Raw genomic sequence first — 119613 nt, forward strand, 5'->3', positions numbered from 1 at the left:
TTTCTTTCAATTATTTTTGAAATTGATTAGTGATAAAATCTTTTGATTTAAATATAATATATTAATTTATTTCTTTTTTTTTTATTTAATTTTTATTCATTTTGCAAGTGGATTGTGGAATGTCAAGGAAAAAACGAATGTATAATTTTTTATATATTTGCTGTTTTTCATTGTTATTTGATGATACTGAGGGGGGAAATAATCAATGGTGGGGATGAAACTAAATATAAGGAGAACCGGTCCAAGTTGTTTCATTTCCATTTGGTAAAACGTTCTCCATCTCGAGAAAGTGTTATTGCTCGCTAGTTTGTTTGTCTGAAACAATAATTTTAATTAATCAGTGTAAAAATATCAACCTAATTTTTCTATATAATCTAAACAATACTATTTTTGTAGATTTTAAAATTTACTATTTTATTTGTTACCGATTTTATTTTCGGATAAAAAGTTTTAAAAAATCCATAAAGGTATGTTGAAGAAATTTTTATTAAATTTAATATGATTTGATTTAATTTATAATACTTTTTTATGAAAGTATATATTTTAGCATTGTTTTAAATATTAAGTAAGTATTTATTTTTATCAAAAAAAAAAGCGCGTGTACTACGTTGTTTTGAAGAAAAATATCTTTTGAATTTTCAATATGAAATAGAAAATAAACCATGGTAAAATAGTATTTATTTTAATATTCAATTGAGTTTAATTTTCAAGTTAAATTTTTTTAATGAAAAAAAAAAGAAAAAATTATAAATAATATAACGAAATGTATCATGGATTTTAACGTATCCCCTTCACAACGAAACAGTAAGAGAAAGTAAAAATTGTGCAATATTACCTGGTCACCGTGATGAATTTCTCGGTTTAATGTTTTTTTTTTTTTCCTCTGTATTAACAAAATAATTGTGCAATGTCATCGCAAGTGGACCACGTGGCTTTAAACTTGCGTAAACTTTACGATGTATTACCTCCATTGCCAGGTTGATTATAAACATACTGACGCATAAAAAGTTGAGCAACTTTTTAAGTCAATAAAAAAAAAAAAAAAAAATATTATTATAAGCTAAAATCAAGCTATTCATACACTTGTCTATGAATTATTTGTGTATGGAAATTATTGATTAATAAAATTATGAGAAATCGTCTTTTAATTGTTTGAGCTTTTTTTTTTTTTTTTATATGTATATAAATTTATTATATACATATAAATTAAATTATATATATATATATATAATATCTTTATAATTAAAGTTTTTTTTTCCATTTTTTAAACTTTCATTACAATTTTCTTTTCTCATTTAGATGCTGCTAATACAACCAACTGAAGAAATGTCGAAACTCATCAGAGTTGAGCTAAATGAGAATGTTGCGACGAGACAAAATGACCTCGAGTACATAAAAGAGTGGCTTAAGAAACAGCCTCATTTGCCAGACAGTTTTGGTAAAAAAAAATAATTCCTTAACTTTGAAATAAAATCATTCACTCGTGATGTTTATTTAATTATTTTTTTTTTAAATCTCAAGATGACTACAGGCTGATGACTTTTCTTCGTGGTTGTAAATTTTCACTTGAAAAATGTAAAAAAAAATTAGACATGTATTTTACAATGAGAGGAGCTGCTCCCGAATTTTTTACAAATCGTGATGTTACTAGACCAGAAATGAAAGAACTTGTAAAAATGATGTGAGTAATATATTTATTATTTGGCGATCTCTAAAATTAAGGTTGATTCCGAATATCTGAATTTCTGATAGACTTTCGATTTTTTCGGCTTATTTTCTAAATGAAATAATTATCTATATTGTGAATTTTTTTGAATTTTTTCTTGTTTGCTTTTTTCGAGATATTTACTGTCAAAGTTGACAACTTTAACACACAAGGTATACGCGTTACCTCATGTTTTTACGAATAACTTTTTTTTGTGTTGATTCAAAACTGTACATTTACTATCAGATTGTAGCCCTGGACAAGACGAAATTTTGATAATTATTTCAATTTTTTCTTCTTTTTCTTTTAATAAATATTCAACTTTTAAACTTCGAAATTTTGCTAGATGCGCGGCACACAGACATGAACACAAGCATGGTTTTGGCGTACGACGTAAACTTTGTTTGCTAGTGTGTTGCCGCGCACACACATACTACTAAAGAACTTGGTTTTTTCATCAGTGGCGCCACAAAAATTTCAGGATACGGGGAATAAAAAATAGCGTTATTAATATACGGGCCCTTTGTGGCATAAATATTGGTACGGCGATGGGACTTGGAATCAACCTTAATTTAATTTTATATTTTTTTTCAAGTCAAATTCCTCCACTTCCTGGACTAACGAAAAATGGTCGTCGTGTTATTTTAATGCGTGGATTGGACAAAGATTTACCAACCCCAAATGTTGGTGAAGCAATGAAATTGGTTATGATGATTGGTGATGTACGTTTAAAGGAAGAACTTGTTGGTGTTGCTGGTGATGTCTATATACTTGATGCAGCAATAGCGACACCATCACATTTTGCAAAATTTACACCAAGTCTTGTTAAAAAATTTCTTATTTGTGTACAAGAAGCATATCCAGTTAAACTCAAAGAAATACATATTGTCAATGTCAGTCCAATTGTTGATTCAATTGTTAATTTTGTTAAACCATTTCTCAAAGAAAAAATAAGAAATCGTATTTTTATGCATAGTAATATTAAAACACTTTACGAATACATACCTCAAGAAATTTTACCAACTGAGTATGGTGGTAATGCTGGTACTGTCAAGGAAATAAATGGTAATAATTTTGAATAATTAAGAAACTGTTAATGGACATTGAAAATTATTTCTATTATTTTTTTAAAATTTATTTTAGATACTTGGATGAAAAAATTGGAAGATTACACACCGTGGTTCAAAGAACAAGAAACGGTTGTATCTAATGAAGCATTGAGATGTGGAAAACCAAAAACTCAAGATGATTTATTTGGAATAGATGGATCATTCCGACAACTTTCATTTGATTGAATTTTTTTTTTTTTTTTTAACTATATAATAGTTTTAGCACAGTGGTTATATATATGTTTTTTTTTTTCATTGTTGTTTTAATACAGAAAGTTTATTAAAAAAAAAAAAAAAAATTAAAAAAGGTCTTCTAAAGGGAAGTGAAAGCACAAATTTATATGACATTATAAGGACAAATTTTGATAGTTTATATTTTTGAATATTTTTATAAAGCTTTAGCTTTTATTTGATTTTTATTTTACTATCCATGTACGAATTAAATTGACACCTGAACAAAGTAAAGCCATCATAGGTGGCAGAATACATATATATATAATATATATAAATTATAAATTTAAGATGATGATTTAAAATATGAAACCTTGTCGTTTTTCATATTTTCTCGCAAATTACGTTACTTCAAAGAACAGTTGATAAATGTTTTCTTTATGCTTTAACAATGAATAAATTATATAATTTTCAGTACGACGGAAAATCGGTTTTTTTTTATTCACAGATAATATTTTTTTATGATAATTTTATTTCTGTTATTTTTACTGACAAATTATTTTTTCTAGAATTAGTCATAAACAACAAATACTTGACAAGTTATGCAATAATAAAAAAAAAAATATATTAAAATAACGTTTTTGAAAGCATATAATACAAAATAATTTGAGCTAAAACTACTTATCAACTGTAGGTATATTAAAAAAAAATATATAGTATATTATTCTCCATCATATTGAAGAATAAAAAAAAAAAAGAATTCCAATTTGAAACAAAATTTTAAAGAATTTAAAGATTTTAAAGTCGATATCATTTGGAAAAGTTTTGTACCACAAAATATATTTTACTGAAAAGTGAAAAAGTCAAGCGTGTAAATGATAATTGTTAATAAATACATAAAAAAGTTGAACTGAATATAAATATTGAATTACCTTGAGAATACGCGTATACATGTATGATGATATAATTGAGCAAAAAAAAAATTTAGTAATAATTTTCTTATGGTTGATTCCAAGTCCCATCGTCAAACTAATATTTGCGCCTTAAAGGTTATTTATTTAAAAAGATAAAATTGAAAAAAATATCAAAGTTGTGTATTGTCCAGGGCTATACAATCCGATAGTAAATTGTAAAGTACTAAATCAGAACAAAAAAAGTCATTCGTAAAAACAGAGATAACGCGTATACCCTGTGTGTTAAAGTTGTCAATAATTGCGTCAATTCTTATTGTCAGCTAAGAATAAAAAATTCAAGAAAATTGACAACATAGATAATTATTTCATTTAGAAAATAAGATAAAAAAAACGAAACTCTACCAAGAATTCAGACATCGGAGTCAATCTTGGAATCAAGCTCGGTCTCAGTAGCTAGTGAACAACTTCCACTACTTTTAGTATTTGCCAGGGAAAGAATAGAATCTGACGAATGCAACTAACATGGCACATGGTCAGTGACACTGGTTATATTATTTCTGAGTTGTCTGATAAGTAGATCATGCTGTTAATGACTTAAGTGAGATCAACTTTTGATGATCAAGTTTTATGAAAAAAAAAAGAAAAAAATTTCCCACTCCGGAATATTCCGTATTTTACAAAAAAATCCGGCATAAGCCGAAGAGATCTGGAATAATCCGGAAAAAAATCATCCATGGCTGACGCGAGGACGACATCCCTTGGAAGGTTTAAGCGGATTTTTTATTTATACACACGGAGAAAAATTTACATTTTTTTTTAATATAATACCATAGCAATTTTTGCGTTGTGTTACAGTAAGCTGGAACCATAAGAGCATCATATTAAATTTTGAGACAGGCCATAGCAATTTTCATTGAAAAATGCCACTTATTGGCCGTACGACCTTTCGCGATGTACCATAGTAATTCTTGCGATGGGCAAACGCAAAATTTATTATGTTTATAAACGCTCGTAAAAAAATATTGTAAAAAAACATTTTCAAGCCTAGGATTTGAACCCCATATCATCGGGATGCAAATCCTACGAGTTATCCGCTGCGCCACAATAACGTATCTGTAAGGGAAATATTATTTGTTTTACATTAACAATTTGAAAATAAGCAAAGTCACGCCTGCGCAGTTGACTAAAAAGTGGGGGCGGTTGACATTTCTGAGTCCTTCATCAATTTTGCTATGGCCCATTGTAATTTTAAATATGTTGCTTTGTATTTGTTAGTGACACCTACAGGAAATCCAAGAAAGTTATTAAAATTACTATGGTACATTGTAAATTTTCAGAGGATCATTTTAATCTTGTCCATAACAACAAAGTAAAATTTAGAAATAAACAAAGCAAGAAAAGAAAAAAATATTTTTTGCTATGGTGCAATGTAATTTTTAGACTGGATTATTTTAAATTTTAAATTTGGTTTCTGTAAAAATTTCTTTATGCATTGTAATTTTTTCATCGGGGAATAGCAAAAAAAAAAACATGAAAAAATCGCTATGGTACATTTTAATTTTTCAAGACTACAATTGTTTTTTTTCGTTGAAATGACAGTAAATTTTTTAATAATCATAATATGGTTCTATGGTAATGTGGCACCATAGTAATATTGAGTGAAAACTTTTCTCCGTGCACCAGCCCGTTTTGACATTCATCACATATTGGGTCCTTAAATTACAAATTGTAAATTATCACCTCACGGGGCATTAAAGAAGCTATGTTGTTAAAAGCAAAACATTGTTGTTGCACAAATAAAATGATAGTGTTATATTAAATTTGATAAGGAATGATAACTAAGTATTAAGACCAAGAACTTCTACATCGAAAAAAAAAGGAACAAATTTGCCTAACAAAGGATTACAAAAAATTGTGTATCATTATTTAAAACATCCTAGATATACATAAGATCGTAATTTAAAAGCAAAGACAATAATAAGTTCAACTCATCATTATTCTTCTTTTTATATAAAAAAATAGATAACAATAGATCTAAGGTAAACGCACCAGTAAATTAATAAATTCTAAGATATCTTAAACATTATTTAAACATAAAAATTAATTTACGTTCTATTCATGGGCCATTTTTACAAATGACGAAATTGGAAAAAATAGGAAAAGGACCCTTACCGGGATTTGAACCCGAGTCTTTTCACTTCTGCTTTCCTGGGTTTCACGTGCATGGAACCTACAGGCCACAGGGCGTCTCAATTTTATCCAAGCTTCAAAAAATTGAACACTGACGTCTGACACGGAGAAAAATTTACATTTTTTTAAAATATAATACCATAGCAATTTTTGCGTTGTGTTACAGTAAGCTGGTACCATAAGAGCATCATATTAAAAATTGAGATGGACATAGCAATTTTCATTGGAGAATGCCACCTATACTGGCAGTGCGACCTTCCGCGGTGTGCCATAGTAATTCTTGCAATGGTCAAACGCAAAATTTACTTTGTTTGCACTGTGAAAAAAAAATTCTATATTTGATAACAAAACTTCTTGAAAATAGAATTTTCGTTCTAGGAAATATTTAGTTTTGAAAGAAGAAAAAAAGCTCTTGTTATGAATGGAAAACTTCTTGTTCAAAGACAAAAAAATTCTTGAAACATGACAGATTTAGATTTGAAATGAAACTAAATTAGTTTTGAAAAAAGAAAAATTATTCTTGTAATGACAAAAAAACTTCTTGAAATAAATGCTAAAAAGGTCTTGAATTTAGACGCATACTTCTTAAAATTATAGTGAATTTTTTAATAGTTACGAGATAGTTCTATGGTAATTTGGCACCATAGTAAAATTGAGTGAAAATTTTTCTCCGTGTACTTTCTGTCATTAGATCTTGCTATTAAAAGGGATGTAATAGATGAGAAAAATGTATTATTATAAAGGCAAAAATGTATACACGGAGAGAAATCCACAGCAAATATTACAGTAGTAGTTTAGTAAAAATCATAGCCAACGTCATTTCGGTAACTAATTCCTACTTATTATAATAATTGAAAATGAAAAATCGAAAAAATTACGGAGGCATCTTTTATTTTTATTTTTTTTTTAAATTTAGAACAACGAAAAAAACTTCGACATTTTTCAAATTTGTTAAAATTTTGAAATTTTTTAAATCAAAAAAAAAATATACGGAATCATGGTTCCATTTTCATTTTACGAACAATACGTTGGTTTTCATCTGAAAGGTATGTTTTGAGATCGGTTGAATCTTTCCAAGAAAAGGTGGTAACAGCACTAAGGGGTAGGGAAAAAAATTTCGAAAAAAAAATTCCTGCTAAATTTTTTGACGAGTTAACTTGAAAAAAAATACATCAAAAAAATCCAAGCGGTCGAGGGAAAATGCTCCAACATTTTACTTTAAATGCCATGGTGGAAATTTTTCTCCGCATTTTGTCCGACTTTTCTCCACTTTTTTGCAACTTTTTCCAAAATTGACCCACGGTTGGAGAAAGAGCGGACAAATTTTTCCGACCTTTCTCCACCATTTCTCCACCTGAAAATAATTCCTTTATTTTTCTACTATTACCAAGATTTTTCCACCTGAAAATTATTCTGACGATTTTCCGCTTAAAATTTATACAAACCTTTTTCCATCATGAAACGATCACGGGAGTTTTGTAGATCAAGTACCTTAGTTATATCAACTTTTTTGGAAAAAAAGTCTCTGAGTTTTTATTTATTTCAAAAAAAATGAACATCATCATGCTTTGCGTTATGTAATAATTAGTTTTTTTTTTTTTTGAAAAAATTGAAAAAGTTGAAAAAAAGTCGGACAAATCGTAGAGAAAAGTCAGAGAAAGGGTGGAGAAAAGTTGGAGAAATTTGTTCGCCATGGGTCATTTTTGCAAAAAGCTGGATAAAAGTGGAGAAAGGTGGCCAAAAGGCGGAGAAAAATTTCTGATAAACTATTATTTTTTTCACATTTATTACAATTCTTGTTTATTTGAATCACTATTTATCAAATTCCGTACTCTTGTACCAGAAGAATGTGTTTGAATATACAAGTAATTTACAAAAAATGAATCTGTTATACGGAATTCATCTTTACAATTTACACATTTTTTTATTTCAATTGAATTACCATAAACAGAATCATTAATTATTTTTTTGCAATTTTCATCTTCTGAATATTCATTGAATAATTTTCAGACATTCTGAAGTATCTTGTTGTATATTTTTATCATAGTCATCTGGTTTTAATTTCTATGTTATCTCTTCAAGTATATATAATGAATATTCAAAAATAATTTATCATACTTCTATATCCCCTCCTCATTTTCTTTCTTGTCCACGAATTAATGCGTAATATTGTCTTTTCCAAAACCTGGAACTAAAAAGAAATTTATAAGAAAAAAAATTTTTTTTTTAATTTAATATATTTTTACCTGTTGTTATCACCACCACCACGTCCAGATTTATTTGATTCAGCATTAGCACTCTCAGTACAACCACCAGCAGAACCATTTTGAATAGCAGTCAGTGTAGCTTCAGCCTCCGATAACTTTGTTTTTGCAGCGACTCGGGCCATGATTGCTTCCACTGTGAATTTTTGGTTAGGTTCCATTCTGATATATATATTATATTTTGATATATAGAGGAGAGTGGCTCAAAATGGTCAGGGTGCCCAAAATGGTCAGCCCTTTTTTTTCTATGAAATTAATATATTTTTTTTAAAATTTTTTTTAAATGTTTTTAATGAACTTTTATCACCTAAAATGACATATGTAATACAGGTTATGTTTGGATGTTTTTTTTTTTTTTTATTTTTTTTTTTTAATTTTTCGATTGGTTTAACTTTTTTAATATGGCGTTGAATAGATGAAATGCGGTGAAATTTAAACCTTTAAATTTTTTAACAACACAATAAAATATTTATTTATTAAATTAATAATAATGAAAATGACAAATGATAAACTATAAGTATTATTCAAAATTTCGACAATTAATATTTAAATTGAGATATTAACTTATTAATTTATAAAATATGAAAATAATTTTTTTTTTTTTAATTAACAATTCAACAATTAAAAATAACAACAATTTCAATGAATGATGACGAAGAACAGGTTCCACAATCCCAAAATTAATTCAATGATTTTTTGTTTACTTGTGAACATTTTATATGTGCCCAAATAATTAATAAATGTCAATACAGCTGTCTTACCAGTTGGACGTCGTTTTCGTTGTTGAAGCTGATTGATATTGATTGATTGTTTAAATATTTCAGTAGGTTTAACATTGAATTTTTTTTTTTTTTGTTTGTGTTGTTCATAAATATTCCTACTTGGAGGCATGTGTCTTTTATTATTTGCATTTATTTCATCATCATAATCATCATTATCTTCATCACCATCATCACCTGTACCAGTAGTTGTATGCCCACCCAGGTAGGAATTCTCGGGCTTGACGCCCGTGTCAGGCTTGTGCAAAGGCTGTGTATCAAGCCTTGGTAGCCAAGGCTTGTCTCAGGCCTGGGCCCGTTGATTTTACCCGGTTTTACACGAGCCTTGGTAACTCAGTCTTGTGTCGAGCCTGTATTGTTTGATTTTACCCGGCCTCACACGAGCCTCGGTAGCACAGGCTAGATACAAGCTTGTCCCCGTTGATTTTACCCGGTCTCACACGGGCCTTAGTAACTCAGTCTTGTGTTTTTTGATTTTACCCGGTCTTACACGAGCCTTGAAATACAGCCTTGTGTCAAGCTGGTGCCCATCGTTTTACCAAGCCTCACACGAGACTTGACTTGTGCATATATTTAATAAAAAAAAAAAAAAAATAGTAATTAGTTGTATAAATGTTATATAAATTTTAAAGAGAAATTATCAGGCTTTGACTATTGTGTCAGGCTTTTGCGAGGACTGTGTATTGAGTCTCAGTAGAGTTTATTCATATAAAAAAGTTTCACTACATCTTACATCAATACCCCGACGGTTGACTTGATAGCGCGTTCGACTTCTACGTGAGAGACCCCGGATCGATCCCACGTCACCTCCATTTGTTTTCGTTTAATTAATGTCGTTTATTCAAATTGTTTAAATAAAAAAAAAAATAATGTTATGTTGATTTATATTATTTTTTTAGTTTTTTTTGCAGGCCTGTGTGTCACGCCTGAGACACAGGATTGTGCCAGGCCTGGAAAACAAGCCTGGGATACAAGCCTGACACCGGCAAAAACTTAGTGAACATTCCAGGGCTCACCCAGGCTTGACACGAGCCTCAGAGCCCGACAAACAGGCCTGTCCCAGGCTTGTCCCCGTCGTCATTTCCTACCTGGGCAGGGAAAAATCATCAGATCAAATCAGATCAGATTTGATCTGGCATATTCCAGATCAAGCAAGATAAAGATTATTGGACAATTTCAGATCTGGCTTGATCTGACTTGATCTGGATAAAAATTTATTAATTTAATAAAAATAATTTCAAATTAGTCAATGTTCGATTGAAGAATTTGGTTTTTCTTCTTGTAGTTTTAATGAAACACAATTGAGAATTCTATATTTTTACGATAAATAATTGACATCACTCGGACTTGAACTCAATGTTTCTGGTGTGAAAATCCATAGCCTTACCTACTAACCACGGCAGTGATTATAAAACGTAAGAAAAATTTGTCTTCTTAAACATTCATTCGCCCGTGATCTAGTTTGATCTAAGTGCAGATCAAGTTTTATCAAACTAGATCTAGTCAGATCAAGTTTGATCTGGTCAGATCTGGTCAGATAAGATTTGATCTGGGCGCAGATCAAGTTTGATCTAGTCAGATCTGGTTAGATCAAGTTTGATCTAGTCAGATCTGGTTAGATCAAGTTTGATCTGGTCAGATACGATTTGATCTGGGTCCAGATCAAGTTTGATCTAGTTTGATCTAGTCAGATCTGGTCAGATAAAATTTGATCTGTACTCAGATCTGATCAGATCAAATCTTATCTGAGCCAGATCAAATTGAAATTTGATCTGATTTGATATGACGATTTTTTCCTGGGTGTGTACAACTTTGCACTTGGTTACTGGTATTATTATCATCATCATCAACATCATCACCAGCACTTGAACGTGAACAACTTAATTCTTCATTATTATTTTTATTATTATTATTATTATTATCATCATCACCTGGACTAGTCCTTGGATCAGAATGTTCTTTTCTTTGATCATGTTCCATTGATAATCCACTCATGGAACGATCAAGTATATCAACCAGCTAAAAGAATGTATTCCAGTGGCTCTGAATCCTCCCTGGATGTTTTGGGGTGTTGCTGCTGCCTCAAAAACCTCACAAACCATTGATGGAATGTGTTCCTCCAGCAGCCGTTGTCCATTTCGAATTTTGTCATTTAGGATGTGAGTGTATTTAACTGAAAGTGGCTTCATGACACTCACATCCAATGGCTGAAGACGATGGGTACAATGTGGAGGAAAACAAATAATAACCACGTTGTTGTCCCAAGCATATTTTGAAACTGTTAAATTTCTAGTATGGCTGGAGTGCCCATTAAGAGCCAACAAGACAGGACTTTCATTGGTTGGCTTGACTCGAGCCACAAACCACTGGAACCATTTTAAAAATAACTCAGTGGTCTTTTTCAGATACCAACCCCCATGTTCCTTCTGTTGTGTTAGCTAACAGAGCAGGTATTAATTTTTTTCTCGAGAAAATAAAGAGTGGTGGTAACTTCTGCCCTGCTGCAGAAACACACAAGGTTGAAGTTAGGGTCTTGCCTCGATCACTTGTAGTAATAAACCCTGACAAAAATAAAAAAAGAGAAACGTCTATGAAAATTTGCATTTCTCACACAAATCCGACAGACGTACGACAGTATATTTTTATTTTGTGTGAAAAATCTAATATGCCTAAAATTATTAAAATATTATAACTTTCCCTATGGTGAAAAAACTCTCTCTGGATTTCTCCGGATTTTATACGCAATTGAGACTTCCAGAAATATTATTCCCAAGTTTTTTTGGATTGAAACAACAGGATTTTTTCATTATGCTGAATAATAGGGATCCAATCAAATTTTCACCAATAAGGAAAAATAAAAAAAGGGGTAAAAATTAAAAGGGGAAAATAGTTCGAATTTCCAGGATCCCACAATGGATTGAGAAGTTGCCACCTGATCACTTCAAGTAATAACATTATTGATTATCAACGTTATCGATTATCAAAAAATTTCAATTATATTACCACTTTGTGGAAATTTAATGGTTCTTTTTAAAAATATTAATTTTTCATTCTTAATTATGCTGAATTAATCTAGATTTTCATTGCTTAACCCAATTATTAATTAATTAATTTTATTATATTCTGTGTGTTTTAAGTTTTTAGATTTAAAAATTTACCGCTTTATTTACTATCAGACGCCATTTTAGAAAAATTAAACCAATCGAAAAATTCAAAAAAAAAAAAACAAAAAAACATCCAAACGTAACCTGTATTACATTATGTCATTTTAGGTGATAAAAGTTCATTAAAAAAAAATTAAAAAAAAAAAAAAATATATTTATTTCATAGAAAAAAAAGGCTGACCATTTTGGGCACCCTGACGATTTTAAGCCACTCTCCCTTATATTATATTCTGATATATTTGATATATTCTGATATATTTAATTGTATTATAACCTGTATTATAATTGTCAGCTGAAGACGGAAGTCGTTGGCGAGACTAACCACGCGGGGGTGGCACTACAGCTGGACCCCTATCGGGGCTCTCGTGGGAATTTTTCTCCGCCCTTTTTCCATTTTTTTTCAGTTTTTTCCGAAAATGACCCATGGTTAGAGAAATGGCGGACAAATGTCTCCAACCTTCCTCCACCTAAAATTTATTCCGAATTTTCTCCATCCTTTCTCTACCATTTCTACAACCTTTCTCCACTTACAACTTGTTTCGACTTTTCTCAAACATTTCGCCACCACTTGTCCGACTTTTTTCTAACTTTTTCAATTTTCAATTTTTCAAAAAAAAAAAAATGACTAATTATTATTTGTTACATAACACAAAGCATAATGATGTTCATTTCTTATGAAAAAAATAAAAATTCAAAGACACTTTTTTTCTAAAATGTTAATATATCCCTAAGGTACTTGGTCTACAAAACTTCCGTGGTCGTTCCATGATGGAAAAAGGTTTGTATTAATTTCAAGTGGAAAATAGTCCGATTAAATTTTAGGCGGAGAAAGCTTAGTAATTGTCAAAAATAAAAAAATCATTTTTAGATGAGAAACGACGGAGAAGGCAATATTTTAATCGACGACGCTTCATTTAGTAGACTTTGAGATATTTTTTGTCAGAATCTGTTATTTCAAGATATTTTTTGAACTGACGAACCGAATTAGTCGATGTTAAATCAAATTAATGTTTTTTTTTTTCCAAAAACGATCATCATAATTTTTTTTTCAATTATGGGCCTCATTAGATTTAATAATTCTATTTTCTTGCAGGGCCCAATTGTAAATATTAACATATTGATTCCGGCAATGTCCCTATTGACGACGCTTCATCAGCAGACTATGATATTTTTTTGAGATTTTTAGGTCCTTTATTTTTTTTTTTATTTAACAAAATGTAGTGTCATAATTTATAATTTCAAGGTTCTTGATAACAAAAAAGTAACATCATACAAAAAAAAAAAAAAAAACCCTACGGAACACTTAGGGTGCAATGAACATTTGACTCTATTTTTTTTTAATATTCAATTATTATGACGACTAGTATATAGAAATAGAATATACTATTACAGCGAAGCTTGTACTTTTTGCCCCGTCAAAATATCTCCAAAATCAATAATACATTCAAAGAATTCGCATCAAAATCGCCAAAGTGCCTCATAAGAAAATAGCCTACTCTATAGACGGTGAGCTGAGAAAAAATCACTGAAATTTCGTTCAAAGTATAAATTGAGAAATATTTTTTAACAGTGGCAGCTATAAACTTGCTGCAGCCCCACTCAATAAATCGGAATAGATCTGTTCGAAGCTTTGAGCAAGAGTTTTTTTGCTTTGAAAACAAGCGGGATTTGCTTTTTAAAGGACGCAAGGCACATATTTGTGAAGCAAAGTATGCTTGTTTCGCAAGCAAAACACACTTGCTAAGCTTTCAGGAGAGCCATTATTATTTATTGAATGGAGTGTACATGCAGTCGCGCTTCATCCATAGCAAATTTTAATTTACATTTATCATAGCTAGACCCTGGTGAAAATATTTCTCCGAATTTTTCCGAATTTCTTGTGATTACTCCGAATTTCTCCCAAATTGACCCATGCGGAGAAATGAGTGGAAAAATTTTCTCCTCGTCGTTGATTTCAGAAGAATTTCTCCGCGGTAAAATTTTTTTCACATGTTTCTCTGCGTGTGTGTTTTTTTGCGGAGGAATAATTCCGAACGTTCCCTTACCCAAGTTGATTTGGAGGAACGACGGAAAAATTTCTCCTCGTCGTTGATTTTAGAAAAAATCTCTCAGCAGTAAAATTATTTTTTCACACGCGTATTTTTATTGCGGAGAAATAGTTCCGAACGTTTCTCCACCCAAGTCGATTCAAAGAAAGTTCGTAAAAAATTTCTCCGCGGTAAAATTATTTTTTTCACATGTTTCTCCGCGTATTCTCATCGTGGAGAAATATTTCCGAAAGTTTCTTCAGTCAAGTCGATTCGGAGAAAATTCGGAAAAAAATTTTGATACCTTTCTCCACTCATTTCTCCGCATGGAGAAATTCAGGAGAAATCGCGGAAAAATATTTTCACCAAGGCAGTAAGTCGACAGCGCTCTACTCCTCTTGCAGTCACTTTCATATTCTAAAATGAACAAGGCATTGCAAGGTATATGTACTGGCCATAAAGCACTACGCTTTGTCTCAAACTTGATTATAAATTATTCAAATAATAAAACTAATAATAATTAATAATTTTATTAATAATGTTTAATTAAGAAGACTCATCAATATGTTGGAATCAGGGTAAGGATTATTAGAAATTAAATAAAATGATTTAAAAGCGTGGCGTGGCGTGGCGTCTTTTTTTTTTAGGTTATAATTAATTTTTTATTTTTTTCCGCAGGTCAAATGATTTTGAAGAAGAAAAAAAAACATTGGAACAGTTGAAAAGAGAAGAAGAAGAAATAGAAAAAAAATTGTTGAAAAAGCAAACATTATTGAAAATCGAACAAGTTAAAAAATCAATAGCAGAAAAAAAACGCAAATTTGAAGGAGATTATGATGTTGGTCGTGCTAGTGGTAGTGGTGGTCGTGGTGTTGGCAAGCAAATGGTGATTATTCAAGCAAATCTGAAAAATGTAGATTGACCAGCCACACAACCCTCGGCTGCAAACGCACAAGTTTGTACTGCTTTTATTGCAAACATGGGAGCCATCATATTGACAATTGTCAAAGAAAACCAAACTCTTTCAACAAATACGATCAACTTTTATGTCAATTCAGAATAAATGAGCAAAAAATAGATGATTTGATTCGTGTTGTTAATAACAATAATGAAATTCTCATTCTCAACAATAAAATTGGTCATACAATCCAAAAAAAACTTGGCGATAAATAACTTTAAATTCATAATTAAAATTAAAAGTCTACAGTGTCTACAATAATATTTAATAATTACAGAATACAGCACCAAAAGTAAATGATATTTTTAATCGTTTAAGAGCAAATGTACAAGAACGTAAAAAAGTTGATGACAATATTACTAGATTACTTGCTGATTATGAAAACAATCGTCCAAAGAATGTTAAAATACCAATGTTACATAATACAGATAAATGTAGTAGACCAATTGAAAAAATGATGACAACATTTGAAACAAATTACAAGTAAATGTTAATGAACATGGTATACCACGTGTTGAAAAATATTTTTATTCATTAGAAAATAAAACAAAAGATAGAAAAGAAGAAAATAAATATACAAATGATAAAATTAATAAATTATTAGATGATTTATTTTTTTATAATATACATCCAAAAGAAGAATTATTTGAAGGATTTGAAAATTTACATTTTTTCCTATTTTATAGAAAAACAATATGGTGGAAATTTATTCCATTTTTTCATAAATTACAAGGAATATAAAAAATTTTTAATCTTATACCAACATTTCAATGTAATTTAAAACATATACGTTATTCAAATACTGGTCTTAAAGTATTAGCTTCACGTTTATATAATTTGCCTGAAAAAAAACTTACTGAAACTTATAAGATAAATGTTTTTGTTTCTCACTCAAAGACCCAAAAATTTCATCTCAGGTTACTTAATGAAAATAATGATTGATTAAAATTGTTTATTTGATTCTATTATACTTATAAATTGTGTTTTTTATAAAATTTGTAATTTTAGGTAGGTAACGATTTTGTTGCCGAAATTTGAAGAAATATTTTTTAAAATGTTTAATATTTAATTTTTATTATAAATGAAAAAAATGATAATTTTCAATTGTTATTATTAAAATATCAATAAAACAATTTAGCATTAAATGTAAAAAAAATTGAATAAAAAAGAATTGGTGCTCTCGTTATGGTCCGCGCTTCTTCACATTATAACATCAAATTTACATTTAAAATCAAAAAGACGTCTCGGTTTTTATACAAAAAAAAAAAACAAAAAAACTATAAAAAAAATAAAAAATTACAAAATTAAAAAAACCACAAAAATTAATTTACAATTTACAAAAAAAAAACAAAAAAACTATAAAAAAAATAAAAAACCAAAAAAATTACAAAATTAAAAAAAAACAAAAAATTTAATTTACAATTTACATTTACAATCATAATGACGTCTCGATTTTTACACATGATAATATTCATTGTTAAATATTTTTTTGAATATTTTAATTACAATCAAAGGTAGGCATTTAATATTTATTTATATATTTTTAACTTTATAAATTTGTAGGCTTTTTCTTTTTGATTAAATATTGCTGTTATTGTGTAATGTTATTCATGGTATCATTTTTTTTTCATTTAACCAAACAAGGGGTCAAATAAAAACTGTAATAATTTTTTATTTATTAAATAATTTAATGTTAAAAATTGATATAAATATTAAATATTTTTGATAATTTTACATATAGATAATTTTTTTTACTTATAAAATTTAAAAAAAAAAAAACTAAATTTAATTCAATTTAAAAAACAAAAGGTAATTTTTCTTTCATTTTTCAATTTTCAATATTTTCTATAATTTAAATTTTAGAAAAAAAAAATTGTCATAGTCTAGATATAAAAAACTGAGAAATATAAATATAAAAAAAAATTATTCTTATTAAATTTAATACGAAAAAAACTATAAAAAAATAAAGTAACAAAAATTATAAAAACACAACATGATTCAAATTTATGAGTTACATAAAATGTTTTGGAAAACAATGTGGTATTGTTTATCCGGATATTGCTGATTTACAAAAAATGCTTCAAAATACACAAGAAGGTATGCTTTATTTATTTATTTATACATGCTATTTTGCGTTGATGATAATAAAAAAAAAAATCATTTATTTTTCTTTCTTTTTTTTCATCTTTCTTTTTCTTTTTTTTTTTTATTTATTTTTCTGGCGCTTTGGTGTTTGATCCAACAAGCGCGCCAACGTACGACGTCATTCTGTACTTTTTCTCCTTTTCACCTTGGATTTAATGTTTTATTATTTTTTGACATCTTTGGGTTTTTTTAACAAAAAAAAAATTTTTTTTTTAAATTTTATGTCTATTATTCAAGAACTGTTGTTTTATTTTATTTTATATCTTTTTGGTAAATTTTTCATGCTGGAGTTAATGGCGTTGTTTTTATTATTTTTTTAAAAGATAATATGTCAAGATGTGTTTTGAAAATAAGACTAATTTTAAAATTTATAATTTACTCATTTTTTTACGTTTATCTTTTCTAGTAAGTTTTATGTATATAGGTATATGAAAAATGTAAGTATAAAAAAAAAAATAGCAATAATGAAAATAATAAAAATAAAGTTTATGCTCAGTTGATTGAAGAACAAATAAAATAAATGAAATGTTTCTAGTAAAATGTATATTGTCAATTAATTAATGATACGTCCGGAGTGTCTCTGATTACTAAATACGTATCAATTTACACTCAACATTCAGTTATACTTGATATCACACTTGACACACAAGTTTTACTTAACAATGTACCTGATACGTGTTCTAGTCATATTGTATTTAATCGATCATTCCAATTCATGGACTACGCATCGAAGTAAGTGTTGTAAAAAAAAAAAAATAAATAATAATTTCATTATTATAAACTTTCTGTTTTTTGAATAAAATAAAGTAATTATTGAAAAAATAGAAAATTATAAAATCTTGATTTAGACTGTTGATCACCTGATGATTCGATTTAGGAAGTGATAATTTACCAGATTCAAGCGGATGTTCGTTTTTAACATGCAAAAAAAATGAACGATGTGTCAATCGAAAATTTTGGTGTAAAAATCAACCTTGTCCGTCTATGATTTACTGTTCTAAGTCACCAGAAGGTTATTCATCTTTTTTTTTCAAATATATTTACTTTTAATCTTTAACAAAGATACAATTAATATTTACTTTTTAATTAATTTAATTTTTAGAATCACTCAAAGGCCCACCAACTTGTGAAACAGTAAAATGCAGCAGAGGATATATTTGCGTCGTAAAACATCATCACTGTAAATGGAATGAACGTAATTTAATTATAAAAAAAAAAAATAACATTTCCTAAATAAAATTACTTATAGTATATTTTAAATATTATTCAAAAATATTAAGCTTGTCGAGATGAAACTGCAAGATGCATAAGCGATCATGAATATTATGATGGTCCAGCTACCTGTGGAGGCTACAAATGTCCATCAGGCCAAACATGTATTCTCCGTGAATCAATATGTTCAAGGCCACCCTGCAAGCTACTCAAAAGCTGCTCCAGTAAGCAAGGTCTCTAAAAAAAATTGAATTCCAACTGATATTTAATTTATTTATTTTTATGGATAGGGGATTTCATGTTAAAGCGACCAGTCATTTCTCTGACAAATTTTTATTTATATATTTCACTATACCAAACAAAATAAAAGTATTTTTTAATTTACTTATAAAATGGCATCTTGAGCTATCACCTTTAAAAATGCTAGATCATCATTTATGTGTCAAATTCAGACATTTTAAAAATATTATGGTTTTTTTTTTTAAACTTACTAAAACTTTATGTAACTTGAAAATACAATTAGAGTAATTTCTGTTTTCTGAAATTCAATTTTTAATTTCCAAAGAAAAATATATCTATTGAGAATATAAGTTCTATTAACCAAGTCTAAAAATCTAGAAAATTTAATAACTGTTTGAAGAATTAAAAAAACCATTCAAGTTCTATTTTATGACTATACAAGATCGTCATCTTAATTTTTATATTTTCCAACTATTACCAACAACGCGAGAGAAATGGTTGGTCGTTCAAGCATGGAATGCCCCTTATATATATATATTTTTAATGAGTTTTTAGATGTTTTCATGTGGAAAAGTCGTTGCCAATACCTTGGCTGTTTGTCTGAACATGAATGTTTTCTTCGTCGACCTCAGGAAAATTGCCCTTTACCATTTTGCAAACATCAACCGGATTGCACAGCAAAAAATGAAAATGAACTAATTAAAAATGAAAAATGTTATGGTTGGATTTGTCCAAGAGATCAACAATGTGTTACTAAAACTATTGGTACATGTCATAATAATAATTGTCGAATTCTACGTTCATGCGCTGATGAAATAAATATTGATTCAAGTAATTTCAACAATAGACCTTTTACAAAAGTATGTAACTTTGTTACATAATTTGTTTTTTTTTATTTTGAAAATACATTTATGTATTTTAACAATGAGATAATGAAAAAAATAACTGATAATTTTTTTTCTGTTTTATAGTCTCTGATGCATACGCAAAATATCCCACAATGGAGTTCCAGTTCGTTGAATCCCCTTGATGTTGAATCAGCATCATCACCATTAACATCCTGGCTTAATTATCTAAGAGCTCATACTGGTGCTGAGACTGTAAAAATTTGGATTGAAAATGCTGAAAAAAAACGAGATATTATTGTAATTATTTCCTTATTTTTATTTTTTAAATAATTATTTTAATTGTTTTTTTTTTTCTGCTTCATTGATAATACTATTTCCTTGTTTTCTATTTTTAAATTAAAAAAAAAAAAAAACTTGTTAATATTTTTTAAAAAAGGGATTTCGTCTGTGGCTAGAATCCGTGAAGGACATGCTTGGCATACAAGCCTTCAATCTTTGGCTCGACGAGGTTCAAGCCATGACCATGAACAACAAACCTTTCCAAGATCGGCTTTTAACAACACTCGCTGATTTAAATTATACAAATAATAATAATAAATTTACAACTTATTTAAATAATCCGGTTAATAATATTAAAAAAGATGATGACAAAAATTATCATGAAACACAATCAATTGACGTATCCAAAAATAGCGAACTTTTATTTTCATCAAATGGGAATTTATACGAGGGAAGAAGAGTTGGTAGTTTTTTACCTGAAAATCAACAAGAATTTATGGAGAAACAAAGGCAATCTTTTATTAATTTTTTGACAACATTGAGTGAAGAACGACAATTGTACATGAATGTTATTAACCAGGTTGAAAAAAATATATTAAACTATATTTTATTATTCTTAATTTTTATTTAAAAAATTATTTACACTTGGTTTTTTTTTTTTCTAGACTCACGAATTATTTTCAAAGGCCAGACCTCTTTTGCCAGTTAATCATATTGATTATATTATAAAAAATCTTAAAAATCACTCAAACAATCAAATATATTTTGATGTAGGTTTATCAAGACGAACATCATATGTTCCAACTAAAGAAATTAATTCAAGTAATATTGTTAACGTTGAAGTAACAGATGACTACTCAGATGATGAAAATGAATTTGTTCTTGTTGATTATGATGATCCAGTCGAGTACAATAAATCAACACCTAGAATTTATATAAAAGTGGAAAAAAAGATGGATCATCCAATCAGTAAGTTGACTAGATAACTTAATGTTTATTCAAGTAAAATACATTATTCGAAAACACGAAAAAAAATGAAAGTACTTGTACAGTGTACAATTGGAAATCTAATTTAACGATCTTTTTAAACATGCAGACTGTAATCTTGTTCAATTAATTTTCAAGATAATATTTACCTTAAGTAGAAAAAAAAATCAATAATTTAAATTGTTTTATTTTCAGAAATTGGTGATGTACAATTAAATTTTGAGGATAATTATACCATTGAAGAGCTAAAAAATTCATCAGAATTTAAAAGAGCTCGAGAGCATTTGTTTGATGATTTTAACAATGAATAAAAATGAATACTATTTATAAAAAATAGTATAAGTATATATATTATTTGAGAGGAAAGTAAAATGAAAATATATATTTATTAATAAGAATAATAATATTAGTGAAATTGTATATTCCAGACAACTCTGAAAGTCTTGGAAAACAACTTTATTCTCGTCACGATTTTTTTTTTATACGTTTAAGAATTTGGGGTAATTAAGGCAATTAAAATTACGATATGATACATAATAAAATTTTAAATAAATATAAATAAATAATTAAAGTTGAAAATTTTCTTTCGAAAAAAAAAAATGAATAAATGAACATAAAACTAACAAATTATATAATTTAAAGAAAAAAGTTAATCAGTGTTTAATTTTTTAAACGATATAACCACAGTAATGATTCTGGCTGTTTTGCCTTTGCAAAAATGTATATACGATCTAATCACATAAATAATACAAGCCTGTCTTTACGAATAGCTTGCCAGTCTTAATAAATTCTATTAATGTTCAAAAATTTAACAAATTATCAACAAATAAAGATTAAGAAAAATGACAACCTTTGAAAACTATACATACCTCGTTTAATTTTCAAACTACATACCTAGAAATTTTAATTTCCTACTATTTAAGCTATCTTCAACGAAAATTGATCAATATACAGCCCTCAAAAAGTGTCAGCACCCTTAAAAAAAAAAAGAGGCTTCAAAACCAATAGATTCTCTAGTCAGATCCACTAAAAAATACCTTGTTATCTATACATAATAAATATATATGTTTATGATAAAACGTATTAATAAAAATAATAAATAGAGACGATAATAACTTGTTGAATAAAAAATGAAATTGCAATTAACACAGTATTGAAAAAAAGTAAATAAAAAATTAAAAATATTTTAAAAAATTACGAGTCATAGATCATTAATTTTGTGTATTGCTGTGCCCTTCTAAACGTCGAAAATTCGTGCCCACAAGTCCGTAAATCCTCGTCTTTTTATACAAAGCAATTATCTCTATTGTTGAAACGAAAAAATAGTTTAAAAAAATTCAAATAAATTACTGAATTTACAACCAACATTGAACCGGTTTTTAGTTTTTCAAAATTAATTCGAAAAAGATTTAATAAATTGCAGTTTATTTTATTTTTTTTACTGGTCTCCTGCGGTGGACCGTTGAGGTGATTTTTTATATTCTTCAAATGATCTTGCAGTTTCAACAATTACAAAAAAAAAATAATAATAATAATAATAAACATCCTTTTCTTATTTCTTGCATATTCGATTTTATCTCGTTGTGATTATTTTGACTTTTTACATCTTTTATTTTTTACAAAAAACTGGTTTAAAGTTTTCTCATGACGTCATACAGTACTAAATGTTCCATTCAATGTGAAAAAGAACATATTAAAAGGTCAACGACTGCGTTTTGATTTTTTATTATTATAATAAATATTTTTTCTTTTTTAAATAATTTTCTATTGTTTAAATGAAACAATTTTATATTGCAAAATTTCACAACCTATGCGTTTTTAAACTCATCAATCCTAGTTATTATATATTTTTAATTTTAATCTAAAATTATTTTATTAATTTTTATTGCTTCATGTTTAATTTTAAAAATTATATGTATAAAAATAAATAATATTGTGAATTGTCATTGAGGAAATTACACGAGTTCGAATTAACATGATTTGAAATGAAAACTAGAAAATAAGTTAGTGTTAAAATTTAAATTTATATATATAAATTATGTGGTTACAATTATATTGATGGTATAGAAAGTCATCATATGTAGTTATTTTTAAATTTAAAATTTCTTTAAATATTATCAGTGGAAATATAACAATAGTTTTTATCTGAATTTTTTCTTTAAATTTGAATATGATAATATTTTAAAGTAAAATAATTTTAATATATTTATTCTTTTAAAATTTATGTACATATTTACAAATTTATATATGTTTACAATTGTTTTTTTTATTTTTTTTTTATTTTTAATATTTTGTTAGTGTGTTTGGTAATTTTTATGGGTTAGAAAAATAAATTGAGATTGTTATGGAAATGGCAAAAAGAAGTGGTGGATACCTGTCGAATTTCCAAGTGTGCTAGGAGACTGCTACGCTAGGAGGATTTTAGTTAGTTGCTTTCTGAACGTGAGACTGCAAGAACCCTGCAAGATTTTACTAAATTAACATTTTGTTTATTTATCAGCAATAAAGAATATTTTTTCACGGTGAGTTTTTAAAAAACATTTTAAAATAAAAATTGAGATTTTCAAAAAAATCTAATTTAAAAAAAAATAAAATAATTTTTTTTTCTTTAATAGTCAATATACAAAATGAAAAATAAATCGTCAATTATATTCTTCAGGGTCAACTAATTTGTTAATAGATAAATTATAGTTTTTTGTAAAGATAAAATCACAAGTTTATAGATTTTACATCGAGCGATTGAATCTACTTGATTGCTGGCGATATCTAATTTTCTCGACAATTTAATCAAATTGATAATTTATTATTTTTACTCCGATAAACATTGAGGTTTTTTTATTTTTTCAACTCATAAAAAAGACAATACTCAGAGCCTTTTATTTTCCCTCATCAAAAGATATTGAAAATTTTTTTTTAATTTTATAACAACAAAACGTAAAAGTATATTTTAATAAGTCAATTAAATATAATTAGTTTTTCGTTTATATTTTCAATTAAATACTAAACTAATGAATTTAACCTTTATTATTTATAACTGCAATGTAAAAGTTTATAAAAATAATAAATAAGACAGAATAATAAAAATGAAAATTCAAGTGAAATAAAAATAATATAGCATTCAGTGAAAAACAGATCTTTTGATAATAGCATTTCTACTATTTTTAATTGTATAATAAATCATAAAAAAAAACAACAACATTGCTTATTTATAATTAACTTAATAATTATCTGTGAGGTAATATTTATTGACTCTCATTTTTCTATTTTTTTTTTATATGAAAATTAAATGTCGAAAAATAATAATATTTAATTTAACAATTTTTCTATGGACTTTTCCGCGAGGCCAATTGTTCATGGGGTGATCCGGCGATTCTCATTGCGTGACTATTCATAACACAATTTGCAGTGTAACGTGACAAGCACATTGCACTCTGTTTACTAATTGCGCAACTATTCTAAAAATTCACATGAAACGATGAATAGCATCCCACAAGTGTCAAAAAAAATAAAAAAAAAAATGTGAATATTAATTATTGTTGCATTATAAAAGGGAATAAAAGCAAACAAAAATAACAAAAAAAATTAGGTCGATACTTATCAACTGTCATGTATCAAGTTCGTGTTTGTTTAATGAGGACAAAGAAAAAAAAAAAAATATATGAATAAATAGATATTAAAATATTATAAATAAGAGAAAAAAAAAAAAAAAACATTTTACATTCTAAAAACAATTAGATTTTTTTTTAAATTAAAATTAAAATTAATTTGCTGGTTTTTTTTCTTTTTTTTTTCGGAAAGAAAATTAAACCAGTGGCATTGAAAGATTGAAAGTATTTTAATAAAAAAAAAAAAGAAAATTGAAATTGAAAATATAAAAAAATTGAGAGAATTGAAAATGCCTTAGAAAAATAAATAAATAAAATAAATAGTAAATGAAAAATTTTAATTCTCACGGTTGAAAGGAATCATCATGGTTCTATTCAGTATAGTGCAAAACAGGAAAATAAATAATGACAAAAATATATATATATTATTATTTTCTGACGGATAAAAGTATACAAAATAAATTAAAAATAAAACTACCATACGTTTCCTTAATTTAAATAGTAAAATTCTTCCGGGTATTTACACTTACGACACGCTTATAAACAAAAAAAAAATGATTGAAAAAAATCTCATCATAAATATGGAAAAGTAAAATGATGATAATATTTTTTTTTAGTTAATCATCAAAACACATTTCACAATAAATATTAATTTAAAATATAATATAACAATGAATTTGAAAGTGACAACTGACAAGGTCAAAAAAAAAAAAGTTGATATCAAGATATCTGATTGAATATTAAAATAAAACCAAAATAAAAATAAAAAATTTTAAATGCAATTTAATAACATTGAAACATATCAACATAATAATTATTATTATTTTAAAAGATTGTAATTACATTTTACGTAATAATGATTATCGTTAAGAAACTTTGACCCTGATAATTAAAATGACAAGTTCAAGTACAAATTTTTTGCAATATTAACATTTTTCTTTCAAATTTTTCTTTTATATTGTTGGAATAATAAATATTAAATATATCAAATAAACATATTTTTATTAATTTTATACAAGACATAAAACTGAAAATTTATTTTGTAATCATGCGTGCAGTTCATAAAAACAAGTGTGTATGTTCTCGGTCAGTGAACGTAACGGTGTTACAGAGAATCGTTGAATTGGCAAAACATACTGAAAATAAAAATATATACACACCCACATACATATATTTATGTGTCCAAGATGTTGTTTGCTTTCTCATTTCATCTTATGAATAAATGCATGCGCAATTTTTCATCGACTGCAAAAAAATGAAATAAAATAACAAATAAACAAATAAATAAAACAGGACATTGTGTGTGGGAATCCTCATATAGTGAGAAACTGTTTCGATGTTAAGAAGACAAGACTGTAGTCGAATGGAAAGCTGATCCTTTTATTGACTCAATAAAATACAATAAAATACTTCAAAATAAAAAAAAGAATAACAATGATACTTGCAATAAATAAAACCGTGTCAGTTGTTGAGATTGTAATAAAAATTATTTCATAAAAAAAAAAAAAATCTTATTTTCTTTACTTGGATTGTCATGTAATACCTATTTTTCTCTGATTATTATTATCAGTTACGTATGGATAACATTGTGGCAAATAATTATGACCTTGTTGGTTTTTTATTATATAAAAATTATTTTAAAAAAAATTTAATATTGAGTAGTTTGTTGAAATTTGTTTGAATGATTTTTTTTTTTTTTTTAAGATGAGCTGCAACTGTCCATTGGCAGCATCAACTGGACCAACACTAGCATCAACATGTGGTGGACAATCGTTTATGCTTTTCATGGGTTTATTGGAGGTTTTTTTACGTAGTCAATGTGACCTTGAAGATCCCTGTAATCGACCCCAGTCACCACCTCGTATTGACTCAAGGTTTGGCAAAAAAAAAAAAAGAAAAAACATAAAAATTAAATTGAACTGCAGGAAGTAATTTTTTTTGAAATCACCTATTTTTATTACTTTTATAATAATTAAATTAACATTTAAAAGTTTAGGATTGATTTCTTCCTGACTTAACTGACACTCCTCTTGATGAATTCGAGTTTTTTAGTTATCAAAATCTTTTATGGACTCGTCACGAAAATTTATAAATAGAAAACCGTTACAATCGATTATAATCAATTGTAATTTTTTGATAGATCTATTACAACCATCAATCTTTAAATTTATGTTTATGTTTTTTTTTTTTGTCGATTCATTTGTTGCGCAAATGATGGAAGCAGCTCTTTTCTTGGATAAAGCTTGTAGGGTATATACACTTATTATAGCCTCGAGCAATTTTCACAATTATCAAGATCGTGCCACTGATTCGATATTCGTTTACTACCCATGTTATTTTCTGTATTTTTTATTTTTTTCTGTCTTGTTAACTTTCACTTTCGTGATCTTCATAATGGAATTGAAGATACTTTTGATCAAATTTTTTTTTTTTTTTTTTATTGTTTATTATTCTAATTTATTATTTTTGCTTTTTTTTTTTTTTTTATAGTTATGATTTTGTTGTTATTGGAGGTGGTAGTGGGGGAGCAACAGTTGCCGCAAGACTTTCTGAAGAAAAAAGTTTTTCTGTACTTTTATTAGAGGCTGGACTTGATGAACCAACTGGTACACAAATACCATCATTTTTTTTTAATTTTTTGGGCACTGATATTGATTGGAGATATTCAACTGAGCCTGAAAGTGAAGCATGTCTTAATAAAGAAGAACGAAGATGTTACTGGCCAAGAGGAAAAGTGAGATTAAAATTTTTTTTAAATTAAATGAAATTTAAATTCACGCAGTCAATTAAAAATTTGTTTTTATTTTTTTTCAAGATATTATTGTTAATCATTTTTTTTTGTTTACAAATAATATTTTAAAAAAATCATCGAGATATTTCTCAAGATTATGACCAATCTTTTACGTTATCCATGATGAATTAACAAACGTGAAAAAAATAATTTTTAACGAGATTTTGTAATGAGGTTTGAATTGCAATCTTCTTATAATTAATTTCCTAGAAACTTAACGTCACCATATAATAATCAAGAAACTTATAATTTCATTGTTTTTTCCTATTTTAAATTTTATTTTCATTGATTGCTCATTTTTTTTTCAATGTAACTAAAAATATCTAACAATAAATAGGTTCTTGGAGGCACAAGTGTGATGAATGGAATGACATACATGCGAGGTTCAAAAAAAGATTACAATGATTGGTCAGATCTTGGAAATTCTGGCTGGTCTTATGATGATGTTTTGCCTTATTTTAAACGCAGTGAAGACAATCAACAAATAAATACTATGGATTATGGCTATCATGCAACTGGTGGTCCTTTAACTGTAACACAGTTTCCTTATCATCCACCATTGAGTCAATCTCTTGTTGATGCTGGTCGAGAACTTGGTAAAAAATTTAACCAAATTATTAAAAAACAATTAAAACATATTTCATTAATATTATTGTTTTTTTTATTTTTCAAGGATACAATAACGTAGATTTAAATGGAAATACTCATACTGGTTTCGCGATTGCCCAAACAACATCAAGAAATGGTTCAAGACTTTCAACATCACGAGCATTTCTTCGTCCAGCTAAAAATCGTTCAAATCTTCATATCATGCTTAATGCAACAGCAACAAGAATAATTTTTGATCAAACCAAAAAAGCTATTGGTGTTGAATTTTTTCACAATGATCAACTGCGTCGTGTTAATGTTTTGAAAGAAGTTGTTGTCAGTGGGGGTAATTGATTAACAAATTTCATTAATAAATTTTATAAAAAAAATTTAAAAACTATATCATTATAAAATATTTTGATGTTTTTTCATAGGTGCTGTTAATTCACCACAAATTTTATTAAACAGTGGCATCGGTCCACGTCAAGAATTAGAAAAAGTTAGAGTTAAAGTTGTTCATGATTTACCTGGTGTTGGTAAAAATCTTCACAATCATGTTGCATATGCTATTGGTTTTACAATAAATGACACCGACACAAACCCATTGAATTGGGCAACTGCTATGGAATATCTTCTATTCAGAGATGGTCTTATGTCTGGAACTGGTAAGAAACCATTTTTTTTTTTCTTATTTTCACTAAATTTTTAAAATAACAAACATTTATGTTTTTTTTTTTTTTAAAATAACAATCATTTTTTTTTTTACATATTAATTTATTAGATTACTGAAATTCCATGTATCTATGATCAATTAAACTGAATTTTTTTTTTTTTTTTTTTGCAATTTATATATTTATTTTTTAAATATTTATCTGCTCTTACTAGGTATATATATTTTATCTTGTTTATTTTAACGTACATTGTGAGAATAAATCAGAGAAAGCGTATTGCACAATGTGATCTCGTTCGTGACTGACGTGACTTATGATGCAATCGTTTATTTTTTTTCTCTCAATAAAACATTGATTTACACCAACAGGATGATCGTTTAACTTTTTTTTTTTATTTTATTATTATTTCTTTACTTTAATTATTATCAAAAATGAAGAAAAAAAAAAAAAGTAAACATATCGATTGACATAAATTGAAGCTTTTAGAACTTATAATTATATATAAAAATAAATAAATAAATAAAGATAAAAAATGTATAAGCTATATGTATGAATTTTGTTTTTTAGGTATATCTGAAGTGACTGCTATGATTAATACAAAATACGCAATTCGAGAAGAAGATCATCCAGATATACAATTGATTTTTGGTGGTTATTTGGCTGATTGTGCTGAAACTGGTATGGTTGGTGAAAAAAAAGGAAAAAAACGTTCAATATATATTATTCCAACTTTATTACATCCAAAGAGTCGTGGATATTTACGTTTACGTGATAATAATCCATTATCAAAGCCTCTTATTTATCCAAATTATTTGACACATGCTGATGATGTTGGTGGTCTTATTGAAGGAATTAAATTTTCAATAAAACTTGCTAAAACTCGTACACTTAAAAAATATGGTTTTGAACTTGATAAAACACCAGTTAAAGGATGTGAAAATATACCATTTGGCTGTGATGCATATTGGGAATGTGCAATAAAACATGATACTGCACCAGAAAATCATCAAGCTGGTTCTTGTAAAATGGGTCCAGTTAATGATCCAAATGCTGTTGTTGATAATCAATTGAGAGTAAGAGGTGTCAGAGGTGTTAGAGTCGCTGATACCAGTATCATGCCAAAAGTAACATCTGGTAATACAAATGCACCAGCAATTATGATTGGTGAAAGAGCTGCTGATTTTATTAAAAAAACGTGGACTCGATGAAAATTTAAGTTTTTTATTTCGAATAAATTAAACTGATAGTTATATTCATTTTTGTTAAAGCTGCAGTCCCTGTTAAAAATACTTTTCATATTTTTTCGTAATTACACAAGGGTATGTTAACAGTTAATAACTATATTAACTGTTTTTCGGGCAAATATGTTAGCCGTAAACACATAAATGCTTGAGATAGCTAATTTCGAATGTTTAAGAAAGTTCAAACAAGAACTACGAAGCAACAAAGGGTAACACTAAAGCACTTTAATCATATAATTATTTATTCGAAATACATATTGAATTCGTAAAAAGACACACTCACACATTCACAAAAAAGTTGTGGCAACATTGCGTTACAAGTAACTAAAGCAATATAAATTAATATTGTCTATCTTACTTGCTGTCACTTTTTACACTTGCTTGCTTTAACGACATTGCCACGATTCTCTCACTCTCCCACTTCATGTGTCTGATAGTACATGAAATTATAGTATTTTTTTATTTAATTAACGTTTATCTAAGTAGCAATTGTAATTTTTTTTTTCTATCAATATCTCGAGATTTTTTAAGTTTTATAAAATCAATTGAAAAGACAATCTGATAGTGAAATTGAAAAATGTATCGTTTATATTTAACATTTTTTGTCATCCAACTGTTTAAAAGTTGTTGACTTTAAACATTAATATCTTTTTTACTGTCCGCCAAATACTTCTAGAATTTTCACATAGCATAGATAGCTATTTCATAAAGCTACCTTTAACATTTAAAAAAATAATAACGACAACTAAGCTGTGTTCAAACTATATGTGTTAACATATCCTATATCTAAGGGAAAATTTTTTAAATACTCACACGTTTAAAAGAAAATATTTTTTAAAAAAAATCGTTTTCAAGTATATTAAAAAGAATTATTTTTCTCCAATTCATTTGGGGAAAAATAGGCAGTAATTACGGAGAAATCGTGAAGTGAAATTTTTATCAGGGGCTTAATAAAATGTTTTTTTTTTCATCTCGAAAAATAGTATTGAAAAATCATATTGCAGATCAATATAAAAAAGTATTCTCAGTTAATCAATAATTTTTTTTTTATTTTAAATATATAAATAATATACGACGTAAAATTAATGTTGTTTATAAAATAATTATTGTCAATACTATTCGCTAGCCTTGTATTTCGAACATTGACGACTCAATCAAATTCCATCTATTTTTTTTTTTTTTTATTGAACTGTTATTATTTTGTTTCTTTTTTTTTATTATATAAGTATATAAATGTATTATGTATTAATGTAAGCGAAAATTAATTAAGGTGTTTAACATGTATTTAAAGATATTCAATTGAGATAAAAAAAAATGTACTATCATCAGTTGTACTCTCAATAATTGAATTATTATAAACTCATTGATTTATTTATAATATTGTTTTTTTTTATTCGATAAATTATTATAATTATTTATTGAATATATTTCATATTACCAGGAAGTTGTTGACTCGTTATCTCGTTTTTACGTCGAACTACGTCAACTTTGAGATTTCATTTATCGGTCGTTTGGAAATTGCGTACGAGTCAGTTATGTTTAACTCATCTTGAAGACAAGATATAATTTATTTTTTAAATCAAAAAATTCATAACTATATTATCATTTTAAAATGAATTAAATTATTTAAATTGTCGTTTCAAATTTTAGTAAATTATTTATTTTTAATAATGGATAAATTAATTGGTTTAAGTTTATTTTTTACTCTAGTTTCATCAAGTGTAAGTATAATCATTTAATAAATCAATAAAGTGTTTTTTAAAATGTTTTTTATTGACAAAAAAAATAACTTTCTTTTTATAAATGTAAAATTATTTTAAATACTGTATGAAAACGTTTTTTTAATAGTGAATTATATCTAATTTATATTTAAAAATTATCAGGCAATCATGGAAGATCTTGCAATCGTTCGAATCTGTAATGCCACTGATTCTGTTGACATAAGTATTCTCAATGATTATATGCTTAATCATGATTTTAATACTCTCGAAAATCATCAACTCCGTCAATTATCAGTTTGTATTGTTATTGTTATTTTAAAATAATTTTCATTAGTGCTAAAATTTTAATTACCTTAATTTTTTTTCAAGTGTTTTTTGCTTTGCATTTATTCCGAGTATAATTGGGTAAGTTATAAATAAGTTTAATAACATATTCTCAATGATTTTAATGTGTTATTGTTTTTTTTTCTTTTAAAGATGGATCATCATGGCAGTTTTAAAATCCACAATATTAAATCTTGGATGCATAGAGCAAAATTACCGACAGATCACATTGAAATTCTTTTAAAAAGATGCATAACATCAGGTGATGAAATTTCTCTTATATTAACATACAGTTAGTTTTTATATAATTAATTTATTTTATTTTACATTTAAAAAAAATTATTTATTTTTTTGATTATTAGAATTGACAGACCCTTGTACTCGAGCACGTCATTTTACCGAATGTTTTTGGTCAAATCATCAGGTAAAACTTTGATAACTATTATCATTTTTTATTGAATTATATCATGATTTTATAAATTATCAATGATAATTAAATAATTATCAATAAAAAACTCAATTTTATTATTTGCTTTTATTTAACGATTATCATTATTATAATACTGATAAATTTCATTACATAAAATATTTTTTCAATTGATATTTAAACATCATAATGTTACAATTAAGTTTTTAATATTTTAAAAATATTATATATTTAATAATTTAGATAAAACTAATATTAAACTTTGGTTTATCTTTATTTAATTTTGTTTTTTTTTTTTTCTATTTTGTTTGGTTCTAGGGTATTGTGAATGTCAATCATCGTCATACACTTCACTCAATAATTAGAAAAAAAGATGCCGAATAGTCCTGGATATGAATTTTAATAAAATAATTCATTTGAAATATTTTATTCAATTAATGAAAATTCAATTGTAGCTGCGACGACGTTTGTAACATTTGTACATTCTTTGTATTTTTTGAATGTCACGATTACTGAAACCCTCACGTTGTCCAAGATTTGTTATTGATTTTATCTGGAAAATTTTTCCAATGAAATCCAATAGACCATTATCTTCCTGATTGAAGGTGCAATTATAATAAGAAAATTTTGTTTGTGCATGTGAATAGTAAATAATTAAGCTACTTTTTTTTTGTTTAAATAAAATAAAAATAAAATGAATTATTGTGTTATTATTTACCGTTGGTTCGATTGTTGGTGCTCCATTAGATGAAAATGCATTTTTCGAATAGTGCATTATACTTCCGTAATCGTAACTTACTCCAAAAGCATCTGATTCATCTTTTTCTACTTTATTAAAATTTGATGAATATCCTTGACAAATAAATATAATTCAAATTTAATAATAATAATAATAATAATAATAATAATAATAATAATAATAATAATAATAATAAAACAATTCATAAATACCTTTTTTAATATTTTTCCAATTAATTTTAACATAATGATCTCTTTCATATCTACTTTGTTCATGTAAAAAACCAACAGCATGCATAAGTTCATGTATAACTGTTCCTTTCAATGTCACACAACCAGGTACTTGAAGATTGAGATCTTGACGACCACCAATACGTCCTACACTACTCCAACATCCAGTTCTGCCAGCAGTTATACGAACATAATCACTTTGTTCACCTTTGTATGGTATAAATCGTATACATGTATGTTTGTGATACTCATTCATTGCGTCCATGATCACGGCCACTTGTACGGCATCTACAAAACGATTTAAAAAATAATATAATGTAACACTTTAAGATGTTTGTTTAATATTTTTCAATATATTATAAAATTGATAGCTGAAAACAAATTATTTGACATAAAGTGAATGACAAAATACATTAATTGATTGTCTAAAAGATTAAAATTTTTTCGAATTCAATGTTGATAAATAATAATGACTATTTCTTAACATTATATATAGTGTTAAATTCACATTTTTTTTAAACAATATAATTTATATTGTTATATCAGCATAATTTAACAAGCATAATATATTGAATAATTCAATCGAATCTTGTGAAAAATTAAACGAAATAAACTACAATAGAAATCATGTATTTAATATAATTATTAGTAATCATTTATTTGTATGACTTACTAAAGTATGGACTCATCATGTAAGGAATTATTCCTTCAGGCCACCTGGCAATGCCATTTTTCAATCCATTTCTTCCAAAGTTTGGTGGAAATAATATATCCCCCTCAGCATATTCACCAAGTTCTTCAGGATTTACGGATGAACTTAGACTCCATCCAGCAACTCTTGCTCCAGTTTCATTACTTGGATTTCCAAATATCTGATTTGATTTCATGTAAGCTAAATTTCCAATTGATCCATCCAAACCATTGTCATAAACATCACGTCTGAAGAAAGGCCAACTTGAACTCGGCTTAATAAAAATAAAAATACTTGAAATTTGAAAAAAAATTATAACTTTTACTGACATTTTATTTTTTAGTTATTTTTTCTTTTATAAAGATGATGGGTGTTTTTATTTTGAAATTTTTGCAGATACTGATACTTAAAACTGATTTTAAAAGAGTTTTATACCACCTGATGGGTGGATATCGTTGTTTTTTTTTCTGGTTTTTATCTTATTATTTTGGCCTTTTCCCACCCACCAACAAAAATACTGATGGTAAGTATTAAAAAAAATTTTAAAAAAAACGAAAGATACGAGCGTTAATCGTAGTCATTACTGATATTCATAGTCAAGTGATTTTGGCTCACAGGAAATGATAATTTCTTCTATTCTGTGAGGTGCGAAATAACATAATAAAGTGATTTATTTAAAATTTATGTCACCAGTGAGTGTACTTTTATTTTTTTTTATTTGTTTGTTTGGTGAATCAACAATATTCAAGGTGAGTTTTTTTAAAATTTAACTTAAAAACCTGTAGATTCGATCAGTGACTCGCAATCAACGTGGGCGATTGTTTTTTTTTTTTTTTTGCATGCTCACATCGATATAGTTGAAGGCTATATGAAGTGATCCTTGACGTATTTATTGAAGAATAAATAATTATTACATAAAATATATGAATTTACAAAAAAATTACATGCGAATATTTTCTTTTTTATAAAAAAAAAAAAAAAAGGATGAATAACTTGAAAAAATAAATGATTAAAAATGTAAATTCAATTAGAAAAAATGATAGTTTCAGGTCGTTGACTTTCGGTGTCATGACTATTGTAATATCTTTAACTATTTACATTTTTATTAAAAAAAAAAAGAAAAAAAAAGAAACAAGTGTCGAATAAAACTGGTTTTTAATGTTTTTTTATTATCATTTATGACAAAGATGAATTATTTAAGGTTGAAAGTAAGTTACATCGTCGGACGAAGTTTGGGCCCGAGAGAGTGCACATCTCCATGCACGGAGAGAATTTTGGATAACAATAATTGTGATCCAATTATTGCAAGCTAGGTTCAGTAAAATCCCACGTATAGTAAGATAAGTAAAAATTGCGATTGTATATAGACTCGATAACATCCAATATACATACAATATAAATATTTTCAAAACTATTTGAAACTATATTGTGTTTATATTATCTGAAGAAAATATTAATATATTATAATAATTATAGTTGAATTATCGTTGCCATATGTACTCGATTATTTGCAGAAGTTCGCCAAACATCAGCCAATACTTGGCCATGTTGTGTTTTTCTACACGAGCTTGGAACAGGATCGTATACGAATCTTGGTAGTGCAATAGATAAAATATAAATATTTTTAAAATTTTGAATTATTTTATTTATAATATCTGAAGAAAATAATAATTATAATTGAATTATCGTTGCCATATGTACTCGATTAGTCGAAATCCTGAGATTAAATGTCGAATTTACTTCCATTCACAGACTCCTAGAGCCCATAGACCATTATTGTTATTACAATATAAGGTACAGCACTCATTGTGATTATGGCATTGATTGTTACCAGCGGGTAAACACTCATTGGCGAAACTATAAGCAAACATCATGCTAATAATAGCGACAACAGCCAAAAAAATCAAATTGAAGTTCATCTTTTTTTTTAATCACAAGTCTCTTTCAATCACTAATGTCTAAAATTTTTATACTTTACTGCCGCGTCTTTAGAAGTATGAGTGTGGGCGGCTCGTATTTACACACGCTAATCTACTTCAGCAGATTTTCAATGCTTCACCCGGTACTTTTTGACCCTAAATTTTCGTCTTAAATAATTAATAACTTTCAAAATCTGTGTAGAAATCAATGATTTTTTTTTTATTATCTTCGTAATTTAAAGAAGTATAAGCTGTAGTAAAATGAAGGTTTTCTGTGAGAGCGTTTTTTCAATAAAAGAGAAAACATGCCAATGCTTCTTATACATGTGTAAAAAGTGTTAATTGTTGTCAACTTTGACCCTAATTATCTCACTTAAATCGTGGTAGAAAATTACAAAAAAAATTTGATCAAATAGATCTTTATTTCACTTAAAAAAATAAGCCTCCTTTGATCAAAATCTATGAGAGGGAATTTTTTTTCAATATTTTGACATACCGCCTTAAGGTGTTACTCGAGTAAAGTCAAGATAGTTAGAGACTAATATAATTCATGAAAATCGATTCTATGCAAAAAAATACATTTATTTATCACTTTTTTTTTGTCCTAGGTAACTTTGTTTATTTATAATAAATTATTAAAGTTGCTATTTTTTTCGAGGTTAAACACGGTGGGATAGAGAGATTTTATTTTTTTTTGAGTTCAACTTAAACTTTTATATAAAACTAAAAGTTTGAGAATCTCCAAAAACTATCAGTCTGTAGAGGAAAAAAAAATTTAGTAACGGCTGCATTCTCTTTGAAAATTGCTTGCCACTTAATTTCTTTAGCTAAATTAATTTTTTAAAAATGAATAAGTAAGCCACATCCTTCCCTTAGCCATTTTTCCTACAGCTTATAATTTGTTTAAATAAATAAAAAGCTATTAACAAATGGCTAAAGAAAGGATGTGGCTTGCCAGTTAATTTTTTTAGCTAAATTGATTCTTCAAAAATTAATTGGTAAGCATTTTTTTTATAGCTTTCAATTTCCCTGGTAGCTTTTGGCTTTCGACACCGAATTGAGAGCTGTCTAATTTATTCATTTTTCATTGTTTTTAATTGTTTAAACATCATGAAGGACTGTATTAATGATAAATTTGCATTTTTTTTATAAAAAAATTAATAGAATATATGAAAAAACTTGTAAAAATTTAAACAAAAAAATTTTTTTTTGTTTATAATTTTTAAATTAATTGTTAATAACAATTGCATGTAAAAAACATAATAAACATATAACAGTTAACATATCCTGTTTAATGTTAACATATGCCATGTTTAAATGGGTGGTGGCTGATAAGTTTACATCAAAGATATGCATATATATTAACATTAAACATATACGTATCTTAATAGTGATGCCGCGATAGACGAGAGAACTCGAGACGAGACGAGAGACGATAAAATTTGAGACGAGAGACGAATTTTCTCTCGTCACGAGAGACGAGACGAGACGAGACGAGACACCGATGTCGATATGCGAGAGAAAAGTCGAGAGATAAACAATTTAGTTCTTGTTTTTATTTTTTTTATTTTTTATATATTTTCAATCTACTTATAATACATTTCTGACCCCTTTTATATTACTTGTTTTCAATAAGATTTTTTTTAGTTCAGTGATTATACTTTAGACACTTTCATAATTTTGTTCAATCAATTATAATCAATTTTTGATTTTTTTCATCAATGTTGATTATAATATTATTTATATTTCTTCTTGTTTTTATGTAGTACGGTGAATAGCATATATTTTTCTCCATATTATATTTGTTTTTCGCAGAAAAATTCCTGGAATAACCAAATGCGTAATATCTAATATAAATAATTCGTATTAAAAAATTTATAATAAAATCAAAGTAATGAATCTATTGTTTATAATGTAAATAAAACTACTGAGAATGAATTATTGACGGAGAGAAGTGGAGACGAGACGAGAGATAGCTGACGAGAGACGAGAATATTCGAGACGAGAGACCAATTTCCTCTCGACACGAGAGACGAGACGAGACGAGAGAGAGCTGACTCTCGTATCGTCTCGTCTCGCGGCAGATAATCTTAATAGTTAATATGCGTATGTAACTATTAAGATATCTGTAATTGACACAATTTGAAGGTTAGGTTGATAGTTGAGGACATTTGCGTATGCAAATATGAAAATTTAATGTAAAACTAAGAATAAATTTACAAAAAAACTAAATTTAAATAAATTTATGACAACACGAGTACATATTATATTATATATTACAATTAGAGTATCACAATATAATGTCAAAAAAAAAAGATTACAAGAAGTAGACTGATATGCGCAAGCGCATCAAAATATTTGGCCGCGTAAAGATACGTATGTTAACTATAAACATACATATATATACATACATATATATATATACATATAAACATGCATATATGTTAACAGTTAAGATATCTATGTTTATTGTTTATATATATATCTAAACAAAAAAAGAAACACAGTTTTTTTTACAAAAAGGAGCGTCAAGTATTCGAAATCCCCACTAATTATGTGATTATAGTAATTTTATTTTATATTGATATTTATTAATTTTTTAGATACAAAAAGATATAATACCAAAATAAGTCAAGAAGGAAATATTTAACGCATATAATTAAGTCTTAATCTTTGACAAAATTTTATACTTGACCCCGCCCGGTTCTTCCCAAATAAAATTGAGGGTCTGGATGCAATAACACGTCGAGCGCTCGAAGTCAAGAAAATGCTATGTTGCTGTGGGTGGAAAATAAGAAAAATTAAAATTTAAAAATTTAAAAAAAAAAAAATACAGTCGTCGATAAAATTAAAAAGTACATATTTTTCTCCAAATGAACTTTTTTATATGATAATTAGTTTACGAGATAAAAAATAAAAACGAAATTTTTTTTTTTAAAAAAAATACTTTTTTTTAATCATATAATTGAGACAATCTTTAAGTATAAATGATTTTTTGAATTTGACTGTAGCTTCATTAGCTACCGATTGCAACAGTATAATAAAATTCATATTGTTTAATTTTTATTATATGATTATTCAATGTCGAGTTCTGTCTAACTTGAATGAAAAGAGTCGGAGAAATTTAAAAATTGAGTAACTTGTCAGTGGCAATATTGTTGAGCAGTATATCAAGAAGTTTTTTACACATTTTCAGAGATTTTTAATAATTATTTACTGAGTTAATTTAACAACAAATTGCGAGCTGCCGTTAGGCTATGTATGCGATCGTCAGCCTCTCTCGCGAACGCGTATGTTCGCGCGTTTGTATATCCATATAAATACAAACAGTATACGCGCAATTTGTTGTTAAATTAATAACTCAGTAAATAATTAATAAAAATATCTGAAAATTTGTAAAAAACTTCTTGATATACTGCTCAACAATATTGCCACTGACAAGTTACTCAATTTTTAAATTTCTCCGACTCTTTTTTCATTCAAAGTTAGACAAATTGAATTTTTCCTCGACATTAAATAATCATATAATAAAAATTAAACAATATGAATAAATGAGTTTTTTTATTATACTGTTGCAATCGGTAGCTTATAATGAAGCTAAAGTCAAAATTTCAAGTCGATTTATTACTTTTTAAAGAAGTTGTCTTGAGTTATACACGGAGAAAAAAAAACGACAAATATTGTTGAGAAAACAGGACAAAAATTGTCGTGCCGCACAACAAAGTAGAGGCGAAGTTGAAACTCTATAATATTTGTTCTGCCGGTAGTACAGTTATTGTTCATCTGGCAGAGTAATAATTACCGTGCTGTATTTAGTTTAATAATTTTTATTATTCCACATAACAAAAATTCTAAAACCATATTAAATTTTTTTTTTTTCAAAATTACGAAATAAATTTTCATTATGATAATTAAAAAGAAGAAGGAAAACAATTAAGGAACAAATTAATTCAAATTAATGCTTTGATTTATTTTTCATATTTATAATTATTAAAGATTAAAATAAAAAATCTCTGCATTAAAATGACAGATGCAGGTTATGTTTGTCATTTTCATATAATTTCATACTTTATTGTTGATGTGATTTGTTAAATATCAAGTTTGGTTATTTATCTAGTTGCTCACAAATATTTTAGTTTATAATTCAATGATTAAAATGTTATTAAAACTTGACATCTTGGGATTAATTAATTTATTTTTAAAACGTCAGTCACACCAAAGCTGATCTCAACTTAGACTGACTTAGAAAATTCCACACAATGCCATGTAGATATACCGAGGCACACGAACAAGACCGAGTCTTACCGATAACACCCGAAAATCAAATTGTTGTGCAGCACGGTAATATTTGCCTTGAAACTGGACAATATTTATTGAGCAGCCGAACAAATATTATTAAGCAACACAACAAATATTATTGGATGGTAAAAATTGTTGTGCAGCTAAATAAAATTTGTTCAACGATACAATAAAATTTGTTGTAGCACAACAAATTTTGTTAAACGATAGAACAATTTTTGTTGCAGCACAACAAAAAGCGACAGGATAGGATTTCGCCTCTAGTTTGTTGTGCTCTCACAACAATTTTTGTGGTTTTTTTTTCTCAGTGTATGATTAAAAAAAAGTATTTGCCTTTCAAAAAAAAAAATTTCGTTTTTATTTTTTATCTCGTAAAGTAATTATCATATAAAAAAGTTTATTTGGAGAAAAACATGTATTTTTTAATTTTATCGACGATTGTATTTTTTTTTTTTTTAATTTTTCAATTTTAATTTTTCTTAATTTCCACCCACAGCAACAAAGCATTTTCTTGGCTTCGAGCGCTCGACGTGTTATTGCATCCAGACCCTCAATTTGAAGCCTACACACGTCTCGACAACAGAGTTAATGGTATTTTCCAATTATCCATTATTATATATATATACCCTTCTCATTTTATCTAGGCTTAGGACTGGCAGCGTACAATCTTGTTACCTTGCCGGCGTGTTTAAAAAAATATATATATACATATATATATATACCCGGCCTCTATACATATATATATATACTTATTTCGTCAATCAACAATTCAATAATGAATGCGTATGACACAATATGACACGAGCGCCGAATATATATTTTACAGTGTAAAAGGTGGTGTCCACTATGCAATTTTCCCAGATATCACCAAAAAATCTAAATGAATTCAGTTACAATGCTAATAAGCTAAGGGTTTAAACTCACGATAAGCCTAGTTTCGCTTGTAAAGCGCACTGAGCACGCGCAACAAGTTGGGTTGTGTCGAACTTGTAAACATGGCCGTCCTAATTCCCATGAAACTAGTAATATGTCCCCAGCCATCGTGGTTTTTCTAGTAATTTTACGTGTTGCGCATGCTTAGATCACTCAGAATTACGTCAGCCATGTTTACAAGCAAAAGTTAGCTTGTCGTGCGTTTGAGCTCTAAGACATTAATTTAATATAATTCAAATACTTTTCATAGATTTTCAAAAAAATCACACTTGTCACGCTCTATTCTTGTCTTTTTTATATGAAACTACTATAATAAAGTTGCAAGGTTGTGACTGCGCATACATTTATGTTGAAAGTGAACGTCTACTAAATTTCAGTAGATCTGCATTAGTGTGAAAGTCTTTAAATTTTATTTGGGAAGAACCGGGCGGGGTCAAGTATAAAATTTTGTCAAAGATTAAGACTTAATTATATGCGTTAAATATTTCCTTCTTGACTTATTTTGGTATTATATCTTTTTGTATCTAAAAAATTAATAAATATCAATATAAAATAAAATTACTATAATCACATAATTAGTGGGGATTTCGAATACTTGACGCTCCTTTTTGTAAAAAAAACTGTGTTTCTTTTTTTGTTTAGATATCACATCTTTTTGTAAAGTCCTTCAATCATTCGATAGAAAAAACTATAATATTAAGAAGTATATAAAATTACTTGGTACCATCCGTATTAATTTTTGTTCGTTCTAAAAACAAAAATATGTAAGCATTTTTGCATTACTTCACCAGTTTTTGCTGGCAACGAACAAATTATCAATTTTTATCCAGCTAGTATTTTTGCGGAAATAACTGACAAAATAACTAACTTTATACGTAGAACCCAATCAGCGCCAAATTGGCAAATTTAAGAAGCTCGAGGTACAGGACATATTTTGTCCCATTTCCAATGTACGGAGTTGACTCTTCTTCTTTCTAGTCTTCTTGGTAGAACCACAAATGTGAATTTTAGAAGTAGGTATTCCTTTGATTAAGCAATTATCATTTTTACTTGACCATTTAAATTTATTGATGTAGAGTAGACTTAAAACAATGATATCATTAATTTTGAGGACTTCAATCTTTCTTAGAATTTTCGTTGATCTAAAACAATCGACACATGTACCAACCCCTTCGTGCCACAATGATAGTGATTGATCGATAAGTTTCTTGCAAAATGGATGTGTTATTTTTATTTGGTATTAAAAGATTTATCATAAATTCGTTTGACAAGGAAACATTTGCATATGAACACGATTCACATTTTTCTAAATACTTTTGTTCGTAGCTACAATTGTAGATTGCTAATGAAAAATGAATAACACCATATATAGAGCTGTGAAGTCGTAAAGACCGAGCGGAGACTCGATTCGTCAGTGAGCGAGAAAACTTACCGATGAGGGCACTCATTCATGAAGCATAAAGCATTGCAGCAAAAACTTGCGTGTGAACACACAGCTCTAACATTGAATACACTTGACAACAATAGAAAAATATATAAAATATCGATAATTGATAAAACAATAATAAAAAAATATTAATAAGCCAAAAATAACAAAATATAAAATACACTTTATTTAACATGGAAATATTTCAAAAACAGTTTTTTTTCGAAAATTAAGGGTTTTCTACAATCAAATAACCAATACTTGATATGTGAAAGCAAAATTTGCTTGTTAACATGGCGGCTATAAAAATCACCAAAAAGTAACTAAATTTACTAAATTTATCGCGAATCCGTGATTTTAGAACAAGCTTGGTGGTGTCAAGCTTGTTCTGCAGTCACGGAGAGACACCACGGATTTGCAGTCAATTCAGTAAATAGTAGTTAATTCAGTGATAATTTAGTGAATTTAATTACTTTTGGTTATTTTTATAGCTGCCATGTTTATAAGCGGAAATTTTAGCTTGTCGTGAGTTCGCACCCTTACTTTGATTATTATTGTCAGGATCTTTAACACCTGTAACATCCATCATAGATGGACATACAGTGGTTTTGAATTTTTTAAAGTTGCAGTTGCAGATGTATTGTCTTTTGGTGTTGGAATTACCAAAACTCTGCTTTTCGTATCATTTATTATAAAGGTGCAGCCTTTTTAGTTTTAACTCTACCCTTCCAATCCATGAAATCTGTATAAATAATATATTTTACAATGAATAAATATAATTTATATTAGAAAATATCACACTAATTATTATTAATGAAATGAATAAATGAACAAATAACATTGCAATCACTATCATCATTAAGAAAAGCGAATTCTTCCATCTTCACTGGATAATGATGCTTGTTTCAAATGTGTTTTCTCAGTTTTAAATAAGTATACTTATATATATTCACAGATTCATCACAACCTACGAATGGACAATTTATAGTTTGATACTCTGAGACTTGATGACAATGTGAATAGTGATAATACAAGTTTGTTTTATTTGCATATTCTTCATCACAGTATACACAAGTTTCGTTTTCAGTTATTGTCTTAACCAGCTCAATTTTATGAATTCAACTTGTATAAGCATGAAGACTTCTTTTTCCACTAAAAATTTTATTGCACTGGTTACATTTAATTTCATTCTTTTCTTTTATTGTTTTTCATTTGTAAATGTAAATGAATTGTCACCAAAATATCACACAATTGCACACAATACAAATTTATAAAATTTACTTAATTACTATATGCATCAATCTATATTGATATTATTTATTTATTGTATTATTATAATATTAATTACCTTGACAATTAATATCCAAATTCAAATCAAATAAATATATAATTATGAATATTTTTTATATAATAACATAATAATATATATATATTCCCAAAAGCACAATAAATACGAAAAGATATATAAACAAAAGGTTACGTTCATCAGGAAACATGTGTGTTGTATATATATTAGCATAATTAGCATGACAGGATTTGCAGGTATGTGAAGTTAGCACATACATTATAGCACAATCAAACCGGACTATATCAGGAGTTACGTGCGAATTATATACGTTTTTTGTGCGGAATCCGCAATTTTTGTGCGTTTTTTTTTGTTTTTTATAGTCTGGTTTGATTGTGCTATAAATGTATGTGCTAACTTTACAGACCTGGGATTCGCGCCTATATCCCAACAACATATGGCGCACGCACCATCGATGCGATATTAAATACTATACTGACATATATAAAGGATTTTTTACACCATCTAAATATGTTAGTTTTTTTGCTCTATAGACAGATGCTTTTAGCAGCTGATTTTGATATTGAAAAATAAATCCTTTCGTAAATAATTTCGTAAATAAAAATATTTTATATTTCTATTTACATATCCTGTAAAAAAAAAAACTCATTAAACTTGACGGAAAGAAAAATAAACAATAACAACATGAGACTTGGGAACATAGGTTGAAGTATCATTATTTGATTCGCGCCATCGATGCGATATTGAATACTATACTGACATATATAAAGGTTTTTTCACACCATCTAAATATGTTAGCTTTCTTGCTCTATAGACCGATGCTTCTGGCAGCTGATTTAGATAATCGAAAATAAATCCTTTCGTAAATAAAAATATTTTATATTTTTGTTTACACATGATGTAAAAAAAAAAACTCATTAAACTTAATGGAAAAAAAAATAAACAATAACATGTGACTTGGGAACATAGCTTAAAGTATCATTATTTAATTTGCGCCATCGATGCGATATTGGATACTGTGGTAAGAAAAACGCAATTTCTAAAAATGATTTTAAAGTTTAAAAAAAAGGTATACATCTCAAAAATCTGTTTTTATTTTTATTAAAAAGATTCAATTAATTTATAAGATGATCAGAAGACAGAATATTTTTCACATCAATCAAATAATATATTCCAAAAGGCACAAGAAACAAAGGCACGATAAAGACAAAAGGATCTATAAACAAAAGGTTACGTTTATCAGCAAGCATGTGTATGTTGTATATTAGTACATTAGCACACCTGATGAGCAGGATTCGCGCCCATATCCCAACGGCATATGGCGCGCGCACCATCGCTGCGATATTGAATACTGTAGCACCAACGATGCGATATTGAATACTGTATATGATATAAATAAAGGTTCTTTCACACCATTCTACTATTATTGCTCAATTTTTATTTTATAAGGTTGTGAATTGCTCTGGACTTGGCAGCCATAATGCTTTGATCTGATTTTGGTTTTATAATGTTTGTCAGAGTGCGGTAAGGTTTTATAAGAATTTCAAGAAAAGCGCAATTTCTGAAAATGATTTTGAAGTTTAAAAGAAAAGTATACTTCTAAAAAATGTGTTTTTTTTTTATAAAAAAGTGTGATATTGATTTAATAAAATGATCAGAAGACATAATATATTTATCTGATCAATCATATTTTAAAATAATTTCCCGAGGAATTGGAGGGTTAGGGTTAGCTTTGTGTCGATAATATATAGGCACGGTAGTTAAATCTCGTTTCTCCCACTTTTTTTTTTTTTCTCATACTTGACGCGAGGCACTACCGTGCCTCTTGATCTTAACATTAAACTTTTGTATGTTTAATGTAAACATATTGGTATGTTAACTGTTAACATATCCTTCTCTGAGTGTGTATGCTTTTCTATACAAAAAAAAATTCTGTTATTATAATCTTACTTATTTTTTTTTTGTATAGAAAAGCATACAAACTTTACAGTCTGGTAATTACCAGTAAAACAAGACAACTTGTGTTTCACTTTAACATCAAATTTACGAGTAACCGACCGATTATTCAATCAGAATGTCATTTTATTTTTTGATAATATTAAATTCATTGTTGCATATATATAGTATTAATCATATCAAATTTTTCTATTGTAGTTTTTAAATAACTTTCTACGCTTGTAAAGGACTTTTGATTTCATCGATTCCATGTACGCCGCCGTGGTCAATAGGATGGAGTTTCCGACTTTGAACAGAATAGCCCAGAGATCGATCCCCGCAAAATCCGGAATTTTAGTTTAGTTTAGGTTGAATTGTTTAAGATAGAATTATATTTAAATAATGATTGTTAAAAAAAATAATTAAAAAAAGCATATACAATTACGTATTTTTTTTTTTAAATCAACATTTTTTTAAAACGAAATTCAGATCCGGTTTAAATATAAATTTGGATCCAGTTTAAGTATACATTCGGATTTAGTTTATATGTATAAAATCGGATCCGGTTTGGATGTAAAATCGGATCCGATTTAAATGTAATTTCAGATACATAATTTGGTATCCGATTTAGCCACGGTGTCCTTATGACCTTATTGTCCGACCCGGAGCCTAGCCGGCGTTACATTTTCAGTCCGAATCGGATCCGGCCAGCCGGATATGTAATCAGGTAAACCGGATCCGACCTGGATCCGAATCGGAGCGAAATTTCCACTCAGGGCGTTTGTATATATCCATATAAATACAAACAGTATGCGCGATTATTTACCAAGTTATTAATTTAACAACAAATATTATATTAATATTATATAATTCTAATTTTTCTTATTTTTTACCTACCGCAGCATAGCGTGTTCTTGTCTCTGTTCCTAAACTCGGCAAAACTAGACAAAAATCGGACAAAAATACGAATAGGGTAAACTCAAGCAAAAAGAACATTAGAGTTTCATTTTATATTTTTTATTCTGAACTCATTTCCATTAATGTAATTACATATATTTAATATTATATGATGGACAAAATTATAAAGAAATCGTAGTTACTGACGTTACTGCAGTTACAAAATTTAATTTAAAGAAATCAAAATATATATATATAAATTAAATTAAATACATGTATTCCACTATCAATAATTGTTAATATACTGAAAAGAATATTCTCCACTCACGAAACAATTAATAACTGCTGTTTGAATTTTCGACAAAACTTCTTGAAAATTTTTATAATAAGCTTCCATACAAGACTCATCGGTTTCAATAATTTTACTACTCCATTGTTCAAGATTAAAATTATCCCTGACATATTGTTCAGCAAAATTTATTTTTCGTTTAACACAAATTTCTTGATATTTGGGATGATCGATTGCACATGTGGTGTTTTTATTGATGAGGAGTCCACGAATTATTTTGTCAAGCTAAAATTAACCAAAATTATCATTTAAAAACATAATATATCGAAATTAAATATTTGTATATAAATATGTATGAATTGATAAATTAGAAATTATGACGTCACAGAGCACAAACTTAAAATACTTATATACCCGGTAAGAGATTTTGCGTTTGTTCTATATATTTTTTTCTTTCTAAAATTGAGGCGAGATCCTACCGGGTCTCTTGATATTTATTTAAACTTAAATATATAGCTATACTGTAATAATGCCTATCCAACATTTATGAAATTTCTCAGATTCTTTTTTTATGGTTAAACTATATAGAAAGATCAGAATTTATTAATAAGTTGGTTTCACGTACTGATTTTTATTATCGATCAAAGTGGAAATTTCAGTCTTATCTAACCCAAAATCTATAACGCCCATTAGATTCCGGATCCATAGAAATAAGTAATAAACTCTACTGAATCCCGAAGTCGACTTTAAAAAAAAGCAAACTTCAATTCAAGTCCGGCAACCTGGATTCAATTTGGATCAGGAAAGAATTGGGAAACGTGGATTTAGCTTACCTTAACCATACCAGATCCAATTGGGATCAGTATATGTCTGCGGGATTCAGTTTCCACTCGAAGCGATGAGTAATAAAAAAACAGAAAAAGGATTTTAAAAATTTTTCATTCTCATGTATCAATGGATAGTTTTGCAGGGTTTAATGACAGTTTTTAGAATTTTACATTCACGTTTATTCTAATCACTATTTTTTGACTAATAATGATATTTTCTATTTTATAATCAAACAATAAAGACTATTGAGTATACGTAACGTCGTCTGAAACATTATATATAATGTTTCAGACGACGTTACGTATAGGCTTCTTCTAAAAATATTTCTCTGGAATTTTTCTTAGTTTTTCTCGTATCTTTGCTCAATTTTTTTGCATTGTCCTGTCATTTTTCTATTTTTTTTAGAAATGGCTAAATTAAAATTTCGAAAACAACAAGTATTTTAAAACTATATATAAAAAAGACCTGGTAACATTTGTTGGGGCATGTGGCCAGCGTTACCCGTTGAAAATTAAAAATTTTCAATACTCCGGCTAGGGCCATTGTTATTTTTATTGCTTAGACATATTTTAACCGTTAATTAACGAAAACATTATTCATATTTGAAAGAAAGGCAATAAAGTTTTTCAAAGCTTTTTTTGGAGCCTTATAAACATTTTATTTCAACTCTATGATGACATTTTTGGGTCCGTTTTTTTTATTTTTTTTTCGGCGAGCCATAACTTTTGTTATAACCAAGATAGGGAGTTCGTATTAGGCTCAAATTATGCACCTTAAAAAAATCTAGTGACGGCATTGAGGGTTTTTTTTTTCTCAATAACAGTTTTCGAGCATAAGAATTAAATATCGGAATTTTTTGTCAAATTTTGAAGTTTTTTTTTTTTTTCTCAAAAACTATTATAGATAGAAAGGAATTTCGCAAAGCGGGCGATAGAGTTTTTTGAGACACATAAATTGAGCCTAATACGAAGTCTCTACTATGATTTTGCGTCGAGTTATTTATTGCGCCGTTTTTATAACTTGTAAAATTTTCACATAAAAACGTATGTACTATTTTAAGTTATATAAATAATAATTTAAGAATAATGAAATATAAAACAGAAAAGATTTACGAACAAAAAACCTCTGGTGATAAATACTCTCTGATGGATAGTTTAGACACCACAAATTTTTAAGTAAGAAAAAAAATTTTTTCAAAATTTACATTTTAGTTTTTTGATTAAAAACTATTATCAATAGAGCAAAAAACCTATTACGCGGACGATAGAGTTTTTTAATGCGCTTCTTTTGAGAACCATATTTTTATGCTTACTAGGGACAGTGGTAATAATGTGTGAATTTCTAAAAGCGCACTACCCCTCTTACGCTTTGGAAATTCACACATTATTACTGCCTTATAACTTATAAAATATACAGAATAGGTATAGTCATGAAACTGGAGTAATACTGCTGAATAATTCAGCTAAATAACAAGGTAATTCAGTTTACTACATAAAATACGGAATAATTAACCTTTTTGACCAGGGAGAAATATTTTTACAAGGGTATAGAGATCACCCTTACTTTAATTTGAGGAGGTCCCTATCAATTTAAGCAGCTATTAATTTCAGATTAAGCTAAAATAAAACATGGACTGGTTTAAGAAGTATATAAATTATCAATTAAAAACTTACTGCTTTTGGTAATGAATTCGTAGTTGAAGAATCGTTAATATTTTCTTCCTGACAATTTTTCATACTTTTTTCTGTATCATAGTACATCATGTTTATATCTTCTTCACCGTAAATTTGACATGAAAGAAAATTTGCTATCGATGCATTTTTATTATCATTTGCTATATTTCTGATATCAGCAACAAATGAATTTTTCACAGCATCTAATATTTTTATCATAACGTCAAAATTTAATTTCAATTTAGACATTTCAATTGTGAAAATTTCATTAACATCTCGAAGTTTTTGAATAGATGGATAATCATTGATTGATCGTTGAGATTCCATTCTCGCCTGGAAGTAAATATTTTTTATACATATTCAAATATAATTTTGATTAATATTATTATACCTCATCGTAATCTCTGGTACAATTATTATTTGATAATTCCCAAAAACAAGCATCGAGATCATTATCTAATGGCTCATTTAAGTATCTACTGAATCTTTTGAAAACATCTATAGCACATGTCTTAAAATAGTTTTCCAGCAACGAAGGTAAACTTCTTAGAAAATATTTATCATTATGTTTCACGTAATATTGCATTGTTGTATTTGCAGTATTTAATATATACTGGACACATGTCAAAGGATCTCGTGGTGACTCTTTTGTACATGTTGATTTACATTCGCTTATAAATTTTACAAAAACATCTCTATACTGAAATTAAAAAAATAATATTACTAAATATTTTCAATTCTAAATAATGAGAATTAATTTTTTTTTTTTGTATAACACAGTCTGTGGTTAAACATTTTGTTGAATTTTATTAATTTTATCATATATAAGTTTATACATGGTACTAAGGTTAACTCTGTTTAAAAATATATATATATATATATATATATATATTATATATATATATTTAAAGTTATAATATCAACTTACAACACGAGAACGAGTGAGTTTTTGTTTTAAATAAATCTCTTGATTGATAAAACATTTTTTCATATTCATTTCAGATTCACTTAATGCATTGTAATAATTTTTTTGTGTTGTTATTAAACAAGGATATTTTGACAGTCGGTCAATATTTGCAGAATCAGTTTTTTTCTGTAAACGTAACTCTTGTTGTCCCATAAAATTATGTAGAGTTTTAATTTGCTCATTGTATGCATCTGTCAGTAATTTCAAAGTTTTATCACGTACATCATCAATTTGACTATTTTCGGAATTTATTTTCCCTGTTAATGAATTTATGAAAAATGTTTGATCAGCAGCACGATCAGCCTTCATATTTAAGTATATTTATATTAAAAGAAAAAAAAACAGTTAAAACCAAATTATAATATTTTTTTATTTTTGAAAAATTTTCTTACCTCGGCAAACTTTAAAACTAAACAACATATGAAAGTAATTAAAATACTTTTTAGCCGGTACATTTTATTTTTATAAAAAAAAAAATAACTAATGTTCAAAATTCAATGACTTATATTCATAAAGCAGAATTATTTCGCTTTTGAAAAATTATATGAAATTTATACAAAACTGAAAAAATAAAAACAATATTCATATACCTTATATGAAATTTATATTTAATTATTTTTATCTTTTTGCCTGATTTATGTGACTCTTATCAAAGAATCAACATAAAAAATATCAAAGATTAAAAAAAATATCAAAAACATGTTGACCTAAATTTACAAATCGTTAATTTAAAAATTTTTATATTTTTTGGTTTTTTAAGAACCTTTGATGCAAAAAATACGTATATACAATACAGACTCTTGATATTTCATATTAAAAAAAAATATTTACTTACCGGTATCTAAATTGAGGTCAAGCAGTATGGTACTTTAAAACACATGTTTCATTCATAGATTACTTGAGCTTTTTTATTTTTTTGAATTGAAAACAAAATTATTTGTATGAATAATTTTATTTTAATTTACTAAAAATTTAAATAATATAAATTTATAAATAATTTCAATATAACAAAATTTAAAATATTTTTTTAATTAATTTAACAATTATTAATTGTATGTGTTAGAAATGCATTGACAAATATTTTATGCATTTCATTAATATATTTTTACATGCAAGTATATATAGTTGCATTGAATATTTAAATGTTTCCCGCTGGGTAAGTAAACCTGCTCCGATCGATAAACCTCCAGTGCACTGTGGTGGTGGATTTACGAGGCTCTCTAAAAACGTCAGTTGATCAACAGACACTGAAACAGCCGGTTTTGCCGGCAATTATCACAAGGCATTTTATTTATTTATAAAAACATTGTAAAAATAATTATCAGTATTTTGTGATTCATTTAAAACATCAACAAAGTATGGAAAGTGCAATTGTTGATTTGGAGCAAAGTGTAAGTACATTTTTGACAGATTTAAGTTATACCATGATGCTAACCTATCTCAACTGACGTTTATATACATATATATATAAAATATATACCTATATAACGTTAATGTATGGTTATTTGAAGGTACTTGATTGACGTCATAGTTTTGTTTTTGTTATTATACAGGTCGACCAAGCTAATGGTAAACTTGCAACAATTACCTGGAAAATTAAAACCTTTGAAGAACAATTTCCAGACCCTGATAATGAGGTGTTTATTTTCATTCAGTTTGTACATCATGATTTCTCAATGATTTGTTATTGTTTATCATGAATATGTATGTAATTTTTTAACTTATTTATTTATTTTTTTTAGGTATCTGTTTTGAGACTTGTTCGTTCAGTTCATCAGGTCAAAGAAGAATATCAAACATTACGTCAAGAAATTTTGGAAGTCCAGCAACTCCAAAAACAGTTGACTGTTTCACTCAAAGCACAAGTCTCTCAGGTACAGGGACACTTTAATATACTGCGTGAAAAAATTGTTAGGAGTAAAAAAGTTGCACAACTAAAACAAGATTATTAAAATCTCAATTATAATTAACTTTTTTTTTTGTTTTTTTTACTCAAATAATTACTTTATATTTATAATTTAATTTTAAAAAAGTATTGAGTTGATCAATCATGATGATATTTTAATTTTATGATAATAAAAATAAAATTTTAAAAATCAATTTATACTAGAAAAAAAAAAAAAAATCATCAACGGTAATTTATTAAATTGTTAAACACAATTAAAATTATATTTTAGAATTAAATTAAAATCTACAAAATTGGTTGAGAAATAACATTCAAAGTGAATAATAAAATTACAATTAAGTTCAAGAAAAAAAAAAAGGAAATTTACAATCGTAGGCCGTAGCTGAATGAAAATGAATAAAAATAAATTATTGAAAAGTAAAATAAAATCACGAGCAAGATAAAAATGAAATTTAAAAAATAAAATTGCCTTAATGAACAATGATTAAAAAAATTAAAACTAAATTGTCAAGAGAAAATTTTTTATTCTTTGTTTTAAACAAAATCTCACATGTTTCTTCAATTAATTCATATTTATTGTTAACAACTTAATTGTTAAGTTTGTTATTAATTATTCATTTTTTATTTCAATAAATAAGGACCAAAATAATCCTTTAGTTGAGGAATTCTAGGAACCAATATCGAATATCATTGTCTTAGTCGACAAACTAGATATTTATTTATTAGTAATTACAACAATTATATTTATTAAAATAAGTTATAAGTAGACAATATTCTATGTATACACTCATGAGAAGAATGGTCTGGAACGCATTCTAATTTTGTGCCAAAGCACTTTTTTTTTTCTTTTTTTATTTCCTTTTAATGAAAAGAACTTTTTGTTTTTTTTTTCTTTTCTATCTTTTCTATATACCCGTGAATTTTACATTCTCATTTTGTGCCAACATGTAATCATTACAAAGGCTTATGTTTTTATTAAAAAAAAAAAACTTTAAACGATTATTATTATTTTTTCTAAATTCCTCGTTATTTTTACATGAAATTAATTAATCAAAATCAAAAAAGTTGTAATTAAAAAAAAAAAATATACACAAGGCTGCTCGTTAATAATAATAATTTTTCTTTTTCATTTAAAAATTTTAATATTAAACGCACATGTTAAATAACAATAATCGGTACACAATGTTGCTCAATATTTTCATTGAATGTTACTCGAATAATATATATAAATTGTATCTTTTTAGATATTTTATTTAATTGTCAAATAATAAACTGTAGAAAATATATATAAAAAAATGTTTTCAATATTTCATAGACTAATTAATATTTAAATTATTATAAATAGATATATATTTTTTTTTAATAAATAATGCATCAACAAGGTATAAAAGTTTTTTTTTGCCATACATTTTGAAGGCTGAGTGACCAAGGTGATGATTCATCATTTCCTTTATACTATTATTATAAATTCAAGATAAAAAAAATGATTATTAATATATATATTAATATTTTTATTTATTCATAATGAAATTTTATGATAATTCATTTAAGAATAAATCCAATTGTTGGGGACACTCCTTTAAACTAATTGTACATTAAAAGTTGTTTCGGTTGAGCTGAAAAGAAAACAGGCTAAGCAACTAATTGAAAATAAATCAATTAGTTAACTTGTTTTCAAAGATGAAAATAATCAATTACGAATTTTAAAAGAATCTAACTTTTTAATAATTTAATTGGCTAATTATATTTTGCTTTTATTTAAGTTTTTTTTTCGTGAAACATTGTCAATTAATTACTCATTTCCTGTGACTCAAAGTAGTTCTCAAAAACATAAAACGTGTTTTAACATATATTTTTATTTTATTGTAATTTTATAATATTTTATCAGTTGTTGATAAATGTTCTTGTTTTATGTTGACTCATTTCAACTCATCATCTTAAATCCTTGATCTTTTAAATTTTTACAATAATAATTGATTGCTAGCTAGTTGAATATTTTATTTTATAATGTAATAATTTATTTGTTGAAAGAAATTTAAAAAATCATCAAAAAAAAAAAAAAAAAAAAACAGATGAATCTTTAAATCAGGAAATAAAATTTAAAGCATCGTTTCATTTTAAATATTTTTCCAAACATTCACCATCCTGCAAAAATATAACCAACAGAACGTAACATAAAAACCGGTTACAAAGATATAGTGTAAATGTACTCGAGTCAAGGCTATCATTACCAAAATGTGAGAGGTTGTAGACCTTCCTCCCACAATCACTCATTGCTCTATATTAAATTAACAAAAATTTTATGACTAAAAAAAAAAACAATATACACCATTAAATAACTGATTATTTTTTTCCCCCAACTTACTGTTAATCATTGAATTTTTAATTTTTTTTGTTTTTTGTGGTTTTACTTCCTCGAGTACTTAATGACGTTAAAAATAGGTGAAATGGAAAATCGATTGAGCTCCCCAGGGCTGAATTTTTATGAGCTGTATAAATGTCAAACAGTCAATAATAATATTCAAATTTTTACCTAGAAAAAATGATTAATAAATGAAAATTTGTCAACCAATTAAATTTTAATTCTTTCTTTTTTTTTCGTTTAAAATACAAATACAACATAAATAGAGCGGTAAATATGATGATGATTAATTAAAATTTATAAATAATTTTTAATTTAAATGAAAGTGAAATAGTTTTCATGATAAACATGCAAAATTATTATAAATTTTTATTTATCATCTGTAAGATTTGCTTGAAAAAAAATCATTGAAACGTATAAATTTGTGGTTTGTCGTATTCATGAAAGCGAATATAATGTTAAAAAAAAAAAAAAAAGTCATGAGAAAGAAACATCGTGAAATTAAAACACTGTAAAAAAAATTATTTCTTTTTTTAATGATTAATACTTTTGTTTATTTAACTGTTCTTCCCACATTGACAATAATTATTGTAGCGGATGTTTTTTTCTTTTATTATCAAAATTTTTATTGATAGTTGCATTTTGTATTTATAGGAAGTGTTTGAAAGTCAAAACCGTGAAAGTTCGATAAACATATTCTTCATGAAATATTTATTAAAATTTTCTAAGTAGAACGACAGAATAATATATTATTTTTTTATATTTTCAAAAAATAAATTGAAGTTACTATTAAACCTAGTTGTTTTTTTTTAAATAATCTAATATCTACAATTATCGCTTTTATATCATTCATAAAATAATAAATATCAAGGAAATACATAATTTAAGTATTTTCTTCATGTTAAATATTATCATAGTTCGAAATGCGGGCAAGCAGACTGCTCAGATGACCTACTCCTACAAAATAAACGTATGTTAAATAAAAAAAAAAAAATACAAACACGCAAGGTTTGTTCCTTTCCCAAGTCGCAATCCAAGAAGCAAGAGACTCACCATTTAGTCTCCGTTAACCGGTTTGTCCGTCTGGTTCAGTACTTACACTTTACTCATACGGTTTTTTGTCATTAAAAAATTAATCAAACAATTGTTTCTCAATGATTGAGATTAATAATCATAAGTATGTTATTATTATTTAAATATTAATTTATTAAGAAAGAAAGAAAAAAAAAAAAATGAATTTTATAGTTTGTTTTTTTTTTTCAAATTCAAATAAAACAGTAAAATAATTATTTGACTTGAATTAAAAATCAAAAAATTAGTTATAATAATTTTTTAAGAAATCAATAAACTTCTGTGTTAGATAGAAAAAAAAAGTTATTAAAAAAAAATAACAAATTAATATTACAAAAGTGATTTAAAAAATTTTATCATTCATATCATGAATTGTATTGTTAAGATTGTTGGTATACATAATAGATAAAAAAAATAGTAGTATAGATTTCTTGGCAATTGTTATAACATATTTAATTAAAAATACAATAGTAATTTGAATTTAATGAATTGCTTAATTTTTATATTAAAATTTTCAAAGCATATTCTATTGTTCATATGAAAAAGTCCGTGATTTCCCATTTTTAATTTAATTCATGTAGTAATTATTATTTATTATCTTTATCATTTTTTTTAGTTTGTGATTGATATCATTATTCATCGTTGATTGAAGTATAATGAGGTATTTTTTGAGCCTCGCTTTTTTAGCGATTTTATTTATTATTGGTGTGTCATCACATGGAAGACTTATTGAACCTCCATCAAGAGCGTCAATGTGGCGCTATGGTTTTGATACACCACATGATTATAACGATCATGAATGCTACTGTGGTATTTATTTATTATTATTTGATTATTATTAATTTATAAAATTATTTATTAATATTTTTTTTATATTTTATTCATAGGTGGTTTTACTAAACAATGGGTTATCAACAAAGGCAAATGTGGCATTTGTGGCGATCCATGGGATTCAAAACCGGTTAATATTTTTTACAAAAATTTTATTCTTCTTTTTCAAGATACCTTGGATTTTATTTTTTAATTTGATTTATTTTTATGCAGCCTCGAGTACATGAAACTGGTGGAAAATATGGTAACAGCGTTATTGTAAGAAAATACAAAACTGGAGATACAATTCCAGTTCGCGGTAATTATTTTTTTTTTTTAATTACTAAAGACTAAAATATTTTATATAAAATTTTTAATAAATTATATTTTTAAATAGTTGAATTAACTGCCAACCATTTTGGATATTTTGAGTTTCGAGTATGTCCAATGAAAGTACATGGAAAAGAAGTTACACAAGAGTGTCTTGACAAACATGTACTATTGATGGAGGATAAACAATCAAAATATTATCCTGGACCAGGTAATCGTATTTTCGAAGGATATTTTAAATTGCCAGATGACTTGACTTGTGCACAATGTGTCTTCCAGTGGAAATATATTGCTGGAAATAATTGGGGTGATTGTGGCAATAACACAAGTAAGTTTTTTTTTTTTTTTCGAAATACAATTCTTCAAGTCGTTTAACGAAATTATATATATATATATTTTAAATAATATACTGACTTAATTGATATTCTTTCGATGAATTAGTCGATTAGAAAGCGCTTTATAATGAATGAAAAATAAAAACAAATTGTGCAACAATGGATATATGTTGTAATAATAAAAACTATAATTATTCTTGCATGACCATCAATCGAAATAATATTATTAAATAATAAAAAATTTCAGGTGCTGTTGGATGTGGTCCTCAAGAAGAATTTCGTGCATGTGCTGATATTGCAATTGGTGATAATCTACCACCATTACCAACAAGGCCACCATCATCAAAACCAACAAAAAAACCATACAAACCAACAGAACAATCAAATCAAACTTCACCAGAGTTCGACGATACCACTACAACAACGGTATCATCGAACTGGTGGTTTCTCCCTATTGTCATCGCTTCGACGGGTCTTATCGTCACTTTGGCAATCCTTGCTTTACTTTACGCCTACTATTACCACATTGCTGGACGAGCTAAGCTTTGGCTAAAATCAAGAAGACTTGCACCTGAAAATTCAACAACTAATGAATTACCACCAGTGGCACCACCTCGACAAAAACGTACTTTATCAAATAATTTACATCTTTAAAATTTAAAACTAATTATCATTGTTCAACCGTCTTTTTTTTTTTTTTGTCATCATTTTGTATATATAAAAAATAGTTCATCTTATTTATTTGCCATTTTTAATTTTTTTTAAAAATTCATCTTTTTTTTTATTGTTTTTCTTTTTTTGTTTTTTTAAATATGACTTTTCTTTTTTTTTTATTTATCTTATGATGTATTTTAATATTAAGAAAAAATAATAACAATAATTTGAAAAAAAAAATTATTTTTTACTCAAAAGCAACGTTCGAAAATCATGATTACTCATTGGTTTCGATTGAGTTTGAATTGTTGATGATGTTGAGTCATTTTTAATTTGTGGCTTAACATTACGTGGTACCATTGATAATAATGTTTTTGGTACTCCAAAATGTGTTCTGCTTGTTGTTGTACCACCAAGTGATTTTGTTGATGTATCATCATTGGTTTTACGACGTTCAGGAGGTTGACTAATAGCAACGCTGATAATTTTATCACCAATTGACATTCCATCAACTGCCAAGACAGCCTTACCTGCACTTTTATCATCGACAAAATCAACATAAGCAATACCTTTTGAATGACCATTGCGATATGTTACCAAACGAACATCTGTTAATGTTCCATATTTTTTAAATATATTTTCAAGATCTTCTTTTGTCGTTGTCACTGGAAGTCCTGTAAAAATAAAAATAATATTTTACTCAAGATTCAATAGTTTGTTGAAAATTAAATCACACTTAATAGAATTCAAAGTATTCTTTAAAATCATACTGAATTCATTTAAAAACAAAAAAGCATAAAGCTACTAATCCAATTCAGTCATTTCCTTTTACTTATACAAAAAGATAAATTTAATTTAATATTTTTTTTACCTTTGACAAATAATTTATTTTTCTCCAATGCACATGCATATTTGAAAGCACAACCTCTTGTTGTTTTATCAGGATCACATCGAGAAACAAACATTGGACGTCCATTTATTGGAACTCTATCAAGTTTCAAAGCATCTTCAACAGCTTGTGTATTCTCCAATTGAACATAACAAAATCCTTTACTTCTTCCTTTAAAATCTTTGATCATTTTAAAAAGTGTAACCTTGCCAGCAGGTGCTAATGCTAATTTTATTTCTTCTTCAGTTGCATCATAATCTAAATTACTAACAAATACTGTTATTTTGTCATCAACATCTTGATTTGTTTCCATTTTTTCGTCTTCTTGAGAGGCAGCATAGCCAGGAGGTGGTGGAACTTTTTCAATACTTTTCTCCTCATGAGTAGGTACATAGCCTGGAGGTGGTGGAACTTTATTAGATTTTTTTTCCTCTAGAGGAATGTATCCTGGAGGTGGTGTAATTTTTTGTTTCTTATCTTCAATAGTTTTTTTATTTTTTTCAATGATTAAGCTATCATTTACTTTTGGCTTTTTAGATCTATCAATTTTTCCTTGTTTATTAGCTGGACCTTGCGATCTACCTCCATCATCACCTTTTCTTTTCATCGGTTTTTTTCCTAATTGTTCTTGAGCAACATTTTGCTGATAATAATTTCCCTGTTTTGGATTTTTCAATCTCTCTTCAGCAACTTTATCGAGTTTATCTTTAATTTTATCTTCACATATTTCCATTTGTTCAAGTGTACCCTCATCTCGTTCAAATTCAAGCCATGAATTTGTTATACTCTCAGGCCAATCTGTAACAGCAACAAGAGCTTTTTGATAAAGTTTACGAAGATGTTTCGTATCACCGTAACATTTTTCAAGTGTTATATATTCAAGCCAACTTGATGCATATGCCGAATGACCCTGTGCAAGTATATTAGACCATATTGTTCTTGCTTTTTCCATATCAGCAGCATGGACAGCTTCAGTTCTTGCCCAAAATTGTAAAACAACACACTGTAAATCACCATCAAGACCAGCAAGATGTTCACATGCTTTGTTAAATGCATTTCTTATAACTTCAATTTGTTGTTTTTCATTATCTGATGATGGATCAATACGTCTACGTAGATATTCAAGATATGTCATCCAAATATTTCGATAATCATCGGCTGTTGGTAGTCCAGCAACTAATGAATTTTCAAGAACATTTTGAATATTTAACAATGGTTTATTCCATTTTTCTAATGAACGAATCCAGTTCTTCCATATTATTGTACACCAGGGTACATTTCTTGTTGATCTTTCATAAATTGGTAATAATAATTCTTCATTTTTTAATGTTTTATCAACATAATTTATATAATCAATCCAAAATTGTGATTCAAGACTTAAATCAGATAAAATACGCTCGTAAAGTACACAAACACGACCTGGATCACCATGTTGTTTTTCATATATGAGATATTCTTTGTAAATATCAATAATTTTATCAGTATTTTGGGAAGCAGCTAATCTCTCCTCAAAAGAAAGACGTGATGCTAATTCAGTAGATGCACGGTAATAATTTGCAGTGACAATTTTTTCATCAACTGATGAATCAGAACCATCACTAGAACGCCATTCTAGATATTCTTCAAGAGTTTTTTCCATGTCAAGAAGTGGACAAGCTAGTTGACGACGAAATAAAGCAGCTATACGATCAATTCCTTCTTTTCGTTCAGCATCAGTTGTGACCTGGATAAATTTATTAATTAATTTAGTAAGTATTTCTTTGTTATTTAAAAGAAAATTATATAAAAAAATTTTTTTTTTTTTTTACCATAGAGACAAGAATATTTTCAAATTCTCGATAAGCTTCCCAAATAATAGCACCTTTGGTTACATGAAGACCAACAGCAGTCAATGCTCTCTCAAACAATTGTCTTATTGCTTTTTTTGGATCCTTGTCTTTGTCATTGCTTCCCATTGCGCCAATGCTGAATTGGAGATACTCCAGCCATACGTCAACAGCTAAAAAAAAAAACAATACAGATATTTTAATTGATAAAATAATTTTAGTTAAAAGTAATTGTCACTTACAGAGATAATCTTTGACAGATCTCTCACAGAGTTTTTCAACAGCAAGTCTGTCATTGGGACTCACAACAAGTTTAATTTCATCTCTGATCCAAGACAGCCATAACTCTGGACTTAATGGATATTTCAAACTCATATTTTCACGAGCACGACGTAGTCTATCAAGTTCACCCATACTTTGAAGTTTTTTAATTAACGACAAATGACTTGTATAGTCATATGGATTTTCCAATAAAATATTCTCCAATTTATTGACTTCTTTTTCATTATCAGCATCATTTTGATCATCATTATCATCCTCATCATCATCATCATCATCATTATCATCATCATTGCTTTCAAGATTATCTTCTTCACTGTTTTCATTTTCAACAGCCATTGCTGATGATTTCTGTTCATCAAAAGGTTCCACTGCTTCTCCAACATCATCAGTCTCCTTCATCTTCATATTTCGCAATTTTTCCTCTGAATTACCCAATTCCATTTCTTCCATTTTCACCAATTAAAATAAATATCAAAGAGTTATTTTATTATCAAATATTGATTGTTTGAAAAGCGTTTTAACAACTGTATTGAACTGTATTATCGTATCGAAAGGTTATGTTTTGTTTTTATACGGTTGACAAGAAAGAGACAGATACAAAAACAATAATAACAATAATAATAACAATAACAAAGCCTGCGCGTAACGTCATAGAGAGGGAAATTCTCAGAAAAAAAAAAAAAAAATCTCCTTCGCTTTTGGTGTGTTTATTATTTCTCCAATCCCCTACTCCTGTTTTTTCAATATATTCATCACCACTCCAGCTACTAGCCAGAACTCAATAGCCAGACAATTTTTTTTTTTTTTTATTGAAAGTACGTTGTTTCGAATTGTTCAAAACAGGGGAAATATATATTTCCATGTTCAACGTAGACTTGTCCAATTTTAACAAAAAATCAATCTTTATATCATTGACGTAACATAACCTGGTGCAATTATTGAAAATATACGTATATGCTGAAGTATAAAAATCGATAAAGAATTACATCTCAATCAGCTGAATAAAATTTTCTTCAATTTAAAAATAAATAAAAAAATGACAAAGTAAATTTAATGCTCAGTTAACTGTAAAGTAAAGTTTTTGTTTTTTTTTTTTTTTTTTCAAGTTGTTATCAGTCTTGGCTATTGATAAGACAATTGACGTACGTCTTGAGTCACAAGAGTGACTAGAAATGATGTGAAATTAGCAATATTAAAAATATTAAACTGTGTGTGAAAGTGTATAAATTAATTGACATTAAAAAAAAAGAAAAGAAAAATCATTAAAGTAATAATGCCTGAACAATCAACGTCAAATGGTCAACAGGTACCAGATAGTCAAACAGTGACAATCGAAATACCAAGTGAACAAACGCCAAGACCATCGTCATCATCAGGAATTTTGATGACACATACAACCCATGCAAATCAACCAATTCAATCAACGATGAGATCATCATCTGAGTTATCACGAATATTTCCAAATGGTGTACCTACAAATTTAGATGACATCAGGCCAATTATTGCCCAAGCATGCTCTGTAAAAACAATTTAAAAACTATAATTAAACTATAACTAATCATAAGTATATTAACAAAATGTTATATGTTTGTTTTTTTTTCAGAATCCAATGTCTCTGACATCATGGTTGAATGTACGTTTACCAGGTCAACAAGCACAAGCACCAACACCTCCATCAGATTCATTTGTCATAACAATTGTTGATGATGCAACAACAGCAACAACATCACCAACAACAACAAACAATCAAAATGATACATTTGGTAATAATCCACCGAATAATAATAATAATCAACAAACAACAGCAACAACAGCTGATAATTTTTTAAATAATATACGTGAAGCTACACATTCACCAACAAATAGTAATAATAATAATAATAATAATAATAATAATAATAATAATAACAACGATCAAGATCAAGATGATCAAACACTTGAATCATTACCAATTAGTCCACAAGCACGTGACATATTAAAATCAATACAAAATCATTTACCATTTGCAGCAATTGCAATTGCAAAAGGTTTTTATGATCATAGATCTGGTGCATTTACATTATTATTATTATTAGCTGTATTTATAAAAGCAAATAAAGATTTAAAAGGTGAAATATTAAAACAACAAAGAAGAAGTAGAAAAATATTATTAAATATTATACTTTATATTATTGGTGCATTTGCTGTTATATCAATTACATTGAATGATTTACCATTATTTATTTATGTTAAATCAGAATCATTTTTTGATTTATTATGGTGTATAACAATTAGTGATTTTTTTATAAAATTATGTACAATTATTATAAAAACCTTACTCACATTATTACCAGAAAGTTTATTGGCTTTTCAAAAAAGAGTAAGTTTTTTTTTTTTTTTTTATACATATATAAATGACATTTAAAATTAATTTATAATTACATTTAATTAATTGGTTTGTTCATTATAAACAGGGAAAGTATTATCTTCTTATTGAAGCAATATCACAATTTTATCGTGCAACAGTACCAATGTATTCATGGATGTCATATTTCCGTGAAGCCTATCAAGGTGCTGAAGTTATATTGGGTATACTATTAGCATCATTTTATGGAGCAACTAAAATACGTGATATTTTATCTCGTGGTAAATTATTGATAAATTCATCAATTAAATTTTGGCAAAATGTGGTAAGTTCATAAATCAATTAACATGATGTGTAATTTAATTATTATTTTTTTATTTATGAAATATCAACTAAACAATTGATTTATTTTTTGTTTTTTTATTTTTTCAGAGTCTTGGATCATCTCCAACAAAAGAAGAACTTGGTGAATCAGGACCAATATGTGTTATTTGTCATGAAGATTATACAACTCCAGTACTGTTAACATGTAAACATATTTTTTGTGAAAATTGTGTATCAACATGGCTTGATAGAGAACGTACATGTCCACTTTGTCGAGCACCAATAACTGATGACCCAGTATATCGAGATGGTCATACAACACACTTTATCCAATTGTACTGAATATTATACAATGTATAAAACAGAAATTAAAAGAAAACAAACCAAAATGAATTACTTCCAGAATAGGACTGTCATTATTATTATTTTTCTTTTTGTAATTATAATTGTGATAAGGTAATTGAATAATATAATAATAATAATCTATATTTAATTATAATGTTTAAAGTAATTGAGGAAAAATCATTACACGATACTTTTTATTAATTTTTCTTTTTTTTTTTTTTAAACTTGATTTAAACTTATAAAATAATTCGTTACAAAGTGAATTAATTATTTAAGTCATTTGTTTGCCCGCATACGGGATTGGAAGTAATCACCGTCACCTCGGGTTGCTTGACGATTAATATCTTTGTGACGATCTCTTGATACAATTTCTTCGATGATTTCACCATCACCTTTGATCAATCTAAAATAAAAACAAAAGAAAAATAAATATATTAATTAACACTTTTTAAATTTAAATTTGGTAGATGACTTTTTTTTTTTTTTAATTTTGTTTGTGATTAAAGGTAGTATTATTATTACCTGTGTCGTCCAGTTTCTTCATCGTACACCTTTCTTACAACACTCTGTCGTTTGTCCCATTCTTCCTTGGTCATTGGTGCCATTGATTTAGCTTTTTCATTCATTTCAACAGAAATATCTTTCATCAATTTATCCTTTTTATTATCAATACTCTTATTTTCATCACCACCACCACCACCACCATCATCTTCATCATCATCAATATTATCAACACCATCTCTTGATTTTTTATCTTTACCAACTTTTTTCAATTTTTTCTTTTGTTTTTTCTTCAATTTACGTTTTTTTTCTCTTTTTTTCTTTTCAATTTTTTTAGCTTTTTTTGATAATTTTTTCTTCTTTTTTTTCTTTTTATCATGATCAGAATCACTGCTCGATGTACTACTGCTTGTTGTACTTGATGATGTACTGCTACTACTACTTGAACTGCTACTATCAGTTGATGATGATGATGATGATGATAATGATCTTCTTTTCTTTTTTTTAATACCAGGACTCTTACTACGTTCAATTGATTCATCATCATTTTTAGATAATGATAAATTATCACGTGATTCACGTTGTCTTGAACGTTTATTATTATCTGGACTTTTATCAATTGACCATGTTGGTGATTGTTCACGTGTTGTATTTTTATTACCACCACCAATAACAACATCCATTAAATCATCAGTAATATTTTTATTACGTTGTAAGCGTTCGTTATTTCTTTCATAGTATCTATCACGTTGATGATTTCTGTCATTATTATAATCACGATTATTGTGATGATGATTTCTGTCATTAAAGCCACGATTTTGTCCACCACGATTTTGCCAATTATTTCTATCACGAAATCTATTAAATGAATTATTTCTAAATCTGTTATCATTTCTATTGTCAAAACGTTGATGACCATAATTATTATGTCCACGTCCACCAGACATTTGTCGACGTTTATCATGATATTGATCACGTTGCCAATTACCTGGTGAACCACGACGTTTACGAAATAATCCACGATTACCATTATCATGATTATTCATTCTCATGCCATTATTACGATTATTATTATCACCACGTCCACCCCAACCACCACCACCACCACCACCACCACCACCGCCATCGTGTCTTTGTTGACGTTGATGTTGTTGCTGATGATGATGCTGTTGTTGATGGTGTTGTTGTTGTTGTTGTTGTTGTGATTGATTTGGTTGTGATGAACCATCTCGTTTACGACTATCAATACTTGATATACTCAAATTTGACTGGGATGTACTTCTATTTCTTCTGCCTCGTATACGTTTATCTTTGTCATTTTGATTTCTACCACGACTTGTATCTGGACTTGATGATGAATTACTCCGTTTCATATCTTTTGTTCTTTTTTCTTTTCCACGATCTTCTGATCTACTCCGACGTCTTGGTTCAACTGACGACATTTTTTTTTTCTTTTTTTTTTTTTTTATTATTATTTATGTATTAAGTTATTTTTATGATTTATTTTAACTTAATTATAACACACAAACACACCAACTTTGGAAAGACCAATTATTTTATTGATATATGTTATATATTGTAAATATAATTATCATTCTAACCAATAATGCCAAAACTGAGGAAGGGCCCGTCTCTCAATTTACTGGTTATTTTTTGAATTTTTTTAAAAATGTTTTTACAATGTTTATATATTTTTTATTTCGAATAACTTGTTGTTGTTATTATTTTTAATGAATTACTTACTCATTTTTGATAACTCACATTTCTGATTATTTATATTTTTTTATTGTTAAATAATATTTATGTTGTACACACAAAAAAACCGGCTAGGGACTCCGACCGGTTATTTAAAAATGGCGTCTTTTTTGGAGGCTGTGATGCTTTCCTTGGAAAAAAACAAAAAAAAAATGTATATATAATATATGTATATTTTTGTTATTCCGGTTATCTAGCGGTGTTTTTTTGTACTTTGCCGGGTCGATTGTTAATTTCCTGGCTTATTATTAATAATTATCACAACTTTTTTGTTATTATTAAAAGAAAAAATTTTCTTAATAATTAATTGATATATTTTTAATTTTAAATAAGTTTATTTAATTGTTAATTTATTTTTTGCTGTCTTCAATTTTCGTTGATTTCGTTGTTGTTTGAAAACTCGCCACGGATCGCAACGTGGCGTTGCAAAATGGCGCCGTCCAATTACAACGCGAGTTTAGAACCACCATTATTATCTGCCATCTTGTTGTTATACTTATTATTATTATTATTATTAGTTTTATTCAACATTTTGGCGGGTTAAAAATTTTTATAATTTTTAAGCTCAAAATTTTAGGGCATTAAAATTCTTTATATCATGAATAATAATTAAAAATTAACTGTTTATTTAAATTATTAAATTTTTATTTAAAACGAAAAAATAATAACAAAAATGGATGACTCATGTACATGTATAATACAGGTATAATTACAAACATATATACACAGATTTACCAATAATTAAATTCAATATAAATATTTATTAAATGATATATTACAGGTAACAAAAAATGTCGCAAGATATGGTACCCTTGAACCAGCACTTGCACTTGAATTGAAAAAAATATCCCAAGTACTTTCAATTCCTGGCAAGGGTATACTTGATGTCCATCAAGTACCACCTGGTCAAAAAAATCAAGAAACAGCTGACGTCAAAACAACACAATTAAATTGGCTAAAAACACTTTTGTTAGATCCCAAAATAAGTAGTTTTATTTCTGGAATTATTTTGAGTCATTCAGATGCTTTGGTTGACATATCAGACGAGTCACAAATTGTAGATTTATTTCATGAAAATAATATTGTTGCTGGAGTCTGCATTGATAAAGGAACTGTTGAACTATTTGGTACCTATAATGAAACAACAACACAGGGTCTTGATAGATTACAAGAAAAATGTATTGAATTAAAAAAAAATAATTATCATTTTACAAGTTGGAAATGTTATTGTAAGATATCAAATTCATTATGGCCAAGTAGACTTGCTGTCATGGAAAATACAAATGTTTTGGCTAGGTAAAAAAAATAAAATGATAACAAAGTTAACTTAAAATTATAATAAAAAATATATATATTTTTTAGATATGCTAGTATTGTTCAGAGTACGCGAATGCTACCAATAATTGATTTTGAAATATTATCAAATGATGATGACAGTATTAATCATTGTCAAAATATCCATCGAGATATTTTATCAAATTTAATTAAATCTTTAATTGATTATCATGTTTATCTTGATGGAATCATTATTAAAATATCAATGGTACAACCTGGAAGTAAAAATGCAGCTTATATTGAACCCGAGGTGTGTTTATCAAAATTAATTACAGTCTGTTGAATTTTATGTTTTTTTAATTTATATTATTACAGATGATTGCTGAGTACACAATTCAAACATTAAGACAAACAATTCCTCTATCAGTTCCATCAATTATATTTAAAACTGATAATTTATCAATTAAAAATTATCTAATTAATTTTAATGCAATATGTAAAATTCAAGAAAATTATTCCTGGAATTTTTCTTATTGTTTTGATAATTTTTTATTTATAAAAATGAAATCATATGGATTATTTGATGATAATGAGAAAACATTGGATGACGAGTTTTTCATCTGGATGATGAAACATCTGGAATTATGTTCACATGCTTCATTGGGAAAATTGAACATTGAAGATTTAAAAAATTAAATTTTAACAACAACAAATTATTAAGTAAAAATATATCTATAAAATATCTTTAACATAAATTTTTCTTGATAACTTTCAGCTGATATCGGGGATATCAGTAATCTATAAAGATATTTTTATTTATTGATTTTAATATTTTTCTAGATACAATGCTCGAAACAAAAATACCCTTAGCAATGAACTAAGGACGATTGAATGTCGTGCCCTTGCTCGACCTCTAGTCCAGAGGTGCTCATACGCCTCCGAAAAAAAAAAAAAAACAATATTATTACAGATAATGTTATTAATTAACATATTCTACAAAAAATTATTTACTCCAAAAAAATCAAGGTACAAAATAAATCTCATTTATCAAAAAAAAAAATTTATAAACCATATATTTTCTTTTGAAGATGATGAATATTTGATGATAAATTCAAACATAAAATAATTGACTTTTATTTTTATAAATAAATTGAAGATCATGTACATCTATATGAGCAACAATAAAATTATTTTTCATCATATCAATTTGAGCACATCTAGTGAAGTAAGAAAACGAGAAAAAAGCGCCGACGCATCAGAATCAGAAACGCTCAGACTTTGAACTGACAGTCGTTCAGCTACTCTCAAACTGATCGGTTGTTACTCTCTTGAAATACCAAATTAAATAAATCACGTAAGTCATTTAAATTAATAAATAACTTATATATTATTTAAGAGTGATAAATAAAAAAAACAAATTTAGTTAGACAAATTAAATTGATAATGGCTATTTTAATAGTTGAAAATAATTTTATAAATTTAGAAAGATTATTTGACCTTGACTGACATTAACAAAAATTGTTACGTGCTGGATTATCAAATACTCCAATTACTATTATCTTGAGAAACAAAAAAAACAAAATTATAATCAAAATTCATTTTTTACAATATAAAAATTGATTTTTTTATGTTGAATAAATTTTTTTAAGGCGTTTTATTGATTTTTTTTTCGATATTACTAATCAATAACCTCAATGTCATTTTTTTTTTTTTTTTTATAAATAATTTAGAAATTTCAAATATTATTTATAGGCTTTAAGCAAGTTTATAAACTGAAGTAGTGAATAATTTTTTAAACAAATAATTATGTAACATAATTGCGCATTGAAATGTGTCAGTTCGTCATGCATGAAGATGATGAAAATTAAACATAATATTTCCTGTAGATTTTGTGTCTAGGGTGACAATAGACGAGACAATATTTGAGTACATTGTATGTGTGGGACCCTTTTTAGTTTTCATGTCACGAGATTCAACTGCCACGTAGTAACTATTTTCTATTTTTTTAATATTGTTGAGACATTGGGTCATGAGAAAAAAAATTCACTGGCAATTTATCAAGTCTTTTAATTAGATATTTAACATCAAGGTGATTCAACTAATTTCAATGTCAATTGGTTAAATTCTCCATTTGCTCGTGTCAAATCTCTAGAATTATTTGCTTTATTTATTATTTTTTTTAAACCTTGAATTTTTTTTTTTTTTTATTTACTAAAAGTATTTTTGTTTTTGTGTGAATTATAAAATAAATAATTATTTAAAAAAATACATGTTCTAATGTTCAAGACTCAAACTTGACCTTATAATTTCATCATTCAATTTTTTAATACGAGCATGCGCGAGGCATTTTTTATTGATTTTTAATTGTACACCAGTAAAATATTTCCAAAATAAACAATTAAAAATACCAAAAACACAATGTAATAAAAAATAAGTTGCATTAATTTTAATAATTTTTATAAACAAAAATATTGATAAAGAAAAAGAAGTAAAATTAATCTTCGTTAAGACTCCCTATTTAAAAACTCACAATATTTTTGTTATTCAGAGAATAAATTGAAAAATAATATTAATCGATATTGATAATTAAAAAATATTGTTTACAATAATAAAAACATAATTAATATATTTTTTTAATACCATAATCATTCGACTTTCGATAACCCCTTGATATAGGCGTGGTTATATGATTTATTTATTTAAAAAAAATATTGGAGTAACAAGTTTAGAAAATTTTATAACTATTGATGATGATGTAATTCTAATTGAAGCTGTCTGTTAAAGAAAATTTAAAATAAAAGTTGACAAAAATGTGACTTATTTTTAGATCCGTGACTTGTAAACTTTCTCTTGTGTCCAGAAGTTTTCCCCTTATAACTTCAAATGAAAAAAAAAAACAAATTATTTAATAAAAAAAAATACTTTGTCAATGTATATACTCATGTATTTTAAAATTTATTCTTGTTAATCTAGACTTGTTATTACATATACTCGCTAGATAGAATTAACTTTATTGAAATAAGAATTATCTGGATCAACTATTATTATTTATCAAGCAATATTTTTAATAGTTAATTATTTTTTATAATTTTATATTGCAGATAAAAAAATGCCAGCTGAAAAATACTTGAAAGCCGATCCTGAGCTCAAGGCTGAGCTTAAAAAAATTGCTGAGCAAATTGTTGCACCAGGAAAGGGTATTCTTGCTGCTGATGAATCAACAGCGACAATTGGCAAACGTCTTGAAGGAATTAGTGTTGAAAATAATGAAGCCAATCGTAAGGCATACAGAGAATTGCTCTTCAGCACAAACAAAGTAAGGTTTCATTTTTTTTTCTTTCCAATGCTAAACTTATAATTATTGCTAATATTAATTTTTTATGATTTTTTTTTAAGGATGCTATTTCTCAATCAATTTCTGGTGTAATTTTATTCCACGAGACTCTCTATCAAAAAGCTGAAAATGGTACACCCTTTGTTGAATTAATGAAAGAACGTAACATCATTCCAGGTATCAAAGTTGACAAAGGTATTGTACCACTTTTTGGTACTGATGATGAATGTACAACTCAAGGACTTGATGATCTTCAAGCACGTTGTATACAATATAAAAAAGACGGCTGTCATTTTGCTAAATGGAGATGTGTACTTAAAATAAAAGGTGATAAACTACCAAGTAAACTTGCTATTATTGAAAATGCAAATGTACTTGCACGTTATGCATCAATATGTCAAAGTGCTAGAATTGTACCAATTGTTGAGCCTGAAATTCTCCCTGATGGTGATCATGATCTTGCTCGTTGTCAACAAGTTACTGAAGAAGTATTATCAGCTGTTTATAAAGCATTAAATGATCATCATGTTTATCTTGAGGGTACATTATTAAAACCAAATATGGTAACACCTGGTCAACAATGTCCAAAACGTTCAACACCACAAGAAATTGCATCAGCAACTGTTATTGCATTACAACGTACAGTACCACCAGCAGTTACTGGTATTACATTCTTGAGTGGTGGACAATCTGAAGAAGAAGCATCTGTTAATCTTGATGCTATTAATAAATTCCCTGGTAAAAAACCATGGGCACTTACATTCAGTTATGGACGTGCTTTACAAGCTTCAGTTCTTAAAGCATGGGGTGGTAAAGCTGATCAAGTTGCTGCTGCACAGGACGAACTTATCAAACGTGCCAAGGTAATATTTTATTTACTAATCTCATTTTTGTTTAATATACTCTTATACTTATTTTTTTATTTTCTCTTTCTTCATGTAACTAATTAATTATTTATTTTTATCATTGTTATTAATTTTATTTAATTTTTTGCATGTTTTTATTCTTTTGTTTTTTCATACTTGTGCAATTCTTTAGGCAAATGCTCTTGCCTGCCAAGGAAAATATAAGGCAGGAAGTGTTATCAGTAAAGCTGCTAGTGTTTCATTACATGTCAAAGATCACAAATACTAAAAAAAAAATATCTGTACTCTCTTTCTTTGCTTTGTTTTATCTTTATTTTTGTTTTTCAATTTTTTACAATGTAAGTAATATTCTTTTTCTTAATTTTTTACTTTTATCATTAATGCATGTCAATAAGTTTATGTTGTTATTATTATTTAAAAATTTTTTTTTTTTTATATTTATTATTATTATTATTTCAAATATTTACAATCGGCAAATATACCGATTTATTTATTTTTTTTCTTCTGATATTCATTTTGTTATATTTTTTTTTTCAGGCAAACGGTGATGCTTCTGTTGGAAAATATGCTGGTGGTGTCAGTGGTGCAGCTGGTGATGCAGGATTATTCGTAGCAAACCACGCGTATTAAATTGAAATAAAAAAAATAAATAATTTAATTTTACCATAGATAACTCCCTGGTTTTAAATATTGAAAATTCAAAAAATTAATATTGAAAGATAATAAAAATTTACAAAATAATACTAAACAAAAACGCATAATTATTTTTTTTTCAAAAACTCTTAAACTATTTGTTTATATTTTTTTTTTTTTATTTATAACATGTATAGTAACTGAATTTTAAACAATATTAAAATATTTTCTATATTTTAATAGTTGATAAACATATTTTACTTTAAAAATAAATATAAAATAATAAGTTTAATTATCAATTTTCAGGGAGTATATAATAATACAATTTAATTTCGACGTATCTTGGCATTTGTAAAAATTTAATCAATATGTGTGTTATTGTATGAAAATTTGATCAATATTGAAAAATTTAAAATTATTATTAATTGATGAGTATATTGTCCGAATATTTTCAAAAAAATAGATGAAAATTACATTATGTTGATAGATGAAAAAACCAAAAAAAAAAAAAACATGATGAGTGTTGGTTAATTGTTTGTAGTCAATGTCATGTTATCGAATTTATCAAAAATTGTATTGATATTTCTGTTAATGTTGAGATATTTAATTATATTTAACATTGATGTTACTATCTAATAATTTTCACTGTACTTTTGACTATCAAAAATACAATAGAGGGTTAATTTCAATATAAATTTTATCAAACACTTGTTTTACATTTTTTTAAGCCCTTCTAAAAATTACGTTATTATTTATATTTTTGTCTTTAGTCAAGTGTAAAAACGTCAAATCTACTAAACGATAGTGTAACAATCGTTTCTATTATAATTATATTTTTTTTTAAATTTGACGTGGGTAAATGATGAAACCAAGAAGACTAGAGACCAGGAGAATATAAACTCATGGAGGTCACAAGGTGGACAGTTGGCCGAAAGGGTATGAAGTATTTCACCTTGGAAATTTTGCTTCAATACTTGGGTCCCACTGAGTGAACTTTGATGCTTAGTTTTTCCATCAATTGTTTTTTGAAACTAATATATATATGGGAAGCCGTAAATTCAGTTCCAAATGCAGTGACCAGGTACACATGCGAAGGTATACAAACATCGGAATTAAACAATGGACCAGGTTGTCATGGGGTACCACGGAACTGAATTTACCTACGATCGAAGAGAAGTTTCACTTTAAAAAAAAACGACTTTTCAACTAAGAATGTAAGTACTCGATAGTCGTATCATCATCAACATATCAAATCAGTAAACTCCCAGACCCTCCGAAACCTCAAATTACAAAATATTAAAAAAAAAAAAACTATAGTATACTTTTCAACAAGTTTTTATAAAAAAGTAAAATGATAACTTTTCAAAAATAATTTGCATTGATAAATTTACTGGAAATAATTTCTGTTTTTACAAAAAATCAATAAATAATTTACTTATTTATTTCGTGTGTTGTTGTTTTATCTGATATAATTTATGATTTATGTAACAAATATTCATAAAATAAAAGTCAAAGATTTATAAATATTGGTATTTCATGAATTTAAAATAATGATAAATTATTTCAAAGTTATAAAATGTTAAAAGTTAAAATACTACAATCATTATATAGAGTGGCAATAAAACAGCTGTCCTGTTCAGGTAATGAATAATTAATTAGATCATTTGTACGATTATCATTGTATCCCAAGAATTCTTTAAATTGTTTCGTATATAATGAATTCATTATCGATATTTCATAAGTATATATGTTAAACATTGATCATAAATCAGTTAATTTTAAATTTTTTAAATAAATTCATTTGTCGTTCACTATCTTGTTAATCTTTACAGAATATTGACATATACATTAACCCAAGAAGTGAAAAATTATCTATTTGCGTTTTTACACCAGCGTGTATTTATTATTTAAAAACGATTTTTTTCTGGTATGTAGATAAAGACAGTAATATTCCACTTACAATAATTGGTTTTCGCACTTGTAGAATTTATAAGTAGTCATATAAATTTGTAATTTAATATATTATTTTTCAAGTGTATTGAATGATATTCAGTTGATAGGAAGTGTTTGAAAATGCAGTTAGTCACCAAGTAAACATGTTAGTTATTTTTCAAAAATTATTCAATTAATATAGATATGAATAATTATTTACGGAATAATAGAGTTCAGCCGTGGGTTGGCCAACAGCCTCTACTAATTCCTTTATTTTCTTCAAATGGTATTAACAGTGAGCAACAGAGAAAATCGCGAAAGGTATAAATATGGATTTTAGTTAAATAAATTTGTACGAAGTTATTATTTAAATTATATTCATTTCAGAATGATGAGAGTTTTCACGATATTATTAAACCAATTATTGGTGTTTCACAATTTTTTGGAAATTTTCCAATAAATGGTATTCAATATTCAAAACCCGATGAATATGTTTTCGAATTTACATCATTTATTACATGCTATTCTTTGATGATCATTACACTTGTTGGTTGTTATTTTATTTTATTGCTGTTTGGAACAATCAAAGCTATTTATTTTACCAAAGGTAAAACGTATTCAATTCAAACTTTTTAAAAAATATTTTCAGTCAGTTGTAGATAAGGTGCTTTATTTTTGTTTTTACTTTTTCAGAAAATTTGTTTGAAAAGTTGTTTGGTATCGTTTTTTTTGGATACAATTTTTTCTTGCAGCTGATAATATTTTGTAAATTGCCAAGTTGGATTAAATTGCAAATAAATTGGCAACAAGTTGAAGAGAAATTGGACAAGTAAATATTTTTCAACGTTATTTTCAAATGTTTTGTAGTGTCTCTAATAATTTACTCGAGATATATATGATTGATTTGAATTGACAATCAACTATATAATAATTTCATTCAGCTATTATTTTCCTAACTTATAGAAAAAGTGTTATATATATTTTTATTATTTTCAGTTTTCATCAAACAAAATTTCGTCTACGGCTTAAACTCCAGAAATTTGTACTAATTTTGTCTTTACTCCCTTTAATCGAGCATATCTACAGTTATGTACACCCAATATCTCGAACAACTTCAGCTAAAGAATATTTCATTTCATGCAGCGAAAATATTTTATCAGCAATTTTTGGATCCCTGAAAGGGATATCCAACAGTTGAGTGTATAGTGTATTGATGAGTGGTATGATCAACGTTTCTCGAACGTATTACTGATTGATTTTTTTTTTAAATCATAGATTATCAACTCTTGGTGGGAATAATTGTTTCCATTTTACGTACCATCGCAACATTTACCTGGGTTTTTTATGATCTTTTAATAATTATGGTACAAAAAATCCACAGAACTATACTATTGTATATTATCTATACCATACAATATTTATTTCAATCATTGATAGTTTCAATTTTTATTTTTCAGGTATCAATCGGTCTTGCAGAAAGATACAAACAACTCAATGAAATTGTTAGTTATAAGATCACAAACAGTTTAATAGAAAGAATTAATTGGCGGAAAATAAAAGAAAAATATGCTATAATGAATGAACTTGTCAAAGAAGCAGACGATATTGTTTCACCACTAATATTATTATCATGTTGCATGAATGTATATATGATTTGCGTACAAACATCAGAAGGAATAAGGTATTTGTAAATTAATAATTATATATTTTTAAAATTATCACAGAAATATAATTGGTGTTCATTTTAGAATATTGACAAGTGAGGCAAAGATCCCAATATTCCATTGTTGGGCACTTTTTTCAATTGTTTTTCGAACAATGGTAGTTGTGTTGTCCACAGCCAAAATTGATGATGAAAGTGGACATGCATTATCAATATTTTCCTGTTGTCATCCATCGGTTTTTATCATTGAGGTTCGTTGATATTCTTTGCATCATACTGCATTCAAAATTTCCATACATTTTTTATTCAATCGATATAATAATAATTGCTGTTTATATTAATATCCATCAATTGAAGGTTATTTGGATGCAACAGAAACTGTCAATCGATAGAGTTTCATTTACAGCGATGAAGTTTTTTCCGATGACTCGTAAATTTATATTGACTGTAAGTGTGAATATATATTTTAATAACTGTTCATTTTACATTTTTATAACATTGATTTTAGATCACTGGGACAATTGTTACATATGAAATCGTTTACATGCAGTTTCGAGGGATTCGGTAGAATATGTAAACTTCTAATATAATAGAAAAACTAAAACAAATTAATTATATGTCATACCAAGAGTTCAAAAACAATTTTATTAAGAAGGTTATGCAGCAAACCTTTATTATTTTGAAATATGATGAGAATGTTCTGAACTTTCTGAAATACACAGTTAGGTCTATTTATTCTGAATACCATGGTTGTTTTCTTATGTTAATCGGTTGAGTTTTTATAATTTTAAATTACAGAAATAATGTTGAAAAAGTCTTGAGAAAAAACACATATACTAGAAATTGAGTTTTATTGATCGCACCAAAATTTTTAGTGGTGCCACGAGATGAGACGAGACGTGAAATTAATTTTGACAAAAACTATTTGTCAGATTTTGTCAAAATTTGAGACGAAATTGGGATTCCTCAATTTACAATAATTACGGACAAACTAATTTTGCTAAAATTATTTGAATTGAAAAAAAAAAAAAAACCTAGTTATGTTGTCTGCATAATTATATTATGTACGCAATTTCCGACAGTTATATATCATTTTCATAAGTTTAACACATCATCTATAAAAATCTGTCTATCTGTTCAATATTACCATATGAGTGATGGATATATGATTTTCTTTATATACCAACAGAACATTACATGTCTGCATCCCTGGTGAAAATATTTCTCCGAATTTTTCCGAATTTCTCCGTGATTACTCCGAATTTCTCCGCGGTTACTCCGAATTTCTCCCAAATTGACCCATGCGGAGAAATGAGTGGAAAAATTTTCTCCTCGTCGTTGATTTCGGAAGAATTTCCCCGCGGTAAAATTATTTTTTTCACATGTTTCTCCGCGTGTTTTTTTTCGCGGAGAAATATTTCCGAATGTTCCCTTACCCAAGTTGATTCGGAGAAACGAAAGAAAAATTTCTCCTCTTCGTTAATTTTAGAAAAAATTTCTCAGCAGTAAAATTATTTTTTCACACGGTTGGAGAAATGGCGGACGAATCTCTCCACCCTTTCTCCAACTTTCTCCACCATTTGTTCAATTTTTTTCCAACTTTTTCAATTTTCAATTATTTAAAAAAAGAATGACTAATTATTAATTGTTACATAACGCAAAACATAATGATGTTTATTTTTTTTGAAAAAAAAATGAAAATTCGAAGACACTTTTTTTCAAAAAAGTTGATATACCTGAGGTACTTGGTGTACAAAACTCCCGTGATCGTTTCATCAAATTGATGAATGTGGGAAAATAAGTGGAAAAATTTCTCCTCGTCGTTGATTTCGGAAGAATTTCTCTGTGATAATTTTTTTTTTTTCACACGTTTCTCCGCGTACTCTTATCGCAGAAAAATATTTCCGAACGTTTCTCCGCCCAAATCGATTCGGAGAAAATTCGGAAAAAAATTTTGATACCTTTCTCCACTCATTTCTCCGCATGGGTCAATTTGGAAGAAATTCGGAGTAATCACGGACAAATTCGGAGTAAATGCGGAGCAATTCAGGAGAAATCGCGGAGAAATATTTTCACCAGGGATGCGAGAAACATTCATCGATGTATTATTTTCTATTTTCTACTAATTGATTAATATCATCAGTAGCAAAGGTGGTAACAATTCGACAATATCTTCCGGTTTATAGATAAATTTTAAAAAATTATCAAATTCATATAGTTGCTTCTAAATTAACGATTTAAAAATAAATTTGGCAAAGTTTATCAAAATTAGACAAATTTTGCCAAATGTTTTCAAAATTTATCAAAAAAAAAAATTATTTTAATTGACAAAATTTGACAAATATTGCCAAAATTTGACGAAAAAAATTTGACAAAATATTTGTCAACATTAGACAAATTTAGACAAATTTTGTCAAATGTTTCCAAAATTTATCAAAAGAAAAAATTTATTAAAATTGACAAAATTTGTCAAATATTGACAAAAAAAATTTGATAAAATTTGCCAAAATTAGATGAATTTTGTCAAAATTTGCCAATGTTTGCCAAAAATTTGAGATTTTGGCAAATTTTGTCAAAATTATTTTCACCAGGGCAGCTATCTCTCGTCTTGTCTCGACTTCTCTCGGTCATCAATTTATTCTTACACGGAGAGAAAAAAATATTAGGTTTTACTAAAAAAAAACGCTGGATTTTACTATGTTTTATATAATTTTAATCAGACGTAGTAAGTATCATAATACTCAATCGTAAAAATGGCCATGTTTAAAATAAAAAGTACTATGTTGTATAGTCAAAAATATATTTGATTAAAAAAATATTTTAAAAATTTGTCATTTTTTTTTCTGTTGTATTATTAACGCAGAAGCTTTTGTTTTGTTTTTTTTTTTTTTTTCACACTCTGACCGGGGATCGAACCGGCGAAGTATGTATTGACGTGGTGTCAGATACGCTTTAGACCGCTCAGCTACGGGACTAAACTGGAATTAATGTAAAATTGACTCTTTTGTTTGATATTTCGTCTTTCTGCATTTTTTACCATGTGAACATAGTAAAATTCGCTTCAAATATCGTAATTAATATAAAACACACAATAAAAATTAAATCGGGAATCGTATTTTTTAAAATTGATGAGTAGTATAAATAACATTGTTCGAATTTAGGTACCGAATGATTATTTTAACGAGCGTCGATTGTCAATTCTACTATATACTAACATAATAAACATTAATTTACACATAGCACTTTGTATCTACAGTTTATTAAAAAAAAAAGATTTCGTTAGTACTTTCGACTATGTCTTCAGTAAAAAAAATCTTGTTCCATAGTTTGATTACAAATGATTTAGGGTGCGTTCCGTAGGGGGACCGCGGTCCTTTTTGGCCATAATCAGAGTGAATCCATAAAAATCAAAAATCTCCCTAGGAATCCCTAAAAAATAACCAGTCTCATGTATACTTTTTTTTACACCTTTCTATGTATGTATTGTTAATGTTGTGGATGTGGTGCTTACTGAATTTTGTACTGAATAAAATTATTAAAACAATAAATTTGTTAATAACAGTTAACAAAATGAAAAGAAAAATTCCACTTCAAACACATTATCTATTGACTGATTTAGGTAGTAATTGTTGTTTTTGTTGAAAATGAACAGCAACATCAGCCAGTTTAAGATCTTGAAAGATAACAAAAATATAAGTGCTGTCCTAACCTTAGATTTGAGTTATGATAGGTTTTGAAGCATTAACTTTGAAAAGAAATACAATTTACAGGCTAAATAATTGAGATAACAACAATATACACCTACTATTTTAATTGACAATTTTTTTTTTGATGCCAAATTATTTTTTTCTTTATAATACGTTAATCATATTTTTCGGTGTTTACGTTTGCTTATGTTTGTTTACGTTTTCTAATACATAGCAGTGCTGACACTACAACGAAATTAAATTCACCATGATAAACCACGCCTATTTTTGGTAGACCGCGGTCCTCTACGGAACGCACCCCAAATTTACTATGTGCCTTTATTAAAATATATAAAATAAATAATAAAAAATTATTATTCCGAAATTGCTCTGGATTATTCCGGAATTGGCTCACTTAGAAAAAATGCGGAAAAATACGAGAAATCCGTAGCAATTCCAAAATACTCGAATTCCTTTGTAAAATGAAGGAAAATAAATGACCAAAAAATTTTAATGGGCCAATTCTGGAGTGATACGGAGTATTTCCGAAAATTTACGGAGTTTTTCCGGAGAAATTATTTCCACCAGGGTCTTCTTTCAAAAAAAAAAAATTTCTTAAATTGTTATCTTGGATCATGACTGAATGTTTATAATTTAAAAAATAAATTTCTTGGGTTATGAAAAACTATATATTTTCTTTGGTTCAAGATTATGTTAACAAATTTATTTTAACATGAAGCAAAAGAAGAAAGAACGTTTGACAAAAAAAATAATAATATAATAAATTGACAATAATAAAAATTAATGAGCCTGATATTTAACGTATTTTATAAAAATCCTCTTGTTTTGTTATTCCCTACAGGGTAACGGGTTAGGAGGGAATGTGTAATTTTTGTAGATTCTACCTTGTTGTTGTGGATTATCCAAAATTAAATTATAGAGAGCGTGTCAATCTGGATGGTCGCCTGATGATGTTGATAATTTAGAATAATCCAATAGGTAACACAAACTCGTAGCACAGAAAAACAACACACCGGAAAAATGTCACAGTCAATATATTTTTAATATTAGGAACAGTCAATTTATAAACGAAAAAATAACAATTGAAACACAAAGATTATTTAATTTAAATTCACTTTTAAAATTTTATTTATTAGAAAATTAAAAGTTCAATTGATTGTAATATTTAAGTAATAAAATATAAAATTTAGAATTAATTTAGATATTGTCCAAACAAAAGTTGTCGCAAGAGTGAAGCTCCTTAAATTCTAAAATAATAATTCCCATAAAAAATGAAATTAAAAAGTAGGGATGATCTTAGGTGGAAACATCTTAGCCAATTATATTTTACCTGTCCCACGATAGTCAGCATTTAATAATTTACTTAGAGAATTATTTGTAACGTCAACGGATGTAAAATATCGAGTGCTAAGGTGACTTTGAACTACGGTTTGCAAAAATAATTTAAAATAAAAAATATAATATTGTGAGAAACAAGTAAAATGTTGATTTTGCTAAAATAATCAAAAAATAAAAAGGAAAAATTTTAACTGCCTACTCGGTATTTTATATGCCCTTGAATTTACTAAATATTTTATTTATTTATTTATTTATTTATAATATTGATAGCAAGACGTAACAATTGATGAATTATTTTTCTTAAATAATTAAAAAATTTAAAAAAACAAAAAAATTATAAAAAATTTTTTTTTCAACGTAATTATCGTACAACGCTAGTAAACTTGATGGAATGAGGATATTATGAAATTTTGAGATTAGATAAATGAAATATTAACGCATCTTAATGTGCCCTTAGAATTATAGGTATTGGTATTCGTTTTTTTCATATTAATTATTAAAGTCGGCCTGTTTTAGAGAGGTTATACATGGCTCTTATGGGAGCAAGTGTAACAAAATAATTTCGAACAGAAACAAATGTGGTCAAATGGAATGACAGATTTCCCAAAAACTACACGGAGAGAAAAATATATGAAATTTTCATATACAGTATATGAAAGTTGCACCAAATCTGCTGGTATATGAGAATTTCAAATATTGTATATGGAAATTTCATATACTACACGGAGAGAAATCCGCAGCAAATATTACTGTAGTGGTATCGTAAAAATCATAGCTGACGTCATTAAAACGACTAATTCCCACTTATTATAATGATTATTATTATATTTCATCTAAATTTTTTACTATATTTCTATATTTCTTAAATTTTTAGAAATCAAGTGTGTTCCTAACCTCTTCTAAAAAAGTTTATTGTTTAGTATTCATGAATCTAAATAAAAATGCTGTGAAACACATGAAAATTATAAAATGGTTTATTTTTTAAAAATTAATAAACACGTTACATTTTTATTTTGATGTTTAAACAATAAGGTTTTATTTAATTTTTTGTGTTGTTTTTTTGTTTTGTTTTGATTAAAATTACTGTAGTGTAGTAGGAAATTCCAGTCCATCCTGGTGGCCTCCCCACGCAACTTCTCAATTTCCAGTAGACTACAGTAAAATTTGTTTGATACTCTACAGCATTATTTGCTGCGGATTTCTCTCCGTGTATATATGAAAAAATCATATATTCGGAATTTATTTTTAGCTCAAAGCTAGTATATGAAAAATTCATATACCGTATATGAAAATTTCATATGCATGCAGTATATGAGAATTTCATATACAGTATATGAATTTTTCATATACTGCATATGAAAAATTCTATTGATACAATATATACCTATTAAAAAACAATTAATTTTTTAAATTTAAATTATATGGAATGGTATAAATTCATTAATTTTTTTTTTATTTGTCTTCCATTTTTTATTATTTGTTTAATAACTATATTAAATTATAATTCTATTACAAATATTTTAATAAATATAGAATAGAAATACGAACAGAATTACTTTCTTTATCTAATCTTTCTAATTCATTAATAATTTGTTCAAAATATATTCATACTTTGTAGTATTTTTGTCTAATGAATGAAATAACATTAAAAAAAAAAATATAGTCAAGTCCCTCAAGGTGCACCCTAAGTGTTCCGTAGGATTTTTTATTTTTTTTCTTGTTGTTTGATTTGTTTTTTCATTTTATTGTAAAATAAATGACTATTTTTTTTGTTTTGTTTTATTTTCTAATGTTGTTTATTTCTGTTGTTTAATAAAAAAAAAAATAAACGACCGAAAAATTTCAAAAAAATATCGTACAGTCTACAGATGAAGCGTCGTCGATTGAATCATTGCCAGTTCCGATCCATCAATATTTGAAATTGCGCCCTGTAGAAAAATGGCACTATCACAACTGATAAGGGCCAAAAATTGAAAATAAATATGATGATTGCTTTTGGGAAAAAAAATGGAACCTAATGGGCTTTATAGAAGCCAATTCGATTCATAACTTTTATTTTTATCGCGAAATAACAAAAAGTCACACGAAAAGTGAAAACATAAGTGTCCTACGGAACACTAAAAATGTTTCTTAATTTGTACTGTAACTCTTCAGGCAAACAAGCTATTTTAAAATAAACAGCACTACATTTCGATATAGTTCTATGTGATCCTAGCAGATTAATTGTTTCATAATCCTCGTACGAAATATATACAATAGAAATCGAATTTGCTCTTTATTGAATTTCATATTTTTCCACAAAGATACTTTGTACAAAATTAGAAATAATATTTCCAGTGGTGTTATTCAGTTAATTTAAATGTTTTAATGCTTTTGCAAAAAGTCCTGGTATTTCAAAAAATCTTTGAAGCGTTTCACTTATTGAAATAACTTGTGCAGTAACTGGTACATTCGTGTAAATGATTATATCATTCTCTTTGTCAAATTCATATCTCACTTAGGTAGAGAGGTAAATTCCGATACAATTAAAGTATGTATTAAGATTTTTAAAATATTTGAAAGCTCGCTGCTCAGTTTTAAATTTGCTTAAAAAATAATCATCATTTGTAAAAATATCATGTGTTTCATAATTATTTGAAGCATTAAAATTCGTTTACTTTCTTAAATTAACTTGAGTGTGTAATTATTAACAACAAGTTTTATCAATTAATTCAAATCATCGATAAGTTCAGTGACCTGGACTCACGGCAATAATTCATTGTCATATATAATTTAGCAACAAAAGAAATTATTTCTTCTTTTAAATTTGATTGATGATAATTAACATCACCAACAGCTTTTTCTCTGTCGTCTATAGTTTTTTTAGTATCTTCACTATTATTCATTTCCATACAAAAATCATTCGTGTCTTCAATATTAAAATTTTCAGTCGCTTCTAAAATACTTGAGCTAGTATTTTGTTCAAAATAAAAATTAACACGATGTTTTTGAAACGTCCTAAATTGTGTATAAACTCGATGGCAGGTTTTTTTTTGACATAGAAAAGTTTCTTCATTGTCATGTATAATATTTGTATGTTTCAAAAGCTTTTCATTATTTTTAGAATACTTTTGGCAGAAAAAGCAAATTACTGAACTACATGCCATTTTTCGAAAAAAAAACAGAACCGATTTTTTTAAATTCAAGTTAAATAACAAATTGACACATTGTTTTTTATCCTTATGTGCTGGCTTATTTTGATAACTGATTTCCTGGATCGAAAAAGAAAATGTATTATAAATTGAAGAAATAATTGAAAATGAGTTAATTTACGTAGTAAAAATAACTGACAGATCATTCTTAATAACACTCCTTACATTCAATACAATTATAAATTTTTTATAACTTAAAAACTCGTTTTTGATCACACTGAAAAACGTTGATTTTCAATAATATTCCAGTTACATCAGCTCAATACTAGGAGAATCAAGTCTTGATCCAGAATGGATCAGGCTATCCCTATTAAGGATAAAATAGAGATAGCCTGATGCTATCCTGACCGGGCAATTTGTAAAATTCAAAGAAGTCAATTTGATACTTTTTTCTTTATCCATTTTGGATCCAGCTAGCCTTACTCCATCCCTAATAGAGACAGCCTGATCCATTCTTGATCAAGATTCGAAAAAGAAAAAAATTTTTGAAAAAAAACATAAATTAAACACTGAGAAAAATATCCTGCGATTTTTACACAGATTATTGTAAAATTTGGGACCGTGGCCGACATCTGCGATATACACCATAATTTTGTGTAATTTTTGCATAAATAAAAAATGATTCTACGTTATCTGATAAATCCCATAAAATTTTCATTGGCTATATTGTAAGATTTATTATTTTTAAATGAAAACTTATTTCATATGAAAAAATGTAAAGTTTGCATTAAAAGAAAGATAAATTTTGTAATATTTTATTGTTAATTTTACATTTTTTTGAGAGAAATGCCGATTATTCCGAGAAAATGAAACACCAGAATAATTTAATATAATTCATTTTATTTATTGTAAAATTTACCGAAAAAACATGAAAAAAAAACATTTATTCAGTGATCTTTTTGATTTACGTCGTTGGAACGTAAAATTTACACTTTTTCCGTAGAAATATTGTGACGTACACATTGCTCCCACCCTTGCTTTTTTGTCGAAATGTTTTTTTGCCAAAGAAATTAATACGTAGTTTGAATTACTTTTACAGCCATACGACACAATAATTATATTTTAAAATAAATAAAAATGATGTAAAATTAAACTAGACTACAAATTCATTTATTTAGCAATATCGATTCCTTAGATATTTTTCCCATAATTAATTGATAAAAAAGCTATAGGCAAATGTTTCTAAGAAAAGAATGTTGCCAAATAAATTGAGTCGTAATTACGACTAGATTAATTTTACAGCCATTACGTAGTAGATAAAGGACATGTAATTTTATTTTTGAAAAACAAAAATGTCCAAGGAAAAGCAGTAGGTAAGGAAAAGATAAGAGGTTGCAAAAAATTTTGTTTGAAGAAAATAATGTTGCTTGAAATATAATTCTTTGGCAACCTACATAGCTACATCTGCCTTACACTCTCTTGAACATTTTTATTTATTTTATAAATAAAATACATGTAAATTTATTTTTCAAATGTCAGGAAAAGCAGTAACTAAGGAATTAATGTGCTAAGGAATTAATGTTGCCAAAAATTATGTTTCAAGAATATATATTCCTTAGTCACATTAATTCCTTATCTATCTTTTCATTAATACTATGGACATTTGTATTTTAAAAATAAATTATGTATTTATAAAATAAATAAAAAATATTCAAGGAATAAGTAGAAAAAGATGTAGCTAAGAATTAATGTGACTAAGGAATTATATTCTTGAAACATAATTTTAACATTTCCTTATACATATTATTTCCTTAGTTACTGCTTTTCACTTATTTGATAACATTACAAATAATTTATGTATTTTATTAAAATAAATCCCAGGAAAAGCAGTAGCTAAGGAAAAGATGTAGCTAAGAAGAAATTATGTTGCCAAAAATTATGTTTCAAGAAATATAATTCCTTAGTCATAAATTCATAGCTACATCTTCTTTACTACTCCTTGAACATTTTTTATTTATTTTATAAATAAAATACATGTAAATTATTTTTAAAATACAAATGTCCAACAGTAGCTAAGGAAGAGATGTAAGAAGATGTAGCTAAGGAATTAATGTGATAAGGAATTAATGTTGCCAAAGAATTATATTTCAAAATAATTCCTTAGTCATAATTCTTAGCTACATCTTTCTAACTACTATGTTTATTTTTATTTATTTTATAAATAAAATACATGTAAATTTATTTTTAAAAATACAAATGTGTCAAGTAGCTAAGGAGATGTAGCTAAGGAATTAATGTGACTAAGGAATTATTTCCTTGTTTAATTTGGCAACCTCAATTCATAGCTACATTTTTCCTGCTTTTCCTTGGACATTTTTATTTATTTTATAAATAAAATACATGTAAATTTATTTTTAAAAAATACAAATGTCAAGGAAAAGCAGTAACTAAAAAATTATTGCTAAGGAATTAATGTTGCCAAAAATTATGTTTCAAGAATATAATTCCTTAGTCACATTAATTCATAGTTACATCTTTTCCTTACTACTGCTTGGACATTTTTTATAAAATACATGTAAATTTATTTTTTAAAAATACAAAGGTCCAAGGAAAAGCAGTAGCTAAGGAAAAGATGTAGCTAAGGAATTAATGTGACTAAGGAATTATTTCCTTGAAACATAATTCTTTGGCAACCTCAATACCTTAGCTACATCTTTTCCTGAGCTACTGCTTTTCCTTGGATATTTTTTATTAATTTTATAAATAAAATACATGTAAATTTATTTTTTAAAAATACAAAGGTCCAAGGAAAAGCAGTAGCTAAGGAATTAATGTGGCTAAGGAATTAATGTTGCCAAAAAATTATGTTTCAAGAATATAATTCCTTAGTCACATTAATTCCTTAGCTACTGCTTTTCCTTGGACATTTTTTATTTATTTTATAAATAAAATACATGTAAATTTATTTTTTAAAAATACAAATGTCCAAGGAAAAGCAGTAGCTAAGGAAGTAATGTGGCTAAGGAATTAATGTTGCCAAAAAATTATGTTTCAAGAACATAATTCCTTAGTCACATTAATTCCTTAGCTACATCTTTTCCTTAACTACTGCTTTTTCTTGGACATTTTTTATTTATTTTATAAATGAAATACATGTCAATTTATTTTTTAAAAATACAAAGGTCCAAGGAAAAGCAGTAGCTAAGGAATTAATGTGGCTAAGGAATTAATGTTGCCAAAAAATTATGTTTCAAGAATATAATTCCTTAGTCACATTAATTCCTTAGTTACATCTTTTCCTTAGCTACTGCTTTTCCTTGGACATTTTTTATTCATTTTATAAATAAAATACATGTAAATTTATTTTTAAAAAATACAAATGTCCAAGGAAAAACAGTAGCTAAGGAAAAGATGTAGCTAAGGAATTAATGTGACTAAGGAATTATTTCCTTGAAACATAATGGCTTCAATTCCTTAGCTACATCTTGCTACTGCTTCCTTGGACATTTTTTATTTATTTTATAAATAAAATACATGTAAATTTATTTTTTAAAAATACAAATGTCCAAGGAAAAGCAGTAACTAAGGAATTAATGTGGCTAAGGAATTAATGTAATATAGAATATAATTCCTTAGTCACATTAATTCCTTAGCTACATCTTTTCCTTAGCTACTACTTTTCCTTGAACATTTTTTATTTATTTTATAAATAAAATACTACTGGAATTATTACTGGAATTCTACTGGTAGATACTACCGGTAGGAACTACCAGTAATCTACCAGTAAATTACCGGTACAAAATTACTGGTAGCAACTACCAGTAGTCTACTAGTAGATTACTGGTAAATCATTTTGATAAAACCGAAAGCCTCAGCATAGATTTTATTTAATAGATAAAATACATGCAAATTTATTTTTCAAAAATACAAATGTCCAAGGAAAAGCAGTAGCTAAGGAAAAGATGTAGCTAAGGAATTAATGTGACTAAGGAATTATATTCTTGAAACATAATTTTCGGCAACATTAATTCCCTAAGCTTACATGTTCATAGTTACTTTTATTTCCTTGGACATTTGTATTTTAAAAAATAAATTACATGTATTTTATTTATGAAATAAATAAAAAGCGCAATAATAAGGAAAAGATGTGACTAAGGAATTAATGTTGCCAAAAAATTATGTTTCAAGGAAATAATTCCTTAGTCACATTATTTCCTTAGCTACATCTTTTCCTTGGACATTTGTATTTTTAGAAAATAAATTTACATGTATTTTATTAATAACATGCAAGAAAACTTAGTGTAAATAAATGATTAAATACGGAAATGTCAACTTGGCTACACTTCGTAGTGGTTTTCCTTAGAATTTAACAAAAATTCTCTCAGTGTAGTCTATATTTATATCACAGTTATTTGACACAATAATTCTAGTTTATTTATTTGTTTTTAATTTTTATACTCCATTAATGTTTTAATTTTTTTTTATATGTTTATTTCTTTATTCATTTAATTTATCAATTAAAATTTTATTATTTTTTATTTGTCGAATGTCATTCTTGATATGGACGAAAATTTTCCCACTTTTAAGTTTACCTTTTGATGGCTTGGGGATAACACTTTTAACTTTAAGTTATAGGTTTATATAAATAGGTTTAGGTAGATGTAGGTTCAAATCCCGGTCGGGACAAGCAAAAACAAAAATAAAACAAACAAAACCCGTTAATATTCTGAATAAAAAAAAATCATCTTTTTTTTTTTTTGTCAATTTAAAATCGTTATATATTATTCAAAAACAAAAAAAAATGTAAATTTTACATGATTCGTCGGTAAAACACCATTTCTACAAAAAAAATGTAATTTTTACAGTTTAACTTTATAAAACAACATTTCACCACAAAAAATATAATTTATATAGTTTAACTTTGTAAAACAACACTTCTACAAGAAGAATGTAAACTATACACAAAAATACGTGAAACACTCGATTACTAAAAAAAAAATGAATTCTTACAATATTTCAATACGGTCCCAAATTTTACATTATTTTCTGTGTAAAAATCGCAGGATATTTTTCTCCGTGAATACTTTTACCTTGATTAAGTTCTGATCCAGAATGGATCAGACTATCTCTGTTAAGGATGTAATAGAGATAGACAGATGCTATCTTGATCAGGCAATTCTTACTCTATCTTTAATAAGGATAGCCTGATCCAGTCCAGATCAGGACTTTAACAAGATGAAATTATTTAAAAATTGAATAAATTCAATTTATTAATTTTAACTGGATCAGGCTATACCTATTAAAAAAAAAAATTTTGTGAGCCATCTAGACTCGCGGGTTTATTATGTGTAAACATCTTCAGCGTGTTTCTACGAAAAATTCCTACGAATGCGCAAAGTGGTTAAAAATGGAGTTGAAATGGAGTTGAAAATAGTTATTGAAATAACGATTAATTCTCAAATTTAATAATGGCAATCAATAGAGATCGTCAGGGAGAAGAAAATGTTTTTAAAAAAATTTCGATATCTCGAATAGTTTTCGAGTTATAATATTTTTTAAAATTTCGATTTATCGATATCTTTCTAATGTTAATAATAATTGTTTCATAATTGATAATATAATGGAGCTAAGTAAAAAAATATAGCTAAGTAAAAAATATAGCTAAATAAAAAATATAGCTGATTAAAAAATAAAGCTAAGTAAAAAAAATAGCTAAGTAAAAAATATAGCTAAGTTAAAAATATAGCTGGTAAAATTATGTAGATATTGTGTTTGGCTATAAATATATAGCTAAGTAAAAAAAAAAAGCTAAGTAAAAAATATAGCTAAGTAAAAGATATAGCTGGTAAAATTATGTAGGTATTGTGTGTTTGGCTATAAATATAGCTAAGTAAAAAATATTTCTAAGTTAAAAATATAGCTAAGTAAAAAATATATAGCTAAGTAAAAAATATAGCTGGTAAAATTATGTAGATATTGTGTGTTTGGCTATAAATATATAGCTAAGTAAAAAAAATAGCTAAGTAAAAAATAAAGCTAAGTAAAAGATATAGCTGATAAAATTATGTAGATATTGTGTGTTTGGCTATAAATATAGCTAAGTAAAAAAATTGCTAAGTTAAAAATATAGCTAAGTAAAAAATATATAAGTAGCTAAGTAAAAAATATAGCTAAGTAAAAAACCTAGCGACCAAGTAAAATAAACTTGGATATATTCATTATTTTCGAAAAAAAAATATATATTCGTGCTTAACAATACGCGACAATCAATAATTAGCAGTTTTTCTTTAAAAAAACAAAATTTCGACTTTTTTGAAAAAAAAATGTATACATTTTAAAAATATCGATAAAATATCGACAAAAAGTAATACATGCAGCTGAAACATTCAACTGACTAATGTTTATGAAAAAAAAAAAAAATTTTCATTGTCTATTTACAAAAAAAAGTTAATTGTAAATAAATTTCAGTCATACCTGTTAGAATTTGAATTCAATGTCATTTTTAGATTTTTCAGGGTAAAAAGTATGTGTTTTATAGTTTAATTGAAACGAAAAACAAAATGTTATATGTTTAAAAATTTACAAAAAAAAAACGAAAAGTAAATTTTAAAACAATTTTGATTATGTCTGTCCAAATAGATATATATTTAAATTTACTTGAGATTTTTTCCAAATATAAAATAAATTGATTTTGTATTTTCATCGAATATATATTTTTTTCACTTATAAATGACATATGTCAGATATCTCCTAATTCATTAATATTCAAAATTGCCTCATGGTAACAGTTACCGACCGCTGGATAACCTATTATACTATACATAATCTACCATTGCGCTTATTATAGTAATGGAGTCAGGCTAACATCCGTCACAGGATATGACGCTCTTTTTTTGGTTTTTTCATTTCACTCTTACTGGCACCCGCGCCTAAAGATGTTTACACATCAAAAAAATCCAGCCTTGATCAGGATGTAATAGAGTTACTTGAATAGGGATAGCCTTACGATATCCTGATCAGGCCTGGATCAGTATTCAGGCTATCCTGGGTATTTAAAAAAAATAAATTATGGTTATCCTGATCTAAAATGGATCAGGCAAATGGCATTAAAAAAATAAATTGTCTGATAATTTTTACTCGATTAAAACAGGATCGAGATTGGATCAAGATGTCCCTGTTAAAATAAGCCAAGGTTATCCTGATGCTATCCGGATCAGGCAACTTCTATTTTAAAAAATTAATTATGTGATAATTCTTACTTGATCAAGTCTGGATCCGGATTGGATTAAAATGTCCCTGTTAAAGATAAGTTAAGTCTATCCTGATCTAGAATGGATCAGTTTGTAATGAAGATACATGAATAGGGATATCCCTATTGTATCCTTATCCAGATTGGATCAGGATGTGGTAAGGATGCCTGAATAAGGATAACGATGAGGATGTGGTAAGGTTATCCTGAACAAATTTCTACTCGGGACAGTACTATGATATTCTTTATTATTGGATATTTATAATTAACATTTTGATGATAATTAATTATTATTGGAAGCAATTTACTGTACTTTGACAACTCATTTTACAATATTTAGGGTTTTAAACATAAAAAAACAATTAAAAGAAATAGACGGTAAGACAGAGGCAAAAACAGGATGTGACACTGAATTGAACGAAATATCTTTTAAATGGTAGTCTTTAGGACCCAGAACACGTTGCACCTATTTCCAATCATTTTTATTGTCTGCCGTCCACAGGTAAGCCAGGTAAAAAATCGATAATTTATATGACTCTGAATTGATTGGAATTTGTTTAATACTTTTAGCTTTATTATATTAAGTTAATTTTAAAATTCCAATCAAATAAGTTATCATCCGGCCGAGATATTAATTTTTGAAAATTGAAAAAAACATGGATTATAGCGTAACTCTAAACTGATTGGCGAGCTAGGTTAATTTTCTTTAATGTATTTTAAATATAAAAAAAAAAATTCCAATCAAAAAAAAAATCATTAAAAGGGTTAAAAAAATTATTCAAAATTAAATTGAATTGTAGAGTAATGCAGGGGCTGAGCGTGAAAATAATAGAGTGGTGGGGAGTTTGGCAGTCAGCTTGGAGTTTATATTAGAAGAGGACAACTATAGAGAAAAAAAAGATAAAAAACTCCCATCACTCTATTATTTTTACGCCCCTCTGTATTCCCCATACCGCTCAGCCCCCGCATTGCTCGACAATTCAATTTAATTTTTAATAATTTTTATTTTAATGATTTTTTTTGATTGGATTTTATATTTAAAATACTTAATTAAAATTATTTAATCAGTTTACGCTATAATTCATGTTTTTTCAATTTTCAAAATTAATATCTCGGCCGATGATAACTTATTTGATTGGAATTTTAAAATTAACAATATAATAAACTAAAAAGTATTAAACACCAACAATTCAGAGTCATATAAATTATCGATTTTTTACCTGGCTTACCTGTGGACGGCAGACAATAAAAATGATTGGAAATAGGTGCAACGTGTTCTGGGTCCTAAAGACTACCATTTAAAAGATATTTCGTTCAATTCAGTGTCACATCCTGTTTTTGCCTCTGTCTTACGGACTAAAAGCAGTATAAATTTTAGTTTCAATTGTAATTACACAGTTAATGCAAAAATGCTTGGGTACTTCTTAAAGGGGAAATTTAATATCTGTTCTCCTATAAAATATTTATCAATACATTTATAAAAACAATACTTGGTGAGATATCCCGTATGGATTAAAAAAAACTTTTGTAAAGAGAAATTTTATATTTTTCCGTCTATTTTGCTATTCAAGTCAATATTTGAGCTTATTTCTGAAAAAATATAAAATTATATCTTGTCATAATGTGTTATTAACTAGTCCAATTACTATTGAAAACATATTGAACTTATAGTTTAGCTGTTACATGAGTTGTGATTTTGTTGAAATATTCGTAATAAAATTATAATTTAATAGTTATCGAACAAATACTGAAAAATTGTAGACAAATGAAAAAAAATCTAAAAAATTTATACCATCCCATATAATTTAAATTTAAAAAATTAATTGTTTTTTAATATATATTGTACTAATAGAATTTTTCATATCCTGTATATGAAATTCTCACACTGAGAAAAAAAATTGCTACAGTTTAGCAAATTTTTTCTTGGAACTTTTTTGTCTTCAGTTGAAAAAAAAAATAATTAATTTGAGAAAAAATGTCTTGTTTTGAGAAAATATTTTTTTTCAATTTGAGACAAATTATTTTTTTTTTTTAAAAATATAGAATTAATTTAAGAAAACTTGTGATAAACTTAAGGATATTTTGTCTTTTGATTTGAGGAAAAATTTGAAAAAAAAAATGACATATACCTCAATTTGAAAGACAAGTCATTCGATTTAAGGCAACAAGCGTTCAAGTTGAGAGAAAATTTGCTAAAATGAAATGACATAACCCTCAATTTGAAAGAAGAGTCATTCAATTTAAAGCAACGAGCGATCAAGTTGAGAGAAAATTTGCTAAAATTGAATGACATAACCCTCAATTCAAAACAGTATTGATTTTTTTTATGTAAAATATTTGTTAATTAAAATCACTTGACAATTAAATCAAAGCAACAAACAATCAATTTGAGAAAAAATTTGCTAAAATAAAATGACATATACCTTAATTTGAAAGACGAGTCATTCAATTGGAAGCAGCGAGCGATCAAGTTGAGAGAAAATTTGCTAAAATAAAATCAAAATTTGCTCTATTTATATCATTATTCACTCAACTTAAATACGTTTTTTTCTCAACTTGAATGATTTTTGTCTCAACTTAAATTAGGAAATAATCAAAAGTTGAAAAAATACATTTTTTAATTAAAAAAAAAAAAAAAATTATTATTTCTCGCTCACTGAGAACTTCCTTTTTTTTTTCATAGTTTTCTTTTTTGTAAATTAATTTTTGGTCCCGAGCGCGATTCGAACCTATCTCCCTATAAAAACCTATCTAAACCTATATTCCAAACGCCAGTGTGTTATCCCCTAAGCTATCGCACGTTAACTTGAAAGACAGAAAATTTTCATCCTCATTAAGAATGACCTTCTTTCACATATATTATTTATTTAATATATAATAAACTTGACGTCTTATAATACATTTATTTGAATAAAGTTTATTTTATATTTTTTTTTTAGACAAATAACAAAAAAAAGTTAAGTGGTGATGTAATTTAATTTATTATAAAATACATACTCTAATTTGAATAAGTTAACAAAGTCAATCATATTTTTTTTTTCTTTACTACATAGATATATAGATTCAACTTATTTCAATTAGAGTATGTATTTTATAATAAATTAAATTACATCACCACTTAACTTTTTTTTGTTATTTGTCTAAAAAAAAAAAAATAAAATAAACTTTATTCAAATAAATGTATTATAAGACGTCAAGTTTATTATACATTAAATAAATAATATATGTGAAAGAAGGTCATTCTTAATGAGGATGAAAATTTTCTGTCTTTCAAGTTAACGTGCGATGGCTTAGGGGATAACACACTGGCATTTGGAATATAGGTTTAGATAGGTTTTTAGGGAGATAGGTTCGAATCGCGCTCGGGACCAAAAATTAATTTACAAAAAAAAGAAAAAACTATGATACAAAAAAAAAAACGGAGTGAAGTTCTCAGTGAGCGAGAAATAATAATTTTTTTTAATTAAAAATGTATTTTTCAACATTACATTAAGTTGAGACAAAATCATTCAAGTTGAAAACGTATTTAATGATGAATAATGATATAAGCAGAATAGAACTCGACGATACTTTCGCCTTGACAATATTTTCAAAGGGTAATAAAACTGTTTGTTAAGTGACAGTCAGCAAATATTTTACATAAAAAAAATACTGTTAATTGAGGTATGTCATTCAATACAGCATTTTCTCTCAAGCAATTGAATGATTGCAAATGACATTTCATTTTAAAAATTTTTCTCAAATTGATCGTTTGTTGCTTTAATTAAATTCTCAAGTTATTTTAATTAATAAATATTTTACATAAAAAAAATCAATATTGTTTTGAATTGAGGGTTATGTCATTCAATTTTAGCAAATTTTCTCTCAACTTGAACGCTTGTTGCCTCAAATCGAATGACTTGTCTTTCAAATTGAGGTATATGTCATTTTTTTTTTGCAAATTTTTCCTCAAATCAAAAGACAAAATATCCTTAAGTTTATCACAAGTTTTCTTAAATTAATTCTATATTTTAAAAAAAAAAAAATAATTTGTCTCAAATTGAAAAAAAATATTTTCTCAAAACAAGACATTTTTTCTCAAATTAATTATTTTTTTTTTCAACTTAAGACAAAAAAGTTCCAAGAAAAAATTTGCTAATATGAAGAAAATTTTTTTTCAATAACAGCAATTTTTTTTCTCAGTGCATATACTGCATATGAAATTTTCATATACAATATATGAATTTTTCATATACTAGCTTTGAGCTGAAAAATTCAAAGTATATGATTTTTTCATATGCTAGTATATGAAATTTTCATATACAGTAAATGAAATTCTCATATACTAGCAGATTTGGTGCAACTTTCATATACTGTATATGAAAATTTCATATATTTTTCTCTCCGTGTAGTAGATTGTTTGTCTTGTTGAATACTCAGATTTTAGGGGGTGGGAGACAAAAAAAAATTTTTTTTTTTTTCTTTGAAACGGTCTATTATACATGTAAAGTCGGGCCAACGTTGGGCTGACGGAATTTTTCTACCAGGGTCTTTATGTTTTTTATTATGGAAACTCCGGGTGGGTTCTTGAGATCTACGGTTTTACTCAATGAGATATATTTTAGATTGGCTCGCGTCTCTCTATATGAACAACTGAAAATATTGTTAAGTTGCTTTCGTTACTTGACATGATTTGCTCTTTAAAATTAAATATAATCAATTTATATATATAATATCCAATATTACTAATTATTGCATTCCGATACCAATAATTAACAACAATTACGTCTGGTGGATCCGTCTCAGAATTTTTCTCTTCCAATGCATGCAATCGATCTATTTAAACCGCAAACCTGCAGCTGATCAAACTTGGGATTATAAAATATATGATTCTGATAAAATCTATTCCATGAATAAATTATAGCTTAGAACTCATGTAGATACATTACTAGCGTATTGTTGCATGCACACGCTTAATAATAATAATTTTCACTGTAAGTATCAGTATTAATCATCTATTTCATAATTACAAAAACGATGAATCCTTTAGGTAACATATTTTTTATCCGAGTCTTGTTTGACGTTGAAAAAGAATGATATATTATTTTTATTTATAATTTGTGCTTGAATACGAAGTTTTTTTTAGTATTGAACGTCATCCGGTTACGTACAGTTAGGAAACAAAGTTTGTTAGCTGAAAAGGGTGTGAAAGTTATTTCAAATAAATTTTAATAATATTTTGCAGATAGTATAAATATGGATTATTTACGGAATAACAGAGTTCACTCATCGATTGAGCAGGGATCTTTACCAATTCATTCATTCTTATTGGACGATATCGACATCGAGCGACAAAAGAAATTGCAAAAAGTACACTAAGAAAAAAATCTCCAACAAACATTGTCGAGGAACTCGATAAAATATATCACGCTTATTGACAAACAATAAGGGCAAAGTTGATTTCTGTCTATATGATTAACGCTAATTCTACACTGAGAAAAAAAAACCTCAAAAATTGTTGTGAGAGCACAACAAACTAGATGCGAAATCCTATCCTGTCGCTTTTTGTTGTGCTGCAACAAAAATTGTCCATCGTTCAACAAAATTTGTTGTGCTACAACAAATTTTATTGTATCGTTGAACAAATTTTATTTAGCTGCACAACAATTTTTACCATCCAATAATATTTGTTGTGTTGCTTAATAATATTTGTTCGGCTGCTCAATAAATATTGTCCAGTTTCAAGGCAAATATTACCGTGCTGCACAACAATTTGATTTTCCGGTGTTATCGGTAAGACTCGGTCTTGTTCGTGTGCCTCGGTATATCTACATGGCATTGTGTGGAATTTTCTAAGTCAGTCTAAGTTAGTGGTCTTCGATTCTTGAAAAAAGTATCGGAATCGGAGTATCGATACTTTTTTTTTTAAGAATCGGAAAATCGATGCATCGGCCAAAAATAGTACTCGATACTTGAGTATCGAGTACTTTTTTTTTTTTTTTTTCGAATGAATTATCATCTGATTATAATATTTTTATTTTTTTTTAACTACCGTGGTGGCACCAGTACTCGGACACACCCTAGTAGTCGGACACTTGGCTGTTATTCAGTAATTATGCCGATAGTTTTTATTTTAAAATTCAAACAATTTTTTAAAATATTTCTACGTCTCATATTCTTCAATTTGAACAGACGGTTTTTTTTTTATAAATAATAGAAATATTTTTAAATAAATATTAAAAGTAGAATAAAATTATGTGACACTCAAACAGCTTCAGAGGGCACTGTGAGTAGTCGTCGTCGAGTGATTGCTACTAATTAAACCATCAATTTATGCGTCTATCAAATATAATTAATTTTTGTGTTTGATACCAATTTCCGTAAAAATGTTTGAATTTTCCGATTAGATAAAAAAAAATTTTTGATAAAAATTTTATAAATATAAATAATAAAGTCCGACTACTGGGGTCCTTTTATTTCATCAAATTTTATCTGGGACCAGTATCCGGACCAAGAAGACTAGAGACCAGGAGAGTAAACTTCGGTGGTGGGGGTAGCTTTAGATGGGACCATATACGTCGGGATCCAGCTAGAGCCACTTTACCTTACCAAACAGAAATTCGGCTAATTGATCGGTCTTTTCCGGGCTTTCCGAACTTGAAACAATCAAATATGTGGATTTTGTAGTAGTGTGTCTGTCAAAATAATACAACATAACCCAACGACAACTGACAGTCTCAATCAACAATTTTTCTCTCGTGGTTTAGTTGATTATTTATAAATTAAATATTACAAAAAAAAACTCGGGGGGAAGGCTTGTTACATCAGGAAATACTATAATTTATACCAAAAGCCAAAGCGATTTTACTCTTCTTAGCTGTGTTGTTTACCCTGATTTGAAAGTAAAAATAACTCATGGTCAGAGCCGGGAAGTTCGTCTGTTATTTCAGCTTGCCGTAAATACCATGGCAACATGGTGAAATATAGTTTTAAAAAAAGACGATCTGAAAAACATCTTCCTCGTACATGGAAAAAATGGCCTCAAAAAATGGCCTTTTTTTTTTGGCCTCTTAAAAATAGCCCTTTAAAATGGCCTTCCCTAGCGGAACACTCAACAACAGTTTGATAGCGACTTGTTAATGACATGGGCGCTTATTCAATAGCAAATTAATAGCAAGTCAATAGCAAAAAGAATTATGGATTACAAAGGCTCTACATTACACTAAACATATTAAATTGATCTACATAAATTAAGGAAAAAATTAACAATGTTCCTATCATATTATTATAGCGTGATTCGATGTCATTTCTCAATAATGATAGCGAAGAATGATGTTAAATTTTTTTAGGTTATGTCCGAGCTGTCATTCGTTGTTGTCTGAGTTTTGGTAATTTATGGAAACTTACCGCGAGAATGGAATGACATGAAACATCCACTCAATAGCTAGTCAATAGCTAGTTAATAGCAAAAAAAAAAAAGTACAAAATACGATATTTAACATTGCTATTGTTTAATTGTTTATTTTATTGTTTTTTTAAAAGTTTTTAACAACAATACATAAAATTAAAAAAAAAAAAAATTTTTTTTTTCGTTTAAATTCGTCCAACATCTAGTCAATAGCAAGTCAACAGCAGATCAATAGCAAATTCGTAGCAACTCAATAGCTAGTCAATAGCTAGTTAATAGCAAAAAAAAAAAAGTACAAAATACGATATTTATCATTGTTATTGTTTAATTGTTTATTATATTGTTTATTATATTGTTTTTTTAAAAGTTTTCAACAACAATACATAAAATTTAAAAAAACAAAAAATTTTTTTCTTTCGTTTAAATTCGTCCAACATCTAGTCAATAGCAAGTCAACAGCAGATCAATAGCAAATTCGTAGCAACTCAATAGCTAGTCAATAGCTAGTCAATAGCAAAAAAAAAAAAGTACAAAATACGATATTTATCATTGTTATTGTTTATTGTTGTTGTTTAATTGTTTATTATATTGTTTTTTTGAAAGTTTTCACAACAATACATAAAATTAAAAAAAAAAAAAATTTTTTTTTTCGTTTAAATTCGTCCAACATCTAGTCAATAGCAAGTCAACAGCAGATCAATAGTTCTAGTAATTAATAGCTAGTCAATATAAAAAAAAGTACAAAATACGATATTTATCATTGTTATTGTTTATTGTTGTTGTTCAATTGTTTATTATATTGTTTTTTTGAAAGTTTTCACAACAATACATAAAATTAAAAATTTTTTCGTTATTCGTCCAACATCTGTCAATAAGTCAACAGCATCAATAGCAAATTCGTAGCACTCAATAGCTAGTCAATAGCTGTCAATCAAAAAAACAAAATACGATATTTATCATTGTTATTGTTTGTTGTTGTTAATTAATTGTTTATTATAATAAAGAACAATACATAAAATTAAAATTTTTCAATTCGTCAATATCTAATACAGTGTCAACAGCAGAATATAATTTCACTCAATAGCTAGTCAATAGTTAATAAAAAAAGTACAAAATACGATATTTATAATTGTTATTGTTTAATTGTTCATTATATTGTTTTTTTAAAAGTTTTCAACAACAATACATAAAATTTAAAAAAACAAAAATTTTTTTTTTTTTTAATTTTATGTATTGTTGTTGAAAACTTTTAAAAAAACAATATAATAAACAATTAAACAACAACAATAAACAATAACAATGATAAATATCGTATTTTGTACTTTTTTTTTTTTTGCTATTGACTAGCTATTGACTAGCTATTGAGTTTCTACGAATTTGCTATTGATCTGCTGTTGACTTGCTATTGACTAGATGTTGGACGAATTTAAACGAAAAAAAAAATTTTTTTTTTTTTTAATTTTATGTATTGTTGTTGAAAACTTTAAAAAAAACAATATAATAAACAATTAAACAATAACAATGATAAATATCGTATTTTGTACTTTTTTTTTTTTGCTATTAACTAGCTATTGACTAGCTATTGAGTTGCTACGAATTTGCTATTGATCTGCTGTTGACTTGCTATTGACTAGATGTTGGACGAATTTAAACGAAAAAAAAAATTTTTTTTTTTTTTAATTTTATGTATTGTTGTTAAAAACTTTTAAAAAAACAATAAAATAAACAATTAAACAATAGCAATGTTAAATATCGTATTTTGTACTTTTTTTTTTTTGCTATTAACTAGCTATTGACTAGCTATTGAGTGGATGTTTCATGTCATTCCATTCTCGCGGTAAGTTTCCATAAATTACCAAAACTCAGACAACAACGAATGACAGCTCGGACATAACCTAAAAAAATTTAACATCATTCTTCGCTATCATTATTGAGAAATGACATCGAATCACGCTATAATAATATGATAGGAACATTGTTAATTTTTTCCTTAATTTATGTAGATCAATTTAATATGTTTAGTGTAATGTAGAGCCTTTGTAATCCATAATTCTTTTTGCTATTGACTTGCTATTAATTTGCTATTGAATAAGCGCCCATGTCATTAATGACTCTTCCGCTAGGGTTATATTTTTGGCCTCTTAAAAATGGCCTTAAAAAATGGCCTTATTTTTTTTTTTGGCTTCTTAAAAATGGCTTAAAAAAATGGCCTTACGTTTTTGGCCTCTTTTGGCCATTTTTTGAGGCCATTTCCGAAGTTTACTCTCCTGGTCTCTAGTCTTCTAGATCCGGACACTAATAACAACTAGTAAAACTGACAGCATTATTAAACATAACCTAAATTTGTTTGACGTTGATATTTTTTTGCCTGTCTAGAAACTGGTACCCTAACGTGGCTAACGTGTGCAACAACTGGTTCTAATATATTTTAGATGTCCGGATACTGGGGAAATTGAAAAATTTTTTAATTAATTAAATTTTCACTGAATTTATAATTGATACGAGTTTTTTTTTTTTTAATAAAAGGTATTATTATGAAGAATTTAAAAATAATAATGATTTTTTTTTTTTTTTTTTAAATATATTTTTTATAGTTTAAATAGTTTAAATTACGCCTCTACCGTCCGAGTACTGGTGCCACCACGGTATATATTCATGAGAAAATTCAGAAAATTTAAAAAAAAAAAAAAATGATTTTATTTATTTATATAATTATTTATTGATTTGTTTATTGAATTAAAAAAAATTCCATTTCACGGTAGGCCATACGTTACTCGGTAGGTAAAGAAATCATCACTTTAGTGAAAAATGGTAAAAACACTATTTTTTTTTTCTAATATAATAGAACCATAGTTTGCAAACAAATAAAAATAGAAAAAAAAAATCCAAAATAAAAAAAATTAACCAAGTGATTTCATATTTTTTCTTGGCTCAGTACACACGATTTTTTTTTCCGATTCTTGAAAAAAAGTATCGAGAATCGATACATCGGCCCAAAAAAAGTATCGAGTAAAAGTACTCGATACTTTCCGATTTAAAATCGGCTTGTCGATACATCGGCAAAAATCGAAGACCACTAGTCTAAGTTAAGATCAGCTTTTGTGTGACTGCAGACGTTTTAAAAATAAATTAATTAATCCCAAGATGTCAAGTTTTAATAACATTTTAATCATTGAATTATAGACTAAAATATTTGTAAGCAACTAGATAAATAACCAAACTTGATATTTAACAAATCACATCAACAATAAAGTATGAAATTATATGAAAATGACAAACATAACCTGCATCTGTCATTTTAATGCAGAGATTTTTTATTTTAATTTTTAATAATTATAAATATGAAAAATAAATCCTTCCTTAATTGTTTTCCTTCTTCTTTTTAATTATCATAATGAAAATTTATTTCGTAATTTTGAAAAGAAAAAAAATTTAATATGGTTTTAGATTTTTTGTTATGTGGAATAATAAAAATTATTAAACTAAATACAAAAATTGTTGTATGTTCAACAGTTTTTGTTTGGAGCATAACAAATTTTGTTGTATGTCTATTAATTTTTGTTTGGAGCATGACAAATTTTGTTAAACAGCACGGTAATTATTACTCTGCCAGATGAACAAAAACTGTACTACCGGCAGAACAAATATTATAGAGTTTCAACTTCGCCTCTACTTTGTTGTGCGGCACGACAATTTTTGTCCTGTTTTCTCAACAATATTTGTCGTTTTTTTTTCTTCGTATACTGACCCTATATATACTAACTGCGTATATGCAACCTATTTTTTTAGAGTTTCTGCGAAAACGTTGAAGTGCAATTAAAAATCTTAAGAAGTTGATAGTTCAATCGAAAGAAAATATTTTGTAACAGACATAATTCCCAAACATTACATAATAATTTGTCGGGATAATAATGTGCATCAGCATAAAAGGACGCATCCATGTGCGAAAATTTATCTCTTATTTACATTGTTTGATACTGCAATCATGATTTTTTTTGAATAATTGGATGGTGAACTTCCAAAATATTAAGCTTTTGAAATATTTTTGCGTTCATGGAGTTTTTAGAAAGACTAAAGAGCTTTATTAATATTGTAACTTTTAATTAAAAGACTTGCTATAACGCCTGTTGGTGCCCGTAATCCTCGTTACAATTTGAAAATTAGAAATACCCCGATTGGAGATGAGTTAAACTCAGTTATTTTTTTCATCTTTTTTTCTTGATTTTCTTGATTTTGTTCTTGTTTCAAGTTATTGTTGATAAATTTTATTATCGATAAAATGCCTAAAAAAATCTTTTATTTCTAAAAATGAGTGTAATTATAATAAAAAATTCTAATAAAAATTCAGCTTTATACTGTAATCAGCAAATCTTTACTGTAGTGTATCGAAGTCTCAGATTCGTTTCTGACGTTTAAAACCCCTTCAATAAATTTCTACACGTTCTCTACAAGAAAACTATATAATAATAAAGTTCAGACTGATTGCGTTACTAAATTTTGATAATTAACAGTTGAATTTTTACTCCAAAAAGAGTCTAATTGCACTTCATTGTTGTCGAGAAAAAACTCAGAAAAAATGGTTTTTTCGGTTGATTCCAAGTCCAATCAAACACGGAAGTTGATTTGTTAAAATTATATACATAAATATATTAAAATCAATCAAAATTGAAAAAAAAAAACAGATTTCGTTGTTTCCTTCCATGTCCAAAAGCTGGGATTCGTAATATGTTCCGCATATATAATACGATTTACATTACAGCGCTTGTCGTTGCTTTCATGTGAAGCTGCCATAGTCGTATGCAAATGCGAAAATAAGGTAGAATTTACATGAAAGCAATAACAAGCGCCTTCATGTTTTTCTATCGCGACTAACATTTCTTGTTGGTGAATCGTTACTGCGGGACCCGCAATAACTCTCGCAATACGGGACCAAGAATAGCACCCCCAGGGATGCGGAACGTGACTTATCGTTCATTCTGGCTTCCATGACCGTCCGTTGTCATTTTTATTTATTGACTAGTTTCGTCTAATTTTTTACTTAAGGCATGTGGCCACTAGCATAGTTTTTCGACCAAGTTCTATGCCATAGAACTTGTGTCACTATATCTCACTAGAAATTTACTAGAAAATGGCCGCCGAGGACTATGTTAAAAAAATGCTGCGTGCAGCATTTTCAGCATAGAACCGCTAACTTCACACTAGTATTTTTTGATACAGCGAACATTAAGAAAATACAACAACAATGGTTAGCGTTATTAATAAATTTGTTTGTTTATATTTACACATGTATAGTACATATGTATAATGATTGACTGTCAAAATATGAAATTGTCAACAAATAAGAAAGGTTATATTTTTATTTTTTTTTTATGTGCTTCTAAGCAAGTTGGTACAGCTGAAACAATTTCAAAAAACGATTAAAACGCCGCCCTATAGCCGTCATATGTGAACTATTTCTGCCATAGTGCTATGGCATAGAACTTGGTCGAAAAACTATGGTAGTGGCCACAAGCCTTTAGCTAGATTCTTTACTTAGCTGTAATTGTAGCCAAACAATCAATATCTATACATTATTTTACTTAGCTAGATTTTTCACTTAGCTAGATTTTTTACTTAGCTGTAAATGTAGCCACACTATTATTATCTGCATTATTTTACTCAGCTAGATGATTTACTTATAGCTCCGATTATAGCCAAACAATCGATATCTACATCATTTTACTTAGTTAGATTTTTTACTTGGCTGGATTTATTACTTAGCTGCAATTGTAACAAAAAAAAAATTTAGACAAAAAATATTGAAAAAAAACTTTTCACGAAAAAACAACTAAGTCCCGCATTTTGAAACTTGGCAAAACTAGCCAAAACAAGATGAAGACAATGGGAAATACGGATAGTAGAAATTTACAGCTACAATTACAGCTAAGTAAAAGAATGTAGCGATATATTAAAAAAAACTCAGAAAAAAGAAAACTTGGTTTTTTTTTTTGTAAAATTTATCTTTTTTTCTAAGTCCATTATTTTGAACTTGGCAAAACTAGACGAAACAAGTTAAAAAATAAAAATGACTACGGACGGTCATGGAAGCCAGAATGGACGATAAGTCACGTCGCTCACTGAATTTGGATATTGCCGCCCAAGTTTATGGACTTTGTTGGATTTTTTCCCCTGCGCATATTCGCTTTTCGAGTTATTAATCAATTCATATACAAAGTCATCATTTTCATCATCTATTACAGGGAAATGAGAGTTTCTGGAATATAATAAAACCAATCGTTGCTGTGTCACAATTATTTGGAAATTTTCCAATAAGTGGTATTTACAATTCAAAACCAGATGGATATGTTTTCAAATTTCCATCGTTTATTACGGGCTATTCAATAATGATCATTTCACTTATTGGTATTGCTATTGCTGCAACATTGAATGAAGCAATTCATTCTACGAAAGGTGAAACTTTTACGTTCAGTTCCAATTCTGAATATTCATAATATATATTTTTTCGATTGTAGATAAGGTCAAGGCGTTATTTAAATTTTTATTTTTTCAGATGAATTTTTTCTGAAGTTTTCATATACCGTTTTTTATGGATACAATTTTTCAGTGCTGCTTGTAATATTTTTTAAAACACCGAATTGGATAAAATTGCAAATAAATTGGCAACGCGTTGAAGAGAAATGGGATAAGTAAATATTTTTTAAACGTATTTCTATTCGTTTTTTAGTTTTTTGATAATACTAGAGTTGTGGGCGGCCGCAAGCAGCCGCTTCCGTTGATCAAAAAAAAATCAATGAAATTTTTTATACAAAAAAAAAAAAAAGGATTCAAAACAATTTGTATTACCAGTATTAGACTATGTGACTCGAGCATAACAAAAACATTTACTCCAAAATGATTATATACAGATGCATGGTGCCTTTGATAATGAAAATATTTTTGATTGTTTTCCTATTTATTTGGAAAAAGAGCAAGAGCTAATTTGTACAACTTAAATCAGAATTTGTACTACTAAAATCAGAATTTGTACCTGAATAACAATAATAGAGTATTGTAAATTTAAATTCTGGAGTCAACTATTTTTTTTTTGAATATTCTTAGAGTACGAATCAATTGCTTTCATTGATCCAAATAAGCTCAATTCTTTTCGAGAATAAAAAAAAAATATACATCTTTATTTATTATCTGAGGTGCCATGCAGTTAATGAACAATTTTCGTGATCAAACAATTTTTTTGTTCATATCTAATTAGCCTGGAGTGGATGGAATCAGAATAAACTATTATATGGATTCTTTTGGAGTTTATTTGGAGAATATTGGAGCGAAGTTAATTTTCTTTAGAAGTGTTACGTACCAAGTTGAAAAATTAAAATTAAACTATGAAATAACTAAAAAAGAAAAGAATATGTAAAACCAAAATTAAATAGGCAAATAATCATAGAATAATTAAGACAAATCAACTTGGTATTTCACGTTAATATTAAAAAATCCTCTTATTTTGTTATTCCCTACAGGGTAACGGGTTAGGAGGGAATGTGTATGATTGTAGATGTACCTTGATGTTAGAATAATCCGAAACCAATATTGTTGAGAGCGTGTCAATCTGGATAGTCGTCTGTTGATGTTGGTAGTCTCGAATAATCCAAACGGTAAAATAAACTCGAAGCACAGAAAACAACACCCCGGAAAAATGTCACAGTCAATAATTTTTATATAGGATTAGGGAAAGTTAAATAACACAGGAAATAATAATTTATCACAAGGATTAATTAATTTAAATTCACTCGAAAAATGTTATTTATTCAAAACGTAAAAGTTCAATTGATTTTATTTAATTTTTATCAAATGTAAACTGAGAGAAATTTTAACTAAAAATTAAAATCATGGTTGAATAGAAATTACTATAGTACTTTGTAATTTTTGTTTTATTTCTGGGACTGGCCGCGAGAGTTGGAATTCTACAATAAAATTATGTAAAATGTGTAAAATGTCAAAAAATTGCTAGGTTACTTCAAGCCTCTATACATCGTTATCCATTGCAGATAGACATGGGGTTGAGTAAAGTTTATTATTGAAAATTCAATTTTAAACAATTTATGAAGAATTACTTTTTTTGATTAATCTCTTAGATTATGAGTTATGAGTTAATTAAATAAAGAACATACATGTTTAGTGAAAACAATAAAAATTATTATATGTTTGAATAAAAAATACTGCACAATTTAATAAATATTCTTATAGGGCCGGTTTTTTCGTCCAACATTACAGTCAACTAAGGTTTAAACTCTAGTTAACTAACTAAGGATTTGGTTACCGACTGCGTTTTTTACATGCTTTAGTATTGAAAATATCAATCGATAAGTAGTTAATCCTTAGTTAGTTAAAGTTAGTTAATGCTCAGTTAACTGTAATGTTGGACGAAAAAACCGGCCCATACATATAATAAAAATTATCATGTACATTGTACACATATAAAAGTTAGCATAGACTTAAATATTTTTTACTATATAGCTTTGTAAAAATTCTGTTTGTGGGGCGAGATAACACAAAGATGGCCGACCGATTGAACAAATGATTGGACTGTCATGTAATTTCAAGCATTTCTACAGCCTTATCTGTTGAAGCTAGGTATGGGGTTAAGAGAGGTTTATTGTTGGTTATTTATTTCTAAACAATTTATCAAGAATAACTTTTTTCTATTTAACAATTAGTTTTCGAGTTTTGAGCGTGTAAACAGAAAAGAAAAAATGTTGCCGGGAATTGATTGCTATTCTCCGTGAATCTAGCACAAACTGCCCAACTTAACACAAAAAATGTCCAACTTTTAAATAAAATTTATAATAAAATTTAGTAAATTCTAAAGCCGGTAGTGGGTAAATTCTCACTCTGCTAGAATTTACTTGTGAGTGTCGTGAATTTAGTCATTTTTTTAAACAGAAATTACAATAAAATTGTGTAAATTTTATGGCTTAGTATTGTATATAGTCAATGGCCAGATTTTTTACATAATTTTATTGTAAAAATTATCTATCAATATACGAATAATTCTTATAAATGACGGGGGAACGCAGTTTTTCTATTTATTCTGTAATTTTTTCTTTTACGTTTGTAATTCTTAGTTAAAATTTCTCTCAGTGTAGTTGATTTAATTTTAATTTAATTTTAAATTTTATTTAATTTTAATGATTTGAATAGAACGAAAGTTGTCGCAAGAGTGAAGCTCCTTAAATTATAAAATAATAATTCCGATAAAAATTAAATTAAAAAGAAGGGATGATTAAAAGTGGAAACATCTTGACCAATTACATTTTACCTGTCCCACGATAGTCAGCATTTAATATTTTACTTAGAGAATTATTTGTAACGTCAACGGATGTAAAATATCGAGTAGCCAAGGTGACTTTGAACTACGGTTTGCAAAAATAAATGCGCAATGGACCGAAATGATTAATCAGCGCATAACACCAATTAAAAAGTTATAATATTTTTTAATAATAAATTGAAGAACTTTTAATGCGATTTTTTTTCATACTATAATTTTCCAAAGAAATATCTTCCATGTGAAAACAAAAAATAAATATTAATCAATTAATATTAATTAAACTATTAAGATCCAAAAAAAATTAACTTTACTCCAATAATCTCCAAAAAAACTCCAGAAGAATCCATATGATAGTTTACTCTGATTCCATCAACCCCAGGCTAATTAGAAGTGAGCAGTTTTTTTTATTTTTTTCCATTGAAAGACAAATTCTGTTATTATCAATACAAATAAACTGGAATTAACTAATTCAACGGAATGATTTTAAATTAGCCTTAAAAAACGCGCACTGGAAAAACGGTGCCGCTGACGCAGCGCTAAGTGACGCTACGGCAAAGGAACTAACATCCGTTGCTAGCTATAGCTCCGTTGTCGCAGCTGAACTAGCGTAGAAGAACCTCAAGTACGTTGCGACAACTTACGAGGTCCGCTGCAGCACTTCTTGTGAGTTCAGCCCAATTCACAGTTTATGGTACCGCTGAATTTACTGTCCCGGCCATGGAGGTGTATAAACTCCATGGTCCCGGCATATACGTTGTTTTTTTTATTATATTTCATTATTCAAATATAGTTTTTTTTATTATTTTGCATTATTTAAATATCCCACGTTGTAAATAATAATAATAATAATAATAATAATAATAATATTGTTTTATATTGTTTTATAGCGCTAACATCACTACCTTCTAGTATTAATTACTAATTTATTTCGACTAAGAATATATCTCAAAACTATTTATATGTATATTTTAAATTTTCTAAATCTTCTAATATAAAGTATAAATATTGTTATAACTTTTGTAAATCAGTTCCCTGTTAATGGAGCAATCTGTTGGGAATATGAATAAATAAATAAATAATAATAATAATAATAATAATAATTTGTTAGAATTCTAAATTATATTCTTTTGATTTATTTGATACAAACTTATCTATCAATCAACAGTCTGCATTTAAATCGATAAAACGTGTGACAAACATACAAGATATTAATTTTTATTATTATTTATTTATCATCATGTGACTCTAGTATACTGAGAAAAAAACTTCTAAAATACAGAACTTTTGTTCTTGCATAAAAGTTCTTGGATTATGGAAAAATTTTCTTATATTAAATAAAAAACTTCGTAATTCGAGAACGAAAATTTCTTGAAGTATGGAAATATTGTCTTGAGTTATAACAAATACGTCTTGGACTAGAAGTCTTATAAGCCTCAAGACTTTTTCCGTACTTAAAATTTTTATCCCGGGCGTTCCCGAGTGGAAATTGAATCCGGCTTGGCCGGATCCTGATCCGAATCGGATCCAGTATGGCTAAGGTAATCCGGATCCGGGTTTCCTGACCCTTTTCGGATCCGTTATGGCTAAGGCTAACCGGATCCGGCTTTCCTTACTCTTTCCTGATCCGAATCGGATCCAGATTGCCGGACTTTAATCGGACCTTATTTTTTTTTTCAAAGTTATCTCCGGGTTCAGTCAGGTTTGGCTAAGGCTAACCGGATCCGGCTTTCCTTACTCTTTCCTGATCCGAATCGGATCCAGATTGCCGGACTTTAATCGGACTTTATTTTTTTTTTCAAAGTTATCTCCGGGTTCGGTCAGGTTTGGCTAAGGCTAACCGGATCCGGTTTTCCTTACTCTATCCTGATCCGAATCGGATCCAGTATGCCGGACTTTAATTGAAGTTTGTTTTTTTTTTCAAAGTTAACTTCGGGATTCGGTCAGGCTTGGCTAAGGTAAGCCGGATCCGGCTTCCCTGATTTGAAACAGATCCAACTTAGAAGTATTTGAAAAAAAAAAAAAAAAAAATTAATTTCAGAATGTCATTTTATTTTTTGATAATAATAAATACATTGTTGCATATATATAGTATTAATCATATCAAGTTTTCCTATTGTAATTTTGGAATATAACTTTCTACACTTGTAAAGGACTTTTGATTTTATCGATTACACGTACGCCGCCGTGGTCAATAGGATAGAGTTGCCGACTGTGAACAGAATAGCGCAGAGATCAATCCCCGCAAAATCCGGAATTTTAGTTTAGTTCAGGTTGAATTTTCTAAGATAAAAATATTGTTAATAATGATTGTTAAAAGAAATAATTGAAAAAAGCAAATATATTTTTTTTTTTTAAATCAAAATTTTTTTAAAACAAAATTCGGATCCGGTTTAAATATAAAATCGGATCCGATTTGGATGTAAATTCGGATCCGATTTAAATGTAATTTCGGATACATAATTTAGTATCCGATTTAGCCACGGTGTCCTTATTGTAACCGGATTCGATTCGGAGCCTAGCTGGCGTTACATTTTCAGTCCGAATCAGATCCGGCCAGCCTGATCCGATTCGGATATGTAATCAGGTAAGCCGGATCCGACCTGGATCCGAATCGGACTGAAATTTCCACTCGGGTTACCCATTTTTAGCTTCTGAAAAGAGACTAGAGCTACTGTTGATTAAAATGTTTCTTTTCTATAAAATGTTTTATATATTCAGCTTTTTCAGCTTTTATCAAACGAAGTTCCGGCTACGATTTAAACTACAGGCAATTTCATTAATTTTGTTTTTCTCTGCTTTGATCGAGCATATATACAGTTATAAAAACTCAACTTCACGAATATCAGTTAAAAGTTTTTTGATTTTAATGGGTGAAAGATATTTATCTATATTTGGATCCCTGGATGGCTTATCAGACAGTTAAGTGTATTGATGAAAGACGCACTTTTAACGCATTATTAATTTATTTCTTTTTAACAATAGATTACAAAATATTTGCGGGAATATTTGGTTGCATTATACGTACAATGGCGACATTCACTTGGAACTTTTGTGATCTTCTAATTATTCTGGTACAAAAAATCCACTGAACAATTATTGTATATTATTATCAGCATGAAATATTTATTTCGATATATGTATCAAGAGACTCGGTAGAGTCTCGCCTCAATTTTACTCTAGCGCGAGACCTTACCGTATAAGTATTTTAAGTCAGCGGTCTGTGACGTCACGATTTTTAGTTTCTGTTCTATCTCTTTAATTAATGTTAGAAAAAAAAAACTAAAAATAGTTTCATTATATATATCGATGCCTCTCTTTCCAATAAGCCTACTCTCGATTTTTTCTACCGAATATTAAAAAAGATATACAACTCAATAAAAGCCAGGTAACAAATCTTACTAAAAAATAAATTTTCAAGTTGAAATGTCCACATTTCTTCGGATACGTCGCGCCATACCCCGCGCCTATCCCTTCCTGAATTTTCTCTCCATGCATATACGTGTGTTATGCAGAGGCATGTGTTAGTGATTTTACCATTGATGGTATAGCAGAAACATTTTTTATTTTTATTTTTTCATAGCTATTCATATAATATATATATATGTGCTTTAATTTTCGATTCATTCATATACAAGAAGATTTGTTATTTCTTTTATATAATTAACAGTTATATTATTTCATCATGGTATTCACGGAGAAATTAAAATAGAAGATTTGTACAAATATAATTTTCATAAACTATTATTAGTTAAACAAAATGAGTGAAATAAAAACAAAACATAAATTTACAATGATGTCAAAAAGCCTCAATTTTACATGAGCTGTTTATTTTTTTATCGTAACTTTAATAATCAAAAGAAGTGAAATAAAAAAAATGAAAAATTTTTGAAGTATAAAGAGTTGAATAATTTAACGGATAAAAAAAATTAGGCGTTTTTTATTATAATACATCATGGGTTGCTCGTAAAAGCGTCTTTTAAGCAAATATTCAACATACTTCAAAAATTTTCATTTTATTTCACTTTGTTAATAAGTTACGATAAATAAACAATTCATGTAAATTGAGGACATCAATGCATAAATTTATGTTTTGTTTTTATAGTTAATACTTTCAATCCGCAATTTTTAGGTATCAATAGGACTTGGAGAACGATACAAACATCTCAACGAAGTTGTTCGTTTTAAAATTTCAAATAATTTAACAAAAAGGATTAATTGGCAAAAAATAAAAAATAAATATGTTATAATGAATGAACTCGTCAAAGAAGCAGATAATATTGTTTCACCACTGATATTATTATCATTTTGCATGAATGTCCATCGGATTTGCGTACATACATCAGAAGGAATAAGGTATTTTTAAATCATTAATACACGGAGAGAAATCCGCAGCAAATATTACTGTAGTGGTATCGTAAAAATCATAGCTGACGTCATTAAAGCGACTAATTCCCACTTATTATAATGATTATTATTATATTTCATCTAAATTTTTTACTGTAGTCTACCGGAATTTTTGGAAGTCTTGAGTTAATGGTATAGTTTATGCCAGAAATTACTGTAGTGTACAGCAGGTTTTCCCGCCAGATGACACGAATATTTATTAGAAATCAAGTGTGTTCCTAACCTCTTCTAAAAAAGTTTATTGTTTTTATTTTATTCATGAATTTAAATAAAAATACGGTGAAACACATGAAAATTATAAAATGGTTTATTTTTTTAAAATTAATAAACACGTTACATTTTTATTCTGATGTTTAAATAATAAGGTTTTATTTAATTTTTTGTGACGTTTTTTTTGTTTTGTTTTGATTAAAATTACTGTAGTGTAGTAGGAAATTCTAGTCGATCCTGGTGGCCTCCCCACGCAACTTCTCAATTTCCAGTAGACTACAGTAAAATTTGTTTGATACTCTACAGCATTATTTGCTGCGGATTTCTCTCCGTATACCCTTTATATACCTCTTAATGTATTATAAAGATTTATGATTGATAATCATTTTAGATCAGTTACAACTGAATCAAAGATCTCAATGTATTATTTTTTTACACTGTTTTATGCGATTTTTCGTACAACGGCCGTTGTGTTGTCAATAGCCAGAATTGATATTGAAAGTAATTATGCATTATCAATATTCGCCCGTTGTCATCCATCAGTTTTCATCATTGAGGTTCGCTGATATCTTTTATATTATAGACCGTACCAGGTAGAAATTAGTCTCGGAATTCGGCACTAAACCTCGTTTTGACGTCGAAGATCGAGCTCGATTCTTATATGTATAGAAATGTTACACTATTTGACGTCGAAATGAGGTTGTGCGGAGATTTTTATAAACCGAGGTAGAAAATAAAAGTTACCCAAAAAGACTTAGATGATGGATATTATAATGGAAAATCAATAATATTAGTTATATTAAACAAAAATATGAACAAAAAAATCATAATAATAAGAAATTTATAAGGTTTTTATGTATTTTAATTTCTAACCCGATTCAACCTCCATTCGAGCTCGTTTTGACGTTGAAAAGTAATGTTATTCGGCGTCGAAAGTTAACGTTATTCGACAAATTTTTTTTTCTTACTACTAGAATAAAAAATCATATTGAACCTTTTTTTATTTGTTAAAAATATGGCAGGTCAAAAGTGTCTAAATGTATTTTCTTATTATTGGAGGGGCGCTCTTGAGCTTCTATTAAAATATAAAATATTGGTAGGTCAAGAGCATCTTGATATATTTTTTTATGATTGTAGGGCCTTTTAAGCCTTTATATAAAACACTGCGAAAATTTTTTTAAGAAAAAAAGAAGAATATTTCTCAATAATAGAAATAAACTTCTTGGCAAAAAAGTTTTTAAAGGGAGAAATACTTTTTTTTTTATAAATTATAATTGTTTTGTAAGGAGAAAGAAAAACGTCTTGAAACTTGGCATATAGTTTTGTTATAGTTTAGCGATAATAAAAATAACATTAAAAATATTATTTATTTGTATTGTTTTTTTTTTATTAATTTATTAAGTAATGCCGGTCAGAATAGTATATTTCGTTACAAGTGCCCACTCAGAGAGTGTGCTCTCAACGAATTTGGAGGGGCAAGCACGAGCTTTGACGAGTGTTTCCCCTCCAAATGAGTTGTGAGCGGACTCTCTGATTGGGCACATGTAACGAGCTATATTTTATGTTACAAGGGCAGTGGGAATAATGTGTGAATTTCCAAAGCGTAAGAGGGGTAGTGCGCTTTTTGGAAATACACACATTATTACCACTGTTCCTAGTAACATAAAATATAGTTTGTTACATGTGCCCAATCAGAGAGCCCGCTCACAACTCATTTGGAGGGGAAACACTCGCCAAGGCTCGTGCTTGCCCCTCCAAATTAGTTGAGAGCACACTCTCTGAGTGTAACGAAATATACTATTTCGAAATTTAAGATAAAAAAGTGTCGAGAAAATTTTAGAATTAAGAAACTTGTCAGTGGTAACATTGTTAATCTAGATATTAAGAAGTTTTTCTCAAATTTTCAAATTTTCTTAGTAATAATTAACCAAGTTATTAATTAATTAACAAATTGTGAGCTTCCGCTACGATCGTAGGTCCGTAGCAAACGTAAATGTGCACTCTCATATTGGCAGCAACAATATGTTGATAGATCAATTAATTAAATAGTAGCAAGTTATTATTCGAAGAAAAAAATTAATATTTCTATCAATTTCAAAGTTCTTTATGTATCAGAATTAATGTTCGATTTCTATATTCGATCTCGTGGTCAATCGGATAACGTGCTCACCTCCCGCCCTATAGGTTCTCGGTTCGATCCCCCCCCCCTGTCTTAAATATTTAGTTTCGGAAAAAAAAAAAAATTCAATCACCTAGAAATTGATTAAATTAACAACAAAATAAAAATAATTAACTACGAAAAAAAATAATTTTTTTTTTTTTTTTTTTTCACATTTTCAACATATCGTCGCAATAATGGAAGAAAGGCGTAAGTGCCACTTTTGGGAATTTCTTTTTCAATAACGGAAAAAAGGCGTAAGTGCAAATTTATTAATTTTTGGGTTTTTCATCTAATTTTGAGGCTTAAAAAAAAAAAAAAAAAAAAGGCGTAACAACCTTCGATAAAGGATAAAAGGCGTATGTCCAAGGATTTACGCCTTTTTCCGTTATCAAAATAATTTTTGATAAAAGATAAAGGGCGTATTCCCAATTTTATTTTCAATTTATTCAAAGGCAGTGTTCTTAAACCGATCATTTATTTATTGATAATTATGAATAAATATTCAATAATTTAAAAACACTACCTTTGAATAAATTGAAAATAAAATTGGAAATACGCCCTATATCTTTTATCAAAAATTATTTTGAAAACGGAAAAAAGGCGTAAATCCTTGGACATACGCCCTTCATCTTCTATCAAAAATGAATTTGATAATGGAAAAAGGCGTAAGTCCCTGGACATACGCCTTTCATCCTTTATAAAAGGTTGTTACGCCCTTTTTCCTTTTTCTTTTTAAAGCCTTAAAATTAGATGAAAAACCCAAAAATTAATAAATTTGCACTTACGCCCTTCTTCCTTTAAAATTGACGTTTTTGGCACTTACGCCCTTTATCCTTTAATGCGACGATATCATTAGTTTGATTAGAAAAATAAACCGTTTGTATCAAACAAAGAAATTAATTCCTTGAAAACGCTTTTTTGCTTGTAACAAATTATAATTTATTTAATTCATTACTTTTATTGTTTATATTAAGTCATCGGTCATTTGACACAAACATTACATCGTTTTAAATAAATGACGATTTTTTTTTACAAACAGCCACCGTTTGAATGAAAACACCACGTAGCATAACTTTAGAAGTTTATTTCTTAAAAAATACCCCCTGCCGTTCGAAACAAGAATGTAGTCTCCTATAGGGAACGTACTAGTGTTAGTGTCAAGGCGTGGTGGGGGTACTTTTTAGAAGTTTTTTTCTTGATGAAAACGATTTATCGTTCGACACAAAACGCCATCTGTATGAAATAAACAAATTTCGATCATTCCAAGACGTTTTTCTTTCTCCTTGCAAAACAATTATAATTTATAAAAAAAAAAGTATTTCTCCCTTTAAAAATTTTTTTGCCAAAAAGGTTATTTCTAAATATCAGAAATTTTTTTCCTCAGTGAAGAAAAAAAAAATTGGCAGGTTAGTATAAACTCAGTATCATATGGTACTTTAGTCGCGGCTTTTAGGCGCTCATTTGTCACCTTCAATTTATTCTTTAGATAAAGGCATAAGAGTGCCTCCTACTATAATAAAAAATAATATTAAACCTTCATTTATTTGTAAAAAAAATGGTAGGTCAAGAGCGTCTAAATATACTCTTTTATTATTGTAGAGGGCGCTTTGAGCCTCTATTTATTGAAGTGGGTATAAGCAGAGTGAAGCCACCGAGGTTTTATTAGTCCGCAATTTTGTGCTCGCCGTATGGAGTGGGTATAAGAGATTTCCGTCACTTCCAAGGTAAAAATCATCTATGGCTCCACTCTACAATTAATTAATATACAATATTGGCAGATCAAGAGCATCTTGATATATTTTTTTATGATTGTAGGGGGCACTTTTAGGCTTTGAAAAATAATAATAATATACAATATAATAATAATATTGTATAATTCAATAATATTAAATATTATTATTATTATTATTATTATTATTATTTCTATTATTATAAATTTAATAACAGAAATAATAATAATTGTTACGTACCAAGTTGATTAAATTAAATTAGACTATGAAATAACAAAAGAAAAAAAGGATATTTAACTCCAAAAATAATAATATAATAAATTTAGAATAAGAAAATTTTATCAACTTGATATTTAATGTTTTTTTAGAAATCCTCTTGTTTTGTTATTCAGTACAGGGTAACGGGTTAAGAGGGAATGTGTAAAATTGTAGATTGCAATCGTTAATTCCAAGCCTCACACAAGGTTAAAAATTCCAAGCTCGTGTCAAGCTTGTATTTACAGTCATTGCACAAGACTATTGCTATTCCAGGCTTGTACCAAGCCTGTGACAATCGTTAATTCCAAGCCTTACACAAGGTTAAAAATTCCAAGGTTGTGTCAAGCCTGTTTTTCCAGTCACTAGACAAGCCTTGTTAATCCAGGCTCGACACAAGACTGTCCCCTTGATTTTTCCCGCCCTCACACGAGCCTCGTAATACAGCCTTGTTTCAAGCTGGTGACCATTGTTTCACCAAGCCCGACACGAGACTTGACTTATGCATATATTTAACTCAAAAAAAAAAAAATTATAGCAATTAGATATATAAATTTAATATAAATTTCAAATAAAAATTATCAGGCTTTGACTATTGTGTAAGGCACTCGCGAGGACTGTGTGTTTAGTCTCAATAGAATTTATTTATATAAAAAATTTTGACGACCACTTTTATCAATACCCCGATGGTCGATATAATAGTGCATTGGACTTCCACGTGAGAGGCCCCGGATCGATCCCGCGTCGCGTCCCTAGTTTTTCGTTTAATTATTATCGTTTAATAGAATTGTCTGAATTAAAAAATAACAATGTCGGAATTACTAAATTAACAATAATAATAGATTAACCATAATAATTTATTTATATTTTTTTTAAAATTGTTTTTGGAAGCTTGAGTCAAGCCCGAGGCACAAGCCTTGGCACAAGGCTTGTCATCAAGCTTGTAACATAGGCACATTTCCAATCACTAAACAACCTTGGCACAAGCTTGTAGCACAAGCTAGACGCAAGCATGTGAGCCTTGTGCACAAGCTTGTGTCAGGCCTGGGCTCCGCCCAATCTCATTATTTCGACGTCGAATAGTGTAACATTTCTACATATAAGAATCGAGCTTGGTCTTCGACGTCAAAACGAGGTTGGATTTCTACCTGGGCGTATTCAAAATTTAAATACGTTTTTTATTTAATCGATAATAATAATTATCGTTTCTATTAAAGGTTATTTGGATGCAACAGCAACTGTCAATTGATAAAGTTTCATTTACGGCAATGAAATTTTTCCCAATTACTCGTAAATTTCTATTGACTGTAAGTATACATATATATTTCAATAGCTATAGCTATATATATTTCGATTATACATGCGTTTATTTAATTGGTTTTAGATCGCTGGGACAATTGTTACATATGAGATCGTTTACATGCAGCTTCGAGCGCATATTAGAATCTAAGACGATCTCTCATGTATGAATAATTATATTTTATTCGTTTCTGTATCACATCATTCCAACAACGGAAAAAATTACCATTATACAAATATATAAGAAATTTAGTATTTTGAAATAATTTAATTTAAGAAGTAAATGATTATTTGTTTGCTTTTCGATAGTGATTTCAATACAGAAGGCGAATCTAATGGTTTGCCTCTGTGAAACATCTTTGAAACAAGGAGCCAAATTGCGGGCAAATTAAGACTCTTATCGGATGTGCCTGCCGTGGCTGTTACTGTATTTAGTCCTGACCTGGATTATGGCCGAAAAAAATCTGTAGTATTTAAAAAATAATATTGAATTATTCTATATTTTGTTTTATATTCTTGATTTGAAACTTTGTTATTCTCTTTTTTTTTGTTAACAATTTGTGTTATCAGTAATTTTAAATATATCGTCTTTTTTACTTTCACACAAACTACTTTGATGGTCAAGCCATGACACTATATGACTACAACGTATAACCAACTCTTCGTATGTCTATTTTTTAAAAAAGGTAACACGGGAATTTCGATTCGGGCTCTAATGCATCGCAGATTGATAGTTAAGTATTTATCGACTAATCGACTTTGAAAAAACATATTTTCATTTTGTTATAATAATGAAAAGTTAATCTAAGCAAATTCACTACAAGTCTCCACTCTACTTCTTTTTATTCTTTCGATGCATGCAAACGACCTATCAATAGACTAAAAACGAAAACCAAATTAATGATGTAAACTATAATTCTTTGCTGTGATCATTCTGCTGATTAAATTAATTCTATGATCTTGAACGCTTTATTAATATATTTTTTTGAACCAATATTTGTGGGAATAATTGCTTTTATTATACGTACCATGGCGACATTCATTTAGAATTTTTGTGATCTTTTAATTATTATGGTACAAAATATCCATTGAACAATTATTGTATATACATTATTCACTATAAAATATTCATTCCGATAGTTGATACCTTTAATTTTTTTTTGTCAGGCATTAATCGGTCTTGCAAAAAGATACAAACACCTTAACAAAGTTGTTCGTTTCAAGATTTCCGAAAGTTTAACAGAAAGAATAAATTGACGAAAAATAAAAGGCAAAAAAAAAGTATTTGGCTCGTATGGGGATCGAACCCACGACATCCGCGTTATTAGCCAAACTGAGCCAAACCTCTAACCAACTGAGCTAACGGGCCATGCCCGCAGGAAATTTTTTTCCCTATATAACCAACAGCTTACTGAGTACATTAAAAATAGAAAATTAATAAAATCACTTGTGACGAAAATTCAAATTTTCAATACTCCGGTGGGTTATGTGCAA

The 119613-nt window shown here is 27.5% G+C and overlaps 14 protein-coding genes and 1 long non-coding RNA gene across 19 annotated transcripts; 11 read left to right on the forward strand and 4 right to left on the reverse strand.

Annotated features, from left to right (window-relative positions):
* Positions 1–259: 259 nt before the first annotated feature.
* On the forward strand, positions 260–3892 carry LOC122851885 (alpha-tocopherol transfer protein-like). Its single transcript, XM_044151384.1, has 5 exons — positions 260–467; positions 1300–1438; positions 1522–1681; positions 2301–2770; positions 2849–3892. Exons 2-5 carry the CDS (start codon positions 1300–1302, stop codon positions 2998–3000), a joined length of 921 nt encoding a protein of 306 aa, XP_044007319.1. The 5' UTR covers positions 260–467; the 3' UTR covers positions 3001–3892.
* Positions 3893–18047: 14155 nt separating this feature from the next.
* LOC122851872 lies at positions 18048–22186 on the forward strand. 2 transcript variants are annotated; one of them, XM_044151362.1, is made up of 8 exons: positions 18048–18158; positions 18304–18438; positions 18529–18621; positions 18707–19738; positions 19850–20023; positions 20163–20585; positions 20671–20974; positions 21188–22186. In XM_044151362.1, exons 4-8 carry the CDS (start codon positions 19373–19375, stop codon positions 21301–21303), a joined length of 1383 nt encoding a protein of 460 aa, XP_044007297.1. In that variant the 5' UTR covers positions 18048–18158; positions 18304–18438; positions 18529–18621; positions 18707–19372; the 3' UTR covers positions 21304–22186. The 2 variants fall into 2 exon arrangements, with proteins under 2 accessions (XP_044007297.1, XP_044007298.1); XM_044151363.1 differs by lacking the exon at positions 18048–18158 and having other exon boundaries at positions 18266–18438; positions 21188–21321.
* A 1239-nt stretch (positions 22187–23425) lies between these two features.
* Positions 23426–30721, forward strand: LOC122851860 (glucose dehydrogenase [FAD, quinone]). Its single transcript, XM_044151347.1, has 7 exons — positions 23426–23514; positions 26302–26471; positions 27088–27331; positions 27726–27984; positions 28062–28322; positions 28411–28641; positions 29215–30721. Exons 2-7 carry the CDS (start codon positions 26302–26304, stop codon positions 29853–29855), a joined length of 1806 nt encoding a protein of 601 aa, XP_044007282.1. The 5' UTR covers positions 23426–23514; the 3' UTR covers positions 29856–30721.
* Positions 30722–31569: 848 nt separating this feature from the next.
* On the forward strand, positions 31570–33064 carry LOC122851892. The gene is made up of 6 exons (XM_044151393.1): positions 31570–31609; positions 31772–31903; positions 31979–32014; positions 32087–32195; positions 32296–32357; positions 32679–33064. Exons 2-6 carry the CDS (start codon positions 31778–31780, stop codon positions 32742–32744), a joined length of 399 nt encoding a protein of 132 aa, XP_044007328.1. The 5' UTR covers positions 31570–31609; positions 31772–31777; the 3' UTR covers positions 32745–33064.
* On the reverse strand, positions 32806–34392 carry LOC122851884 (zinc metalloproteinase nas-13-like). 2 transcript variants are annotated; one of them, XM_044151383.1, is made up of 4 exons: positions 34003–34392; positions 33312–33617; positions 33079–33212; positions 32806–32913 (listed from the first exon to the last, which is right to left on the reverse strand). In XM_044151383.1, exons 1-4 carry the CDS (start codon positions 34349–34351, stop codon positions 32806–32808), a joined length of 897 nt encoding a protein of 298 aa, XP_044007318.1. In that variant the 5' UTR covers positions 34352–34392. The 2 variants fall into 2 exon arrangements, with proteins under 2 accessions (XP_044007318.1, XP_044007317.1); XM_044151382.1 differs by having other exon boundaries at positions 32806–32955.
* A 12628-nt stretch (positions 34393–47020) lies between these two features.
* Positions 47021–50932, reverse strand: LOC122851880. The gene is made up of 5 exons (XM_044151376.1): positions 50885–50932; positions 50454–50795; positions 49917–50225; positions 49526–49858; positions 47021–47309 (listed from the first exon to the last, which is right to left on the reverse strand). Exons 2-5 carry the CDS (start codon positions 50643–50645, stop codon positions 47022–47024), a joined length of 1122 nt encoding a protein of 373 aa, XP_044007311.1. The 5' UTR covers positions 50646–50795; positions 50885–50932; the 3' UTR covers position 47021.
* A 769-nt stretch (positions 50933–51701) lies between these two features.
* On the forward strand, positions 51702–53338 carry LOC122851894. Its single transcript, XM_044151394.1, has 3 exons — positions 51702–51883; positions 52046–52129; positions 52235–53338. Exons 1-3 carry the CDS (start codon positions 51851–51853, stop codon positions 52442–52444), a joined length of 327 nt encoding a protein of 108 aa, XP_044007329.1. The 5' UTR covers positions 51702–51850; the 3' UTR covers positions 52445–53338.
* Positions 53339–55771: 2433 nt separating this feature from the next.
* Positions 55772–58194, forward strand: LOC122851883. Its single transcript, XM_044151381.1, has 6 exons — positions 55772–55937; positions 56448–56641; positions 56719–56792; positions 56876–56960; positions 57039–57299; positions 57554–58194. The coding sequence occupies exons 2-6, from the start codon at positions 56488–56490 to the stop codon at positions 57958–57960; spliced, it is 981 nt and encodes a 326-aa protein (XP_044007316.1). The 5' UTR covers positions 55772–55937; positions 56448–56487; the 3' UTR covers positions 57961–58194.
* LOC122851852 (squamous cell carcinoma antigen recognized by T-cells 3-like) lies at positions 57956–61550 on the reverse strand. Its single transcript, XM_044151333.1, has 4 exons — positions 60918–61550; positions 60658–60848; positions 58832–60572; positions 57956–58634 (listed from the first exon to the last, which is right to left on the reverse strand). The coding sequence occupies exons 1-4, from the start codon at positions 61405–61407 to the stop codon at positions 58201–58203; spliced, it is 2856 nt and encodes a 951-aa protein (XP_044007268.1). The 5' UTR covers positions 61408–61550; the 3' UTR covers positions 57956–58200.
* Positions 61551–61630: 80 nt separating this feature from the next.
* On the forward strand, positions 61631–64305 carry LOC122851868 (RING finger and transmembrane domain-containing protein 2-like). Of its 2 annotated transcripts, none has more exons than XM_044151357.1 (4): positions 61631–62476; positions 62561–63316; positions 63411–63626; positions 63734–64305. In XM_044151357.1, the coding sequence occupies exons 1-4, from the start codon at positions 62231–62233 to the stop codon at positions 63965–63967; spliced, it is 1452 nt and encodes a 483-aa protein (XP_044007292.1). In that variant the 5' UTR covers positions 61631–62230; the 3' UTR covers positions 63968–64305. The 2 variants fall into 2 exon arrangements, with proteins under 2 accessions (XP_044007292.1, XP_044007293.1); XM_044151358.1 differs by having other exon boundaries at positions 62333–62423.
* LOC122851867 (putative mediator of RNA polymerase II transcription subunit 26) lies at positions 64247–66547 on the reverse strand. Its single transcript, XM_044151356.1, has 2 exons — positions 64493–66547; positions 64247–64373 (listed from the first exon to the last, which is right to left on the reverse strand). The coding sequence occupies exons 1-2, from the start codon at positions 65911–65913 to the stop codon at positions 64247–64249; spliced, it is 1548 nt and encodes a 515-aa protein (XP_044007291.1). The 5' UTR covers positions 65914–66547.
* A 185-nt stretch (positions 66548–66732) lies between these two features.
* Positions 66733–68855, forward strand: LOC122851882 (fructose-bisphosphate aldolase-like). Its single transcript, XM_044151380.1, has 5 exons — positions 66733–66929; positions 67008–67522; positions 67589–67811; positions 67877–68221; positions 68342–68855. Exons 1-4 carry the CDS (start codon positions 66900–66902, stop codon positions 68195–68197), a joined length of 1089 nt encoding a protein of 362 aa, XP_044007315.1. The 5' UTR covers positions 66733–66899; the 3' UTR covers positions 68198–68221; positions 68342–68855.
* Positions 68678–73016, forward strand: LOC122851881 (fructose-bisphosphate aldolase-like). 2 transcript variants are annotated; one of them, XM_044151379.1, is made up of 4 exons: positions 68678–68855; positions 70603–70817; positions 70898–71698; positions 72239–73016. In XM_044151379.1, exons 2-4 carry the CDS (start codon positions 70611–70613, stop codon positions 72329–72331), a joined length of 1101 nt encoding a protein of 366 aa, XP_044007314.1. In that variant the 5' UTR covers positions 68678–68855; positions 70603–70610; the 3' UTR covers positions 72332–73016. The 2 variants fall into 2 exon arrangements, with proteins under 2 accessions (XP_044007314.1, XP_044007313.1); XM_044151378.1 differs by lacking the exon at positions 72239–73016 and adding an exon at positions 71874–72039 and having other exon boundaries at positions 68681–68855.
* Positions 73017–75336: 2320 nt separating this feature from the next.
* On the forward strand, positions 75337–76497 carry LOC122850844 (gustatory receptor for sugar taste 64f-like). The gene is made up of 5 exons (XM_044149905.1): positions 75337–75630; positions 75724–75947; positions 76015–76180; positions 76287–76376; positions 76438–76497. Exons 1-5 carry the CDS (start codon positions 75628–75630, stop codon positions 76495–76497), a joined length of 543 nt encoding a protein of 180 aa, XP_044005840.1. The 5' UTR covers positions 75337–75627.
* Positions 76498–110864: 34367 nt separating this feature from the next.
* On the forward strand, positions 110865–112281 carry LOC122851898. Its single transcript, XR_006373751.1, has 3 exons — positions 110865–110978; positions 111043–111131; positions 112190–112281. It is a non-coding gene; the product is annotated as an uncharacterized LOC122851898 (long non-coding RNA).
* Positions 112282–119613: the final 7332 nt, after the last annotated feature.

This window comes from Aphidius gifuensis, linkage group LG3, assembly GCF_014905175.1.
Source record: "Aphidius gifuensis isolate YNYX2018 linkage group LG3, ASM1490517v1, whole genome shotgun sequence".
NCBI classification, from domain to species: domain Eukaryota; kingdom Metazoa; phylum Arthropoda; class Insecta; order Hymenoptera; family Braconidae; genus Aphidius; species Aphidius gifuensis.

Coding starts and splice junctions, on each gene's coding strand:
- LOC122851867 (XM_044151356.1), bottom strand. CDS start 65,913: ATGTCGTCAGTTGAACCAAGACGTCGGAGTAGATCAGAAGATCGTGGA. Junction 64,374..64,492: donor GAAGAAACTGGACGACACAG/GTAATAATAATA, acceptor TTTTTATTTTAG/ATTGATCAAAGGTGATGGTG.
- LOC122851892 (XM_044151393.1), top strand. CDS start 31,778: ATGGAAGATCTTGCAATCGTTCGAATCTGTAATGCCACTGATTCTGTT. Junction 32,015..32,086: donor TTTATTCCGAGTATAATTGG/GTAAGTTATAAA, acceptor TTTCTTTTAAAG/ATGGATCATCATGGCAGTTT. Junction 32,358..32,678: donor GTTTTTGGTCAAATCATCAG/GTAAAACTTTGA, acceptor GTTTGGTTCTAG/GGTATTGTGAATGTCAATCA.
- LOC122851894 (XM_044151394.1), top strand. CDS start 51,851: ATGGAAAGTGCAATTGTTGATTTGGAGCAAAGT. Junction 51,884..52,045: donor TTGTTGATTTGGAGCAAAGT/GTAAGTACATTT, acceptor GTTATTATACAG/GTCGACCAAGCTAATGGTAA. Junction 52,130..52,234: donor TTCCAGACCCTGATAATGAG/GTGTTTATTTTC, acceptor TATTTTTTTTAG/GTATCTGTTTTGAGACTTGT.
- LOC122850844 (XM_044149905.1), top strand. Junction 75,948..76,014: donor CAAACATCAGAAGGAATAAG/GTATTTGTAAAT, acceptor TGTTCATTTTAG/AATATTGACAAGTGAGGCAA. Junction 76,377..76,437: donor CTCGTAAATTTATATTGACT/GTAAGTGTGAAT, acceptor CATTGATTTTAG/ATCACTGGGACAATTGTTAC.
- LOC122851880 (XM_044151376.1), bottom strand. CDS start 50,645: ATGGGACAACAAGAGTTACGTTTACAGAAAAAAACTGATTCTGCAAAT. Junction 50,226..50,453: donor AACTCACTCGTTCTCGTGTT/GTAAGTTGATAT, acceptor TTTTAATTTCAG/TATAGAGATGTTTTTGTAAA. Junction 47,310..49,525: donor CGAATTCATTACCAAAAGCA/GTAAGTTTTTAA, acceptor GGTTAATTTTAG/CTTGACAAAATAATTCGTGG.
- LOC122851868 (XM_044151357.1), top strand. CDS start 62,231: ATGCCTGAACAATCAACGTCAAATGGTCAACAGGTACCAGATAGTCAA. Junction 63,317..63,410: donor TATTGGCTTTTCAAAAAAGA/GTAAGTTTTTTT, acceptor CATTATAAACAG/GGAAAGTATTATCTTCTTAT. Junction 63,627..63,733: donor TTAAATTTTGGCAAAATGTG/GTAAGTTCATAA, acceptor TTATTTTTTCAG/AGTCTTGGATCATCTCCAAC.
- LOC122851885 (XM_044151384.1), top strand. CDS start 1,300: ATGCTGCTAATACAACCAACTGAAGAAATGTCGAAACTCATCAGAGTT. Junction 1,439..1,521: donor TCATTTGCCAGACAGTTTTG/GTAAAAAAAAAT, acceptor TTAAATCTCAAG/ATGACTACAGGCTGATGACT. Junction 2,771..2,848: donor TACTGTCAAGGAAATAAATG/GTAATAATTTTG, acceptor AATTTATTTTAG/ATACTTGGATGAAAAAATTG.
- LOC122851872 (XM_044151362.1), top strand. CDS start 19,373: ATGGTTGGTCGTTCAAGCATGGAATGCCCCTTATATATATATATTTTT. Junction 19,739..19,849: donor ACAATAGACCTTTTACAAAA/GTATGTAACTTT, acceptor TCTGTTTTATAG/TCTCTGATGCATACGCAAAA. Junction 20,586..20,670: donor ACATGAATGTTATTAACCAG/GTTGAAAAAAAT, acceptor TTTTTTTTCTAG/ACTCACGAATTATTTTCAAA.
- LOC122851884 (XM_044151382.1), bottom strand. CDS start 34,351: ATGTCAGTAAAAGTTATAATTTTTTTTCAAATTTCAAGTATTTTTATT. Junction 33,618..34,002: donor CATGATGAGTCCATACTTTA/GTAAGTCATACA, acceptor ATCGTTTTGTAG/ATGCCGTACAAGTGGCCGTG. Junction 32,956..33,078: donor CACCAACAATCGAACCAACG/GTAAATAATAAC, acceptor ACCTTCAATCAG/GAAGATAATGGTCTATTGGA.
- LOC122851882 (XM_044151380.1), top strand. CDS start 66,900: ATGGATGACTCATGTACATGTATAATACAG. Junction 66,930..67,007: donor CATGTACATGTATAATACAG/GTATAATTACAA, acceptor GATATATTACAG/GTAACAAAAAATGTCGCAAG. Junction 67,523..67,588: donor AATACAAATGTTTTGGCTAG/GTAAAAAAAATA, acceptor TATATTTTTTAG/ATATGCTAGTATTGTTCAGA.
- LOC122851852 (XM_044151333.1), bottom strand. CDS start 61,407: ATGGAAGAAATGGAATTGGGTAATTCAGAGGAAAAATTGCGAAATATG. Junction 60,849..60,917: donor ATCTGTCAAAGATTATCTCT/GTAAGTGACAAT, acceptor TTTTTTTTTTAG/CTGTTGACGTATGGCTGGAG. Junction 58,635..58,831: donor AAATAAATTATTTGTCAAAG/GTAAAAAAAATA, acceptor TTATTTTTACAG/GACTTCCAGTGACAACGACA.
- LOC122851860 (XM_044151347.1), top strand. CDS start 26,302: ATGAGCTGCAACTGTCCATTGGCAGCATCAACTGGACCAACACTAGCA. Junction 26,472..27,087: donor CCACCTCGTATTGACTCAAG/GTTTGGCAAAAA, acceptor TTTTTTTTATAG/TTATGATTTTGTTGTTATTG. Junction 28,642..29,214: donor TGGTCTTATGTCTGGAACTG/GTAAGAAACCAT, acceptor TTTGTTTTTTAG/GTATATCTGAAGTGACTGCT.
- LOC122851883 (XM_044151381.1), top strand. CDS start 56,488: ATGAGGTATTTTTTGAGCCTCGCTTTTTTAGCGATTTTATTTATTATT. Junction 56,793..56,875: donor ATCCATGGGATTCAAAACCG/GTTAATATTTTT, acceptor ATTTTTATGCAG/CCTCGAGTACATGAAACTGG. Junction 57,300..57,553: donor TGATTGTGGCAATAACACAA/GTAAGTTTTTTT, acceptor AAAAAATTTCAG/GTGCTGTTGGATGTGGTCCT.
- LOC122851881 (XM_044151378.1), top strand. CDS start 70,611: ATGCCAGCTGAAAAATACTTGAAAGCCGATCCTGAGCTCAAGGCTGAG. Junction 70,818..70,897: donor TGCTCTTCAGCACAAACAAA/GTAAGGTTTCAT, acceptor TTTTTTTTTAAG/GATGCTATTTCTCAATCAAT. Junction 71,699..71,873: donor AACTTATCAAACGTGCCAAG/GTAATATTTTAT, acceptor GCAATTCTTTAG/GCAAATGCTCTTGCCTGCCA.